Source organism: Desmodus rotundus, chromosome 12 (assembly GCF_022682495.2).
Source record: "Desmodus rotundus isolate HL8 chromosome 12, HLdesRot8A.1, whole genome shotgun sequence".
NCBI lineage: Eukaryota > Metazoa > Chordata > Mammalia > Chiroptera > Phyllostomidae > Desmodus > Desmodus rotundus.
In genome coordinates this window covers 44,206,990-44,345,186 of record NC_071398.1, presented here as the reverse complement: position 1 = coordinate 44,345,186, position 138,197 = coordinate 44,206,990, and the positions used below count along the sequence as shown (strand labels likewise).

General features: G+C 54.3%; 6 protein-coding genes across 14 annotated transcripts in view; 3 read left to right on the top strand and 3 right to left on the bottom strand.

The window, feature by feature from the left end:
• KPTN (kaptin, actin binding protein) overlaps window positions 1-3,551 on the top strand; it is a 7,752-nt gene extending 4,201 nt beyond the window's left edge. The window contains exons 10-12 of one of the 2 annotated variants that reach the window (XM_045202971.3): window positions 408-543; window positions 636-818; window positions 2,044-3,551. In XM_045202971.3, coding sequence (XP_045058906.1) covers window positions 408-543; window positions 636-818; window positions 2,044-2,130 — 406 coding nt within the window. In that variant the 3' untranslated portion in view covers window positions 2,131-3,551. Of the gene's footprint in view, window positions 1-407; window positions 544-635; window positions 819-2,038 lie in introns of both variants that reach the window. The other variant, XM_024569465.4, reaches the window with a different exon arrangement.
• Window positions 3,552-4,181: 630 nt separating this feature from the next.
• Window positions 4,182-32,151, top strand: SLC8A2 (solute carrier family 8 member A2). Of its 2 annotated transcripts, none has more exons than XM_024569487.4 (10): window positions 4,182-4,328; window positions 8,754-9,448; window positions 14,576-15,240; window positions 20,047-20,469; window positions 24,755-24,858; window positions 25,005-25,022; window positions 26,310-26,434; window positions 26,726-26,825; window positions 29,611-29,889; window positions 31,107-32,151. In XM_024569487.4, exons 2-10 carry the CDS (start codon window positions 8,774-8,776, stop codon window positions 31,481-31,483), a joined length of 2,766 nt encoding a protein of 921 aa, XP_024425255.2. In that variant the 5' UTR covers window positions 4,182-4,328; window positions 8,754-8,773; the 3' UTR covers window positions 31,484-32,151. The 2 variants fall into 2 exon arrangements, with proteins under 2 accessions (XP_024425255.2, XP_045058918.2); XM_045202983.3 differs by having other exon boundaries at window positions 29,703-29,889; window positions 31,107-31,240.
• Window positions 32,152-45,314: 13,163 nt separating this feature from the next.
• On the top strand, window positions 45,315-55,685 carry MEIS3 (Meis homeobox 3). 3 transcript variants are annotated; one of them, XM_053915944.1, is made up of 13 exons: window positions 45,315-45,835; window positions 47,641-47,822; window positions 48,058-48,211; window positions 48,306-48,356; window positions 49,208-49,258; window positions 49,487-49,585; window positions 50,902-51,013; window positions 51,197-51,345; window positions 52,371-52,447; window positions 52,646-52,704; window positions 52,812-52,895; window positions 53,248-53,317; window positions 55,276-55,685. In XM_053915944.1, exons 1-12 carry the CDS (start codon window positions 45,824-45,826, stop codon window positions 53,295-53,297), a joined length of 1,080 nt encoding a protein of 359 aa, XP_053771919.1. In that variant the 5' UTR covers window positions 45,315-45,823; the 3' UTR covers window positions 53,298-53,317; window positions 55,276-55,685. The 3 variants fall into 3 exon arrangements, with proteins under 3 accessions (XP_053771919.1, XP_053771918.1, XP_053771917.1); XM_053915943.1 differs by having other exon boundaries at window positions 49,436-49,585; XM_053915942.1 differs by having other exon boundaries at window positions 49,208-49,585.
• A 4,208-nt stretch (window positions 55,686-59,893) lies between these two features.
• Window positions 59,894-90,129, bottom strand: DHX34 (DExH-box helicase 34). Of its 3 annotated transcripts, none has more exons than XM_053915550.2 (17): window positions 90,042-90,129; window positions 85,457-86,446; window positions 82,437-82,748; window positions 79,384-79,638; window positions 77,931-78,033; window positions 76,293-76,510; window positions 74,327-74,501; window positions 72,361-72,554; window positions 71,678-71,779; window positions 69,891-70,130; window positions 69,494-69,667; window positions 69,012-69,129; window positions 67,678-67,784; window positions 65,097-65,384; window positions 64,179-64,355; window positions 63,834-63,972; window positions 59,894-63,251 (listed from the first exon to the last, which is right to left on the bottom strand). In XM_053915550.2, exons 2-17 carry the CDS (start codon window positions 86,159-86,161, stop codon window positions 63,118-63,120), a joined length of 3,441 nt encoding a protein of 1,146 aa, XP_053771525.1. In that variant the 5' UTR covers window positions 86,162-86,446; window positions 90,042-90,129; the 3' UTR covers window positions 59,894-63,117. The 3 variants fall into 3 exon arrangements, with proteins under 3 accessions (XP_053771525.1, XP_024425278.2, XP_045058869.2); XM_024569510.4 differs by lacking the exon at window positions 90,042-90,129 and adding an exon at window positions 89,865-90,010; XM_045202934.3 differs by lacking the exon at window positions 90,042-90,129 and adding an exon at window positions 88,227-88,267.
• A 3,609-nt stretch (window positions 90,130-93,738) lies between these two features.
• Window positions 93,739-102,292, bottom strand: C5AR2 (complement C5a receptor 2). 3 transcript variants are annotated; one of them, XM_045202850.2, is made up of 2 exons: window positions 101,834-102,292; window positions 93,739-96,268 (listed from the first exon to the last, which is right to left on the bottom strand). In XM_045202850.2, the coding sequence occupies exon 2, from the start codon at window positions 96,247-96,249 to the stop codon at window positions 95,236-95,238; it is 1,014 nt and encodes a 337-aa protein (XP_045058785.2). In that variant the 5' UTR covers window positions 96,250-96,268; window positions 101,834-102,292; the 3' UTR covers window positions 93,739-95,235. The 3 variants fall into 3 exon arrangements, with proteins under 3 accessions (XP_045058785.2, XP_045058787.2, XP_045058786.2); XM_045202852.2 differs by lacking the exon at window positions 101,834-102,292 and adding an exon at window positions 99,369-99,453; XM_045202851.2 differs by lacking the exon at window positions 101,834-102,292 and adding an exon at window positions 99,145-99,362.
• Window positions 102,293-107,909: 5,617 nt separating this feature from the next.
• Window positions 107,910-121,220, bottom strand: C5AR1 (complement C5a receptor 1). The gene is made up of 2 exons (XM_024569564.3): window positions 121,087-121,220; window positions 107,910-110,206 (listed from the first exon to the last, which is right to left on the bottom strand). Exons 1-2 carry the CDS (start codon window positions 121,087-121,089, stop codon window positions 109,151-109,153), a joined length of 1,059 nt encoding a protein of 352 aa, XP_024425332.1. The 5' UTR covers window positions 121,090-121,220; the 3' UTR covers window positions 107,910-109,150.
• Between the last annotated feature and the right edge of the window lie 16,977 nt (window positions 121,221-138,197).

Genomic DNA, 138,197 nt, shown 5'->3' with positions numbered 1-138,197 from the left:
TGGCTCTTGTGAGCCAGCGCGAGGCAGCGGGGGCATGCTGGGTGGGCAGTGACGATGTCCCGGTGGGGACCAAGCTCTGCAGGCTCCACGGGGACAGTGTGGGTGTCTAGATCCCCAAGGGAACCATATAGGTTTCCATTGGGGAGTGAAATGGACCCACCTCCAGGGGCCAGTGTGGGCTTCACATGGAGGGTGGCAGATGGGGATGCTCGGAGTAGAGGGTGTGCGCGCCCCGAGGTGGAGGTGAAGGTGACCAGGTTGGGGATGAGGGTATCCGGGGTTCCTGGGGAACGGTGTGTCTAGACTTTCCGAGTGTAGCGGTATGGGTCCCCAGCTGGGGGTCTGGCGCTGAGGGTGGTGGGCGCTATGGCCTGACCTCAGCCTCCCCCCGAGGTGGGGGCCCTCAGGGACCTGCTGAACCGGGGCCTTGAGGACCAGCTTCTCCTGCCTGGCAGTGACCAGTTTGACAGCGTCCTCTGTGGCCTGGTCACCGATATCGACCTGGATGGGCATCCAGAAGTCCTGGTGGCCACCTATGGACAGGTGGGACCTGAGGGCGGGGCCGACACCTGCCTGCTGTCCCCTCCAGTGCCCTGCTCGCCCTGTGTGACCTCGGCCCCCCTTCCCCGCTGCAGGAGCTGCTCTGTTACAAGTACTGCAGCCCCAAGGGTGGACTCGCCGAGGCTGCGCCCGGGTTCCGCCTCCTGTGGCAGAGGAGCTTCCCCAGCCCGCTGCTGGCCATGGCTCACGCGGACCTGACTGGGGACGGGCTGCAGGAGCTCGCCGTGGTCTCTCTGAAGGGCGTGCACATCCTGCAGGTGGCCGGGGTCCTGGGGTCCTGGGACGGGGCTTTGCACACCTGCTTGATGGAGGGGGTGTTCTTGGGGGCGGGGGAGTCCCAACCTTCAGGCGAGAGGGTTGGCTGCGGGGCAGGGGGCACAGTAATCTCTATCTAGGTGGTACTTCAATTGGCCAAGGGCAACTCCGGGGAGAAGGGGCAGCCAGGGAGCAGTCTCGGCTGGGGGCGAGGGGGAGTCTGATGCGGCATCTGCCACCCCCAGCACCCCTTCGCCTCTCTGACTTTTGTTCTTCGTCCCTTATGCCTTGCCTCCCTCTGACCCTCCCCGGACGGCCTGACTGCCATTGCCCCGCCACTGTCACCACCTCATATCCAGCCCCAGCCTCTATTGCAGTTCCACCTCCAGCTACTGTGGTCTGACCTCTGACCTTCTCCCGTGGCCCGCCCCCACCCCTGAGGCCGTGGTGAACATGTTTCTGAACGAGGCATTTGCTTCTCCTTCCCTCTGGTCCGATCCCAGGATCCTTTCCCGCAGCGTCTAACCTGGGTTCTTTCTGCCGGAGTCTAGCCTCGCCGGCTCCGCTGAGGCCGTGCCTGGGCTGTGCTGCAGTCTGTCCCCCAGAGCCGGGGCCCAGGTCAGGCCTCAGGGGAAAGGCCCGAGGTCGGACCCCGGGGAGCTCCATGGGGAGGTCCGACCCAGACCGCAGCGGAAGAGGCTGGTTGGGCGGTGGGGACAGGACTTCCCTTTCACTGCTCCACCTGTCCTGTCACATTGTCCGCACTGCGGTCACTTTCAAGCCCTTTCCCTGGGATCGTCTGTCCCTTCCATGAGGGTCTCACCTCGTACTCTCCGACCAGGCTGTAACTCTGTCCCTCACGGGGGGACGCAAGCCTCTCTTTTCTACTTTGTGCCTCCTCTGTCCCCTTGGCCTGTCCTTTTCTGCCAGAGGGTCACCTTTGTCTCTGCCCTGTGGTCTGATCTCAGCCTCTCTCCATGGGCAGGCCCCCTTCCCACATAATGCGATCTCTCAAGTCCTGACCTCAGGCCCGTCCAGGTGGGTCAGGGCTTTGCTCCTCCCACTGGAAGTTCACAGAAGGCCATTCCCTGGGTCTGACCTCCGCCCCGGCCAGAGACTCCTCCCCACCCCCACACTGTGGTTTGCTCTTGGCCCACCTTTGGGGTGGTCTAACCTGCAGCCCTGCAGCTCTGAGCCCCGCCCTCCCCCCCTGTTCCCACAGCACAGCCTGATCCAGGCCTCCGAGCTGGTCCTGACGCGGCTTCGGCACCAAGTAGAGCAGAGCAGACGTCAGCCCCAGGAACTGGGCGATAGACTGGGCCCAGGGCCTGCCGGGGCATCAGCCCCCTGAGCACCCACCCACTGCTCTGAGTTGGGCACCGCCTGCAGCCCTTCCTGGCCTGGGGAGAATCCCGAGGGAGGGAGTGGCCTGCCCAGGCCCCCAGGGAGTTGGAGCTATGAGTCCCTGCTTCACTCTGCTCTAGGCTGCCCTTTGACCTCAACTGACACTCCTCTGGGCCTCAGTGTCCCCATTGGAAAATGGGGCGGGCTCACCCAATCCCCCTGGCGCCCCAGGTGAGAATTGGCCAGCCACTGATGATTTACACGCCCAAAGGAACCAAACTCTCCGCTGTCTTTAACCTTCTGTTCAGTGGGCGCTGGACAAGAGCCCAGCACCCCGTGTTGGGTGCCGGATGCACCCAGAGAATGGAGGGGTGGGGGTGTGGGAGACCCAGAGGCAGGGCTGAGGAGAGACTGCAGTGCAGACCTCAGAGGGAAGGCACGGGCCCGGGCCCCAGTAGGAGGGCTGATGTTAGGCCGCTGGGGAGAAGACTAGACTGTAAAGGAAGGGCCCGGGGTGGGGCCCCAGCAGGAAGTTCTGGATCTGAGACGAGGTCCCAGTAGGAAGACAAGGAAATTGAGCCTCAGAGGAAAGGACTACTGTGAGGAGGCAGAGCGCCTGACACTAGACCCCTGTGAAGAAGGCTGAGGTCGGACCCCATCAGAATTACCATGGTCTGCCGTGGCTGGTGTGGCTCAGCGGGCTGAGTGCCGGCCTGTGAACTGGAAGGTTGCCTGTTCGATTCCCAGTCAGGGCACATCCTGGATTTCAGGCCAGGTCCCCAGGAGGGGGCGCACAAGAGGCAACCACACAGTGATGTTTCCCTCCCTCCCTTCCCCTCTCTCTAAAAATAAAAATTTTTTTTTTTTTTTTTAAAAAAGGACAGTTCGCTTCCTGACTTCTGGTCCCAGACAGTATGGTGGCAGGTTACGGGGGCAGAGCCTGGCCCTGGCTGGGGTGGCTCTGCTCACGGGAGCGTCATCCTCGAACCGAAAGGCTGCAAGTTCCCGGGCAGGGCGCATGCCTGGGTTGTGGGTTCAGTCTTCGGTCCGGGCGGATGTTTCTCTCCCTTTCTCCCTCTCTAAGAGCAATTAAGGGAGTGTCCTCAGGTGAGGATTAAAAAATAAAAGGGTGTAGTCACAGAAGTGTCCAGCCCGCGGGCTGCATGCAGCCCAGGATGGCTATGAATGTGGCCCCACACAATTGTAAATTTACTTAAAACAGGATGAGATTTTTTTTGTGATTACATGTCGCGGTGTATTTAATGTGTGGGCCAAGACAACTCTTCTTCCAATGTGGCCCAGAGACGCCAAAAGGTTGGGCATCCCTGGTAGAGCTCAAAGCCACACGCCCCTCTGTGCCTCGGTTTTCCCATCTGTAAAATAAAGCTAATAGTGCCTACCTCACAGGGTCGGTATGAGGGTGAGTTGTATCAACGTGTCACGTGCTTATAAAAGAATTTATGAGTGCAACAGTGCCTGGCACGCGGTAAAGGACGCGTGAACGGCAGCTGCTGCTGTTATTATTAATGGGTGCCTTTGTGGTGGTTGCGGACCGGCCTGAGGTTGCGTCTGCAGGCACGGCTTGTGAATTTGGACCGGACTGGCTAAACATTCCTGTCCTCCGCCCAGTTCTGGGCGCCTGAACTATTTGTAGCTTTTTCTTGCGTCTTTGACCCTTATATGGATCAGAGACTGTACGTGTGTTGAGGTTGGGGGCGGAGGATGCCTCTGAATGACCCCCCCACCCCCCCCCAACACCAAACATACCCAGAGCGCCCTCCGCCGCTGTCCCTGCCGGTGGTGCTGAAGCCGGTGGGTGGGTAGGTGGGAGGCTTGGGCCGCCGCCTCCCATCGAAGTCCCTCCAGGCCCCTCCCCAAGCCTCCCCGCCTCCGACCGCCTCCCTCTCCCCGCCTCTTCCTCCTCCCTCTCTCCACCGTTCCTCCTCCCTCACAGCCAGCTCCCCCTCCCCCGTGTCCCTCCCCCCTCCTCCTCTCCTCCCTCGATCCCCTTCCCTCCCTTCTCCCTGGCTCTCCCTCTCAGTCTCCAGCTCCTCTCTCTCTCTCCCTCTCTCCCTCTCTTTCTCTCTCTGTCTCTCTCTCTGTCGGGCAGAGTCACCCACCACTGCCCTCCCAGTGCTGGGGGGACCTTTCCCAGGCTGTAGCTGCAGGTAAGAGACCCCCAGATAGGTGGGGGCATGAAGGGAACAACTGTGTCTCCCCAGGCTGGTGGAGGGGGGTGTTTGTGGAGCCAGAGGCCGCTTCTCCCTTAACTCATTTATGGGGGGTGGGGGGCTGCATATTCTAGGTGGGGGATACCAGGGCTCTTCGGTGGGGTGGGAGCACCACAAGCAACCAACGTCTCAGCCCCTCGTGCGTTCCAGGGTGCGAGTCGGGCTGGGGGGTGCCCCTCCTGGGCACAGAGGGGACGAGAACATCCCACGCCGTCTGGGGAAGGTCTGGGGAAGCCCCCCCATCCCCCACCTCTGGAGTGCGCTGCCTCCACCCCCCACTTCCTGTGTCTGGGTCTCCTCGTCTGTGGACACGTCTCTCAGGGGTCTCTGTCCTGCCGAGTGCGCCTGTCTCTCTGAGTTCCGCTCCCCTCTCCCTCTCCCTCTGTTTCTCTCTGCTCTCGTTCTGCCCGCGCCTCCCTGTGCCTGGGTCCGTTCGGTGCCTTTCCAGCACTCCGTCTCTGTGTAAGTCCTTGTTCCTCTCTGCCTTCCTCTCTCGCCATCTCTGTGTTTCCACTGTCTCAGCTTTCCTGTGTCTCTGTCTGTCTGTCTGTCCCCACGCAGGGGTGTGTGTCTTCCTTCGTCTTCCCTGCCCCTTCCCCTGTCCCTCTGTCTCTTGGTGTCTGGCCCTCGCCTCTCTCTTTTCCTCCTCTCTCTCTTCCTCTCCCTGGCAGCCCGTTAACTCTCCCCACACCTTTGTCCCCACCCCTGGTGGGGTGTAAGGGGGGGACCTGGAGGAACAAGGTCCGCCCTGCAGAGTGGGCTCCCCCAGAAGGATAGGAGTCCCTGAACTCCTCTCTGTTCTGCAGACAAGTTCCCTCCCACCCATCAGCCGGCGCCCACCCTGTGCCTCCCCGAAGACTGAGCCCCGGTCCTCCCAGCTTGTTTCTGGCATTCTGAGGCTGGTCCTTGCGGTCTAACCCGTACCCTCCGTAGCACAGGTTGAGCCAGCCCTTTCTTCCCTCTGACCTCCCCATTCCTCCTCACATGGAACAGACCAGTCCTGCCTGTAGTCTGACTTCCACATCTCTTGCTGTGTGTTCATTCAGCCTCTTCACAATTTCTGAGTACCTTTCCTACTCTAGGTCCCAGGCCGGTCCCTCCTGAAGTCTCACCTCCCTCCCACTCATGATGTGCCTGCTTCATACCAGTCTCCTTGTGGGGATGGATCTCAAAAGCTTCCCCACCACCCATTGGTGGTGCCTAGGGGGGCCCTTCTGAGTCTAGAGGTCCCTGGCCAGTACATTTCTTCTTTCCTGGAGGGCAGGGGGCCCCAGAGAAGGTGGTGACAGTGCATGATTAGGGGAGAGGTGTGCGCCTGAGTGCGCAGCCCACGCTGCGGTGGAGTGAGTCCTCAGGTGCCCACGTGGGGCTCCCAATGGGTCAGCAAGGGCACCAGCTTGGGAGTCCCACGAGCTGAGTTGCCATCATCTGCTCTGCCCCTTGCTGGAAGCCCTGTGGCTTGGCCGAGCTCTTTCCCCTCCTGGACTCCGGTTTACCCAGGTTTTCCCATCGGTGTATCAAAGCACCAGCGCTGTGCGTGTGTGTGTGTGTGTGAGTGTGTGAGTGAGTGTGATCGCCAGCTGGGAGGGCGCAGGGCTCACCCAGGAGCAGTAAGCGTGCATGTTCAGAATCCCGGGTCTCCACCTCGCAAACCTCTCCCCACCTTCTGCATTCATTCCAGGGGCAGCGGGTACCCCCGGCCCCCTCCACCAGCGCAGTCAGGTCCCACCCTTCCCTCATGCCAGGCTAGACCCCCTCCTGGAGCTTGCTCTGGGGATGACCCAGCTGGCCACCGGCCCACAGGAGTGAAGAGAGAGCGAGCCCCGGGTGTCAGCCATCTGCCCGTCCGGCTCCCACCCTGGCCTCAACCTGATCCTTTTGCCCCTGGATTCTAGACCGAGATTAGGTTTCAGTGCTGCTGATGGACAGGGAGAGGCAGAGGCAGGAGACTGGAGGAGGGTCCCCCCTCCCCTGCCAGGCTCTCCCCAGGGACAGGGCTCAGACCTCATGCTGTTCCTCTCACAAATATTTATCTTGTGCTTTCTCTCCTTTCCTAAGGCCTCCCTGAGAGGAAGCCAGGTTTTTGAGGAAAGGGGATTGAACCAGCTGTTTTGTCCAGCCCCTGGGCAGGGAGAGCAGGCATGGCAGCCCTCGGCCAATGCTGGCCTCCCTGGGGGGCGACGGAGTGGGGGGGACAGGTGGTTAGACTAGAGGGAGGACTTCCCAGGCCATGGCCCTTCCACAAGAGAGGGGATTAGATGCTTTAGATGGATTCTTGCCTCCCAGGTGGCCCTTGTTCCTCCTGAAAGCTGGGGAGGAGGGAGGGAGAAGAGCATGAGTCTTTGCTTTGGATCCTGGTGGGTTTGTAATTATGCCCAAGTCGTTGCTAATTAGGGGGCTGCTAATTAGACATATCATTAGGGGACCTGCCGAAGGGGGCTAATTGTGCGGTGGCCCTTTAAGAATCACCCCCCCCCCTCCCGCCTACATACACACACACACACACACACACACACTCCTTCCCTGGGAGGTTCTGCCAACAGGCTGCTCCCTCCCTCCCTCTCTCCCAGAGCAGCCAGCCAGCTCCCAACCCAGGAGTGCCTGAGTAGGTGGGTCTGTGTTGGGAGCAGGCTGTGGGTTAGACTCTAGGAAGAACTTTTTTCAGGCAGAAATGGAAGGTGCTGGAAGAAATGAGGCTGGTGGTGGAGAGAGGGGTCGGGGTTGGTGGAGGCTCGGAGGATCCCTCCCTTCCTCTCTCAGTTCCCTTTTTTATAGTCTATTGGGTTGCCATGGCGACGCAGTGGGGCAGAGGAGCTGGAAGTCTGGGCCACTCCTGGAGAGAGAAATTGGGAGCCACAGAGTCGCTGCTGGGAGACTCGGCCAGTTGTCTCACCTGGCTGAGCCTTGGCCTTCTCATCTGTGAAGTGGCTGCGGGCTCCCCCAGGGGGGCTGCTGTCACTTTCAATAGAAAGCTCAAGCGACATGTGCATGGGGACTTTAAGGGGCAGAGGGAGTGGACATTCAGAGACGAGAGTCTGCAGAAAGGGGAACAGCAAGTGCAAAGTCCCTGAGGCAAGAACTTGCCCGGTGGCTGTGTCAGAGGACCCACCAGGAGCTAGTGTGGCTGGGCCGAGTGAGCGAGGAGAGAGATGGGGCCAGAGACAGAGTGACGGCCAGATCGTGTGAGGTCTGGTGAGCCAGGCAGAGGGCCGTGGTGCTCTGAGCGAGAAGGGGAGGCTTCTGAGCAGAGGAGAGATGCGAAGTGATTTGCATTTTTAAAGGAGACCTGGACAAGACACAGAAATAGCCACTCAAACCCAGAACCAGAGGCGAGAAGAGAATATGAAAACAGTGGAGCCCATACTCACAAACGGGACAAAAAACCCCAAACAGGGTTCATATGTCACATACCTCACCGAGACTGGGGGTACTAGAGAGACACCTGCCCCCATGAGAGGGAAGGATGTGGGACAGGCCCTCCACAGCCCCGCCCCAACCCTACCTGAGACAGACACCCCAGCTGCCACCACTGCCCAGATTCCGAGCAGTTTTAAAAGCCAAGTCGGAAATCTTAGAATCACCCTAATGAATCACTTTCAGCTGCTTGCCTCACCCACTGAATCATTCAGCCTGCGTTTTTTGTTTGTTTTTAAAATTACTTATTTATTTATTTGGAGGAGGAGGAGGAGGGAGAAGGAGAGGGAAAGAAACATCAATATGTGGTTGCCTCTTGCACACCCCGCACTGGGTACCCGGCCTGCAACCCAGGCATGTGTCCTGACTGGGAATCGAACTGGCGACCCTTTGGTTCACAGGCTGGTGCTCAGTCCACTGAGCCACACCAGCCAGGGCTCAGCTTGTGTTTTCTGTGCCTGGCTTCATTCATGTATTGCATGTCTGTGAGATTCATCTGTGTCATTGGGTGTATCTGAAGCCCACTCCCTTTTCAGTGCTGTATAGTATTCCACAGTGTGCTTCCCCACCCTTGCCATATTTCTCCCTTTTACTGCTGAAAGGTATCTGGGTTATTTCAAGATGGCAACTATTATCCATAAAGCTGCTGGGAACGCCCTCATGTGTGTCTTTTGGTGGACACATGACCTGTTTCTCTTGGGTGCATGCCCGGGAGCGGAATTGCTGAGTCGTAGTTTGCGCAATGTTCAGCTACAGTTTCCCGAAGTGGTCGGACCAAATGATGCTCACATCTGCTGCACGCCTGTCTTTATCTTTTTGTGTCTTTCTCCCTTGGTCTCTGTCTCTCTCTGTCTCCCTCATTCCCCACCCCCAGCAGGGCTCGACTCCTGTGTGTCCGGCAGGGGCGTGCTCCCCTCACCTGTCTTCCTCCTCCTTTCCCCCATGCAGGACCCTGCCGCCCCCCCCCCATGGCTCCCCTGGCCTTGGTGGGATTCACGCTCCTCCTGGGGGCTCCCCCGTGCTTGGGGGCAGCCACCCCAACCCCCTCTCTGCCACCTCCTGCCACCAATGACAGCGACACCAGCACGGAGGTCTGCCAGGGCTCCAACCGCTGCCAGCCGGGAGTCCTGCTGCCCGTCTGGGAGCCCGACGACCCGTCACTGGGTGACAAGGCGGCACGGGCCGTGGTCTACTTTGTGGCCATGGTCTACATGTTCCTGGGCGTGTCCATCATCGCCGACCGCTTCATGGCATCCATCGAGGTCATCACGTCCAAGGAGAAGGAGATCACCATCACCAAGGCCAACGGCGAGACCAGCGTGGGCACCGTCCGCATCTGGAACGAGACCGTGTCCAACCTCACGCTCATGGCCCTGGGCTCCTCAGCGCCCGAGATCCTGCTGTCCGTCATTGAGGTCTGCGGCCACAACTTCCAGGCGGGCGAGCTGGGCCCCGGCACCATCGTGGGCAGCGCCGCCTTCAACATGTTTGTGGTCATTGCCGTGTGCGTCTACGTCATCCCGGCCGGCGAGAGCCGCAAGATCAAGCACCTGAGGGTCTTCTTTGTCACGGCCTCTTGGAGTATCTTCGCCTACGTCTGGCTTTACCTCATCCTTGCCGTCTTTTCCCCGGGGGTGGTCCAGGTGAGCAAGGACCCGTGGACACCTCCTTGGTGCACGTGTGTCTGACCGGAGGGGTGGTCCCCCAGGCTCGGAGAGTTGATTCCTGCGTCTGCAGAAGTGCATGCTCCCCTCCGAGAGGGCCACCAGCTACGCCGTGCAGGTCACACACTGCCCTAGAGCTCGGGGCTGGAGCTCAGTGGGTGCCCCCAAGCCTTGTCTAGATGGGTCTGCAGACCCCGGAAAGGGCTCATCCGCCCGGGGGGGGGGGGGGTCTTGTGCAATGCACCCATCCAGAAGGGACACCTTTTAACTCTGGCACGAGCTGCCAGAGCCCTTACGGTCTGTGGGAGGCAGACAGCAGTTGACATTGTAGCCAAGTATTTGCTCGGTGTGTTGGCGCTTTCCTGCTCCCCGGGCTCTGTGCATTATTTATTGCTACTTTTGCAATAAGGCACCCCCTATTTGCATAATTCATGCTACCGTTGCCTAATCCAGCCTTGTGTTTTCTGACAGTGTTAATTGACTTGGGTAACTTGGTGTCATTTGCATAATTTATCCATGGACGCGCACAGAGGCGTGCCCACGTCTGCTGCGTAATCTAACTCTGTGTTTACCAGCTATGCAGCCTGTGGTCTGCACCCTTCATTCATTATTCATCATTGAGGGCTGTTCTTAGGATAATTTATGCCACTACACTGTAATTCACACTCTCATCAGCATTGGTATAAGCTCAGGCCGCAGCAGCAAAGGCCACTTTGCATAATTTATTCCAAGAGTGAGACAGAACTGAGACCCAGCTGCGTAAGTACACCCGCAGGCACATACCCATTTGCATCGCACTTGTCCAGTGTCTTAACCCGCACCCTGCGGAACTTTCCTTTAAAACATTTGCCTGGTCTTTTCCACAATCCAGAGAGATGCGGCCGCCTACATTTGCATAATTTATTTATGGGCCTACCTAATTCATTCACGCACATGCATAATTTATTTGAGGCTACCCAGGATTCCTTCACACGTGTGGAATCTATTCATGTGTACCAGTCAGGCTTTGCCAGTTTCTATGTTTCTTTCCAGGAAGAACCTGAAGGTAGAGGCGTAAAAATTTCTTGCAGATGATATAAAGGCAGAACTGAGGGAGGCAAAGTCACGGAGAGGGAAGGGGCCGATGGCGCCAGAAGACAGGGATGAGGGAGGGGGAGAGACGGTTGCCACGATTGCCCGGAACTGCGGCACCGAGTTTCCTGGCTGCCATAGCGAAAAGTACAGAGCAAAAAGTACATCACAACCCTCAGTCGCTGTTAAGAAGGACGGTCTTCTGACTTAGGTTTTTAGAACGGCCTTTGGTGAGCATTTACGCCGAAACTGAAACAAATCTCAGGCACCATGGATGAGAGGTGGGGTAGGGATGTGGGTGGAGGTGAGATTCCCCCCAGAGAAGGAGCTGGCTCCGATGTAGGGAACCGAGGGTGTAAGACTCGGTGGTTCTGCGTGGAGAAGTAGCCACAGGGGATCCTTTTGGGAGTAACAGAGACCAGACTGAAGGGACATTTCTGTGAAATGACTGAAGGAACTGGCCTGAGAGAAAGATGTCACCAGTTCTTCCTAGATGCAGTGAGCTGTGACAGTGGCAAGATTGGTCTGGCTCTGGATTGTCTCCAGGAGGGCTGTGTGACCTCAGGCAAAATCCGTACCCTCTCTGGGCCTCAGTTTTCACATTCGAACCATGGAAGGGGGTTGAACTAGACCCGCTGCTTCTGAACGCTTCATACCCAAGGCTCCTTTTTTTTATATAACAGATATTTTGTTATATCCCCTTTAATCTGCTGATACAAGGTTCTTAGATAATAAGAGAGAGGGCTTTTGGCCTCATTTTGGTGTGTGGACCCTGGAGCCAGGGGCCTGGGTTCAAATCCCACCTCTGCTGCTTTTTAGCTGTGTGGCCTTGGTCGAGTTCCTTGCCTGCTCTGTGCCTCAGTTTCCCCCACCAGCTGGAGGTCATCATAGTACTAACCTAAGAGGACTACAGGAGGACCAACAATTGCTGCACGTGGAAGGGCTTCGAACAGCCAGCCAGGCCGTCATCATGACCTTTAATGTAGCCGTGCCAAAGTGTTTGTATGTGGAAATGTTCTGTGAGAGATGATTTTCCTTTATGTCAAAGTTCAGGCATTATACTGACTTTGGAAAGCCAACCACATAGGCAAGTTCTAGTTCATCCGTGGGAAGAACTGCTCAGCTCTGGCTAGTGTGGCTCAGTGGATTGAGCACAGGCCTACTAACTGAAAAGTCACCGGTTTGATTCCCAGCCGGAACACATGCTTGGGTTGCTGGCCAGGTCCCCAGTTTGGGGCCTGTGAGAGGCAACCACACATTGATGTTTCTCTTCCTCTCTTTATCTCTCCCTTCCCCTCTCTATGAAAAGAAATAAATAAAATCTTTAAAAAAATAAGTCACGATGAGGGAGCCAGATGCCGGCACCTACTTATAAAGAACAAGTTTGGGATTAAAAGAAAGAGAAAGATCAGAGACCATTCCATGCAAGGGTCCAGCATGCAGGAGGAAGAGCAGGTAGCTACAAGATTAAAAATGAGTGTATTCGACATGTGTTAAACCGTAAAGAAAAATACCTCATATATACATGAGAGAGGGTTGAGTTCTAGACTCCAATTATTTATTTTTTATTTTAGAGAGAAGGGAAGGGAAAGAGAAAGAGCAACATTGATCGGCTGCCTTCTGTACATGTCCCAACTGGGGACAGAACCTGCAACCCAGGCATGCGCCCCGACTGGGAATCGAACTGGCGACCTTCTGTTTACCCAACCAACTGAGCCACACCAGCCAGGACTAGAATCCAAATATTATAGGCAGGGTTTTCGGTGGGAGGTTTCGAAGTCAGGCAGGACACGGGACAATTCTGTATTATGGGTGGCTGTCCCATGAGTTGCTGGATGTCACCAGACTGGGATCATATCCCCATCCCCAATTATGGTGGCAACCCATATATACCCCTAGATTTTTGATACCCCCTCTTGGAGGTGTTCCTGTCCACTGAGACCTGAGGTGTCTCACCCCTCTCCCAAGGAGGGCAAGTCCACGTGTCCTTTTGCAGTGGGTGCTCCAGAAGGAAGATGGGAATCTGCTAGAATCTCCTTTTACTATTTATTTTATTTTTCAATCCTGACCTGAGATGTTTATTGATTTGAGAGAGAGAAAGAAACATGGACGTGAGGCAGAAATAATCAGTTGCCTCCCGTACACACCCTGACTGGGAACCGAACCCTCAAACTTTAGGTGTACGGGATGCCGCTCCAAGCACTGACCCCCCTGGCCAGGGCTAGAATCTCCTCTTATTTACCTGCAGGGAGGAAAGCCAGTCTTAGGGGGTTGGGATTTTCTTCTGATTAAGAGAGATCCCCTGCAATATACACAGTGGCCAGTTCAGCGACCACAAGGCAAGAGTTCCTTTCACAGCTTGTGCAGGAAATTCCACTGCTTTTCCCAAACCCGCCTGGTGGCTTCGGTGCAGGTTTGCCGTTTCCAAGTCCTGCCTTTCCCGAGCCGTCAGTAAACACAGCGACAAGGGCCTGTGGAGATGGGATCCGAAAAGATATTTTCCCTACCAGGCTCGTGTTTAAGATACCTCTGGGGCCTTCTAATAGTAAACACTCTATCATCTTTTGCTCCTTATCTTTAACGAGAAAAGGCCACATTTGAGTCTTTGCATAAATATGTTCAGGGTGTTGCTGGATATTTCCTGTGTGCCCAGGTTCGTGCCAGTCCCAGGCAGACTGAGTCCTGGACTTTGACCAGCCCACGATAACGGCACTAGTACTGATGATGATGATGGGAATGGGGATTTCACATTCTGAGTGCTTTCCCCGTGTCAGGAACCGACAATGCCTCATGCTAGGGGTGTGTAACCCGTCCAGTCTTGGGGATGGCCCCATTTCCCAGACGAGAGGTGGGGCCAGACATCCCCGGGTCTGAACTGAACACGGGCTGGCTCTCTGGGGAGGCAGCGTGTAAACATGGGAACTCATTGCACGAGACTGAGAGAGAAGCCAAACTGTGCCTCTTTTAGAATCAGCCCTGTCCCCAGGGGCCAAATTCTAAGGAAGGAGAGCCCGGCCAGGGCTGTATGCCCTGGTGGTGGTGGTGGGGAATCCAGGGGGTTTGGGGAGGAGGTGGGCAGCGCAGGCCCCGGACCACGGCTGGGGTCTGGAGAAGTGGAGGCGTCCCAGGTCGGGTGGGTGGGTGGGTGGGGGATGGAGCAGGGAGAAAAAAGGTGGAGGGAGAGGGAGGCAGCAAGTCACGAGCTCTGCCCCCACAGGGACTGGGACGCGGTGGGGGGCGGGAACCGGGGGGAAGGCTCTCCCTTGGTGGTGGCTGAGAATATATGGGTTCCTGGCAGTTGGGCAGCTGGGCACCGTTCCCAGCGTGGGAAAAAATGGATGAATGAGGAGGCCAGGAAAGAGGGAGAGAGACAAGCAGAGACAGAGAAAGAGACTCTGAAGAATCTCACAAGGGAAAGAGATAGGTTTCTACAAAATATATAAAAGGATGTTGCCCTGGCTGGCGTGGCTCAGTGGATGAGCGCGGGCCTGCGAACTAAAGGGTAACCTGTTCCATTCCAGGTCAGGGCACATGCCTGGGTTGCGGGCCAGGTCCTCGGTAGGGGGCGCGCGAGAGGCACCCGCACATTGAAGTTTCTCTCCCTTTCTCCCTCCCTTCCCCTCTCTCTATAAATAAATAAAATCTTTAAATACATATTTATATATGTCCATATATATAGACATGGAGATGCCAGAAGAGGTACCAAGAAAGAAAGAGAGACCGAGTAGGAGGGAAGATAAAAAATCGACAGAGAATGAGACAGAGGCAGGGAAAGAGACAAAGATCTAGACAGAGAGAGAGATGGGGTGGGGGGAGGCTGGAAGAGAGACAAGGAAGACACAAAGAGCGGGGGAAAGAGGGGCAGAGACAGAAGTCCGAGATGGGGAGAGATGAAGAGATGCGGAGCAGGGACGCGGGAGCACCTGCCGAGGTTAGGAGCCCAGGCTGGGGAGACTGTTGTCGGGAGCTGGCGGGCGGCTGTGAGCGCGCCCCCTGGCGGCGTGGCAGTCGGTCCTGACCCGCGGCCGCCCGCAGGTGTGGGAGGCGCTGCTGACCCTCGTGTTTTTCCCGGTGTGTGTGGTGTTCGCCTGGATGGCCGACAAGCGGCTGCTCTTTTACAAGTACGTGTACAAGCGCTACCGCACCGACCCGCGCAGCGGCATCATCATCGGCGCCGAGGGCGACCCTCCCAAGAGCATTGAGCTAGACGGCACGTTCGTGGGCGCCGAGGTGCCGGGAGAGGTGGGCGGCCTGGGCCCGGGCCCCGCCGATGCCCGCGAGCTGGACGCCAGCCGCCGAGAGGTCATCCAGATCCTCAAGGACCTCAAGCAGAAGCACCCGGACAAGGACCTGGAGCAGCTGGTGGGCATCGCCAACTACTACGCGCTGCTGCACCAGCAGAAGAGCCGCGCCTTCTACCGCATCCAGGCCACGCGCATGATGACCGGCGCGGGCAACGTGCTGCGGCGACACGCGGCAGACGCCTCGCGCCGCGCCTCCCCGGCCGAGGGCCCGGGCGAGGACGAGGACGACGGCGCCAGCCACATCTTCTTCGAGCCCAGCCTCTACCACTGCCTGGAGAACTGTGGCTCCGTGCTGCTGTCGGTCACCTGCCAAGGCGGCGAGGGCAACAGCACCTTCTACGTGGACTACCGCACCGAGGACGGCTCCGCCAAGGCTGGCTCCGACTACGAGTACAGGTGCGTGCCAGGGGTGGGCGGCAGGGGTCGCTGTTCGCGGGGCGTAGGCTCTGCCTTGCGGCAGACTCTTGACTCACGGGTCTGCTGGCTCCCTCCGGGGCCCACCTTTACTCTGCGGTGGGCGGGCCTGCAGGATTCATTTAATTCATTCATTCCCTCTCGAGCGCCTACTTTGCACCAGACACTGTTCCAGGCATCTGGCACGCGCTGCTGGACAAGAGAACACGGGTGTCCACGGTCCCCGAGCTGCCCCTTCTCTGTTCATTATAACCTGTGGGTTCATGTGCTTGGCACGGCACTGTTAGTGGTGTAGCTCCGTTACACGGGCTCGTTACCTGGTAAAGCAAGTACCCCCCCCACACACACACACACCCATTCCTAAAGTAAAAATGTTTATTGAGCACCTACTGTATGCCACGGGTACATCGTGGTGAACAAGACATCTACAGCTCCCACCCTCCAGTTGCAATAAGGCCATAAACTATTAAACATGTAAAAACATCAGTGCTATGTGTGGAAATTAAGTAGGGTAAGAGGCCTTGGCTGGTGTGGCTCAGTGGACTGAGCGCCAGTCTGTACATCCAAAGGATGGTTCGATTCCCAGGCAGGGCACATGCCTGGGTTGTGGGTCAGGTCCCCATTTGGGGGTGTGCAAGATGTTTCTTAGGAAACACACACATTGATGTTTCTCTCCCTCTCTACTATAAAGTAGGATAAGAGGAGGGCTATGGTGCCCAAATTGTCCCCAGCACCCTACTAAGTCTCCTGCCCTCTCCTCACGTCCCTTTAAGGAGACCTGTGATCCTCCCTCCCTCAGCGATTCCTACAGAGCTCCTCCCGTGTGCTGCCCACTGCTTTTTCAGTGGCCCAACGTAAAAGACTACACAAGATAACGTCTGTCCTCACATGGCCCACAAAATTCTTTATCTATTTGTCATTCTCTCCATACCACACTCTTTGGAGACCTTGAGCTCTACAGTTTGGTCGGTTAACTGATGTGCACGTCGCCCACAGCTTCCTATCAGAGTAACGGCGGCCGCGTGTCTGCTGTGTGCCAGCAATGGGTCTGGGCCGTGGAGGCCAGAGTGAATGAAACGCACGAAGTCCCCACCCGAACGGACTCAGTGTCCTCACGGGGAAGACAGGCCATTAGGAAGCATATGCTGAATACGTAAAAATGTCAGGAAGTGGTAGGAGCTGTGAAGAAGACTAAAGCAGAGGACGGGAGAGAGGGTGTTTGGTGGCTGAGCTTTTCACGGGAGCCACCTGCTAGGTCACGCGCCACACCTCCCTGTCACCTTCTCCCTGAACTATTCAAAGATCTTCGGTTCTGCCGTCGTACAGGAGCCAACCCTTCACCCAGATTCACAAACTGTTCTTGTTTTTGTTGTGATTGCCTTCACTCTCTCGATTGTTTAAAAAGATTTTATTTATTTATTTTTAGAGAGAGGGGAACGGAGGGAGAAAGAGAGGGAGAGAAACATCAATGTGTGGTTGCATCTCACACACCCCCTACAGGGGACATGGCCCACAACCCAGGCATGTGCCCTGACTGGGAATCGAACCGGTGACCCTTTGGTTTGTAGGCAGGTGCTCAGTCCCCTGAGCCACAGCAGCCAGGGCTCTCACTTTAATATATAATATTAACAGTCATGGCACTCTGAGTCGCAGACAGCATGACCCTGCGTGCATCTGCCGAGAGTAACGACATTCTCCTACATAATCACAAACGATTGTCACACTCGGGACATTTAATACTGAACCGACATTGTTACAACGTATGCTCCGTGTGTGCAGTTCCCCAGTCGTCTCTGTGGCAACCTCTGTGGCCGTGTTGTCACTCCCTCCCACTCTTCCCACCCACCCCAGCCTGTTTGGCTGTCCAGTCTCTCGGTCTCCTTCATTCTGGGTCAGTCCCCCTCTGCCTCTCTGTGGCTCTTGTGACCCCGACACTTTAGGAGATGATAGGCCGGTTACTGGAACCGCCCTCAATTTGGGTTCGTCTGCTGTTTCCTTGCAGTTAGTCAGGTGATGCGCTTGGGGCAGGAATCCACGGACGTGATGCTGTGTCATCCTCGTGCCAGGAGGACACATGACACCCACTTGTCCCCTTCCCGGTGATGCAATGTCCAGTTTAACCGGTAAAGATGGCGCCCAAATCACCGCCTTCTACCACCCCTTTAGCTTACATTTCTTGTTTAAGTTATTTTCAGTTACAGTTGGTATTCAGTATTATATTCGTTTCAGGCGTACAACATAGTGCTTAGACGTGTATTAAATTTACAAAGCGATCCCCCCTGATAAGTCCAGTGCCCACCTGGCACCGTACACAGTTACTACAATATTACTGACCAAATGCCCTGTGCTGTGCTCGACAACCCCGTGACTATTTTGTCACTGCCAGCTTGTGCTCCTTCCTCCCTTCACCCTTTTCTTTCTCTTGTTATTTAAATTTTATGTATTCATTCTTTAGAGAGAGGGGAAGGGGCAAGGCAGAGAGAGAGAGAAACATCAATGTGTGGTTGCCTCTCGCGCGCCCCCAACCAGGGACCTGGCCCGCAACCCAGGCGTGTGCCCTGACTGGGAATCGAACCAGTAACTTTTCAGTTCACAGGCCGGTGTTCAATCCGCTGAGCCACACCAGCCAGGGCTGCCCTTCACCCTTTTCACCCAGATTCCCTATCCCCCTCCCCTCTGGCAGCCACCTGTTTATTCTTTGTATCTACAAGTCTGTTTTTGTTTTCTTTGTTCATTTATCTTTTTTTTTACATCCCACATATAAATGAAGTCATAGGGTATTTGTCTTTTTCTGTCTGACTTATTTCACTCAGCATAATACCCTCTAGGTCCATCCACATTGTCGCAGATGGTAAAATTTCATTCTTTGTTTATGGACAAATAATGGTCCATTGTGTGTGTGTGTGTGTGTGCACGCGCCACATCTGTATCCACTCACCTACGGATGCACACCTGGGCTGCTTCTCCGCTCCGATGAACACAGGGATGCCCTTGTCTTCTCAAACCTGTGTTTTGGATTTCTTCAGATAAATACGCAGAAGTGGACCTGGCGGGTCATAAGGTAGTTCTATTTTGTAATTTTTTGAGGAATCTCGTCCCGTTTTGCACAGCGGCGGCACCAGTCTGCATTCCCACTGACAGTGCCCGAGGGTTCCCTTTTCTCTGCATCCTCAGCAACACTTGTTTGTTGACAAGTTTACATTTCTAACATCCCACAGCTTTCAGATTCTAAGATTCTAATCTTAACATGCAGCTATTACTAGCCAGCTTTGGTTGAGTGCTTTTCCTGTATTAATGCAATCTTTATAACACCACCAGGCAGACACTATCATTAGCTCCATTTTACAGATGAGGAAACTGAGGCTCAGAGAGCTGCAGAACCCTAACTGCCCGAGGTCACACAGCTGGCACGGGGCCCAGCCCAGCTGGGAGCAGGTTGGCTCACACAGCTGGGCGCCTTAGCCACTGTGGCCAGGCTTCCCCAACAAGGCACCCCTTTCCTCCACTCCAGGTCTTGTCATCAGGCTCTGCCCCTTTGCCAGAACCTAGGGGTCCCTCTGCCCCTCCCACAGGGCTGGGCTTCTCTTGGGGAACTGGGCCCTTTCTTATGAAAGTGACAGTGGTAAAGATAATGAACACCTGTGGGTCATGTAGCGCATTCGAGAACCAGAGCCCAGCCCCTGAAGTGCATGGTGGGAGGGGTTGGGAGGGACAGTTAAAGATTTTCAAGGTGCACTAACAAGCCAGAGTCACTGGGACGTCTGTGGCCCTGCCAGGGGGAGCCCATTCGTTCTCTGTCCCCTCAAAGTTTCACCCTGACTGATGTACTGTCGCTGCCTCCTTCCTTTCCCCGCCCCATTATACAGCATCTTGTATGTGCCTCAGAGACTTACACAGCGGACGCTCTGCAAACCTAAGCCAGCTCACGCCCCTCCTCTGCTTCTAGGCCTCCCAGGGCTTCCAGTTCACTTAGAGTCATTGCCAAAGGCCTCACTGTGGCCCACGAAGGCCTATGGCACCTGCTCCTGTTCTCCACTCTACGACGTCACCTCTCACCCTCCACCGCAGCCACACCGGTCTCTCCGCTGTTCCTCAAACACACCAGGCCCGCTCCTGCCTCAGGACATTTGCATGAGCTGTTCCCTTTAACACCAGTCCTCCTCCCCAGATACCCCCCACTTGGCTCCCACCCTCAGGTGCGTGGCCTTTCTCTTGGGGGCACCTGGGCACAGAGAAGCGTTTGTCAGGAACGTGACAAGGTCCTACATCACTGCTGCGAGTGTGGTCCATTTCCCAGGACCACCTGCACCCCTTGGGAGCTAGTCAGAAATGCAGAGTTTTCAAACCTGCCGGTACTGAACCAGAATCTGCAATTTAACAGGATCCCCCATGGAATGTAAGGTTTGACACTTGTGACTGTGGAACCCTCCAGATTCCCACTCCACCTTGGGACTTTGCATGTGCTGTTCCCTCTGCCTGGAGGATTCCTGCCCACTAGTGCCTCCCCCAGGAAGCCTGCCCTGATCTCACCTTCATCATTATCTGTATAATGCTGGCCCTCCTAACCCTCATGCTTCCCCAGTGGGAGGGACCAACTCCGTCTTGATCCCCTTCCCGACAGAAGCCCATCCTGATTCCACCTCGGTATTATTTGTTTAATGCCTGTCCACTCTCATACCTGTGAGTTGTCCCGTGGCACCGCCCCCTCCTCCGGGAAGCCTGCGCTGGCTCCCCTCCCCGAAGGACTGCACGCCCTTCACTCCTTTCTTTCTGGCTCCTCCCCTGCAGCGAGGGCACGCTGGTGTTCAAGCCAGGCGAGACGCAGAAGGAACTGCGCATCGGCATCATCGACGACGACATCTTTGAGGAGGACGAGCACTTCTTCGTGAGGCTGCTGAACCTGCGCGTGGGCGATGCGCAAGGAATGTTCGAGCCCGACGGAGGAGGGCGGCCCAAAGGGCGGCTGGTGGCGCCTCTGCTGGCCACCGTCACCATCCTGGACGACGACCACGCGGGCATCTTCTCCTTCCAGGACCGCCTGCTGCACGTGAGCGAGTGCATGGGCACCGTGGACGTGCGCGTCGTGCGCAGCTCGGGCGCACGCGGCACTGTGCGCCTCCCCTACCGCACGGTGGACGGCACAGCGCGCGGTGGCGGCGTGCACTATGAGGACGCGTGTGGTGAGCTCGAGTTCGGCGACGACGAGACCATGTGAGAGCTCCGGCCTGCAGCCGGGGAGATGGGGCGGGGCCTGACAGAGGGGGTGGGGCCACACCGGGGAAGAGGCCAGGTGGGTGTGGTCTGTAGTGGGCGTGGTCGCTACGGATGGGTGGGTCCTGGAAAGGTCAGGGGAGGGGGCGGGGCCAGGAGGGAGGACAAAGGAGTGATGGGGTGTGGCCAAGGTGCTGGGATGGGACGTGGGTGGGGCCTGGGAGAACTTGGCTGGTTTGGGAGAGGAAGGTGGGACTGGAGGAGCAAGAGTCAGATGGGGAGAGAGGAGAGTAGGATAAAGGCCTGGGAAGAGGGGTGTGGAGGGCTCAATTGGTAGCTAGTGGAGGTGGATTGCGGCCTGAGTAGATGAGGGGAGGGTCCTGTCGAAGTGGGAAGAGGACGAGTCTGGAATGGAGGAAAGGTGTAAGGCATGGGTGGGGTCTGGGTAGGGGCACAAGGAAATAAACCAGGACGGGGGAAGAGGGCGAGGATAAGGACCTGGTGTGGGGCTTGTGAGTCTAGGTAGAACCTGGGGAAATAAAAGACCTAAGGGAAATGTGGGCGGCGCTTTGGGAAAGACTGAGTAGGAATGAATAAGGAGGCCTGGGGGAAATGGGAGGCTGGGATTCGGGGCAGTGGGGTGGGCTGGGCTGGGGAGGTGGGCTGGATACACAGGCATACATCTGTAGGCACACAGACACAACCAACACACACACGACCAATATACAGCCACAAAAAGTCACTGGCGCGCACCCTGAAACACAATCAGGGATGTTCTCACGCCCAGACGCCCGGCCACCGCCCCACGCAGATAGATGCCCGTGCATCCCTGTGTGTGCCTGCAGCCTCACCTCCCCCTCCCGCTCGCCTGGGATACACCGCGCGCCTTCCCTCTTCGCCATCTCCCTTTCGCCGCCCCCGCACGCCCGTCTGTCTCCCTCCTCCTGCCGCCCACGCTCCTCCCACCGAGCAGAGCCCCCCGCCGCGCTCCTCCCCCCCCCCCCCCCCCCCAGCCTCTGAGCCTGGGCCTCCGCCCAGCTTCTCAGGGCTCTTCTCTCTCATTCTGATCTCCCTGCGCGTCTCTCTCAGGGCATTTTCCCTCCGGGTCTCCGTTCGTCTCTAGGGCTCTGTCCCCAGTATCTAGCTGTTTGGCCTGGCTTATATTTCAGGAACGGATTCTCCATACCTTTCCTTCGTTCTCAATGTCTGGCTTGGGTCGAGAACTTGGGTTGGGGGCTGAAAGCACCGTCCGCAGAGGGGAGAGAATGCAAGGAGAGACAGACAGACAGAGGAAACGTGGAGAGAGAGAGAAAGAGAAAGAGAGAGAGAGAGAGAGAGAGAGCGCCAAGGGACAGTCAGACAGACAGGAGAGAGAGCATGAGAGAGACAGACACATGGAAAGAGAAAGTTAGAGGCACACAGAGGAAGCAGGGAGCTGAAACAGAGATACATGGGGCGGGGGGTGGGGGAGATTGAGAGACTGGCATGGGAGAAGACAAGGGAGAGAGATCTCAGGGCAGACCAAGAGAGACATCCTGACTGAGAGAAACTCAGTGGGAGCCAGGGAAGAAGTGGTCCTCCTGAAGCAACAGAGAGAAAGAAGAGAGGTTGGGTCAGCGAGAGAAGAGGACCCAGCACAGGAAAGAGAACGGGTCCAAGATCAGAGGCCGCGACGGGCGGGAGAGTGAAGTTAGTTTCCAGGAAACACAGAGCGCAGGCATGAGGGTGATGCCATGGCAGGCCGGGGGGGTGGGGGGGGAAGGCTTCTTCCTTTGATCTCAGGAAGTCCTGCCCTTGTCTAGCTCTAGTCCCTCTTGCTGTCCCCTACCGGTTGGGTTTCTCCTCCTGGGTCCCCTAAGGGCACACTTGTCAGGGTGTCAGTTGGTGTGCATGTCAGTCCCCGCGTGTCAGTGGGTCATGGCGCGTCTGCAAGAGTGAGCGTCGGAGGTGTGTGTGAGTGTGTCAGTCTGTCAGCTTGTCACCCTGTGGGCAGCTGCCTGCGTGTGTCAGGGGGTGTGAGGAGCGTTTTTCCAGCAGACCCCGCACCTGGCCGAGGCGTTTCAGCACCGCGGACAGCTCCCAGCCCACTCACGAGGTGGGGGTCCGCCGTTCGTTCCACCCACATAACATTTAAAATATCCCCAGAGCAGGAGAGGGTGAGGTGGAGGTGGGCGTATGTCCCCACACGACCGTCTTGTGTGTGTCTGTCTCTGCCTGGGTGTCGCTGCGGCCTGTGCGCTTCTGTGCCCCGAGATGGCTCTGGTGACCCCTTGGCTTGGAGTGTGTGGACTTCCTTATTCCCTTCCCTGGACATTGAGAGACCCAGGCGGAGAGAGAACAGATAAAGACAGGGAGCCCTGGCCCCTGTGGCTCCGTCGTTCGGAGCGCCATCCCATAAACCGAAAGTCTGCGGGTTTGATTCCTGGTCAGTGCACGTCCGTAGGTTGTGGGCTCTTTCTCTGGCAGGGGAGTGTACAGGAGGCAACGGATTGATGTTTCTCCCCCATCGATGTTTCCCTCTCTCTCTCCCCCTCCTCCCTCGCTCCAAAATCAATAAACATGTCCTTGGGCGAGGATAAAAAGAAGAAGAAGAAGAAGAAGAAAAGCAGAGACAGAGACAGAGCCACGGAGACAGAGAGAGGGAGACAGGGGCTGAGACATGGGGAGAGAGTTGGAGGAAGCTTGAAAGAGAGACCGAGATGCAGAGAGAGAGACGTCGAAGGGAATAAACAGACCCCGAAAGGCGTAAAGAGCGAGATCGAGGGAAGCAGGGTCTGCGTGGCACCACTGGGGGGTCTGCAGGCTGGCCATGCCGCCCAGGCTGTGCCGGGGGCGTCGCGCTCACGGGCATCTGGTCTGTGCGATTTTGCCACTGCACAGGGAACGGCTGCGGGGTGTGATGGTGTGCGGGTGTGGGCGGTGTGATTGGCTGTGCTTCCTCTGCTGGGTGACTGTGTGGGCCGGTATTTGTGTTTCTGGGTTCTGGGGCTGGGCCTTGTGGCTCCTGCCGGGGAAAGTGCTGCCAGTGGCAGAGTGTGGGCTTCCGGGGGTGGTGGGTCTGTGATGGAGGGGACCGGTGGTGTGCCTGAGGGGGAGGGGGAACTTCTGGCTGTTCTTCCCCTGCCGCCCCCTGGTTACCGTAGCAGCAGGGATGCTGAGAAAATCAATTAGCACTCAGTTAACCCTCCAGATGTGACCAGGGCAGAGTGCAGGAAGCTGATGGCCTCTTGCGCGGAAGGATTCGAGTTAACAAATGTTTATGGAGGGTGCGCCGTGTGTCCGGCGCCTTTCTAGGCATTGGGGATACAGCAGAGAATACAAATGAACGAGGATCACTGCCCTAGGGGAACTTGAATTTTAATACAAGGAGGCAGAGGGCAAAGGATAAACAAAATAAACAAGCGCACTAGATGCTGGGCTAGAAGGAAGAAGACAAAGAGCAGAGAAGGGGGTCGGGATGCTGGGGTGGGGGCAGGGATGGATTTCAGTATTAAAGAAGGTAGTGGGAGTGAGCCTCCTTGAAAAAGAAGATGGAGCCCTGGCTGGTGTGGCTCAGTGGATTGAGTGCCAGGCCTGTGAACCAAAGGGTCGTTGGTTGGATTCCCAGTCAGGGCCCATGCCTGGGTTGCAGGCCAGGTCCCCAGTAGGGGGAGCGCGAGAGGCAGGCACACGTTGATGTTAGTTCCCTCTCTCCCTCCCTTCCTCTCTAAAAATAAATAAAAAATAAAAATAAATAAAATCTGAAGAAAAAGAAGGTGGAGTTTGAGAAGCAGAGGAAGTAAGGGGCTGAGCCTGGAGGAAGTGTCCTCAGCAGAAGAAAAGGCCTTGAGGCAGGAGCAGGCCTAGTTGTTCAAGGGACAGTGAGGGGACCTATGTAGCTGGAGTGAGAGGGCAAGGGGGCGGGGTAGGAGGTCAGAAAGGGACCAGGGGCCAGGAGGCACAGGGCTTTGTGGGCCACTGGGCTCTGGCTTTGATCCTGGGTGAGAAGGGACCCCTGTGAATGCGGTGAGCAGAGGAAGGATGCGCTGTAACTTCGGTTGTATCGGGGTCCCTCGGGTCGCTGCTCTTTAAAGAACCTCAGCTTTCTCAGCTGTTTCTGGGGTTGTTTCTGCCAAATGGGGATAATGGGGGGGGGGACTTCCTCTGAGGATGGTTTTGAGGATTAAATGAGATTACAGAACCTGGGAGGGAGAGGGCGCTCCAGCAACTGTCTGGCTAAGAGGCAAGGAGCCTGATGACTCAGGGGAGGGGCCTTACGCTGGGTGTCCTGCTTCTGCCCGCTCAGGAAAACTCTCCAGGTGAAGATAGTTGATGACGAGGAATATGAGAAAAAGGATAATTTCTTCATCGAGCTGGGCCAGCCGCAGTGGCTTAAGCGAGGGATTTCAGGTGAGGGGCGAGGGGCGAGCTGTGGGAGAGGTAAAAGGTCCGGGGTGGGGGGACCCTTGGGGGATCAATGGTGGGCACTCCTTCAGACTCGTGCATCTGAGCTGCCCAGGGAAGTCATCTCACTTTCTCTGTCTGTCTCTCCCCAGCTTTGCTGCTCAATCAAGGTGAGTGGAGTTACCTCCTGGCTTTAACTAGAGAGGGGGACACTGAGGGAGCGTCTCAGGGCAGGGTCGTGGCCTTAAGCTACTCTTCCAGGTCAGGTGTGAGGCAGGTCAAAGATGAGAGAAAGGTAGATTGGGCTGGGCGTGGTTTGGAGCTGGCCTTAGAGTTGGCAGAGCCAGTTGGCTTACAGCTGGGGGTTCAGAGGCCAAGATCATGTTTTGTTTGTAGTTAACATCGGTGGGGGAGTGAGTCATAGAATCCAATCTGGGTTTGTGGTGGGGTCAGAGGGAGCCAGGCTTGGGGGATTTTTAGGACTGGGGTGGGGTTAGGATTTGAGATTAGGATTAGGAGTGGTCGAGGTTAGAATTAAGATGGAAGTTGATTTCTGGGTTTGTGATTAGAATTGGGGCCAGGCTCCAATGTTGGGATGAGAGTTGGGGCTAGGGTCAGTGGCTTGAAGATGATGAGGAAGTAGAATTGGGGTTTGGGGTTAGAATTAAGGCTGTATTAAAAATTGTAATAGTCAGGGTAAGGAATGCAAGCTGCTGTGACAAATAGGCCCTGAATCCCAGTAGATGAACACAAAAGGCACTTCTTGCTCGAGCATAGTTTTCTGAGAGTGTGCCTCGCTGGTGGGTGGCCTTCTGAGAATTAGGGTTGCATTGGTGCTGGGCTTGGAGCAAAAGATCAACATATTTTAGGGAGATAAGTGAATTCAGGGCCAGTTATAGGAGGTCTAGGTTCAAGATTTGTACCAAATTGGCTCTCCCCATCTTTCTTCAACCCCTCGAACATACTCTAGGATGTTTTCAGAGCTTGGATGTGGAGACTAGGCCTCCTCCCTTAGGGGTGTGGATAATGTTGATGGTATTGATGATGATGTTGGTGATAATAATAAAGACAATAACATTTCTGACTATTTATCATGTACCAGGCACTGTTCTAAACACTTCACGTGAATTAACACTTTTAACTCCCACAAACCCCTGGGAGGCAGGCACTGCGCCCACTCTGTAGATATGAACACTGAGGCCCAGGGAGGCCAGAACATTGCCCAAGGTCACAGAGTGCCCACCACAGGAACCCCAGAGCCCATAGACTCAACCTCATGTCTCAGCCACGGGGGCTGGGGCTCAAGCTGGGGGTGGGGGTGGTCAGGCAGGAGGCTGGGGCAGGCTGCAGAGGGTTACCAAGGAGGCTCCTCAGAGGACACAGATGGGTAGTGAAGGCATCACAGGCCCAGTTGGGCAGGCCTTCCTGGAGTCTAACTCGCACACGTCATGCTGCAGGGGATGGGGACAGGAAGCTGACAGCGGAGGAGGAGGAGGCTCGGAGGATAGCGGAGATGGGCAAGCCGGTGCTTGGGGAAAACTGCCGTCTGGAGGTCATCATCGAAGAGTCATATGATTTTAAGGTGATTTCCTGGGGCCTCACTTTCTTGGAGTTTTGCCTGAGTGGTTTCCTTGGGGAGAGTCTAGGAGGGGGTGGACTATGAGGGTCACAAGGAAGGGGCAACCAAGGGCCCAAAGCCATCCTCCAGGTCCCTCTGTTAGCACCATGGACAGCTCAGCCTCCTGGCCGGGCTCCAGGCTGTGGAAGGTTTCCGACCCTTGAGCATGGGGTGTGGGCCCCCAACCCCAGTCCCTCACGGGGCCCTCTGGGATGGTCACCGGCAGTGACGTCTTCCCCACCCTTCCATCCCCAGAACACCGTGGATAAACTCATCAAGAAAACGAACTTGGCTTTGGTGATTGGAACCCATTCGTGGAGGGAGCAGTTTTTAGAGGCCATTACGGTGAGCGCAGGTAAGTGGGGAGGGAGGAGAGAGAGGGAGAGAGAGGAGTAGGAAGGCATAGAGAGACACAAAGAGAAATGAATGGAAAGACAGAGGGAAGGAGGGACAAGGAGAGAAGGACAGAGAGATAGGGAAGAAAAAGAACAGGCAAGACACAGAGAGGGCAGACGAAAAGGAAAAGACAGAAAGAAACAGGTATAGGAGGATGAAAAGGTAGGGGAGAGGTACAAACAGGAGGGATGGGCACATAAAGAGAGGTGCAGAGAATCTCAGAGAAAGGCAGAGATGCAGAGAAGGGGGGCAGATGTAGTCAGGAAGCAGCAGAGGGCCAGCATGAGGGGAGGAAGACACCGAGAGAGGAGGGCAGCAGCACTGCGGGAGGAGGCGTCCCGCCCAGGCTTTCTCTTGGTGTCTGGTGATTAGAGGGTGGAAACAGGTTAAAAGGCAAGGCCTCCCCTGACAGAGCCTGGGCTCCTCTGTTGCCATGGAGACAGTCACCACAGCTCCCAGCTCTCCCCACCCCTGTTCGGTTCCCACCCTCCTTAGGCCTCAGATGGCTTCTCACTGCCCCCCTGTGGCCAGAGGCACTATGACACTTGGATCACACACACTGTCCCTTGTGATACAGATGCGGGAAACAGACACGGAGATGGAGGAGGGACAGGCCTGAAGTCCCACAGGGAATCCAGAAAGGGATGAAGTGGAACTTGGGGCTCCCATCCCTTTACACAACATCGGTTCTCCTTCAGGGAGGCCTATCTGGTGGGAACTGAAAACATACAAGGGATTGTGGTGCGAAAGAAATTGGTCAGCAGTGGGATCAAAAAACCCAGGCTTCGGGGATGGAAAACTACCAGGTAGCAGGCCTAGAGACTCAGGTTGGAGGTCTAAGAGAAATGAAGAGGCCTCTCCCTCTGAAGTCATGTTCTCTGACGTCTATTTCCGAGGGATCCCTGGACCCGGCCCTGTGCAGGACCATGCTGGGGACAAAGAGATGACCATGACACCCCAGGCCCTGTTCTGACGGAGCTCCCAGTCCAGTGGGGGAGACAGACCTGTCACCAGAGCGGGCAAGGCTGGGATGGGGACCTCAGGGAGCTGCAGGGGTGTATGACCCAGCTCGAAGGTCAGGGAGCGCTTCCTGAAGGAGACTTCTGAGCTGAGTCTTCATAAGGAAATAGGATAGTGTGTTCTCTAGGCTTTGACCTTATCCATGTCTCACTGTGGTCAGTTAGGGGTGCATTCAGTGGCAAACAACAGAAAACTCAACCGCCAGTGGCTTAAGCACATGAGTTTTTCTCGCAGAAGAAAAAGAACCTGCAGGAAGCAATAGTTCGCAGCAGCTTAGTAATGTCACTAAATGTCCAGGCTCCTTCTTTAGTTCTCTTTCTGTTGCTCAGCTTTTGCCCTCATGGTTGCAAGATGGCTGCTGCACCTCCAGGTGTTGCATCTATATGCCAGGCAAGAAGAGGAAACAGCGGGTCAGGAAGGGGCTGCACGTTTGCATTTCCAGTTTTAGTTTCCAATTCCATTTTACGTAGAGTCACAGAAAAAATCTCATTCTTTGAGATATAACATGCAGAACAAAACCACACCCAAACCACTCAGTTAAACATTTACAAACTGAAGCATTCATTTCTTTAACAAGGCAAGTGGCGATGAAAAGTGGGAAAGGAATATGTGACCTGAACCCCTGAGCCCATCGATCTCTCGTTGCCTCCACCGCCAGTGGGTATTCTGTGTCACGGACATTCTGAGGAGCCCTCGGGTTGGACCGTGGGGAACAGCTTGGTATTTGGGTGGCTGGCCTGCATATTATTCCTGGACTTGTTCTGAGTGACTGGGCAGGAGTTTCAGTGTCTCTTATCAGCGCCCTTCCAGAGGTAGTGCCGGGCACACACCAAGTGTGTTCATTGCTTTCCATTCATTGTGTCATGCTCGGTGGTTCAGGGCAAGGTGGGCAACATGTCGTTTGTGCTTTTCCATTACACAGGTCACTGCAGCTCAGAGGTGGGTCAAATGCGGTCCCAATAGGTGACACAAACAACTCGAAGGATGAGGAATCCTTTACAAAGCTCATTCCTCTCCGGAAAGCTAGAGCTTTCCAGAAACCCTCCATTTCTGCCTCATTGCCAGACTGGGTCATGTGGCCACTGCTGCAAGGGATTCTGGGAAAGCAAGTATTGAGCTTAGAACTCACTAACTGCAAGGCATTTGGGGAGAGTGAATATTTTTTATCTGAGAACATGGCTGTTGCTAGCCTCAAGGGATCCTGGGAGCATCACTAATGTCGGCTGGGTACATGCCTCGCTCTACCTGCAAAGGACTCTGGGAAAGTGGGTACCTTTAGCTCAGCATGTGGCTACTGTGAGCTGCAGTGAATCAGAGGAAGTGAATATTTCTACCTTCAGAATACTTCTACCTGTGAATATTTCTACATGGCTGTCAGTAGCTGTAAAGGCTTCTGGGAAAAGGATTATTTTTAAATAGGGATATTGCCACCCCTAGCAGCAAGGAATCCTGGGAAGCTGAGCGTCTTTAGCTGAGCATATGGCCTGCCACAGCTTTAAGGGATTCTGGGAAAGAAAATACCTTTACCTAGGCCTATACATTGTCCTTGCTGCAAGGGATTCTGGGAGTGTTTCCAGCAGTGGACATGGCCACACCTGGCTTCGAGGGGTTCTGGGCAAGCGATTCATTGTGTGGGACCCGCCGTCTGGGAGCTGAACAACATGGGGGCTGTAGTTGAGGCAGGGGGCATGGGCATGTGCCCCAGCTGGGTCGTGTGCCCGCAGGGGACGAGGAGGAGGAGGAGGACGGGTCCCGGGAGGAGCGGCTGCCATCCTGCTTTGACTACGTCATGCACTTCCTGACGGTGTTCTGGAAGGTGCTGTTCGCCTGCGTGCCCCCCACCGAGTACTGCCACGGCTGGGCCTGCTTCGGCGTCTGCATCCTGGTCATCGGCCTGCTCACTGCCCTCATCGGGGACCTGGCCTCGCACTTCGGCTGCACCGTTGGCCTCAAGGACTCTGTCAACGCCGTGGTCTTCGTGGCCCTGGGCACCTCCATCCCTGGTAACCCCCCGGGAGACCCCTTAGTGGGACAGGGTCTCAGACAGGCTACGCGGTGAGACAGGTGCTGCAGAAATAAGGTGGTGGAGCCCTGCAGAACTCGTGGCGGGGAGGGGGGGGGGCGTCCAAGAAACAGGCTGGTGGGGCGTAACAGAAGCTAGACTGGGGTCCCGTAGGTTCACTCTGTGAATGGAATCCTCCCCAAAAGCCAGCAGGTGGCATGTCCCATAGAACTAAGACGGTGGGAACTAGTAGAAGCCAGAGGATGCATTCCACAGAAACAAGATGTTAATTCCGCCCTGCCCCAGCCAAAAACCACATGGAAGGTTCCGTAGAACTATGTTGATGTGCATGATGGGAACCAGGCCAGTGAATTTCGAGGCTTTAATGAAGATGCGGGAGCAGAGTAGAAACCAGAGGTTGAAGGAGGGGTGCCGTGCAAATAAGAGAGTGGGGTTTCAGAGACTGCAGCTTGTACCCCCCAAAACACAATAGCCAAGATCCCCTCTTCCCAAATAAACCCAAGTGACAGTCCCTCAGAAACCAGGTGGCCTAGCCCAAAATTCCTACGGCAGCAGGGAGACCAGGTGGGTGGGCAGGCTGCCGCCTTCCTTTTGCACATCAGTGTGTTCACCGGTGCGGCGGCGCTCTCCGTCCAGAAAGCAGGAGGCGGGGCCTGTGGGAAGCGTCCGCTGGTGATTGGTTGGTTTTCCGACGCCTGCCCTCCATACCAGAGACCTGACTTATTAAAGCTGTTCGGGAACTGGTGCAGGCCATGGAAACCAGGCTGCTGCTGGAAGGGAACCATGTGGGGAATCGACAGGAAAGGGGTTGCATGTGGGTGGATCCTAACACCTATTTTGTCCAGCCTGGTGGCAGTGGGGTGATTGGGCCCATAGACAAACAGGCAGTGGGGTCATGGAAAGCAGAGAGGGATTCCCTTTGAAAGCAGGCAGCGGGTCCTGTACAGAGTAGGTACAGGGATGGTGACTGACCTTGCCTCTTGGGTGGGGTCAAGGCTTCAGGTCCCTACCACAGTCTGCCCAGGGCTATAGAGCCGGGAGGTGGGGCCTGCACCACGCCCCACAGCCGGTCTGGATCACCGGGACACAGAGATGGTGTGGGTCTTGTGGAAAGCAGACGACAAGAGCAGGTGGCCGCCAAGCCCGGGGGGTGGCCCGCGGAGGCCTGCTGACCCGCGCGCGTCTCTGCCCCCGCAGACACGTTCGCCAGCAAGGTGGCTGCGCTGCAGGACCAGTGCGCGGACGCCTCCATCGGCAACGTGACCGGCTCCAACGCGGTGAACGTGTTCCTGGGCCTGGGCGTGGCCTGGTCGGTGGCCGCGGTGTACTGGGCGGCGCAGGGCCGCCCCTTCGAGGTGCGCACCGGCACGCTGGCCTTCTCCGTCACGCTCTTCACCGTCTTCGCCTTCGTGGGCATCGCCGTGCTTCTGTACCGGCGCCGGCCGCACATCGGCGGCGAGCTGGGCGGCCCGCGCGGCCCCAAGCTCGCCACCACGGCGCTCTTCCTAGGCCTCTGGTTCCTGTACATCCTCTTCGCCAGCCTCGAGGCTTACTGCCATATCCGGGGCTTCTAGCGCCCCCTGCAGAGACTCGGCCTCCCCACCCCCACCCCCGGGGCTCGGCCTCCCTGCCTCCTGGGAATTGATCGTGCCCCCTCCCACCGCCTCCTCCCTTCCCCTCGGGAGTCTGCCCAGGCCCTCCTCCCAGTCACCCCGACTCCCGCCCATCCCTGTTAGTTTTCGTCTGCACCCCGGGGGGAGTTTCCGCCAGGACGTCTGTCCTCTCGGTGACCCTCTAGAGAGTCTACCATCTCTCTCCCCAGACACCCAACCTTGACTTTTCTCTGGAGGACTCCCCCGCCGCCGCCGCCGCCGCTGCGGATGAACCTGTGTGCCCCAGTCCCTAATATCAGCCCTCCCTGGGGCACTTTGAAGGAGGCCGATCCCCCCCTCCCCCAGGATAGCGCGGGTTTCAGCCCCTTCCCCAACCTCCAGGGCGCTAGGTTCAGCCGCCGGGGAGGGGGAGGGGAAAGGGACGTGTGCGTGCCGGTGCAAAGGGGGCCACGCCTTCCCCGATTTCTCCACTCAGGCCCTTGGGAGGACGCTTATTCTCGAGGCTTGGAGAAGGGAGGGGAGCAGTTTGGGGTTTCTGAGCTGGAGGGGGCATATTTGGGACCTGCAATTTCTCACATTCCAGCGCCCCCGCTCTCCTCCACTACCTCTGAGGGCCCCGCCATGCCTTCGAGGGGGGGCCTGTGTGTATATAGTGTGGGGGGGAGGGGGGTCGCGGGAGGGTGCATGTCTTGGGGAAAGGGGGTGACAGACTTTTCCTTTTGAGAGGGCAGCAGACTCCCCCAGCCATGCAAATCGATTTTGGGGAGGAGGCCGCGAATCAAAGGGAGTCCAGCCATCTTCCTCGACAATCTAGAAGGCTCGTTTTGCCCTCAGTGCCAGCCAATCCGGGCAGGACCCTCGAAGAGGAGACCGAGGGTTCCAGAGGACCAATGCTACAAGCCAGCAAATGCTGCCACATCTCTGCCTGATGGGGAGCAGGGGCGGGTGGGAGGGTGGGACTGGGACCAGGGTGTCTGGGTGGGCATTTTTAACTTTGGAGGCCACCCATCTGTTGGTAGGCCATCTGCATTTTCTTACTGTTGATGTTTCCCGCCCAAAGGACACCCTTGGGGCGTGGGGAGTGCTGCCCACTTCTGGGGAGCCTGAGGATGACCCTGCAACCCCCTAAGACTCTGCTTCCCACGGGTTTTTAGCGTTCCGTCGTCCTGTTGTGCATCGGCCCAGCATCCCAGGCCTGTCCGCTGCTCCCCTTCTCTACTCGCAGCTCATCAGCACCAGTCGCTGTCTCTTTTCTCTGTGATTTCTGTAAAAGTTGCCATAAAACTTTGAAATTCTGCCTGGGAAACAAGCCTTCCGGTGAGAAATTGGGATTCTGGAGGAGGGAGCTAATGAGGTCTTTGAGATTTCCGCAGCTGTGAAATAGACCAGGTAATGTGGGTTTTTCCAGGCCCCCAATCCTCTGCAGGACACACCCACGTGCACCACCAGCCTCACTAAAGGTCCACTGGCTTTCCCCCAGCCACGCCCCCAATCACCGCGGAGCTACCCTAGCCACGCCTCCATTCCATCAGCCACAAAATATTCCTCTTTACAGGGCATCCTGGGAACTCAAATTTGCCTGAGCAGGAGCTGGGGTTGATGGGGGTTTCCTGAATAAAGCAACTGACTTTCTCAGAATGCTGGAATAGGGGGGGAGGGGGGGTTGTGTACGTGTGTGACTCCAGATAAAGGGAGGACACAGCCTACAGAAAAATGAGCAGACTTGTGAATTACGGGCTCTTTCGTGCAAGTGGTTAGCATGAATGGAGTACGGGGTTTGGGGAGTGAAGAGACCTCAAAAGGACCAATTATAAGAGCCCTTGTCAGCCACGCTAGGAAGCTTCGAATTTAGCCTAAGAGCAAAGGCGAGCTGTGGAAGGGATTTCAATGGGGGATGGGGACAGGGCAGGCATTTGATAACTGATTTTCGTCTTCAAACGTTCCTTCTGGCTACCCGTGAGACTGGAGGCTGGGAGATCAGGGAGGAGGTTGCAGCGGCTGAGGAAGGGCTCCTGGAGTTGGGTGGTGGGAAGGAAGGCGGTGACAGGGGGTGGTTTCGAGAGAGAAAGGACAGGGACGCTGGCAGGAGAGAGATGGTGCCCTCAAGCAGACCAGCCAGGGACAGTTTGACGAAAGGTGTGCAGGCTTCAACCAAGAAAAACAAGAGGGAACGTGCAATACCCGGGGCTAGCAGTAGAGGGAGCAGTTACCACCCTGAGCCTGAAAGAGTGAGCTGAGTCGCCTGAACTGTTGAGGCTGCGGATGCAGCGTAGGAGCGGAGTGCAGACACCGCCACCCACGCTCCAGCAGAAGCCAGAGGTCAAGAGAGGTAATAGGCCTCAGCTGCTCGGGAGGCAGAGCAGGAGGGGGAAAGGTGGAGAGTCGATCTGGGAGAGGGGCCGTGGGGAGAGTTCTCAGAAAGTGAGGTTTTTTTCTGGGTTTGGAGAACGAAGGTAGGGTAAGTAGGAAGAATGGACTTGGAGAATATGCAGGATTCCAGCGAGTACATGCTGAGGGCGAGATGCCTATGGGATATTCAGAGGGAGAGGTCAGGGAGGGGACGCCTGGAACTCAGAGAGGGGCCTCGCTGGAGAGAGATTTGAGATTTGTTGGCCAGGGGATGTCACAAAGCCATGGGAGGGTGTAGGGTTGCCCAGGGAGAGGGTGTAGTGTGAGAAGGTACAGATAGTGCCCTGAGGGGCTCCAACATCTAAGGGGCACATGGGGGACCTCTCAACGCAAAGGGAGACGCAGGAGAGGTAGGTGGGGACCTGGGGTACAGGAAACCAAGAGACAGGGTCACAATCTGCTGAGAGGCGGAGTGGAATGAGGACCGAGAAGTGGCTCTGAGAGGCTGTGGGGGGCAGAAGTCAAGCTGGAGTGAGGAGGGAGTAGCAGTTGGGGAAACTGAGTCAGAGCATGCAGACCACACTTGGAGAATCTTTTTTTAATACCTTTTTTTTTAAAGATTTTATTTATTTTTAGAGAGAGGGGAAGGGAGGGAGAGAGGGAGAGAAACATCAATGTGTGGTTTCCTCTCGCACGCCCCCTACTGGGGCCCTGGCCTGCAACCCAAGCATGTGCCCTGACTGGGAATCAAACTAGCGACCCTTTGGTTCACAGCCCATGCTCAATCCACTGAGCTATACCAGCCAGGACTGGAGAATCTTTTTTTAATGAACTGTAGAAATGATCCCTGAAAGTATAGTCTTTGGAGAATCTTTCTTTAAAGATTTTATTTATTTATATTTTTTATTATTTCTTAAGTATTTATTTATTTATTTTTAGAGGGGAAGGGAGGGAGAAAGAGGAGAGAAACATCAATGGGTGGTTGCCTGTCATGCACCCCCTACTGGGAACCTGGCCCACAACCCAGGCACATGCCCTGACTGGGAATCGAACCAGCAACCTTTTGGTTTGCAGGATGATGCCCAACCAACGAGCCACACCGGTCAGGGCACGCTTTGCGGAACCGTGAAGGAGAGAGGGGAGTTGCTGGAGGAAGATGGTGCATGAGCAGGCTTTCCCGCCAAGGTGGGGACAGGTGTGGAGCAGGAGGGCTTGGAGCAAAAGGGTGGAAGAGCACTAGAGGGACCGAAGTTTGTGAGGACCGGGCCGACAAACACTGGCGGTTATGGAGGGCGCTGGGCACTATGCTGGGCTCTCCTAGGTGGGCACAGCCTCCCTCAGTCCGCCACCACTCCTAGCAGTCACCCCAGTGAACAGGTGAGGAAGCTGAGACGCAGAGAGGTGAAGGGCAGAGGGGGAGACAGTGAGATGCAGGTGCGCAATGGGACAGAGACTTTCTTCAGCGGCGTAGCCGTAGCGGCGGGAAGTGTGTGAGTCTGGCGGCAGGGAGATGAATACGGTCTCGGCTGTCGTGCTGGTTGTACCCAGAGCTTGGGATGTGGCCGAGAGGAGGGACTTCACAGATGTCCCTTCATCCCACCCCAAACGTCGTGATTCCCACCTGGATGAAGGAGTTCCCAGGGCATCAACTTGGGAGTGACTTACGTGATTTGTCGTGGGAAGCAGCACTGCACGGAGATTTATGTCCTCTGCCTCAGGGCCCGGGTCTGGAAAATGGAGACAATAATGCTGATGGGGCGAAGGGTGCCTCCTTCACGGGGCTGTCGTATTGAACTAGAACTTAACCTATATAATTTATTAGAATTATGTGTAATACATTAAATTCCATATATTTTATTATGATTATATCATCTATACATTAGACTAATGCCTGGCACACAGTAAGAGCTCAATGGTTTTCCCGCCTGCGTGTTCACTTCCACATTCCCCATTCTCTGTCTCTTCCACACCCTCACGCACACGCGTACGCACAGCCTGCTGCTCACCATCCCAGAACGAACAGCCTCAGTAGGACAGAGAAACGCAGAGGCCCCATGAACCTGCAAGGTCACCAAGCCCGGGGACAAGCGGATGATGCGTCTAGTCTGTCTCTCCCTCCAGCCCCCGGGAGCCTCTAATTCACTGTACCCCCTGTGCGTCCGCTCCGTGCCTGGTGCTCTGCTGGGGACACGGCCATGACCCACACATCCCTGCTTTTCCCAGGAGCACAGCGCACTGCGGGGGCACAGGCCAGACAGGGTGTGAGACATGGTGGCCAGGGTGGGACTTGTGAGGACGAGGACTCTGTAGCAAGACCCCCGGAAGAAGCAGGAGGCCCCGAGTTGGGTAAATGAGGCGAGTGTGAGGAAGGAATGTGAATGGACGGGGTGCAGGGACCAGGGATGGCTCAGCAGTGGGGGCTGGTGGGTGGGGGCATTAGCACCCCTAGCCTGAGAGACAAGAGGAGACAGCAACTTCCAGAATCCTGAGAAGGTGTCTGTAAGCCCTTGTAAGGGCTTCCTATGAATATTTGATTAACAGACGTGAATAACAGGGATCCAGAATAATTGCAGTTTAAATGAGATGAATGTATTTCTCTGTTGTGTAACTGTCCGCATCTGGTATGGCTGCTCGGTTTCACGAGGACAGCAAGAAACCCAGTTTCTTCTATCTTCTTGCTCTGACGTAGCAGGAGTGTGGCCCTCACCTGTCTAGTCCCAGGTGGCTCAGCTCCGGGGCATCACTGCAGCCAGAAAGGTGGAGACGGGAGGAGAGGGCCAGGAACCACCGTCCTCCCTGAGCTTTTACCAGGAGCTCTGTGTGTCGCCCCTTCTGCATCTCAGTTACCAGACCTGAACGGCCACGCTTAGCCACCAGAGCAGCTGGGAGAAGAACGGGCAATAGTCTTTATCCTCAGTCACCATGCTAAGAATCGTAGAGGATTTTTAAGGAAACGTGGCAGACTGGATGTTGAAGGACAGTATACAGCCTCTTCTGCAAAAGGTGTGAAGGAACACACAGAGGCGATGCTCAGAAACTCTAACCAATCAGATGTTAGGCACCAACGTCGCCACTGAAATTCATGCCAAGGAGCCCCAGGACCTTTGCATCACCAGCTCCAAGATCACGGTTCCCAGCTGGAACCAATCCTGACCCTCTGACCTTCCCGGGTTGTGAAATCCATATTTCCTCAGCCTCCTCTTTCCAAATGGTTCCCCAGTCCTTAGCCTGTTTCCCCCAAATAAATCTGCAGCCCGAGACCTCCCCCTTCCCCAACTTCCTGTCCCTTACCCACCTTTCCCTGACCCTCCAGCATCCTGTTTTGGTATCTGTTTCTGCATAACAAACACCACCTTGAGACTTAATGGCTTCAAATGACAAGCTATTCTCTCTCACTGGGGACTCAGCGCTGCAATCAGGTGTCAGCTGAGGTTACAGTTACCTGCCCGACGGAACAACAGCTGGTGCTGGCTGTCAGCTGAAACCTGGGGCTGTGGACCAGAGCCCGCGTCTTTCTGGACAGTTTCTGTTTCTCTTTGCGTTGGTCTCTGCACAGCTGACTCTCCCTCTGTGTCTGTTTCCATAGGTCTCTGTCTCTTTTTGACCTGGTCTCCCTATTCCACCCATTGCTCCCTGTCTCTCTCTCTCTCTCTGCTTTGCTTTCTCATCTGTACCTTTACTCCCTCCCTCTCTCTCTCTGTTTCCAAATGTCAGTCTCCCCACTGCTGTGTGCATGCGCACCTTTATTCTAGGTCTCTGCATCAGTTACCTGTTGCTGAGTAACAAGTCACCCTGAGGGCAGCTCTCTGATCCACATGGAGTTGGCTGTGGCCAGAATGTGCAAGATGCTGTTGCTTGCAGCCAGAAGGGGGCGCTGTCTGTGGTCTAGGCCCCGCTTCCTCCCTTACTGGGCTAGACCAACTTCTTAACGAAGTGACCGGTTCTAAGGCCCACAGTGGAAGCTGCAAGGATTCTGGTCACTTCCACCACGTTCTGTGGGTCAAGCAAGTCACAAGATTCCAGGGGCAGGAAAACAGACATCCTCTTGATGGATGGAGCGCGTGCCTGATGGGAGGGGAGGAATCGCTGGTGGAAGTTTATGGCCTGGTGATGGGTGTCCCCAAAGGTATCCATGTCCTAACCCCGGGAACCTGTGGCTGTTACCTTATATGACAAAAAAGGGTTTTGCAGGTGTCGTGAAGGATCTTGAGATGGGGAGATTGTCCTGGATGATCTGGGAGGACCCTAAATGCGGTCACACGGAGCCTCATAAAAGGGAGACAGAGGGACATTGTGGGACGCACAGAGGAGGTGCCAGTGGAGACGGGCTGGAGATTGGAGACTCGGCCAAAGCACTGTCCCAGCCCCCAGAAGCTGGAAGAGGCAGGGACCTGATCCCCTGTGGGGTGTCCAACCTTCGGGCGTCTCTGGGCCACACTGGAAGAAGAGCTGTCTTGGGCCACACATTAAATACACAAACACTAACGAAAACTGACAAGCAAAAAAAAAGGTTTGAAGTAAATTTGCGATTTTGTGTTGGGCTGCATTCATAGCCCTCCTGGGCCGCATTCGGCCAGCGGGCTGCAGGTTGGACACCCCCGCGAGAGGGAGTGTGGCCCTGCTGACACCTTGACTGTGGCCCACTGGGACTGTGTGCTTGTGGCTTCCAGAACTGTGAGGGGATAGATCTGCCTCGTTCTAAGCCGCCAAGTTTGTGCTGATTTGTTACAGCAGCCCCCGGAAACTTCAACACCGTCTTTAGAGCTGACTCAACGTTGCCTCTTGTTCTTAGTTCTCTGTATCTCTACGTCTTGAAACCTTTTTTTAAAAATACTGTGGTAAAATACACAACACAAAATTTACCGTCTTAGCCCTGACAGATGTGGTTCAGTTGGCTGGCCATCGCTCTGCAAAGCAAAAGGTCACCGGTTCGATTCCCAGTCAGGACACATATGAGAGGCCAGCAGGTGATGTTTCTCTCCCTCCCTTCCCCTCTCTCCAAAAATAAATAAAATCTTTATTAAAAAAGTACCATTTTAAACATTTTCAAGTGCACATTTCAGTGGCATTTAGTCCATTCGCAGTGTTGGGCAACCATCCCGTCTAGTGCCAGAAATTTCCATCACCCCCAAAGGAAACCCTGTACCTGTGAGCACTCACTCTGCATTTCCCCTCCCCCAGCTCCTGGCAACCACCAATCCGCTTCCTGTCTCTGTGGACTCGCCTGTTCTGGAAGGTTCATGCAAGCAGAACCCTGCAATACGTGGCCTCTGGTGTCTGGCCCCTTTCCTCGAACTTAGTGTTTTTGCGGTTCCCCCAGGTGGCAGCGTGGGTCAGCGTTTCTTCCTTTTCACGACTGAATAATATTCCACGTACAAAGCTACCGCATTTTGCTTATTTGTTCTTCTGTTGATGGAGACTAAATCTTCACCTCTTGTGTTGAATTTGTTTCTCTGATTCTTCCTTCCTTTCTTCGCCATGCCTCACATGCTCACGGCATTTCAGGTTTGGCAGGTTATGAATGAGGGTTCTCCAGAGAAACCGATCCAATAGGATGTGTGGACAGACAGACAGATAGGGACTTGTTTTTTAAAATTGGCTCGTGCGATTGCAGGGGCCGGCACGTCCAAATTCTGCAGGGCAGGCCGCCAGACTAATCCTGCTGTTGCAGCTCAAGCCCCAGCGCAGCCTGGAAGCAGGATTCCCTCTTTCTCAGGGGACCTCCATCTTTGCTCTTAAGGCCTTCGACTGATTGGGCAAGGCCCACCCACCGTCTGGAGGGTCATCTGCTTCACTCATTTAAATGTTAATCTCGTCTGAAAAATACTTTCGCAGCAACATGTGGATTAAAGTGTGACCAGCCATCTGGGCACCAAGTGGACATAGACAATTCACCACCACGGGGGGGGGTCTTGTCTCCCCTTGTGCCCTCTCTCTGCCCACCCCCCATGTCCCTGCCTGGCCACTGTCTTAGGCTGAGCTCCACAGAAGCCAGCCTGAGGCAAGGACAGGGGACAAGTGGTTTATTTAGGACGGGACTCTGGGAGACACCGAAGGGGAGATGGGGAAGGAAGCCATTAAGGGCTGTGCTGACAGACAGGTCACCTCCTGTGAGCAATGGGCCCCGATGGGGACTGGGTAGGACCCTCCCTGGGTGCCCAAGCATAGGGGAAGGAAGTGGGGCATTTAGCCACCAGCCCCTGGAGGCTGATGGGGTCGGGGGGAGGCTGCTTCAGGGGTTGACTCCCAGCCTGCCCACCCCCACTGGGGCACACATGGGGGAGGGGGAGCTGCTGTTGGATCACAGGGGGCTGGGTGGGGAACCTGCTGCCCATGGACCTCCCAGCCCCCCTGTTCCAATGGGAAAATGCGTGGGCGCCAATGTGGGGGGGGTACAACCATGCCCAGTCCCCCCCTTTCCTGGCCACATGCCTCCAGCAGAACACACAGCTCTGGTCCTTCCAGGGAACAGAAAAGGGCTGGCTTCTGGATCTCCTCTGCATCCTGCCAGCCCCCTGAGGATTGAAGTCAGACTCCAGGGAGGACTTCCAGGCACTCAGGCTGTGGGAGAGAAGGGATGGGGGCTCTGTCCTCAGTGCCCCCCCAGGTATTAGCTCTCTTTCCTTCTCCACCCCCCAGCCCCGCCTCTGCCCTCTGCCTCCCTGCAATTTTCTCCCCGGAGGTGGAGGGAAGGGAATGTCAGGAATGATGGATTGAAAAGGGGCAGCTGGGGTCAGCAGAGGAGGGACCGCAGGGCCGGAGGGGAAGAGGAACAGAGGAACAGAAGGGGGAGGGGGAAGGGCCACAGAAGAAAACAGAAACAGAGATGGAGACGAATGAGCGGAGAGAGACTTAAAAACGCAACGCTGAGGGAGACGGGAGGGAGAGAGTGAAATCGGGCCAGGGATGGTGCCGGAGGTTTGAAGTTGTCCTCCAGCCCCCAGAGCAGCACACAAAGCCGGAGAGAGGGGGGCTGCCTGGGACATGGGGAGACAAAACCAGAGATTAAAAGGCCTTGGGGCCGACAGTGACAGTAGGGACCAGAGCGGGGTGAGGTGGAGGACAGGGAGACAGAGACAGACCGGGGCCCGGAGAGGCAGAGAGATGGGGAGAGAGAGAGAGACGGGTGGGGGGCAGGGGAAAGGAGAGCCACTGAGAGACGGAGAGTGAGAGACACAGAGACATATGAAACAGGCAGATGGACAGACAGACACACAAACACCCAAAACGGGGCGGGAGAGAGAGAGAGTGGGGGAGAGAGAAGGAGGAGGAGGAGGAGGGGAGGAGGAGGAAGAGGAGTGAAGAGACCCAGAAAAGAGACCCAGAGGCACAAAGAGAAACTGGCAGAGGGAGACAGACGCGGGGAAGGACAGGGAGACAGGAAGGAGGGGTCTGGAGTGCCCCTCCCCCACCCGGGTCAGGCGGGGTCCTCCCGGTGGCCTCCACGAGCCATGGCTAATGGTATGATTGCTTGGCGGGGCGGCAGGCAGCGGGTGACAAATGAGCCGGCCGAGTCGCCAGCTCTGGTGATGAATGGCCTGGGAGGTGTGTGGAGGGGTGGGAGTGGGGTGGGGGGATCCCATCAAGATAAATATTTCCTCCTCCTGGAGCCGGGCCAGGCAGGGGGAGGGCCTGGGGACTGGGGTGGTGTGTCCATGAAAGGTCTGGGTGGTGGGTAGGGGAGCGAGGGGCAGAGACAGGAAGGCAGAAACCCTGGGCTGAGGCGGGGCTTGGGGGGGACACAAAGGCCTAGAGACAGAGGTCCCCAGAGATGGCGTGGGGGGCAGGGGAGGGAGAGACAGTGAGAGTGAGAATGAGAGATGGAGAGATATGGAGACAGAGACAGACTGAGGGAGAGAGAAAAAGATTCAGCGACAGACACACGAGACAGACAGACATGCACACACACACACCGGAGACAGAAACGGAGACCTGGAAGGCCCCCCACACGGGAGCCTCCGGGGCAGAGATACAGATCCTTGGGGAGTCCTGGAGGGAGGGAGGAGGGGCAGAGGGAGACCTGATGACGAAGAGGGGAAACTGAGGCAAGGGCCAGCAGGACCCAGGGAGAAGACAGGAGGGGACTTAAGCAGCTCCTCACTCACCCCTCAGCTCCCAAAGCCTCTGAGAGCAGATCCTGGGGGGCCCTGGGGATGGGGGAACTGAGGTGAACGAGAGGGTCTTGCCAGGGCCACCCAGAGGTCCGCAGCCACGCTGGGGGGCACCTGTGCTGGGGAGAACTGGGAGGTCCCCCAGGTGTATTTGTGGAGAGCTCACTGGGGTGGGTATGGGTGGGACCTTCCTGTCTATATGGGGTGGGAGAGGGGAGGCCTGTGGGGCGGGGGTGGCTGGAGGGTGAGACTCATTTGTGGGACTCCATGTGGGACTCATTTGGGAGTCCCTTACTAGCACACAGGGGCCCCAACGCCACCCTCACAGACACAGCTACCCTGAGGTCAGCAGGTCAGCAAGCACCGGACCCAGGCCTGGGCCCCATCTGCTGCTCCCTCCCCCAGGAGCCGAGGGTCTGAGGGTAGGAGGACCATTTAAGGGAGACAGCTCAGCTGTGCAGAGGGGGCCTGAGGCCAGAGAGAGACAGAGAGAGATGGGGCCTAGTCTGTCACAGACAGACAGACGGGGGCGGGAGTGAGAGAGCCTGCTGCCCCTCCCCTCCTCCTCCCTCCAGTCCCTGGCCTTCCCCGTCCATTTTTCTCCCAGACACTTGCTTTTTCCCCTTTCCAATGTCTTGCTCTTCTCTTTAATTAAAAAGATGTATGCCCGAGAGTCCAAGCCCCTCCTCCTCCTTGTTTTGGGGGGCTAGAGGGGACTTCTGCACCCAAAGCAGTGGAAGGAACAAGCCTCCCTCCTCCCAAGTGCACCCCCACCCACTTAAGGCACGGTCACCTCCGTCCCTCTGTCCACTCACCCCTCACTGGGACTGTCACTCAGGCCACACTTCTTGTTTCCAGAGTCAGCCTGGGTGAGGGGACCTCAGTGGACCCCCCCAGAACCCAAACTGAGGCTGGGGACCCAGACCCTCTGGTTCCCCACCCTGAACCTCAGCTGAGGGCCTTGGTAGGGGGGACACACAGGAGAGCTTTGCATCTTTAATTAAAAAGTGATTTAAATTAATTTTCTGCTCCAAAACCCTTATCTGGGAGGCGGGGTGCGGGGTGCCTGTGGCAGCGATTAAAGGGCCCCCTTCTCCTCCGCCTTCCTTAAAGGGCCAGCGTCACCTGAGGGACAGCTGCATACAAGAGCTTCTTGGGGAGCGCCAAGGCCTCCAGAGTCCCAGCACCACCCCCCCCCACCCCCCCCCACCCCCCCCCCCGTGTAACTGGTTGCCCATCATCACCGCAACCCAGGCCCATCGCTCAGCCAGCAGACGCGGAGACTGGGGCTCAGAAAGGACAGGCCCGCCCAGGCCCCGCCCACAGCCTCCCACCTGCCTTCTCCCACTGGGCATTGCTTGCGTCCTAACCTCAGCCCCTGGGGCTGTGCCTCCAGCCCACTCACCCCTGTCCCGGGCCTGGGCAGTTTTGTTAAATCTCCACCAGAGGAGAGGATGAGGGAGAAGCAGGTTGCTGCAGAGGTAGAGCTGTTTATGAGGGTCGTAAACATACCCTTAGAGCCCAGCGGGGGTGGCGCACTGCCTCCAGCCGCCTGCTCAGCCTCCTCCTGTCCCTGCTCCCCGCCTCTCCCGTCTCTGGGCCCGTCCTCTGGGTCTCCGTTCCCTCCCCCGAGTTCCTGTACTCTTCTCTCTGGGTCATTGTCTCCCTTCTCTTTGGCATTCTCTCTATGGAGTGATGGTTTGTAACATTTGGGGGGCGGGGCGGGGCAAGTATCCCTTTGTGAAAATATGAGGAAGCCTACTATGGGCCATCTTTCTGGGGGTGTCCTGAAGCATATTTGCATCCTGCTCCCCCCCAGGAATCCAAGGGCACCAGAGGGCAAAGACCCATCTCTCTTCTCCTCTTCCCCCTCTACCGCCGTCACAGTCACAGGCCTTGTAGAACACACCCGGCACATTCTCGCCCCAGGGCCTTTGCACATGCTGTTCCCCCCCCACACACCTGGAATGATCTGCCAGATCGGCCTGGTGCCCTCACCCTCTTCAGGCCTCTGCTCAGATGTCGCCTCCTCTGAGGACTTTCCCTCTCCGGCTTACACATCACCCCCACGTCCCCTCTCTGTTTCAGAGCCTCAGTCACCTGCAGGCATGTTTTATACTCACATTCATTGACCTCACTGTTCTCTCTCCCCACCCCTCCCCAATACAATGTGAGTGCCAGGAGGCCAGGAAGTTTGTCTTTTACTTTCTGCTGTACCCCCAGAACACCACCTGGCACGTAGTAGGTAGGTGCTCAGTAAGTTTTTGTAGCACGAATCTTTACCTCACTAGAACACCAGTTTCAAAGGCTGCCGGGGTCCCAGCCTCCTCCAAACACCAGATGAAAGCTGCGGACTTTCTCTCCTGCATCTTTGTGGTCACATCACGCACCCTCAGCTCTGGGGACTCCCCAAACTCCCTGAGGAGACTGCAGGTTAAGAACCCTCTCAGAGGCAGGAGTCGAAATATGGGCAGCGGGTAGGGATGATGCTCCCAGAGCCTGGGCACGGACCCACACCCGTGCGCACACTGAGTCCCAGGCCGACATTGCTCAAACTCAGGCACCCCGCCCCCCCACACTCACCCTATGTTCAGACAGAAACAACGCGCGCGCACACACGCCCAGACATGGTCAGACGACCAGATGCCCAGACACAGCTGGACACACCCACAGGTGGCTTCCAACACAGGTGCAAGGGTGTCCTTGTCCCCCAGGGGAGGGTAGTTAGGGGGGGCAGAGCAAGAAGAGAATAAAACATGGGGCTTTGGTTACTTGCAGCCTCTGGTTCTCTCTCCTGCCTCACAGTCGGAGAGAGAACAGAGAGGGGGGAGGGGCAGGCCGACGGAGCAGGGGGCCCGTGGGAGGTGGGGGGCGGGACGGAGAGAGGCGGAGATGTGTGGGGCAGAGATGGGACAGAGGGACAGAGACAGAGACAGAGACAAAGAGAGACAGAAACGGAGAACGAGAGAGAGAGTCCATGTAGAAAAAAGAAGGAACCAAGGAGGAGAGAGGGGCGCAGAAAGGCGTAGAGCGCGGAGGAGGGGGAGGGGCAGAGGGACAGAGACCTGTGGCAGCGGAGGGGGAGGCAGAGAAGACCCGGGTGGCGGGGGGGAAACCAGAGAGAAGTAGGCGGGAGGGGTGGGGAGATTAGACTCCGGGAGACTCGGATACAAAAGCTGCCCCCACCCCCGGAGTGGGGGGCGGGGCGGGAGAGGGGGCTCGGGGCGGGGGGAGGGGCGGGGGCTCCGGCGGCCGCCGCCCCGCCCAGCCCCCCGCGCCCCGGCGGACAGCGGGTTAAGCATCTCCGCTGTGGAACTTCCGGATGTGACCACAGAGAGAGGGAGAGACCGGGAAGGGGGAGCGGGACCGCCGGGCCGCCAGTATCCCCCCGGGCCGCCCGCGCCGGACCCGCACCCGCGCGGGGCGCCCCCCGCCCCAGTCGCCCCGGGCCGGGCCACCTCCTCAACCCCCACCCCATCCCTCGTCTCTCGGTCTGTTTGTCTCGGGCTGGTTCCGTCCTCCCAGGACCGGGAACGGACTGGGGGCCCCCAGGAAGGGGCCTGGGGAGGCCCTCCCCGCCGTCTCGCCCCTTCCCTCGCCGGCATGAGCCCCCGGCTGTGACCCCCGCGGGGGGAGGGGGCCGGGGGGTCCATGCTCGCAGCCTCCACGCCGCCCGGCGCCTGCCGCTGACGGCGGCGGGGGTGGGGGGGCCGGGCACCCAGCCTCCTGCCCCACCCCCTGGCGTCGGCCCCGCGGGCCGTCGGGGGCCGCTGCCCTCGGCAGCGCCCTGCCCGCCGGCCAGGCCCTGGAGGCGCCCCGGAGCTGCCGCCGGCATCAGCCCATGGCCCGGAGGGTAGGTCTGAGGGCCGGCACCCCCGTGCCCCAGCCCGCCTTCGCCTCCCCTCCTCCACCCACGCCACCCCGGGCTCTGTGGTCCCTGCTAGCCCATCCCGCCCTCCCCACCTTCCCCACCTTCCCTCTCTGCCTCCCTCTCCCTGGCCCTCGGTTCCCCCAACTCTGTCCCTCCATCTCCCCCTCCACCGCAAGTCCTTTATCTTACCCCCCACTTCCTTTTCTGCCCCCCACCCCTGCATCCTTCTCCCTGCTCTACTTTTGTTCCAAGTCCTCCGAGGGTTCAGGGTGGGGACAGCGCAGGGAGAGGGGGGTCTTACCAAGCAGGGCCCCTCTGCCCTGGACGTGGGCCAGAGCGGAGGAGACAGGCTAGGAGGTAAGCAGGCACCTTGGGGGGTGGAGGGGGCAGAAGCACCAAGATGCCAGGACCGCGCCAGCACCGTAGGATGTGCGATGAACAGCCAGGAGCGGTCGAACGCAACTTCAGGGCTCAGGAGAAGTTAGGGGAAGAGGAAGTGAGCGGGGAGAGGCACGCAGAGCCGGCGGACGGTGGCAGGAACTCTGCGCTCCTCCTTTGAGTCCCTTTGCCTCTTTAAGCCTCGGTTTCTTCATCTCCAAAGGAGGGGTTTGACCTAGGCCCCAGGCTCCCCCAGCGCCTGAGCCTCCGTGATGGCCGGACCCAGAAACCTTGCCCGGATGCCCGTGGTTTCTCTCTGGGACTGTTTGCAAAAGTGGGCTTGTGCGGTTGTGGCTTTTTTTTTTTTTTTTTCTTTCGTTCAACAAGAGTTTATTGAATGTGTGCCAGGCACTGTGCTAAATGCCTCATTCATTGATTTTATTCCTGTGCATGCTCAAGGTCTGGTTCATTCATTCACTCACTCATTCATTCCTGCGCCCATAGTTGGCTCCGGTGTGTGTGTGTGTTGGGCTCCCATGGTGAGGGGGACGGAACGCGTTGTGCATGTTTGAGGACCCAAGTGAAAGTGAGGTGGGGAGACAGTGCGTGTGCATTTGTGTACAAACAATGCGTTGCTTTTATGGGAAGTGTCTGTGGGGGAAAATCGCTCTCTTCTGTCTCCCTGCCTCTGTCTCCTGTATCTTCTCCCTCCGTCTCTTTGCATCCCTGTGTCCTGGCTCTTGCTCTCGTCGCCTTTTTTCCCATCGCTCTCACCATTTCTCTCTCCTCTCTGTCTTCCCCACCCCCACCCCCGGCTTTCTCTCCTTTTTCCTCCTTTCCTCAGTCTTTTTTTTTTTTTCATTTAAGAATGTTATTTATTTATTTTTTAAGAGAGGGGGAGGGAAGGAGAAAGAGGGAAAGAAACATCAATGTGTGGTTGCCTCTCGTGCGCCCCCCACCTGCGACCTGCCCTGCACCCAGGCATGTGCCCTGACTGGGAATCGAACCAGCAACCCTTTGGTTTGCAGGCCGGTGCTCAACCCACTGAGCCACACCAGCCAGGGCTCCCTTCCTCATTCTGTAAGGAGCTGGCACATACCAGCCAGCTGATCCCTGACCCTCCCACCCTGACCCTCAGATCAGAGACCTGGGTCTGTCTCTTCTCTGGACCTTCCTGCCCACACCTCAGGAATCTCTGTTGGGACATTTGTCACAGTGCAGGGGTGCAAGACAGGGTCCTCAGTCCCACGCAGCTCCATGGGACATTGGGATGGCTGGGGGGCCGAGGGGCATGGCTGGGACACTTGGGGGACAGAAGGGCCGGTTCCCGTGGCAGGGAGAGGGAGTCTCTTGGGTCCCAGCTGGTGCTGATGCTTCCCTGGGGCTCTCCTCCTCTTGCCTCCCCCCAGTACAATGAGCTGCCCCACTACCCAGGCATCGCGGACACCACTGCAGCCCTGGCTGGCTTCTCGGAGGCAGCGCCTCCAGCACCAAGAGCCCCTGGGCCCTATGGCCCACACCGGCCTCCGCAGCCCCCACCCCCGGGCTTGGACGGCGACAGCCTAAAGAGGGAGAAGGACGAGATCTATGGGTGAGTGGGGACTGGGCTGAGACTCCGAGGGGTCTCAGAATGCTGGCCTCTCTCTCTGTTTCTTGGTCTCTCTAGGCCCCTGTCTCTTTCTCCGACTCTATCCTCACTCCGGGCCTGTCTTCCCATCTCTTCCCTCTGGGTCTGCTGTCCCCTCCCAGTTGCTCCGTGTTTCAAAGACCCCTGCCCTCCCCGTCCCGTCCCCCTTGTGAACTGTCTCCTCTCCTGCTTCCTGCAGGCACCCGCTCTTCCCGCTGCTGGCCCTGGTCTTTGAGAAATGTGAATTGGCCACCTGCTCGCCCCGTGATGGGGCTGGGCTGGGCACCCCCCTGGGAGGTGATGTCTGCTCCTCTGATTCCTTCAACGAGGACATTGCCGCCTTCGCCAAGCAGGTGGGCACCCCCACCCACCACACAGCAGGACAGCCAGGGAGGAGGGCAGGCGGGAGACAGGCTGTGCCCTCCTTGGCCCCTCTCTCCTCCCCAGGTCCGCTCCGAGAGGCCCCTCTTCTCTTCCAACCCAGAGCTGGACAATCTGGTGAGACTTGGGGCTGCTTGGGGGACCCACATTCTCAAACAGCGGTAACTGTTTCCCATTTGCAATGTGGTGTGGCCTAGAGTTTGAGAACGCAGACCGATGGCCCGAGTTCGAATCCCAGTTCTCCACATCCTACCTCTGAACCAGGACATCTCCCTGTACCCCAATGTCCTCACCTGTAAGGTGTAGCTAGTAGTAATTTCTACCTTGTAGGACTGCTGTGCAGATGTAACGAGTTACTGAGAGTCAAGCGCTTAGAATAGTGCCTAGCTCAGACTCGGTAAGCATTAGCCGTGCCACCAGGAGAACAGAGCTCACACGAGTGCAGGGACTTGGCTGCAAAGGAGAGAGGAGAGGAAGGGACAGAGAAAAGAAAGAGAAGAAGCGAGAGGAGAGGGAGAGAGAGGGAAGAATGCCCTGGCTTCTCTTTTCCTTTTCCAGCTCCTGCCAGGGCTTCCTATTGGCTGAACCCTTTGGCAAAGGCCTCTGGGAAATGTAGTTTGTAGGTGAAGGGCGTGAAACAGAACAGAGGGCAAGCAGGCAAAGGGGAGAGGTTATTGCAGCTTACCTGTGTTCATCTTCTCGCGATGGGTGCTTTTCTGTCCGTTGTACCTCTTGCTTCTCTGTCTTGTCTCTGACAATCTAACACTCTCCTCCTGCAATCTCGGATCTCTGTTTCTCTCTGCCCCTGTCTCTTTGTCTTTGTGTCTCTCTGTCCTTGTCACTGTGTGTATCTCACTCTTTTTGTTCCTCTGTCTCCTCTCTTCCCTCCTCTCTCTTCCTCCTCCTCTCTTTTCCTCTGTCTCTCCCCCTCGCTCCCCTCCTCTGCCTTCTCCTGGGCCTGTTTTCAGATGATCCAGGCCATTCAGGTGCTCCGCTTCCACCTGCTGGAGCTGGAGAAGGTGAGTGCTTCTCACTTCCCCCCACACCCTCTCTTGCCCACCAACCCTTCCCCTTTCGCCCCTCCACCCTGCTCAGGCTCTCTCCCCACCGGAGTTGGAGCAGAATGCCACCCCTGTCCCTGTACACCCCAGCCCTGGCCCCCGGGTGGCCCCCCCAGTACCCCGGTACCCCCTCAGGTCCACGACCTGTGCGACAACTTCTGTCACCGCTACATCACCTGCCTCAAGGGAAAGATGCCCATCGACCTGGTCATCGAGGATCGGGATGGTGGCTGCAGGGATGACCTGGAGGACTACCCAGGCTCCTGCCCCAGCATCACAGACCAGGTGGGCCCGGGAGCGGGGAGCAGGCGTCACCTTGCAACCAAAACCACGCTGGACAGCTGGGTCACGGCGTGGGGGGACACACATTGGCACACACGCACCCTGACAGCTGAAGACACCACCGTAGACTCGGCTGCACGCACACAGGTTCACACACAGCTGCACAAACTCAGTGGCAGCCATTCTCACTCCCGGTCAGCAGACAGCACGCACCACACACTTAAACACACACGACCCAGCTGCATAACGGTGTCAGAGACCACACAGCCCCGCTGAGACACCGTCATGCCAAAGAGTGTGTGCGTGTGTTTGTGTGTGTGGCGCACACACAACAACCACACAGATGCACGGAGCCTGGAGAAGGCCTTGCTGGGCTGCCGCGTCTCAGGCGGTGCCCCAGCAGGACACAGATGGTGGGTCCTGGGGGGAAGGGGCTGTTTACAAAGCAGTGGGCAGGGTCTAGGGTACTCACTGAGGCAGGCGGGCACCCCTGGGCTCAGAAGGCTGTTTCCACCACCCACACACCCCACCTGCCTCCCAACTTCGAACTGAGCCTCGAGCCGCGTGACGCAGAAGTCTCGGTGCTGTCTGTACGGGGAGGTTGACCCCCTGGGACATAGAGCTGGGCGGAGGGCAAGCCCACCACACTGCCAGATCCCTCAGAGCATGTGGACGCAGCGCACACGGTCCCGGACCCCCTGGTCTGCAGTTCTGAGACCCCCGTGTGTCTAAAAGCTCAGAGTTGTTTTCTCTCCCCCGTAAGTTTAGTGCAAACTCGTTTGGCGGCAGAATCTGACCTGAACGAATGAGACGGCTATTTATAGCCTTTACTCATCCCACTGAGTTAACTCTGCATCCCTTCTGCTGCGGAAACGTTAATGAGCTTGATGGCGAGGTTAGGCCCCGGGCCCTGCGGGGGGTGTTCTGAACCGTGCGGCGTGCACACTGGCTTGCTGTCTAAAAAATGTGACAAGCTGTGAATTCTGAAACACCTGCAGCCCCCCCCCCCGATTTCTGATAAGGTGCCGTAGATCTGTGCAAATTCATCTTTATCGAGCGACTGCTATGTGCCATTGTGTGAATTAACGCATTGCTCCCACACTCTGTGAGATGGGGACCATTGTTGTCCTGCATTGTCCAGTAGAGGGGACTAAGGCACAGAGAGGTGAAGTGACTTGCCCAAGGTCACACAGCCAGAAAGGAGGCGGGGACAGGCTCTCCAGCTGGGAGTCCTAGCTCCAGACAGAGCTCGTGGTCTCAACTCCTGTGCTGTATTGTATCCCAAGCCTTGGCACTGACTTCCAACTCTTGTTTTCCAGAATAATATGTGGATCAGAGACCACGAAGATGGTGCATCTGTACACTTGGGGACCCCGGGTCCATCCAGCGGGGGCCTGGCCTCCCAGAGTGGGGACAACTCCAGTGACCAAGGTGGGAAGCTTGGGAGGGAGACAGAAGGGAAGTCAGCCTGAGGATTGGAGTTAGATAGCAAGTAGGACTTCCAAAAGAGCACGGACAGCTGGGTACGGAGCTATTCTCTTGGGTGAGGGTTCTGGCCCCGTCTGGTCTCCCACCCTCACTGTCCACAAACATGGCATGCCTCTCCGCCCTCAGGAGACGGACTGGACACAAACGTGGCCTCCCCCAGTTCTGGGGGGGAGGACGAGGAGCTGGACCAGGAGCGGCGGCGGAACAAGAAAAGGGGCATCTTCCCCAAGGTGGCCACCAATATCATGAGAGCCTGGTTGTTCCAGCACCTCTCGGTGAGAGCCCGTCACTCTGGGTGGGTGGGCATAGACAGAGATGGAGCCCTGGCTGGTGTAGCTCAGTGGACTGAGCACCGGCCTTCGAACCAAAGGGTCGATGGTTTGATTCCCAGTCAGGGCATATGCCTGGGTTGCAGGCCAGGTCCCCAGTAGGGGGCGCTTGAGAGGCAGCCACCCATTAATGTTTCTCTTCTTCTCTCTCTAAAAATAAATACATAAAATCTTAAAAAAAAAAAAAAAAAAGATAGAGATGGAGAAGGATAGCCATGCAGAGACTGAGACCCAGAGAAGGGAGACTGAGGCAGGGGGGATATTGAGGGGGAATTTCAAGGCCAGGGGGGCACTGGACAGAAAAAAACGTCCTGAGTGCCACCTGTGTACCAGGTGCTGCTAAGAGCTCTTGACCCATTCAGCCCTCCCCCAACCCACCCACCCACTCATCAGACCACTGGCTCCTCTCCACCCACCTGTCAATCATCCACCACACAGCCACACATACTGTGTGTGGGAGGCACCCTATTTTCTCCATTCTGCAGATGAGGACAGTGAGGTCCAAGGTCTCAGGAGGATTGAATTAGAGCAAGATGGGGACAAGGAGAGACAGTCACAGGGACAGAGTGGAGTCAAGGGAGGGGAGGGGAGGAGAGAGAGGCATAGAGAAAGAGAAATTAGGACCAGGAGAGACGTTCGTGGGGCCCTGACAGACTCAGAGAGGCTGGTGGCTGGGCTTTGCCTCCTTCCGGGACAATGGAGCCCTGTCCCCAAGCTCTCTTTTCCGAATGAGAGCTGGCCAATTAGCCTCTAATTGCTGGAAGAGGGGGGCGTGCCCATGGGCGTAATTGCCCAAAGCTTCGCTCTGCTTCCCTCTGTTGGGCCCCAGGGAGCACGGAGAAGCTCCAGTGCGCGGGCTCTTCCGGCCCCTGCCCCAGCCTGGGCTCGCCATCCTCCGGGAGCGGGCGGGCCAGGCCTTGGGGATCCGATGGTGGCCCAGCAGGCAGGGTGACTCTTGCTGATGGCCACAGCACCCGTACCCCTCGGAGGAGCAGAAGAAACAGCTGGCGCAGGACACAGGACTCACCATCCTGCAAGTCAACAACTGGTGAGTGGCTGCGGAGGCTTGGGCGCCGCGTGGGGAACTGGGGGTGGGAGGACCGGTGCTGTCCGCGGTGCTGAAGGAGGCCGCCAGCCCTCGGAGATCTCCGCCCCAGCCCAGGCCTCACCTCCCAGCTCTCTCTGTCTCTGTGTCCATCTCTCCCTCTCTCCTACATCCTCCTCCATTTCCATGACCCCCTCCCAGGTTCATTAACGCCCGGAGGCGCATTGTGCAGCCAATGATAGATCAATCCAACCGCACAGGTACAGGAAGGAGGGGGGGAGAGAGGGCCTAGTGCTCCTGGGGGAGAGTCAAAGCCTGGACCCAGGCGTCCTGGGGCTCAGGCTGCACCCTGCAACCCCCCTCCCAGGGCAGGGTGCAGCCTTCAGCCCAGAGGGCCAGCCCATGGCGGGCTACACAGAGACACAGCCACACGTGACTGTCAGGCCAGCAGGTAAGACCACGCCCCTTAACTAGGCCATGCCCCCAGCACACCAGGCCCCTCCTCTAAATGAAGATGCCCCACCTTCTGGGATTATGTTCCCGAATAATGAACACAGTGCCTCATTTGCATAAAGGGAACAGATTTCCAGGTGCCTACCTTTTCCTCACAAACTTTGCTTCCTCCAGTCTCTGCCTGCCCATTGGAAGGCTCCACTTTTCTTTAAATGACTAGCACTGTCTTAAACGATGACTCAGTCTGGCTTGATAGAGGGGTCTCCTGAGACAGAAAGGGGTGGAAGGGGCTTTGGGGCATCTGGGGGTGTCCGGTGGAGACCCACTGACCCTCCTCTTTTGTCTTCCAGGACCGATGGGGATGAGTTTGAACCTGGAAGGGGAGTGGCATTATCTATAGAGGCTGGAGTTGGGAGGAGGGTAAGTGTCCAGTGCCGAGGGGTACTGGGTTGGGGTCGTGCAGTGCTCACACCTTTGTGAGATCTCTGGCCCCGGAGCAGGGGCAGCGTCTCTTCTTGAGCTGAGTGTGCGCCCAGGCTCAGAGGGAAGATGACTCATCCATCCGTCCATCCATTCGTATTTCCATCCGCCTAACGTACATACACACACGCCCTGGCATGCCTCAGGTAGGGTCCTCTCTTGAGAAGACTGGGCCTTGTGTGAAAGCAGACACCAGGAACCACTGCAACAGCTGAAACAATAAAACACAGGCTGCTCAGAGGAGGGAGCTGTCATCTGTCTCTGGGATGTCAGGGAAGCCTTCCTGGAGGACGTGGCTTCTGGGTGGGGCACTGAAGGGTGAATAGGAGTCCGTCCACCCATAGGAGTTAGGGGCAAAGTAATAGGGCACATTCTTTTGTTCTTCCAGGTCTTAAGCTTTTAAGAGTATCTTCTTACTTAGTCTTTACAACAACCCCAAGAGGGAGAAACTGTTATAGTTTTCACTTTGCAGGTGAGAAAACAGGCTCAGAGAGAAGAGGTCAGTTGTGAGGGTTCAGTCATCTCAGAAAAGCAAAGGGAAGAGCATGTGCAAAGGCCAAGGGTGGAGAGGCTATCTGGCAATTCTAAAATGTAGGTCGGATCTCAACCCTCCCTGGATTAGAACCCTTTTGTGGCTCCCTAGTGCCCTCTGATGACATCGAAACTCCTTAATTCAGCATCTGTTCATTCATTCATTCCTTCCTTCATTCAGTGCACATTCTCTGAGCACCTCTGTGCCTGGCGCTGCGCTCACATGGGGACATAGCAGTCACTGTGACTGCCCAACCCTGCCCTCCTGGGGCTCCCAATCTGGTGGTGGAGACACACCTGTCCCAGACAGTGATGGCCAGAGTGGGCAGGGCTGGAATGAAGGAACCCAAGGACTGGAGGAGCCCAGAGAAGGCATCAGAGCAAGGCTGAGGAGTTCAGGGAGGACTTCCTGGAGGAGGGGACATTGGAGCAGAGACCAGAAGAATAGGAGGGGTGAGGTAGGGGAGGAGGGAACAGCATATGCAAAGGCCCAGTGCATCTAGAAACCTCATGGCTGTGAAAACAGCCCCTCCCCAACCCCCACACACGAGGGAGAGGGAGGACTGAGCTGGGCTGGGGCTGGTGGGTGAGGTGGGTAAGTAATAAATTCAGGGCCGACAGAAAGGCTGGGAGATGAGAGTGGAGACCCGGGAGGGCTTAGGCGTGCAGGGGCAGTGGAGGCCTGAGGCTGGGAAGGAGAGATGGATGGATTTGTTCAGAGCCGCGCTGCTCAGTGGGGGTCTCCGCTGTGCTCCGACCAGTCCGGACAGGTGTGGCCTGGTCTGGGCGTCAGAGGTCCTCTGGGATCAGGAGCAGTGAAGGGGGCCTCCCACCCCGCTTCCCCAGGGGGCTATCTTTTCTGTCTCTGCCCCCCCCACTCTTACCTTTTTCTCTTTGTTTCCCTCGTCTTTCTCTCTTTCTTTGTCTTAATTGTGTCTTTATCTCTTCTTTTTAAAAAAGATTTTATCCACTTTTATTTATTTATTTTTTAAAGACTTTATTTATTTTTAGAGAGAGGGGAAGGGAAGGAGAAAGAAAGGAAGAGAAACATCAGTGTGTGGTTGCCTCTCATGCGCCCCCTAGTAGGGGCCTGGCCTGCAAGCCAGGCATGTGCCCTGACTGGGAATCAAACTGGCAACCCTTTGGTTCACAGGCCGACACTCAGTCCACTGAGCCACACCAGCCAAGGCTTATCTCTTCTTCCATCTCTGTGCCTCTCCCTCTATTTTGTTCTCGTTCTTCATCTCTCTCCCCGTCTGTCTGTCTGCATCCCTCTCCCTGTGGGGCTGGTGGGGACTGCACAGGAGGGCTGACGTGGGTCCAGATCCTCTCCCACCTCCTGACCTGGCCTCTCCTCTGCTGTCCAGACTGCAGCCTCCAAACTGTGACCATCAGGCCCACACCTTGTTCTGGTCCCCACCTCTGGCTTCAGGACCCCACCCTCTACGGCCCTCCCACTTGACACCTACCTCCCTGGGGCCCCACCGGGACATGGGGGACCTGAGCGCCTGCTCCAGGGTCTCTGAAGGACAAAGACAAAGCCTCTAGGCTCAGCGCCCCACTTCAACCCTCGCCTCTGTCCAGAACCCGAGCTGCAATCCTGGGTCGTCAGAAGATGGTGGCTGGGACCCCACCTCTAGGACAGAGATGGAATTGGCGGTGGTCTGGGGCCGTCACGGGAGGAGGGTCACCCGGATCCGATATTTAGGGAGGTTTCCTTCATCCTCCCAACCCACTCCTCTCCTCTCTGCCCCTACCTCCCTTCTCTGATGTCTTCTACTTTTTTTTTTAATGATAAAATCTTAAAAACAAAAAGCTGCCAGTTGGAATTCTTGTCTCTTCTAAGATTTACTACATCGTATGTATCAGTCAGCTATTGCTGTGTAACAAACAATCCCTAAATTTTTGTGGCTCAAAACGCCCACTGATTTTTTTTAGCTCATTATTTTATGGGTTGGTGTTTTAAACTAGGCTCAACTAGGCAGGTCTTGTGGTCTCATCAGGGCTCTCTTGTCTGTAGCCAGGGGCAGGTGAGCAAGGGGGCTCTGCTTCTGGGAGTCGGCTTGCTAGCAGCAGGAGCAACAGGAGTGACTGGACCACATGGTAACATCGGCCAGCAGGCTGCCAGGTTTGTTCACAAAGAGGCTGATGGGACTCAGAGAGCAGAAGGGCCCAAGGCCCCTTGAGTCCCAAGCTCAGATCTGGTACAAAGTTTTCTCTCAGCCCCTTAAAGTCTCAAGGCCAAATTCAAGGGAGGGGAAATAGACTCCACCCCTCATTGGGTGGAGCTGCAAGCTCACTTCGCAAGAGGTGGATATGGGGAGGGATGAAGAGCTGGGAACACTTTTGCATCAGTCTCCCACACAGACTACCAGGTTACTTTCTCCACCTTCCCTACGGGAGACAGGCGCGCTGGGCATGAACAGCCTCACCCACTGAGAGTGGTGCCAGCAGACGTGGGTTCAAATCCTGCCTCTGGAACATAATAGCTATGGTACCTGGGATGAGTGGCTTCACCTTTCTGGGTCTCAGTCTCTGCATCTGGGGAGTGAGGACTGCAGCACCTGCCTCGCAGGTCTGCCATGCTGATCAATGCAGGTGTGACGAGGGAAATGCCGAGAATGGTGCCTGGCACGTAGTAAGCGCTCGCTCAGTCAGGAGTCACGGTAACTACAGAAACTGCAGCTGAGGGCATCCTGGGAAACCGGTGGAAAGCGGAGGAAGCAATCCTGGGACTCAAGGGCCTTCACCTGTCATTCATTCATTCATTCATTCATTCAGGACACAGGTATTTCCCATACGTGCTCTCTGCCCTTCACTTCAGTGAACAAGCCGAAGACCCCTGCCCTGGGGAGCTGCCGTCCCACCAGTGGGGTGGTGGAGACCTGCGTGGGCCAAGTAAATGGGCACGTCATTGGGTCTGTTAGAAGCTGACAGGTGGCGCAGAGTAGGGGCAGCTTTGGGCCACCTGGATGTGTTCATTTACCCTTATGTAATCCCTGCTGTGTGCCAGGCTGCATCCTGGGAGCCTCACCCTGTCAACCCCGCAAACCCACCACCACCACGTCCCAGGAGGTGGGCCCATTGCGGTCCCCAGTGCCCAGAGGGGAGAAAACAAGGCCCAGTGAAGCACAGGGGCTCTGGCGGGGCCTCACAGCGGGAGAGGGTGTGCATTCGAACCCAGACGGCCAGGCAGCTCCAGAGCCTGCACGCTAACCATGCTGCTCAACGGCTTCTCATTTTATGAACTAGAATCTAAGACTGAGGGGAAGGGAGGGAGGGAAAGAAACATCAATGTGTGGTTGCCTCTCGCACGCGCCCTGCTGGGGACCTGGTTAGAAACCCAGGAGTGTGCCCTGACTGGGAATCGAACTGGCGACCCCTTGGTTCACAGGCCTCCACTCAATCCGCTGAGCCACACCAGCCACGGAAGGACTCTTGATTTTTAAAGGGCCTAACACAAAATAGTTTCTGGGTTAGATTTTGATTTTGGTAACTGTGGTTAGTGTTTATCTCTCCCCAAACTCCCCAGAACTGAAGTGAGATGGATGAGGGATAGACAGCAGGAAGGACTTCCAACACCCCCTTCCTTTGAAGGCATGTGAAGATGGGTTCTGGGGAGGGGGGCAAGGCTGGACCCAGGCCTGAGGTCTAGCTCAAGGGGGGGCCAGGTGAGTTCATGCAACCTCTGCCTGTCTGCCTGGTGGGGGAACCTGGAACACTGGCAAGTGGGGGAAGGGTAGCTCCCCTCGCCCCTCCTCCCCCACCTTCTCCCGGTGACTGGAAATGCCTCTCACTTAGTTCTCTATAATTATACCAATTGGATGTGCCTCGGGTGGAGGGAAATTGGGCGGGAGGTTAATTGTAACTAAAAATACCTCCCCCACTTCCTGGGGCGCGGAACCAGCCAGCTCTAGGGCAGCCTGTGAAGTGGGTGGGCGTTGCGGAGTAGGTGGGGCCTGGGGGAAAGCGGGGACCCCAGCGGGCTCTGCAGGGAGGCCTCTGTACGCTGAGTGGGCAGGGCCAGGCGGTCTTGGGACGGGTTGTGTGGCTGCTGTGGCTCCGGACCTGGGAGGGCGGGGGAGGACTGTCGGGCCAGCAGGCGTCGCGAAGATGGGTCCACAGCCGAGCCTGTTCCTGCATGGGGTGCATGTGTGTCCCTGAGGACTGGCGGGGTCCCTGGCTGGCTGTCACGGTGTGCCCTGTGTGTGTGTGTGTGTGACTTGGAGAGTCTGGGCGTTGCTGTGTGTGTCCGGGGGGGATAGTGTGGCAGAGCGGATCTTTGCAACTGGGTGCCTCCTGCATGTGTCCACGGCAGCGTCCCTCTGTGCTGCTTTGTAGCCTCTTGTGAATTATAAGTCGGACAACGCGACTGTGGGTCATTCAGCTCAGATGCATCAGAATGTGGAGTAGGGAATGAGCCTGGGCGCCCGCCAGAGGGCGCAGGGGAGCCATGGGAGGCGTTTGTTTTGTGACAGCTTTATTGAGATGGAAGTCACAGATAGTAAAATCCACCCATTGAAAGTGCGCCGCGCGAAGGCTTTAGAAGAGTCACGGAGTTGTGCGTCTGTCACCACGATCAGCCAAAAAGAAAACTTCTACCTTCAGCAGTCACTTCCCACATACCCCCAACCTCCAGCCCTAGGCAACCACTAATCCATTTTCTGCCTGTATGGATTTGCAGGTCACCATTGACCTTGACGGAGCAGTTTCAGTGGGGGGAGGGGAAGGGGAGGCAGAGGCCGGACAGGGAGGGGGCGAGGAGACTAGGAGGTGAGGACCAGGGTGCGCCATGTGAGCCCAGGGTGCAGGTAGAAGGGGTCCATTTTTAGCGAAGCCTGGAGACAGCCCCAGGTGTACTGCGTGGTAATCAGCAGGCTGAATGCTGGTCCGTCCCAGGTGATCCCGATGACGGAATGAATGTGAACCACACAAACCGAGAAAGGGCTTATTTATTGAAAGGAAGGAAGGGAGGAAGGAAAGAAAAAGAAAAGAGAAGAGAAGAAAGGCAGCCCCGGCTGCTGTGACTCAGTGGATTGAGGACCAGCCTATGAGCCAAAGGGTCGCTGGTCTGATTTCCAGCCAGGGCACCTGCCTGGGTTTTGGGCTGAATCCCCAGTAGGGGGCATGTGAGAGGCAACCACACATTGATGTTTCTGGCCCTCTCTTTCTCCCTCCTTTCCCCTCTCTAAATATAAATAATGAAATCTTAAAAAAAAAAAATACACACAGTGAGCACCACGAAACGTTGCTGAAATTAAAACCTTAAATGCACTTTTTAAAAAGTGAGACGTACGATGTTCATGGACTCAGAGACTTGCAAGAGTTGCTACTGTTGACATATCAACTTGTCTGTTCTCCCTAAATATCTGCGGGGCCAAGTCCATCTCAGCTGGAACCCCAGCAGGCTTCTGCGGAAGTGGACAAGCTGCTTCTGCAATGTACGTGGAAACGCACAGGGCCTAGGACAGCTGCAACTATTTTGGCAAAGAACAGAGCTGGAGGCCTGGCACCGCCTGACTTCAGGACTCACCGCGATGCTACCGCAATCAGACCGGGCGGTCCACGGACAGCTCCGGCCCACAGGCCCACGGGACAAAGCCTAGAAATGCACCACGTGGGTTAGTCCATTGATTTTCAATAAAGGTGGTAAATTAATTCAATGGGGAATGAACAGTCTTTTCAGCTAATGGTGCTGGAACAACCAGACATTAACATGCAGGAGATCGAACCTTGACTCTGAACTCACTTCATACACAAAAACTAACTGAAAATGGATCGTGGCCTTAAAGGTAAAATCTAAACTATAAAACTTCTAGAAAAAACATAGAAAAACATCATGACCTTGGGGGTAGGCAAAGACTTCTTAGCACACAAAAAGTCCAAATAACAAAAATTTAAAATAATTAAAAAGATACAATCTAAAATTAAATTTAAAATAAACAGAATAAAGATAATGAAATAATAAAAATTTAAACGTACAAATAAAAGAAAAATGATGAATTAAATTTTATTAAAACTCCTGCTCCGCAAAACACACTTAAGAAAATGAAACGGCACATACAGGCCTGGAGGAAATATTCACAATTCATATGATCGCCAAATGTGTTTAAAGAAATACGTAAACTCTACCTTTATTGTATACATAGCTCAAATCCGTAAGACAGACAGCCCTTTACAGGAGGAGAGACATTTGATGTCACAAGAAGTGCGGTCACAGCGCGGGACTCATCGGCTGCAGGACTCGTCAGTCTTGGCACTTGTTGCGTTTTGATGAGAAAAAGTCTTGGCTCCTCACAGGTGCTAGACCTCGTACGGGACACGGCGCTGCCCCGCATTTCTCTTCATCATTCCGTGCTGGTCGGTGTCGACACCTGTCCCACGTTCCAGAACGAATTAACAACGAGCACTGAGCCACCACCGGATATAAATGGTTAATAAACTTATGAAAAAACGCTTGACATGAGCCATAAAAATGCCATTAAAACCAAAGTAAACACCATTAGAACGGCTGCTGGGGGCTGGTTCTGGTTTGTTTCCTTTTCTGGAAAAATGCTCCAAGCTGTTCTCGTAGGACCGGAGCACCTTTCCGTGCTAGGCTTCCAGAGGAAGTCTCCCAAGACTGTTGAGGGAAGGCAGGCACACCTCGCACTTTGAAAGATCCTGCTAAAGTGCCTTCCAGAGAAGTCACACCAATCCCCCACGAGGTGGGTGAAGGTGCCCCCTTCCCCGCAGGCGCGCCAGCAGTGAGCAGTTTCAACCCTTTTAATCTGTGCCAGTCCCGCTGGGAGAAGGCATGGCCCCGGGGGTTTACTGCACACAGTTGTGATGAGCAGCGAAGCCACAGCCCCCCCACTCCCCTGGCGGCTTTTGTGCACGATCAGAACAGACGTCTCTCTCAGGCAATTAGCAATCAAGACTCCTGTACTGCTAAGGGCCACAGAGCTCGCCCTCAAGGGGCTGTGGCCCCTGGGTCCCTCAATTCTGACAGATGCCCTGACAGCCACCTTCTTCCAACTCCCGCGGATGGAGTTACGGGGCCAGACGCCAGGTTCATTAAGGCTTTTGGGGGACGCTGGGTGGCTTCACCTTCGGTGCCCCACCCTGCCCCGCCAATGGCAATGTAAAGAACTCTGCTTCTGCCCGTGGGACACTCTTTTTACTTTGTTTATCATGGGAAAAGGAGGGAAAGCAAGAACACTCCTGACAGCCATATACTTAGGTTTGGCTGCACAGGCGTGGGGAAGGCTCTGAGGTAGTCTGTCCCTTCATCCATTTATTTCTCTATTTTTAATTCTTAGGGTTGGGGAATGCAGAAGACAGTTAGAGACTTAACCCAAAAATGGAACAGTTCTGAGCCAAGTCACCTTAAAGGCAAAAGATAAGCCGCAGGCTGGAAGAAACGTTTGTAACACCTATGATGATGCATAAGATCCAGAATATATAAAGAGCTATTACAAACCAATAAGAAAATGGCAAAGCACCTGGAAAACACATAGTCAAAGACAAAGCCAGCGCAGAAGGTGAATATGAAGGGTCCAGAACAATGTGCAGAGCCACTTGGGCTCGCCGGCAACCGGGGGAAACAGAAATAATGTGAATAAATGGGTGCAGCCCGTAGGAAGAACATTTAGGGGAACCTACTGAATGACCTGACGAATGCACCTTCCCTCGGACCTGCCTCCAGCTTTGTTTGTAGGAACAAAAGATGCTTGTCTGGCCCTGGCCGGTGTGGCTCAGCTGGCTGGAGCATTGTCCTACAACCAAAAGGCCTGGGGGCTTGATTCCGGGGCAGGGCACATACCTGGGTTGCGGGTTCGATCCTGCTATCTGCCCACACAGGCCTAGGTAAACAAACGTGCAGCGCAGCCACATAACAGCCTGCTCTGCACCGACTCAGAACGCTCTCCAAGTCACCCTTGGAGTGAGCCGAACTGTGGGTGTGTAATCCCAGGTTTTGAAAAGTGTGAACGCTCTCTTTCCATGTGCATGGGGGATGGAGCGGAGTTCCCGCAGGTGCAATGGAAAGGCGCACAGCCAACCTGACCCACGGCCGCCTGGGAGACCAGTGAGGAGGCAGCTGCGGGGGGGGGGGGGAGGGGGGCAGGGGCCTGGGGGCGGATTCTGGGTCTGTTTTAAGGGAGCTGATGGGCCTCGCTAAGAGTGTGTGCAGGCAGGAGAGAGAGGGGCCGGGGGTGACAGGGAGGGCTTGGGCTGGAGAACGGAGCTGCACAGTTCCGAGCTGGGGAAGAGTCCTACGATTTGGAGGACACGAACTCCCAAAAGGAAAGCGCAAACATTTGGTTGCTGGGGTGGAGGGCAGAGGGGGAGAGGGAGCGCCAGAGATAACCATGTAAATGGAAAATGGCTGAGAGAATGGAGCATCACTTACAAACTGAGTGAGAAGGGGCTGCCCCAGGGAGGCCCGAGTCAGCTCTGGGGGACGCCCCAGATGCCTGTGAGGCTACAAGTGTCGAGGCCAAGGAGGCAGCTGGCCACGGGGCTGGGAGCCAGGGCTCAGGGAGAGAGGCTGGCGGGTAGGGGGTGTGGGCAGGAAGCTGGGGGCTGTATGAGCTCCCTGGGAGGTGAGTGGGGGCAGAGGGAGGCGAGGGCAGGGTAGGCCCCGGCTGCATCGTGTAGGGAGGGGAGGAAGGGTGTGGCTACTAGCTGTGGCCTCCAGGGAAGGGGAGGCATCTACGGCAGGGGCGCCCCTGGGCCAAGGCAGGGGGCATCTCAGGGACAGGGGGCATGGCCGGAGGTCCCGAGGGGACGGCTGAGAACTGCCCATGGGCCTCGAAGCAGGAATGGCCTGGTGCCCATGCGGGATGGGTCCCGTGGCGCCACCCATGGTCTCACGCAAACACCGACACCTGCTCCTCACCAACTCTTGAAGTGACCCAGGCAGAGGGACGAGCCAGTGCAGGTCTGCCTCATTCAGGGGAAAGCAGAGGCCGTGAGCACAGACTCAGGTGAGGGCAGGGGCACGGAGGTCCTGCCTGGGGGTCTGAAATCCTTGTTCCACCATATCTGTCCCAGGGCCCTGGGGCCGCCCGAGAGCAACACCATGGGGAGGACCCTAGGGGCTACTGCTACCCTCTGGGTGGACAGGCGCAGGCCTGGGGGTCCGACTCAGTGTGTCAGAGCCTGGGGAGGGGAGGGGGTTCGGGCAGAGTCCACAGCCCTGCCAGGGGCTCCCAGCCAAGCTGGGCTCACATGTGCTGCCTCCGGTGCCGCAGCACCTCCGTGGGCGTGAACAGAAAGTCTTTCTGACAGGCTTCGCAGTGGTAGGGCCTCTGCAGGGCGGATGTCTTCTGCTGGGGCTCAGGTGCAGCTTCTTCAGCTCCTGAGAGAGGAAGGGAGGCTGAGGGGGTGCTCTGCTGCAGGCTTGCACCCCCACCCAAACCCCGGGCACCCAAGGGACTCAGGCTCTCCTGGACTTTGGGGGAACCTCCTCCAGGAAGCCTTCCTTGATTAATACATGCACACAGAGGCAAGTCTTTAGTCTGTGTCGGGGGGAGAGACAGAGACTGCCCTGGGGTGGGGTCTGCACAGTGTGGCAGGCACTGTGTCAGGTCTGCCCGCCATGTCATCCCCTGGCTAACGCAGTGGATGTGGCCAAGGTAGAGACAGCTGTGGGACAGAAAAGGACAAGGGACACAGCCAGAGAGAGACAGAAAAACAGACAGAAACACAGAGGCGGATCAGAGAGAGACCAAAGACAGACAGACAGACAGACAGAAACGAGAACGTGGTGGCCCTCCAGGCCCTCCCCAGCCCAGGTTCTGGGCCTGTGTGACAAAGCCCACATGCGGCACCAGCCAGGACCGGAGGGCAGCCGCTGTCCGCCCCCTGAGCGTCCAGCGAATGCTGAGATGCACAGGAAACCACCATGGACGGGCAGATGCACCCGCAGCCCCATCCTTACCGGCGGGGCCGTCCCGTGGGGCCTCGGGGCAGCTGTTCTCGTGGGCGATGCGCTCCAAGGGCGTGAGGGGCAGGTGCAGGCCGCAGTGGGCGCAGGTCCAGAAGGTGCGGAGACAGTCGCTATACAGATCGGTGTCGCTCTGCAGCGGGAGGGCTGTGTCAGGGCCTCGCCCCCGGGCCTGCCCCCCAACAGCCAGCCTGGGCCTCTTCCGGGGACCCCTCGGGGCTGGCTGGCCCCGTTCTGAAACTGCGTCCCTGGACTAGGTTGGAATGTGGCTGGGGGGCTCCCTAAACTCCCATCTTCAGGGGCAGAGGAGTGGGGGGACGAGGTGGGGTCCATACTCACCGTGAGGCAGTTATAGGTAAGAAAGTCCGTGACTGCGTAGCCCCCCTTGATGGGGTGGAGGGATAGGGTAGAGCTGCCAAAGAGGCCGGGGAGACTGGGGGCAGTTGTGATGGTCTGGGGTCCCACATACAGGTTCTGAGCTTCCAGCCCCGTGAGCCGCCGGAGACTGTAGGGAACCTGGGGAGAGAGGCAGCAGATAGACTCCGGGAGACACTATCGGAGTGCCAGGATCCAGCCGTTCCTGAAGTCCACCCCTGGACTTTTCAGATCCAGGAGCCAATTGCTTAAGCCAATCACAACACGGTTTCAGATGTGCTCACATCCAGTCTTGTCTAAAGCATGCCCTGATGCCCCGTCCTCCATCTCCGCTGCCCTTCCCAGGCCCCTCCCCTCTCCCTGCCACTTGTGGGACCACATCCAGGCTGTGAGTCTGGCCACCTGGCCCCTCCTTCCCCCAGCACGTCAGCCTCTTCCTCTTTCCCTGATTCACTGGGTCCCTCCACTCCTCCAGGAAGTCATCCTGGATTGCACCCTTCTCCCCTACCCCTGCCACACATAGTAAAATCAGTGTCAATTCCCCACTCCCACTTAAGAGGTGGGGGGTTGGTTTCACATCTGCTCCCTCCAGACCTTCCTGTCTGTTCTCTGTGAGTAAACACCCTACAGCCCCCCCTGCCCCGTCCTACAAGCCCTAACTGCAGTGAGGTGCCCCTGCCCAGGGCTGCAGGACTGGCCGGGTGGGCTCTGGAACCAGGGAGTCAAATCCTGGCTCCCACCCTTACCGGCTGTGATCTTGGTTTGTCATCACCTCCCGGGTTTGAAACCCCCCGAATGTGCGTACAGTCAGTGAACCGGAAGCTTATCCCTGTGGCGGACACCCCACGGGCCAAGGGTGGCGTAGGCCCCTAGCAATGGTACCTTGGATGCCATGAACTGCAGCAGCTCCCTGCTCAGCGCCGCCACCTCCTGGCGGTTGACGGGAGCCTCCTCCTGGTCTTCCTCGTCCTCCCGCTGCCCCCGCCCACGGGCCTGGTGGGCCAGCTGCCGGTCCAGGGCACTTTCCCACCGGGCCCGGAGCCGCAGGGAAGCCGCCAGGAGCTGGACAGCGCCTTCACTATCGGCGAGCTGGAGCTCCAGCCAGCCGTCGGCCACCAGGCGGGAGCAGTCACCATTGGTGTCCAGGGCCCGACTGAACAGCAGGAGAGACTGGAAGAGAGGAGGCAGAAAACAGGCAGTGGGTGAGGGGCAGGGCGCATCTTAGAGAGGCCCCCACCCGGCTGGGTTCCTGCCCACCCACTCATTCCCCCACCTCCCTGTCCATCCAACGTACCCATCAGTTCCCCACCCATGCACCTGCCCACCCATCCACCTACCTCTCCATCCACTTGTCTAGCCAATGCACCCATCCACCCCTCACCCATCCATCCACCTCGTCAAAAAACATTCGCCACACGCCTGCTCTGTGCCAGGCACTCTTCCAGGTGCTGGAAGCACAGCTGTGAACAGGACAGACTAAGCCCCCGCCCCCCGGAGCTGACATTCCACTTGGAGAGACAGACGAATCAGGACCAGAGAGTGAAAGGGGTAGAAGCTTCTAAGAAGGACGGTGGCCATTCCCAGGTCGAGGGCAGGCAGCTGAGGGAAGAGGCCACGTCTGCATGGGCTGGGGGCTGTACTCGTGCACTTTGTCAGCCCTCGTCAAACGACGTCCCTAACATCTGTGCACGTCACTCTCCGTACATTTCGTCCTTGAATATACTCACGACTCTGGGACGCTAGCTAACGGGTGCAGCGGAAGTGTTTGGGGCGAAGGGCACTGAGGTTGGCACCTTGCTTTGAAACCCATGTACTGAAGTGGGTGGTGAGTGGACAGAGGACAGATATGTCATCAAGCAGAAGACCAATGTCACTTGAAGGATCTTGGGAATGAGTGGTCACCATACACTTCTTTCAACTTTTCTGTTTGAAAAATCATATGTTGGGGGAAATTCTATGGGATGGGGGGGGAGTGGGTGAGGCAGGACTGGCCCCGGGTCAGTGTTCTGGGGGCTGGGCGATGGAAAGGGGCAGGGGGAGGGTAGGATGGGGGGGTTCAACACACATTCTGTCAGCAGTAGTGTCTGCCTCAGATTCCCCATCGTGAACAAGCTGTGGGGGAACAGGTGAGGCTGAACTAGCAGGCCGCACCTCCCTTTCCTCCCTGAGGTCCTGCTGACTGCCCCGTTCTGCCCCAGCCCCACCCCAGCCCCCGCCCCGGCCCCCGCCCCGGCCCCCACCCCCGCCCCCGCCCCCGCCCCAGAGCATCTGGCTGCTTCCTTTATACTTGTTTCCATGCACCATTTGGCCCGACTAGTGTGTCGAGACAGGTACTTCGCGCCTGCAGGTGCTCAATGCGATAACGAATGGGTGTGTATGGGGAGCTTAGAGCTGGTTTTCATGGAGTCCCTGGAAATCAGTGTCAGCAAAAATCTCCTGAGTTCGGGGAGCCCTCGACAAGCCTGGGGTTGAAGCAAGGACATCCTGTAATGGGCCACCAGCGGCACGTGGTGCTGGTGCTTTGGCCTGGCTACTTGCTCACTGTATGGCTTACGCCAGTGGCTTGGCCCACCCCCAACCCAGCCCCCCCAGGGCCTTGCCTTCACCTCTAACGTGAGAACCACAGCCAGTCCCAGAACCACAGGGCGGCACACGTGGAGTGGCCGCTCCTGCCGCCAGGACCCACTCCTGGGCTGCAGTCTGGGCATGCCCATCCTGGCCCAGCCACCGTCCCCTCCCGCCTCCTAGCTTCCCCGCCTCGTCAGACCCTGTCCCAGCTCTGCTCCAAACGCTTGGGGGGACAGCGTGGCCCTAGTCTCACCTGCCTCGCCGACCTCCTCTCTCTGACCTCGTCTCCCCTAATTCCTCCCCTCACCGACTGACTGCTCTAGCTCTTCCCTGTGCTCACCAGAGTGTGTGTGCCTCAGGGCCTTTGCACTTGCTGCCAGGCAGGACTCTATTCTCCCAGGGATCCCTGTGGCCCCCTCCCTCCCTCCCCGCAGGTCTTTGCTCAACTACACCTTCTCCATGAGGCCCACCCTGGTGGCCTTATTCCATACTAGACACTGTCGCCTACCCACACCCCCAACCCACCCATCCTAATCTCCTCACCCTATTCCTTTTCACTTCCTGGACTGTGCATCACCCTCGAACCCCTCACTGAGTGCGGCCCTAGGTTTTCTGTTGTTGTCCGCCCTCCCCCGCTAGATGGCAACTCCCAGGGGGCCAGAACGGGTCCGGTTTGGTTCACTGCTGTGTCCTCAGCACCTTCAGTAGCAGCTGGTGCACGGCAGGTGCTTGGCGGGGAACTGTTAGAGGGAGGCCCGGGTGGAAAGACAGCAGCCGGCCAGGGTCTGCCGCCTGCACCCAGCCGGGAGGTGAGTGCTCAGGCCCCAGCCTGTGCCTCCTGCCCTGGGGACCCAGTCATCACAGATGGGAGTTGGAAGGTGGGGCAGGGACCCACCTGGAGGGCGGGGATGCGGACACAGTTCACCAGGTACGGCTTGTTGGTCTCCAGCAGAGACACGAAGGTGAGGAGCTGGTGCCTGCTGCTCATCTTGTCCCTGTCGTCTGAAAGGAACAATAGGACAGCTTAGGCCCACCCAGCCCACCGACCTCCCCTCCTACCCCTTATCCCCACCCGCCCCCCAAGGGCTGCCTGTCCCCCCGGGGCCACCTACCCATCCATGGGGAGGACGCGCTCATCACATGTGTGACGATAAAATGCCTGCGACTGAGTTTTAAAGACTCTGTCACACGGAATGTGACTTTGGCTACTCGGCGATATTGAGACAGTTAATTCTGTTAGGAGTGACAACAGCGCCGGGCAATGCTAACAACCAGTCGTCACAGTCATCATTACTGAGTGGTGTGACGTCTGCAATACGATTTAAAATATTCTAGCAAAGAGGAAGGGTGGCAAACGCCGACAGCCACAGAAGCTGGGGGGGGCTTGTCTACTTGGATGACGTCTACGAACTTTCAAAATTAAAAAACAGAGGACAGACAATGTACTGAGAAGAGGGTACATTGACTAGTGATTTACAGCAGTTAAAAAGGATAAGTTTCCAATTCTACCTTTGACGTTTAGAATTAAAACCTGCTCTGGCTGGTGTGGCTCAGTGGATTGAGCGCAGGCCTGTGAACCAAAGGGCTGCGGGTTCACTTCCCAGTCGGGGCACATGCCTGGGTTTTGGGCCGGGTTCCTGGTTAGGGGTGCGTGTGAGGCAACCACACATTGATGTTTCTCTCCCTCTCTCCTTCCCTTCCCCTCTCTCTAAAAATAAGTAGGTAAAATCTTTTAAAAAATAAAATTAAAACCTTATTATTTTAAGCTCATATAGGGAGTTCCTTTCTTTGCAAACAAGGAGGAAAGTGGGTTGTTTCCGCAAGCCTTCCGAGGGGCACCCCAGCTGGGGCCCAGCCTGGCCTGCGTGCAGCCACTCAGTGAAGCGGCTTTCATGGCCCAGACTAGAAGGCAGTGGGATCCGGGCCTGAACTCTGTCTTCCATGTCTGCAGGGGCCGGGAGGGCCCCGGGGCAGGACGAAGTCAGGGAGTATCAGAGCTCACAGACGGATCCCATGATGGGCTAAAAACTTGGTCCTTGGGGACAGCCACGGTGCTGAGGTCCGCCCAGGCCACCACGGGGAGGGCAAGGCTCAGCATGGAGGTGACCTCACCATGCCTGCAGGTCCCACCTCAGCAGCCACAGCAAAGGTAGAGTGTGGCAGGGAATGAAGAGGGAACTGGGACAGTGAGGGGTCCCCTCTCCACTCGGGCTCACTGACTCATGGTACCTCGGCTCCCTTCGCCGGCCCTGGCCTCGGGCTCCTTCGTGTGCAGCACCTCGGGGCTGTTGGCGAAGACGCAGGTGGGGTGCAGCACCGTGCCCTGCTTGGCCTGGGTATGGAAAATCTGCAGAGGCCAAAGGCAGCGCCAGGTGACCACGGAGGCCCCGGACATGCTCTTCCCGCTGCCTGAAATGCTTTTCCTCCTCGCCCTGGCCAGGTTCCTCCTCCATGGCTCAGCTCAGAAGTCCCTTCTTCAGGGCGCCCTGCCTGAGCCCTCCCAGGCTGGCCTTGGAGCCCCTCTGTGCTCCCCGCCCCAGCCCCAACCTCCCTGAGTCATGGGTCTGCACTGTGAGCCCGGCGAAGGCAGGGCCAGGGCGGCTTCAGTCAAGGCCGCATCCCCAGCACAGAGTGGGTTCGGGGACCATGTGCCACATGAATGAGGAAACACAGGCCGGCGGGCGGGGATGGAGAGCGGCAAGGGGGCACACCTGGTCGGAGTCCTTGCGGCCACTGTTGAATGGGTCGGGGATGGCGAGCTGTGGGTAGAGGCCCCGGCCCAGCACCAGCTTCAGCAGAGACATCTGGTCCCGAGTCAGCGCCTGGGCCGAATTGGCAGCTGCCTGCAGCTGCTCCAGGTTGTGCCGCAGCTTAAACTTCACATCCTGGTGGGAACATGGGGGCGGTGGGCCCCGAGGGGCTTGTACTAGCACACATGGACCCAAGGGGTTCTGTGGACTGCTGGAGCCAGGGCCTGGACACAGACACGCGTCTCCCGAGTGAGGGCAGGCCCTGTCCTCTCTGACCCCCAGGACAGGGTCCTGTCCTCCCTCCGGTCAACCCCACCACTGTCTGCCCCAGGCCCCAGATGGCCCAGTGGTTCCCCACCTGGATGTCCACGTTGTCACTGGCCCCTCGGGCGGCAGTGCCCCGGTCCTCGTCGCTGGAGCCGCCCTCCTGCTCCTCCTGCAGCCGCAGCACCTTGCGCCTGCGTGCCCCGCCCTCCTCGTGCAGCCGCTTCAGCTGGTACAGCGCCTGGCGCTCCCGGCGCTGCTGCAGCCGGCTGTAGCTGTCCCCTGGCTTCGGGGCCTGGGCCCCTGCCAGCAGCCCGTGGTCCTCCAACAGCTCCTGGGGACAGATGGGGCCCAAGTGAGGGATATAGGGCAGACTGAGCAGGCGGGCTCTGGACCTAGACACGGGTTCAGGTGTGGAGCCTGCCACTTGCTGGCAGGTGATGTCACCCTTCTGAGCCACACTTTTTCCCCAGTGCAAAATGGGGACACTCCTGGTACTTCCCCGCATGGCTGCTGGGTGCTGAAGTTTGCAGTGCGGACACAGACGGCTGCTCCAAGAAAGCGTGCTGTGCTGCTCTTGGCCAACGAACGCCTGGGCTGGGGACAGGAGTGAGACAGGGAGGAAGGGGAGGGGCCGAGGCCATCACCCAGGGTCTTTCCCAGGCTCCTGTCTGTCGAGGCTCCGGTCAGGCCCCGGCCTGCCCCAGCCACTGTGGGTGTCTCAGAGGGTGGTCCTCCGACCAGCAGCAGAGTCTGGGACACGGCACGCGTGAAAACGCCAAGTCCTGGGCCCCTTCCCGAAAACGGACTCAGAATCTTGGGGGTGGGGCCTGGAGCCTAGATCTAACAGACCCTGGGGGGTTTCGATGCACATCAGCGACACCGGCCCCCCACCCTGCATGCAGCTTTGTGAAAGGGGTTTCGGAGACCCTGCTGGGTTGGACCCTGTGTTTCTCACTAAGCTGCAACCAACAAAGGACGTAGAATATGCGTGTGCATGTGTGTGTGAGAGAGAGCGAGAGCGCGAGCAGTGTCCGGGCCCACCAAAGGTTGAACCACGGCTCTAGGAAGCCACAGACGTTGAAAGACACGAGAACAGTCAGGACATCACTGGTCCCCGACGTGGGTACCCCCTAAAATTGTAGGGACACCTTGGTCAGGTGACTGCCCACTCTGGGCCCATCTGCCACCAAAGGGAACGGGTCGCCCCAGGGACACTCGCATTTCATTTCCACATCATGGCACGCACACGGCCACTGAGAAGTACGAAGCGGATCTTGTCATTCTCAAGTGAAAAGACGAGCACGGAGTAGTAATAGCACCGACACGGAGCAGGACCACGTGATAAGAGTAACACGGCAGACCCTCCTAGGAGACCACCTGCGGGCCCTCCACGCACTAACTCCCTGAACGAAGCTCCACAGGCATTCTGAGGCGGGTGCATTAGCTTCCCGGTTTCAGAGGCAGAGCTGAGGCCCAAAGAGGCGCAGCAACTTGCCCAGGGCGGTACGGCGAGCAAATGGCAGAGCTGGGATTGCTGCTGGGACATCAGGCTCCAAACGCGGTGGCTCCAACCACTGCCCTACACTGCCTCTCAGTGCTCAGCCCTCAAGTGCAGCCAGCTCAGCCCCCTGTCCCAGAGGACAAGGTTGTTCGTGAGGATGCAGCACAGAAAGGCTGGCCTGCACTCCACCCCTGGGAGCCCTCCTGGACTTCCACCCACACGCCTGGTCCTCAGTGGTGGGGGAGGTGCATGTCGGGTGGGGTCCCACTCACTCTGTGCTCTGGAGTGTTCTCAGGGGCACTCACTCTGCCTCCCCCACACCCTGGTCTCCCCGTCCGCCTGGGTGGGGCTGCCCCATCCCAGGCCCTGAGGCTCACCTTGAACTGGCGCCGCAGGTTGGCCATCTCATACAGCCGGTGCTCCTCTATGCCCCGGCGGCGGCACCACTTACGCGAGTTTCCACTCCGTTCAGATTTCACCTGGATGGAGGCAGACACGAGGTGGCAGGTGGCAGGGGCTGGCCTCCCACCCAGACCATCCCAGCGTGGGTCTGAACACCAGCCTCTGGGAGGATGCAAGGCAGGTGGGAGCCCTGTCAGCCCTCCCCAACACCAGCTTACTTCCTTCTTCCAGGTCTCAGCCCCGCTGCCCGCTTCCTAGAGGAAGCCCTCTCAGACCACACTGGCTCAGACACCCCCTCCCAGTTCTCTCAACCCATTCTGGGTGGTCACTGTGTAGGGACACGTCTGCCTTCCTGCACTGGACTGTGAACCCCAGGGGGTGGGGTCCCCGGCACTGCCCGGCACAAGGCTAGGCCCAGAGTGGGGGCTCAGGGAACGTGTTTCGGGATAATCTGGACTTTCTCCTGACAGAACCAGTTTTAACTGGTACTTTAGAACCCCGGGCTCCCCTCCAGCCTGAGCTCTGACTGGTTGGTCCCAAGGATGCTGGAGTCCGAGGGCTGGGGGTGGAGGGTGTGAGGGGGAGCCAGAGCCTGAGGCAGGCCCTGACCCTGTGCAGAACGACAGACAGACAGGGTTGGCCCTGCCGCCGGCCTCACCTGCACCCAGGTATTGAAGACATTGAAGAGAGTGAAGGGGTCGCCCTGGTCACTCTCCAGGGGCCGCCGCACAGCCGCACACTCGGGGTTGCTCTGGGCGCTGCGGGTGAAGGGCGACTGGACGCTGAGGGCGGCCGCGATGGTGAGCACGGGCTCCGCCAGGTGGAACATGGAGCCCAGGATGAGCATCTTCCCTGGGGGGCGGGTGGCAGGTTGAGCCTCCCACCTTCCTTCCCTCCGTGCCGCCCAAAAAGGGCCCGGGCAGACAGATGGACAGACTGCGCTTTCCAGTCATGTGACCTCAGGCAAGGCCTCGGTTTCCCCACCTTGGGTGGGCTTGTGGTAGGCACCACCTAGGCACTGGCTACTGCTCTTCTCTTCACTACCGGCTCCCCCAGCACCCCCTCCCCGGGGGCCTGGCTTTATGTTCTTCATGGCACCGACTCTGACCTGCCACGGGCCTCCGTCCACCCGCCAGGATGGGACGCCACGCCAGCTGTACCCCGGCCTGCCTGGCACACAGCAGGCGCTGACTTCTGCATCTGTCTCAGTAGGAATCTTGTCCTGCCATCTTTACGTAATTCGAAATGCAGAGGCAGGGGAAGATGGAGAGGAAGGCACAGGGGCGGGGCGGGGAGGCGGCAGGGGGACAGGGAAGGACAGAGAGGGAAGGAAAGCAGGAGGAACGGTGTCCCAGTGTGATGAAAACACACTCCCTGGTGCCCAGGCTGTTCCTGCCTGCCCTGTGGTCAGTGGCTTGTACGTCATGCGTCTGACTCATCCCCATGGGCCCCACTGACTGCCTTTCCAGAAAGTTCCTGCTACCCATCTAGCCTTGTTACGTAAAGGCGGCCAGTGAAACAAGTCTGTCCCAGGCCCCTAGCTGCATCACCTCAGGCAAGTCCCCCATCCCTCCTTGCCCCTATGTCACCGTCTGTGATGAGGGGTGACAAAGGCATCCACCTGCTGTGAGGATGAACGGTGTTTCACCCTGTGAAGCGCTCGCAGTGCTGGGCCAGGGACCATGCCACCTGGGCCCAGAGCCACCCAGCACTGGATCACCTGCGTCTACCGCCCGGCAGGACCGGGGACCCACAGTGCCCCAGGGGACCACCTGGGGAGCACCTTCCGGCTCTGCCCACTGCAGAACCCTGGGCGAGCGAGTCCCAGCCTTTCTCTGAGCCTCATTTTCTCACAGACAGCGAGCATCACTCATTCCTCCCCCATGGGAGATGACAGAGAACGTGCCTGACACATACACAGCACCCTGACAAATCCAGTGGGCACAGCTCTGTGTCTCCCCACCAAGCCTCAGTTCCCTCTTTGCTACAAGGGGGGCCCCCCCAGGCGCTGCCCTCATTATGTGCGAAGGAAGCGGTACCAGGTCCAAAACGCCTCTCACTGGCCCACGGGGAGTGCAGCCCTCAGAGACGGTGGCCTCCAACCGCTGCCCGCCCGAAGCCCAGCCCAGCGCAGTGCAAGGACAGGGCCCGAGCGATGCTGACACGGAAGTTCCGTGCGCATCGTCCCTGGGGGATGGGGGATGGGGGGCGGGGGGCGGGTGGGGGGGGGCGGGTTCTTGGGACTGCTCTGCGGCTGCGGACTGTCGGTGCAGCTAGAACGTCTGGAGTCAGGAGAATCGAGCAGAATGAAGGTGCCTGAGTCAGCGAGCCCCTCAGGAGGGACAGGGCTGACACCAAATGAGGAACAGAGAGAGGTTCTGAAATGCCCCCGACAGACCACAAAAGGCAGCACCAGGGCAGAGCGGGGACTGGCTGTGCAGAGGGGTGCCTGTTTGTTTGTTGCCACCTCCCTGGTGCCCGGAGTAGAGTCTGGCACCGGGGACTTGGGAATGAAGGGACAGGCCTGGAGAAGGACCAGGCTTGCCCACCAGTCACTAGAGGGCAAGCGGTGCCCCCCACCCCCCTGGTGCCCTGTGGGTCACCCCAAGGGGGGTCGTCCTCACCGATCACAACATCCACAGGCAGCTGGGCCAGCAGGGACCCGATGGGGGTGAGGGCCTCTGAGCTGTCCAGGGCCCCCTGGTCCCGGAGGTAGTGGATGGCCGTTTCCAGGCTGGCTGGTGGTGGGGGCTCAATGAAGGGGAAGGTCCTGGGGTCTCCCACGCTCATGCTCTTCATCTGGAATGAGAGCCAAAGCCCCCAGGGGGACACATGAGCCACTGTGCAGCCCCGAGAAGGCTCACGGATGACAAACTCATGATACTTGAAAACCCCCGATATCAGCCCTGGCTGGTGTAACTCAGTGGATTGAGAACCAAAGCGGGCCTGTGAACCAAAGGGTCACCGGTTCAATTCCCAGTTGGGGTACATGCCTGGGTTGCCGGCCAGGTCCCCCCACCCCCAGTAGGGGGTGTGCAAGAGGCAACCACACATAGATGTTTCTCTCCCTCTCTCTCTCTCCCTTCCCCTCTCTCTAAAGAAAAAATAAAGAAAATCTTTTAAAAATTTTTTAAAAATAAACAAACAAAAGCTATGGGTGGGGGGTGGATTTTCTGTAAGCTCTCCAGGTGATTCCAGTGTGTAGCTGGGTCTGAGAATCAGCGCCATGCCCTGGGCAATTACAGGTCACAGAGCAGACGCAGGTGACCTGGTGCTGCCGACAAGACACATCAGGAAATTGGCCAGAGGGCTTCTGGGAAAGGTCCCCATGGTCTTAAAACTGAGACCCACAGAGACGGGCAGCTGGCTGCTTCGGCCTCTGGATGGTGAAGGAGGAGGAGGTGATGCCCGTGGCTGTGGGAGCCAGATGGCGTTCAAGAGGCAGGCTCGGGGCCAGACAGCCTCAGGTGGAATCCGGGCTCTGCCGCTTGCCAGCTGTGTGACCCAGGTCAAGGTACCTAACCTCTCTGTGCGTCCATTTCCTTGTCCATACATCAGAACAAGATTCCCTACCCCAGAGAGTTTTTCTGAGGCTTAAAACAGTTACATACATAACACCCTTGCGGTACAGCCCAGCCCCCAGCGAGCACTAGGTCCTTGTCGCCAGGAGAGCTGGTGATGAGCTGAGGTTGCAAAGACAGAAAGGCCTGCATCCTTTATGACACCACTGAGCCATTTAAATAACCAAGCCCGGGACGGCCCTGTCTCAGGCCTCCCTGGTATATATAAAACGGTCCTTTTTCCTTCTTGTTTAAGCCAGTGTTTTTCCAACAGCAGGTTATGCAGGTCAGGAACTCCATGAGGTGGGGCACAACCAGCACTTATAAGAAATAAAATCAAACAAATAGAAACTATTGGCGTGTGCCATCCACAGGAAGGGGCCAGTGTGTGCCACTCACGCACCCGGCCTCCCTGCAGGGAGGTGTGACAGGGACGGAGCTCTGGCCAGGGGCAGAGGAAGGGAGGCACGCTACCTGCGCACCTGGCCCGTAAAGCCCCAGACCCCTGCTCCTTCCCTCCGCGCTGGATGGCTGACGACAAGGAGGACACCCCCGGGATGTGACAGAGCCAGGAGAGGGAAGGGGCCTGGGCCCTGAGTAAAGGAAACTGCCCGCCAGCCTGGGCATCACAGTCCTGAGTGGGTGTGTCTGTCTAAGCCGAGCGAAGCTAACAGCTGAGACGTGAGCCAGGCCGTCACAGCATCGGAGAAGCCCTGGTTTTATTGTACAAGCCACTTCCTGACTGGTTTTCTGCGGTAGCTGAAAGCACTCTGACTCAGTCTGCCCGCGACCCTGTTCTCCTTCCTGTGACCCGAGGTTCTCCCCGTGACTCTGTGCATTTGTGCAACAACTGCCCCCTCGACATGGGATCTGGCATTTGAAAGGGCTAGTGCCCCTGAGGGCCCTGCACAGCCCCACCCTCCCTGGCCCTGAGCCCTGGGACTGGTCCCCTCTAAATGCCTCCCGGCCCTCCCCCCACGGCCCTGGCACCTGCCCTCAGGATCCAGAGCCCTCCCTGCCCCTGCCTCACCTGCAGCACCAGCGAGTCCAGGGCTACCCTCCGAATCTCCGGCACAGCGTAGGGGGCGAAGGCGTCATAGTCCGATTCAGCGTAGAGGCGGTAGCAGACGCCAGGGCCTGTGCGGCCTGCACGGCCCTTGCGCTGCTCAGCACTGGCCTGACTGATCCAGAACTCCTGCAGCCGCTGCAGTTTGGCCTGGGGGTCGTAGCTCATCTCCTTCACCTTCCCTGGGTGGGGAGGAGGGCACGAGGGGGTGAGGGGCAGGGGGACGTCCGTGTGCAGCAGCCACTCAGGCCCTGCCAACGCCTGGCCCTGGCCCCAGCCCTTCACCCTCGACACCTCACTTACTCTCTGTTCCGAGAACACTGACCCACTGCGCACTCTGGGCCCAGCCCTGCCGTTCTGCTAATGGCATCTCATTTCCTCATTCACACATGTTCTCATTTATTTTCTCAAGCCTGTTTATACATACAGAGGTTCAGACATCTGACCCACATTATGAAGAACCCACTGTGTGTTGGGCACTGTACTCGGCCCTCAGGGTCCAGCTGTGGACGAAATGAGGTCCCTGGACTTGTGGGGCTGAACCAACACCCTATTTCAGCAGTTCTAAGACCAACCTGTTTTCATACAGTATTGTCCCTGATGTGTTTTATTTTATTTTTTTAAGATTTTATTTATTTATTTTTGGAGAGGGAAAGGGAGATAGAAAGAGAGGAAAAGAAACATCAATGTGTGGTTGCCTCTGAAGTGCCCCCTACTGGAGACCTGGTCCACAACCCAAGCATGTGCCCTGACTGGGAATCCAACTGGCAACCCTTCCGTTCGCAGCCTGGTGCTCAATCCACTGAGCCACACCAGCCAGGTCTGATGTATTTTAAAATCAATGGCATGGTCATGTTTAACAGACAGCATTTAAAAATCTTCTTAATGGTACGTAAAATTGCAGAACGTTTTATCATGGGCGTCCCAGGTGCGACTCTGTAAGATACCATTGACTGAGTGTTCACTCGGAGCCAGGCACCCCTCAGCGCCCCAGTGCATTCACTCAGCTGATCCCTGCACCCCGAGGGAGCCACCGTCATTTATGGACAGACAGACTGACACAGGCAGCGTCAGGGCCACGACCCTGGTCACCCTGGCCAGGCTGTCCCCAGTGTCCCCTAACCACTCTGCTCCCTGACTTTTCAGAGAACAGTCTAATTGGGAACATGGACAATAAAGAGATCGCCCGGTCTAAAATCTGATGCCCACACTAGGAAGAACAGCAAAGCCCCACTAGGAAAGCAAGAGTGAGGAAGAAGGGGAAGGCTGCTTGGATCAGGGGGACAAGGTGGGCCTCGAAAGGGGAGACAGGCAGGCCCTGGAGTGAATGGCGGGGGTGGAGGGGGGGAGTATGAACAAGAGAGCCCTAAGCGAGCCATGTGACACCTGGAGGAAGACAGCCCACGGCAGGGCAGCTGCAGGTGCAAAGGCCCTGAGGCCAGTGCAAGCTGCAATGCCTGAGAGAGACAGGCGTTGCCACTGCTCCACAGCCCTAAATGCCACCCACTCCCTGGTTCTGGTCTGGCGTGCCCGCGCTACACCTGCGTACCTCCAAGTCGCACCCTTCCCCTGGGCCCTTGGGGTGGCTGGGGGAGGCCTTACCCGAATCTACCACAAAGCGGATCCCATCGATGGTGACTGAGGTTTCAGCGATGTTGGTGGAGAGGATGCATTTCCGGACTCCAGCGGGGGCCACATCAAACACCTGGGGGAAAGTAAGGAGGTGAGATCCGGTGGAGGGGGGGATGGTAAACTCAGCCCTTGTCAGCCCTTGTGTCCTGGGACCTCCTGGACATCCCCTGGGGGTCTCACACCCATAGAGCTAAACTAGCTCAGTGCCTCCCCCCAGACCCTTCTCCCTTCAAGTCTCCGCCTCAGAGATGGCTCATCATTCTGGACCAGACCCTGCTCTATGGATCTGGATCTCACGCCCTGCTCCCCAAACCCACTGCCCCTGCCCCAGTCCAGGCCCCTCCCTTCCCTCCAGATGCTGCTCCATTTCCCTCCTTGGTCTCCAGCCTCTAGACTGACTCCCTGCAGGGCACCCTTCACACGCAGCAGAGGGACCTGCTAAAGCTCAGACCGGCACTGCCCCTGCCTTGCTCAGAGCCCTCCCAGGGCCCCCCAGTGGGCTTGGGACAAGGCCCAGGCACTGCAGTCTAACCCTGCACACCTCTCCAGGACCATCTCTCCAGGCTTTCCCTTCATAATTTGGACCCCAGCCACCCTGCATGGCGCTTCCCAGCTGCCCCGTCTTTCTCTCATCCCAGGCCCTTTGCATAAGCCCTTCTCTTGGACCCAAGAGACAGTCAAGCCTGCTGGCTTGGGGGTCAGCAACACGGCCTGGGGATCAAACACAGCGACACAACCTCACCCGGTGGGTCCACAGCTGCTGTCCCATTGTGACAGCAGAGTCACTGTGACAGAGATATGTAGCCCGCAGAACCTACAAATACGGACTCCCCAGCCTGTCACATAAAGTTGCCAACCTCTAGTTAAGAGCGTGCCCCCCGGAGAGGCCCACACTGAGAGGAAGACAGGCCTCCAGCCCCCCAAGGGGGTGAGGAGCCCCCAGCCCCAGCTGACTGCATCCTCAGGAGAGACCCTGAGCCAGAAACCCCCAGCTAAGCCCCTCCCAAACTCCTGATCTGCAGAAACTACGTGAGTGATGAGTGCTCATTGTCCTAAGCTGCTCAGTTTGAGATGATCTGTCGCACAGCAATAACTAATACAGTGACCCAAAGGCTTCTCCCCCAGACCCCCGCCATTCCAGCCACGTGGTCTCTTCACCTTTCCCCACACCCCACCCATCGCTTCCAGCTTCCAGCCTCTACCCCTTTGCACAAGCTGGTCCCCTGTGCCTGGACTGCCTTCCTCCTCCTTGTCCTACCCCAAACCCTCATGGTCCTTCACAGCTAAGCTCAACGCCTCCCACCTCACCAGGGAGCTCACCCTGGCATGAAGCCCCCACCCAAATAACATAAGCAGCCCCAATGCAGCCCCCTCCACCCCTGCCCTCTCCCCTGGCACCACCCTGCAGGGCTGCACGCCACACCTTGTCCTGGTCGGCCACCGAGAGGGCGCTGTGCAGCGGTAGCACCACCCAGCGCTGGGTGTGGCTGGCGTAGGTCTGGGCGGCCTCGAGCACGGCGCTGATCTCCGCCATGCCGCTGAGGAAGACGAGGAGGTCGCCCCGCTCCTCAGGTGGGTACTTATTGTCAATGGCCTCGAGCACCCTCAGGAAGGGCCGCGGGTCCAGCTTCTCCGACTTGGACACAGTCGGCTCCGCCTCAATCGGCTGGTACACGACCTGCGAGGGGACAGCCACGGCGTGAGTGCCCCAGTCACTCCAGCTCAGATCAGTGGGGAGGGGAGGCCACAGCCTGGCAGAGAAGACCGATCGGGCAGGCGGCCGGCAGCACGCTCAGCCAGGTGAGCAGGACGTGAGCAAAGCACAAAGGATTCAGGTAACTGGGAGGCTTCCGGGCGCTGGCAAGGCCCGACGTCTCTTCGTCTGGGTGCTGGCTGCACACAGGTGTTTAACTGGTGGGAATTAATCGAGCTGTTCACATGATGTGTGCTTTCGTGTTTGCAGTTTAACTTCAACAACAGAATTTTAAGGGGTGCAGCCAGGATTAAAACCGTAGAAATCCCTTCTCAGAAAGTACCCTCACTCTCCCTAAAAAAAAAAAAAAAAAAAAAAGACTTTATTTACTTTTAGAGAGAGGGCAAGAAAGAGAGGAAGAGAGGGTGAGAAACATCAATGTGTGGTTGCCTCTCACGCACTCCCTACTGGGGACCTGGCCTGAAACCCAGGCATGTGCCCTGACTGGGAATCAAACCAGCCACCTTTCGGTTTGCAGGTTGGCGCTCAATCCACTGAGCCACACCAGCCAGGGCTGTTTTTTTCCTTTTCTTTTCTTTTAACGGCTGCTTAGAAGAAAGCTGATGGGCACTGAGACCTGGAAACCACAAGGGACAGTGTAGTTTCCTGGTGCTGGGAACTTGACAGCTATTACCAATTCTTGGCCCAAAGGCACAAGAGGAAGGACTGGTCGGTCCCTGATACCATAAAGGACAGACCTGTGAGGACAGCGCCACCTGGAAAGGAGCTGTGACTTCGGCTGAGGGATACAGCCTACCTGAGGCCTCAAGGGAGGGAGCTGACTCCGCTTTTTTAAAAAATCCTCCCCTGAAGACAGTTTTTCATTGCTGGTTTTTTTTTTAAGAAAGAGAGGGAGGAAGAGAGAAAAATATTGATACAAAAAAGAAGCATCGATTGGTTGTGTCCCATATGCTCCTGGACCTAGAATCATACGTGCCTAGACCAGGGATCGAACCCACAACCTAGGTATGTGCTGTGACCGGGAGTTGAACCTGCAACCTTTTGGTTATAAGACGACACTCCAACCAGCTGAGCCACCTGGCCAGAGCAGGGTACTGACTGTGTTCCCCACTGGCCAACAGGAAGCCAAAGGGCAGAGGGTCCACTGGTGCTGTCCCCACAGGCCCACCGCCCAGGGAAGACAGGAAGGTGAGAGGCGGAAAAGGAGATCTGGAAGAGCAATGCGGAAGCTTTCTGGAACAGGGCCTGCCTGTCTGCGAGCAGGATTCAAATCCCAGCTCTGCCACTTGTGAGTCATCCCAGGAACCAGCGAGGTCTCGTCTCTGAGCGTCACTTCTACCTCCACAGTAGTGCTCTGTGGCACCGCACTACCGAGGCTGTGGCATGGGGCTCACAGGAGCCCTTGTTTGTTAACTAGGGAGCACGGAGTATACACTTGATAAATGTTAGCTGCCATCGCCACCATTAATATTATGGGCAAAAACTGCATGTAGGCTACAGCAAACAGGCTGAGAAACGGGGAAAGTTCAGGATAGAAGTTGCTGACTGCAAGTTCAGGACTAAGAGTGGGGATGCTAAAAAGAACCTCTGCCTAGCTTTGGGTAGAGCAAATTGTGAGAGGACCTGAAAAAAGAAAAGATTTTTCATGAACATCAAACTCCCTTTCTTTCACCTAAAAGGCCTGCCTCTTGATTTCAGCTTCTTCAGCAACAGTTGCGCCTCAGGTGGAGGTGAATGAAATGTAATGAAGCGTGGTGGCGTCAGGCCTGCCCCCAGGACTGTGGTGAGAATAGGATGACACTGGGTGTGACGAGTCACATGAAAGACCCACAGTGGTCCCCATAAAGTCTGCTCGTCTTCCCCAGCACAATCACCTAGAGAGAGAGAGAGAGAGATTTTCCAGCCTCCCTTGCAGCTAGGTGGGGCTCGGAGATGAGAATGGAAGCAACTGCACAGTCACGTCCAACGTCAAAACAAACCGGACTTTCCCTGGACTTTGGCTCCTTCCCTCTTCCCTTAAACCCTGACCATACAGAGCAGGACGCCTGGGACAGTGCTTCTTACCAGGTGCAGTGCTGCCGCCCAGTGGACACTTGGCCACAGCTGGAGACATATTCGGTTATTGCACCTGGGGGAGAGGCTGCTATTGTCATCTAGTGGGTGGAAGCCAGGAACACTGCTAATGATGCCACAACACACGGGGCAATCGCCCAGCACAAAATGTCAACACCGCGGGGTCTGAGACACCCTGCCCCACGAGATGGGGGAGCAACGAGAAAGAGCAAGCCTGGGTCCCTGAATGACCACATGGAACTGAGTTCCCATCAACCTGGACCAGATGGACTGTTCAAATGTGAGCCTTGCCCTGGCTGGGGTGGCTCAGTGGACTGAGTGCTGGTCTGCAAACCAAAGGGTTGTCAGTTCAATCCCCAGTCAGAGCCGAGTCCCCAGTCGAGGGCACACAAGAGGCAACCACACATTGATGTTTCTTCTCTTCCTCTTTCTCTCTCCCTTCCCCTCTGTCTAAAAATAAATAAATAAAACCTTTAAAAAATATGGAGCCTTGACATTTTTAGGTCTCCTCTAATCAGCACTTAGCGCTCTTCCCAGCACATGTAAAAATGCTCAGAAATGGCAGCCTTAGAAAAGACAGAGCGAGAACAACCTTAACTGAAGGGATGGGAAGTGGAGCATCAGAGGACGTGTCCAGGTCTGGCCAGAGCCCAGTGGGAGGACTGGGGACAGGGTGGGGGAGCACTGACCGTGATGGGGAAGAGCCTCCCGGGCACCTGCACCACGGGGGCATTGCCGAAGTAGCTGGAGAAGAGCGAGATGTTGATGGTGGCGGACATGAGGATGACCTTGAGGTCAGGCCGCTCGGGCAGCAGGCGCCGGAGGACGCCCAGGAGGAAGTCGTTGTGGAGGTGGCGCTCGTGCACTTCATCCACGATCAGGACCTGGTACTGGGGCAGGCTGGGCTCCCGCTGGATCTGCCTCAGGAGCAGCCCCACCGTCAGGAACACGACCTTGGTGGCCGCCGAGCGCGTGCTCTCAAAGCGGATCTGGTAGCCGACCTGGGGTGGGGGTGGGAGGACGGTGGTCAGCAGAGGACGCTGGGCCCGGGCACCAGCCCCTCGCCCTGCCCAAAATGAAATCTGAGCAAACACCTCCGCATCAGACTCCGGGGTCCAACACGCTTGGGTGTGAATCCCACCTCTGCTGCTCCGGGCCGCTGACTTTGGGCAAGCAGTTCCATCATCCCCCGGAGACGCACTTTTCTCTCCTGTGAGGATTATGTGTGCTGATGCGCGTAAATTATTTGGCGCAGAGCCCGACACTAGTTAATTATAATACTAATAAGCAGCCTTTCTTGGAGGCCTGACTGTGTGCACCAACAGTTGTAAATGCTTTATGTACGTCGACCCGTTGCGTTTGCACAACCGCCACGGCGTGGAAGGCTTCGTCTTATCTCACATCGCAGGTGCGAGAACTAAGGGCATCAACCGGGGGCAACAGCTGACGCGCGGCACCTCACATGGCACACATTGGTTTTGGGCGAATTATACTGCTGAACGTAAGAGTTATTAGGAAAAAAACATAGAACATCTTCATGACCTTAAAGTAGGCAAAGATTTCTTCAGCAGCCCAAAGGGTGCCAATCACAAAGACAATGACAGGCTGGGTTACATTTGAATGAAAAGACTCTGTCGTCAAAGGGCGCCATTCAGAAAGTAAAAGGCAAATCATACAGTAGGGAGAGTGAAATGGGGAAATTTAAGTAGTTAACATTACGTAATTTTTTAAAAATATGTATTTATTGACTGTAAAACTTATTTGAATAATTATATTGGTAGGCTAGTCAAACACCTTTATTAAAATGTATTTTCAAGAATAAAATTTTTTCTTTAAGATAAAAAGAAATCACAAAGTAGGAAGTAATATTTGCTACACATAAATGCTACCGAGAGGACTCTTACCCAGAACCAATACAGGCCTGTAAATCAAGAACAAAAAGACGGACAATGCAAAAGACAAACGGGAAAAAGGCTTGAGGAGACACGTCACAAAACAGGCTCTCCAAACAGCCAATAAATACGCAAAGAGGTGCTCAACGCCCTTAGTCACCAGGGAAATGCAAATGAAAACCCGCGCCGCAAATTAGAATGTGGTGCCACTCCACAGCCACCAGAAAAGCTAACGTGGGGAAGATGAACCGCAGCAAGTACTGGTGACGCTGTCGGACACACTGTCCATAGGAGGTCACACTGGTACGACCACGCTGCAAAGCGGTTTGGCAGGGTCCCTCTCCTAGATAGACACCCAACAAAAAGAATCACCAAGAGTCCCCAACAGGCATGTACGTTATAAAATGCTCCAGGCTGGTGTAGCTCAGTGGGTTGAGCACAGGCCTGTGAGCCAAAGTGTCACCGGGTTGATTCCCAGTCAGGGCACATGCCTGGGTTTCAGGCCAGGTCCCCAGTAGGGGGCGCGTGAGAGGCAACCACACAGTGATGTTTCTCTCCTTCTCTCTGTCCCTTCCCCTCTCTAAGAATAAATAAATAAAATCTTTTTAAAAAATAAAATAAAATAAAATGCTGACCATGGCACCATTCACAAGAGCCCCAAACTGGAAAGCCCCCAAATTCCCATCAGCAGTTGAAGGGATAAATATCTGTGGCCATCACACATGACCCCACGGTGCTCACCTCCATGCAATATACTGAGGATGAGCCTCACACAACTGACACCAAGCGACAGAGGGGGGGCAGGCGCAAAGGAGAATATACTTTTTCATTCCACTTAGGAACAGTAAGAAGTAAAAATAATCTGTGCTAATCTATCATTAAGTCCCGTGTGATGATAACCTATCACCACACGACCATCTGTCACTAAGAAGAGTGCTGACCCTGGGGGCCTCAAAGTAGCAACGGGAAAGGATTTCTGGGGTGCCAGTGAGCTTGATGTTTTTAAAGGTTTTATTTATTTACTTTTAGAGAGAGGGGAGAGGGGGAGAGAGGGAGGGAGAGAAACATCGATCGGTGGTCCCTCGAGTGCAAGCTGACCAGGGACCAAACTTGCAACCTCGTCCTGCGCTCTGACCGGGAAGGGAGTCGAACCGGAGACCTTCACCTTTGCGGGATGACGCCCAGCCAACTGAGCCACACACGGCCGGGCAAGTGAGTCTGATTCTTTCTTTAAAACAGGCTGCGTGCTAATTACACAAATATACTGAACTTGTGAAAATTCACAGAGCTGTATACTGATGGTACAGGCCTTCCACTGGGTTGGGAGTATTGTAACTTGAGTAACAACAATTTTTAAGTGGGAGAAGCAGGATGAGACCTCATTCCTTTTTATGGCTGTCTAGAAAAAAGATTGATGAAATTTTAGGACATTTCCACTTTTTTTTCCTGTTCAAGCGCTATACAGGCAAACCCCAGAGATGTGCCGGGGTCCCATCCACACCACCCCAATAAAGTGAGTATTGCAATAATGCGAACTGTAATCTTTCTGCTGGTGGAGGGACTTGCCTTCAATTTTGAAAAAAAAAAAAAGTGACATCTGCCAAGCGCAGTGAAAGGAGGTCTGCCTGTAGTGGGTGATGTTAGCGCCTGTATCACGTGGACCATATCCAGGCCAATCAGTAGATAAACTTCCAGAAAAATCAGTGCTGGGTCAAAGGGTAAGTGCTTTTGTACCTTTTATGGATACTGCCAAGGGCAAGCCATTCATTCCCCAAGGTCACGCGGAAGAAACTGGAATCCCGTTCGCCCCCACTCACCTGTGAGCCGTACTGACTGAGGCTCTCCAGGCCGACGCGCTTGGCCAGTGAGATGCAGGCAATTCGCCGGGGCTGGGTGCACGCCACGTGACTGAAGCCAGCAGCCAGCAGGTACTGGGGCACCTGAGTGGACTTGCCACAGCCCGTGTCACCTGCCACCACCACCACCTGATGCTCCTTCAGTGTCTTCAGGATGCGCTGCCCGTACTGGGCGATGGGAAGCGCCGCCCGCTCACGCTGCAGTTTGGCCAGCCGCCCAAACGCCTGCTTCTGGCCAAAGTCCAGGTAGTGCAGCAGGGCTCGGCGGAACTCGGACACCCTCTCTGGGGGCAGGCGCCTGCCCAGCCCCCGAGAGCCCCTGGTGTCAGAGCTGAGGACAGACAGGTTGATGCGGTAACGTGGGTCGTAAGTGCGAGGGAGGTCGGCCAGTGCAGGGATGCTGTGCTTGGGCTGCCCAGGGTCTTTCTCCTCCTTCCTGGTGGTCTTGAGATGCTGGAATCTCTGTAAGCGTTCAAAGAAGGTCCAGAACTTCTGGCATTCCTCAGAACCCCGGCGGATGTAATCCTCATCTTGGAAGAAGGCATCCTCGAAGAGACTCCGGGTCTCTGGACAATTCCAGTCCCACTTCTCTGGGGCCTCCTCCCCACTCGGAGACCGGGGTCGGTCCCGGTGGCGTCGGTCCTCCCTTGATTTGGGAGGAGGCATGCTGGAGCTAATCACAACGCTGTCACAAAAGCGGCCTCAATTCAGACCAGGACCAAATGTTCTCATCCATTCCCCGCCTCCCGCAGGGAGGGACAGGTGCCTAGAATAAGGGACCACTTTCTCTTCAGAGAGCTCAGTTTCCTCCTCATGGATGACACAGGCCCACTGCAGGTGATGGCAGAGTGACTGGCCAGGGGCCTGGGTCAAGCTGGTGTCACAGAGGGCTCCTCACTGCTCCTGCAGCAACCTCTGGGGTGGACACAGATTCGCCCTGGTTTCCAGGCCCTGACGGTTTGGGGGAAGAGAACAGAAGACACTTGCTTTTAGAAAGTTACTGAAAGCCCGCTGGACACAAGCACTGGACTAGAAGGGATAGTGATGAGTACAACAACCCTGAGCCCCTGCAGGTGGCCACGGCCACGTGCAGGAGACAGACATGTCACCAACTCTGACAATCCAGTGATTGGGGCTGTGCTAAAGCAGGCCCTGGGGGCTGCAGGAGACTTCCCTGGCCACAAACACGTGAGAGGTGTAGTGTAACAAAGAATAAGGCTGCTCAGGCCAATGTGGCTCAGTCGATTGGAGCGTCGTCCTGTACACCAAAAGGTTGTGGGCTCAGTTCCTGGTCACAGCACATACCTAGGTTTGATTCACAGGCAACTGATAGATGTTTCTCTCCCATATTGATGTTTCTCTCTCTCCCTTCCTCTATCTTTAAAATCAATTTAGAAGAAGCATATCTCCAGGTGGATTAAAATAATAATAATTAAAAAAATAATAAGGGAAGGGTTCCTAATCTGGGGTCTGCTGAGCTTCAGAACACCTGGGAGCCCTGTAAAATTAAGCGCACCATTTTGTAAGTGTTGCGTTACAGATGTGTTGTTTTTGCCCGGCTGGTACATCCCTGCCTTCCTTTTCTGGTTAACAGGACACCCCTTCCTGTGCAGAGCTGCCCTTTCTGCATTCCACATGGTTCCAATGGCCTTGAACTCAGAGAACTTTTATTGGTTGGGCGACTGACAAAGGCCTGGACAGTCATGGTTCCCTACTCCCCCTTTAACCAGTGATTGGTTTGGGAGATAGACACGTGACCCAAGAAGGGCCAATCAGGGTCTTTCTCTGGAATTTCCACTAGGATACTAGGAAAGAAAAGCTCTCATTTCATCTACTGTGACTGGGCAGGGTTGATTAAACCTGAAGCTGTTTGTATTTAGCTCTTCAACATGAGTCTTTTCCTAGATTTTTATCCTTGAAAAGACTGTCTTTGGGCACAAAGAGGTACCCACAAGGCACACACTGGGCTACTGTAAGGACAGAAGTAAAAGGAGGTGAGAAGCTCTGCAACATCATTTAGTCCTTGGGGCCGTTTCCTCCTAGCCTCCACCTCCGAGCTACACAAGAAATGTCTTTTTGCTTGGAGCTCGGTTTCTGATTCTCGGTGCCAAAGTCCCGGCTAATAAAGAGCATACCCTCGTATGTGCGATTTACTGGAGGGATTTGTATCACCTGGATTCTTAAAGGGGTTTATGATCTTAAAAGGGTTCAGAGCCTTCCATGGTAGAGGCTCTGGATTCAGGCAGAGCCGGGTTTGACCCTCAGCTTCACGGTTTACAAGCTGTGTGCCTATCAGCAAATTACCTCCTTTGAGGATGTTTGCTTCTAGTAAATGGGGTAAATACCTACCTCAAAACATACATGGCGATATTTATCACCTAACCTGGTACACGGAACCTAAATAGTCACTAATACTCCAAGTTCAGTGCTTTCTCCCAACGACTAACAGAGGGAAAACAGCGAGAACCAGGGGCATAAAACGTGGGAGAAATTCCACTCAAAAGGCCACAATTCGCCTCGATAATGGCATCAGCAACGCGTTCACCCATGCTGCCTTCAGTCTCTCAATGGCCATCAAGGGACAGGGCTGAGATTTGACCTCCGCGGTCTCAGGGGGAATTCAGGCCAACCCTGGGAGTTCTGAGAGCCAGGCACGGCTTTCAATTGAGGAACTTGTGAATGGCAGAGCTGTTTCCCACAGAAGCAGTGGCCTGTGGGGAGCGCGCCTCACCTCTTGCTAAACATCTGTACTAGGCGATGCCAGAGCAGCTTCAAATCCCTATTCTGGGAAGGAAGAGGAGGAAAGGGCCGTGAAGGACTCCTGTGATACGTGACCCGTGCTTCTCAGAAAGAAATGGGAGAGCCTTCCCTCAGGCTTTAAACTGCCTGTGGGCCCAACTGAGAGCATCCCCAAGGCTCTCGGGAGTCACTCTTCAGCTACCTTTTACACTTTCTGGATCTACTGGTTTCTCTGTCACCGTGCCTCTAACCACCTCTTGGTTTCTTGCCTAGGCTCATGGCTTTTAGAGGTTTTCTTTGTATTCCCGTTTCTCTCCTCTCTGGTATTCCGTCCTCCGGTCTCAGTGTCTCATCTTCTCCAGCCCATCCCGCTCACCACCCACGTCTCTCTTCCCTTCCTCCGTCTCTGGCCCCATCTCCCTTCATTTATCTGATTCTCCCCCAGTTTGTATTTTTCGGTCTGATTTTTTCCCCTTCCAAGTCCAACTGCTTTTTTCTATTTGACAACCTCTTATTATTCCTCCTGAGTACTCCAGTTGACGTTCTCATTTTGTTTGGATTTGGGGGGGGGATTATTTTTGTCTCTCTCCAATTCTCCTTTTCCATCACTCTCTTCCTCCACCATGAGTCTCTCCCTCTCACCCCATTTCTCCATCTAATATCTTCACTCACTATTGTCTGAAGATCAAATAATAGCTGCCCTGCTCAGGTGGCTCAGTTGGTTGGAGCATCATCCCTTACACCAAAAGGCTGGGGGTTCGATCCCGGGTCAGGGCACACACCTAAATTGCAGGTTCAATCTGTGGTTGGCACACATTTGAGAGGCAACCAGTTAAATGGGTTTTTCTCCCCATCTTTCTCTCTCTTTCTAAAATCAATAAATATATCCTCAGATGAGGATTTTTTAAAAAGACTAAAAATAGCTAACATTTACTTGGTGCTTATTCATGTATCAGGTCCTATTCTAAATCGCTATGCATTGATATAAATGCATATACATATATACATACACTCTTCACACAACCTTGAAAAGGTGCTATTATGTTACTGAACCACAGAGAGAATAAAGGAAAAGTGGCAAATCTAGGGATTCAGGCTTCCCTTACTCCTCCTCTTTCTCTGTTTCTCCACGTGATTCTTCACTGCCTGGCTTTATCCCTCCATTTTTAAATTTCACACTGTCTTTTCAGTCCCATTGACTCTGTCACTCCCCCAGCTGCAGGGTCTCCAATGCTCCATACTCAGGATTACTCCCTGTACCTGTCTTTATCTCCCATTTCCCATCCATCTCGCCCCATTCTCATCTCCTCCCCGTAACTTTCCCTCAATCCCGCTCACGTCAGCTTTCGTCGGGTTCTCCCTATTTCACTGCCCGCGTCTTTCTCTATGTCTAGTGGTCTCTCCTCAAGATTCAGTCTCTCGTGCCTCCATTTAAAGTGTCCTCTCGGCCTATTCCTGTTCGCTAGTTTCCACTATGGTCTTCCCCTCCATCTCCCAAGTTCCCGGTGCGATCACATTTCTCTCGTAGGCTCCGTGAGCCTCTCAGTGGCACCCATCACGTTCTTGCCCTCGATCTGTCTAGTTTTCAGCTTCCCTCCTCCCTGAACCTCCCCGTCTCAGTTTCTCGCACCTTTTCGTGCCTCCCCTTCTTTCCGTCTAGGCCTCTCAGCCCCTCAGGATCTCCGTCTCTACCCCCTCTTCCCGGACCCTCGGCCTCCTCCAATACGCCTCCTCATCTCGGGATCTCCCTCCAACCCGACTCCAGCCGCCACGACCACGGACCCACGCAGCCGCCCCGCCCCCTCACCTCCAACACCAAGGCGAAAACTTGAACTTCCGGTCTCAGCGCCCCCCCCCCCTCACCCGCCGAAACTCGCCCTGCTCATGCGCACGCCATCCCACTCTGCGCCTGCGCACGCTCCTGCCCGGCCTTGCGTCAGGCAGAGCCGGGGTTGGCGCAGCGTCCTCTAGGGGCCAGTGGAGGCGCTGCGGTGGAGACTCGCTCTGAGACCCGCCCCCTTAACAGCCTCTTGCACCCTGGGATCGCCGGGACCCTCGGATTTTAACCCAAGGAGGGAGGTTGAGGGACCCCACCCAAGATTTATTCATTGTAATTATTAATGCATAATTACCTTATCAATTCACGAATAAGCCAACTCAACTCCCCAGCTCCCTGAAGCCAGGGGCATTTCTGCCTTGGAGGTCCTGTGTTCTCCAGCGTCTGTTGCAGGGATCAGAGTCGGTGTTTGTTGAATGAATAACTGAACGAGAAGAGTGAGTCCTCGTTCGTCCTACACATTCCAGTCCTGTAGGACTACATGCCACGTGCCAGACGGAGCCTCAGTTTCCAGATTTATAAAATGATAAGACCTACTTTTTAAGATTGTTGGGAAAACAGACTAATAACTATACATGAGGTAGTTAAACTTATTTTTCGCTACTGCACACATAGATGCTCGTTAAGTGTTAGATTTTTATTATAGGATAATATTGTGGTTCAGAAGGTAGGCACCGCCTTCGGTTCTGGAGTCAGATCTAGGCGCTGAGGCTGCTTCAGCGAACAGAGAACAGACCCCATCCTTGCACCGGTGGAGCTCGCGTTTTCGTGGGGAGACAGACATAGAGATCAAAGCAAAGACTCTGTCAGGCAGCACTGCCTTCTGTACGAGCAAAACAAAGCAGGAAAGGGATGGGGTCGTGCTATTTTACGGTGTCACAGTAAGAGATATCTAGAAAGTAGCATTTGAGCAGAGAGCTGGAAAAAGTGAGGCCGGAAACCATGAGGGTCCCAATGGGAGGGATTTCTAGGCAGAGGAAACCGCAAATGCAAAAAGTGAGATGGCAAAAACTGAGACTTGCTGGGTTCCAGGACCAGCCCGCAGGCTCGTGTGGCTGGAGGGAAGGTGGGGGGAGAGCGGGAATGACGGGGAAATAGATCCTACATCCTGGCCAGGTCTTTGGCCTCTAATAGGTGTGAGCTGAAAGCCCTGGGAGGAATGTGAGCAGAGGAGGAACATGAGACGTGATCTGACTTTGATTTTATCAGAACCCCCTGGCTCCTCCCTTGGGAGCAGACCAAAGGGAACCAAGATGAGAACAGGGGACCAGCGGGGAGGCTGCTGGGCTAGGGGAGAGATTGGGGTGGAGGCACAAGGATGGTGGCAGGGAAGATGGAGAGAAGTGGTAGGGTTCTGAAGATATTTTAAGGCAGAGCCTGGAGGGATTGGCTGACAGATTGGCCATGGAGTGTGAGAGAAAGTGAGGCATGGAGGATGACCCCAAAGGTTTTGGCCTGAGGGCCTGGAGATAGGAGGTTGCCATCAGCTGAGATCGGGGAGATGCAGGAAGGAGGCCGAGAAAGAAAAAAAACTAGAGACTCCATTTTCATCATATTCAGCTGCAGTTATGTATTGGACGTCAGGTTGGTTGTCAAGTGGGAAGCTGGGTGTGTTGAAATCAAACAACAGAGACCAAGCCTGCAAATTCCCTGAGCAGAAATAACTGGTTTAGTCCTACAAACAAAGCTGAATTGAGCTTCTTTTGCAAGGCTAACCTGACTTGAATCACTTCTTCCTCATGCATCCGGAAATCATGAGCAAAACCTGAACTATTTCCCAAGGTAGGTATGTGGTAACCACTGACCAATTCACTATTATTTAAGAAAATTCTGCCCTAGCTGGTGTGGCTCAGTGGACTGAGTGCCAGCCTGCAAACCAAAGGGTCACCAGTGCGACTCCCAGTCAGGGCACCTGCCTGGGTTGAGGGCCAGGCCCCCAATGGGGGGCATGTGAGAGGCAACCACACATTGGTGTATCTCTCCCTCTCTCCCTCCCTCCCTCCCTCCCCCTATCTCTAGAAACCATTAATTAATCAAAAAAACAAAAAATTGTGGGGATTGAGGCTGAGGGGGAAAGAGTGCTTCCTCAGGCAGTTCCTCTTAAAGGGCCCACGCACAGACTTATTTGGACTCCCTCCCTCCGAACTCCAGCTCGAGGCAGCAGTTCAAAAGGTCCCAGGGACACAAGGGGAGGAACTGAAATTGTCTGGCTTCAGGGTGAGGGCTGGAAGGGCAGCTCCCTCCCAAACAGAAGTTCTGGCAGAGGCCATTGTACATTTGCTGGGTCCTCCCCTCACGGAAAAGGAAGGTGGGTGCCATAACTGAGTCTCCATCACCTGGCTCACACAGTCTGCCCAGCCCTGGTGATTCTGAGACTCCACCCCACCCGACTCATGGGCCCACCCATGCTATTTCCAGTGGCTTTTCCATACAAATGACTTCCCTTGGCTCACGCTTTAGGCTTTCCTAAGCTCTTTCAAATGAGCGTCATCTGGACGCAGTATGCCCCGTACCGCTTACGAAGTGGCCCCAGGCCTGGCACGAGTGGCAGCCAGCCTTTGCTCACAGCCTGGCCCCTCCTGGGCACCTCCAAGCCCAGCGCAAGTAGCAGCCATCCGCAGATCAATCTACTAGATGCAGAGTTCAAAACGCTGGTTATAAGGAAGCTCAACTCAGTGAGAACTTCTACAGCATAAAGAAGGGATGTGAAAACCATAGAAAGGGACCTGACCAGTCAGAATTAAAAAAATACACTAATTGAAATGAAAAATAATTTACAGGGAATAAACAGTAGAGTAGATGAAACCGAGAATTAAATCAGCGATTCAGAATGTAACAAAGCAAAAAACACCCAATCAGAACTGCAAAAAGAAAAAAGAATTAAAAAAAAAATGAAGATAGTGTAAGGAGCCTGTGGGACAACTTCAAGCGGTCCAGCATTCGCACCATGGGGGTGCCAGAAGGAGAAGAGACAGAGCAAGAAATTGAAAACCCATTTGAAAAAATAATGACACAGTCCCAGCCAATGGGTGTCATCCTGCATACCAAAAGGTTGCCGGTTCGATTCCTGGTCAGGGCACATGCCTGGGTTGCTGGTTCGTTGTCCGGTCTGGGTGCATATGAAAGGCAACCAAGCAATGTTTCTTTGTCATATCAACATTTCTCTCCTTCTCTTTCTCCCTCCCTTCCCCTCTCTAAAAATCAAAAGTAAAATAAAATACTTGCCCTGGCTGGTGTGGCTCAATGGACTGAGTGCCAGCCTTCGAACCAAGGGGTTGCTGGTTTGATTCCCAGTCAGGACACATGCCGGGGTTGCGGGCGGGGTCCTTGGCGGGGGAGCGCACGAGAGCCAACCACACGTTGGTGTATCTCCCTCTCTTTCTCCCTCCCTTCTCCTCTCTCTAAAAATAACTAAATAAAATCTTTAAAATAAAAATAGAATTTTTTTTTTTAAAAAGGTCTGAACTGGTGAGATTCTAGAGCAGCCCTGCCTAACAGAACTTTCTATGACGATGGAAATATTCTATATCTGCTCTGCCCAAGATGGTCACCACCAGCCACATGTAGCTACTGAGCACTTGATCTCTGGCTACTGCCACCGAGGACTAAGTTTTTCATTTTAATTAATTGAATTAATTTGAACTTGACTAGCCAAGCTAGTGGTGACCAGACTGGGCCGCACGGATCCGCGGAGTTTTCCAGGCGGTGGCAGCAGCTTGAGAAAAAGCCCAGAGGGTCTGTATTAGTTTCCCATGGCTGCTGTAACAAGTTACCACAATCTTACTGACTTCAAACAACACACATTTATTCAATTTGAATTTGGGAGGTCAGAAGTCTGGCGTCAAGGCATTGCCGAGTCTGTGTTCCTTCGGGGGCTTTGGAGGCAATGCATGTCCCTGCCTCTCCCAGCTTCCGGGGGCTGCCGGCATTCCTTGGCCCCTGGCCCCTCCCTCACGTCCCTCTGACATCTACTTCCACTGACACATCTCTCGCTACTGACCCTGACCCCCCCGTCTCCCTCTAAGGAAGACCTTTGTGGTGACACTGGGCCAGGATTATGTCCCCATCTCAACATCCTGAGTGTGATCGCATCTGCAAAGTGCCTTTTGTCCTGTGAGGCCACATGTTTGCGAGTGCAGGGACTAGGACGTGGACATCTTTGGGGGCCGTTACTCGGGCTGCTGCAGGGTCCCAGCACCTAGAGTATAAGCGAGTCCCCGGTGGAGAGAGGTCTTCAGTACCCAGAGCTCGGATGTGGCCTTTCCTTCAAGACTGATCCGGAACCTGCCACCTTCTCACCAGCTGTGCTGTGCCACCCTCATTGAAGTCACCAGCCCCTCTGGCACCTCACCGCCCTCTCCTCTCCACCGTAGTCAGTCTCTGCCAGCACCCAGAGGGGTCCTGTTAAAATCTAAGTCAAATCAGGGCACTTCTCTGCTCAGAATAGGGTTGCCTGATTTTTAGAAAACAAAATATAGAGAGATACATAGATCAATTTGAATCTCAGATCCACAAGTAATTTTTTAGTATAAAGATGTGTCAAATATTGCAGGGGCCATACTCATGCTAAAAAATCTTTGTCATGGTTATGGTGTCTCTGAAGTTCAAAGTTAATTGGGCACTTTGTATTTCATCTGGTCTCAGTAGCTCAGGACACTTCCATGGATCCCCAAACACCTTGCTATGAGCTAGAAGGCTTTCCAAGTTTGTCCCCCCCCCCCCATCTCTCTCGCTGCATCACACACCACTCTCCCTCCTGCTCTCTCTGCTCCACCCACACTGGCCTCTTCACGTTCTGCCTCAGAGCCTTTGCCTGAAATGCTCTTCTCCAGATTTAAACATGCCTCGTCTCTCCCTTCTTTGGATCTTGGCTCAAATATCACTTTACCCCAGGGGCACATTCCCTATTTCTTTATTTCTCTGGTTATTGTCTGTCTCCCTCTACAAGAATGTCAGCTTCCTGAGGGCTGGGATTTGTGTCTGTTTTGGTCACTGCTACATCCCAGTGCCTAAAATAGGTCTTTGCACATAGCAGGTACATAATGAATGTTTGTTGAGTGAATAACAGAATAAATGACGATACCATGGAGCCCCTGGATCTCCCTGTGCCTGAGGCCACTTTTGTGACATGGGATGGGAGGATGCAAACCGGTCTCCCTCTAGCCTACACCTCCATCTCCGAGACCAGGTCCTGGCTGGTGGACTTCCTGCTGACCATGCTCTCATCCTTGCTCCATGAGTCCTTCAGGGCCCAGCGACACGAGGCTGGCAATGACTGGAAAAGCTGAGCCCTCCCGAAATACAGGAAGAGCACAGGATTGAGGCAGCTGTGAGCAAGAGCAAGGCCCACGACCAGGGGCTCAGCCCGCAGGGCCCGGGCCAGGAGCGTGGAGTGCGGGGCAGCCGCGGTGAGTACCAGCCCCAGAATGTGGTAGGGGGCCCAGCAGACAAAAAAGCCCACCACCACGGCCGTGCCCAGTGGCCAGCGGCGCGGGGCCGCATGGCACAGGAGGGCACTGTGGCAGCTGGCCACCACCACCAGCGGCCCCAGGAAGCCGAAAGTAAACCGGGCGGCGGTCACGGTGATCTCAGCCGTGGCTGAGCCGCCGTAGTCCACCACACACTCCAGCCGAGGAGGGAAGAACTCCTGGTGCAGGCGGTGGTGGATGGCCGAGGGCACGGTCAACAGCAAGGCCAAGGACCAGGCCACCCCACAGGCTACCTGCACCCGGCACGCCCTCTGGGCCACAGCCCAGCTGGTGGGCCTGAGGGCCAGCAGGCAGAGGTCCGCGCTGAGAGCAGCCAGGAGCAGGACACCGGTGTACATGGACAGCAGGATGACAGAGGGCAGGGCCCGGCAGCCCACTGCCCCGTAGGGCCATTGGCCTTCATTAGCGAGGGGCACCGACAGGACCGGGAGGGACAGACAGCAGAGCAGGTCTGCCACGGCCAGGTGGAGGAACCAGGTGGCACCCACCCTCTGGCGGGCCTCCTTCCAAGTCACCCAGGCCAGCGTGGCATTGCCCGGCACCCCGACCAGGAAGACCGCAGTATACAGCATGAGGGAGGCCACGCGGAGCGGCTCCACGGAGACACAGGAGCCGTCATAGCAGTCCACGGGGAAATCCAAAATATCGCCATAGTGCCCGTACTCGTAGATGAGGGAAGTGTTCTCCATCCCGGCCGCCCGCCAACACCTGGACAGGAGGCAAAAGCCAGGAAACCTCAGCGATGAAAACTGTTGGACCCTTGGAATCCTCAGTGCAGAAACCCCAGCCCCTCAGTATTTTAGAAACTGGGGCCCCGGCTGGTGGGGCTCAGTGGATTTGAGCACTAGCCTGAGAACCAAAAGGTCGCCAGTTCGAGTCCCAGTCAGGGCACATGCCTGGGTTGCGGGCCAGGTCCCCAGTTGGGAGCGTGGGAGAGGCAACCACACATTGATGTTTCTCTCCCTCTCTCTCTCTCTCCATTTCCCTCTCTCTGAAAATAAATAAATATTTTTTAAAAGAAAGAAACTGGGATATAACAACATTAGTGTTCGAATATTGGAATTCTAGAAATACCATTGGCCCTAGCTCGTTGGCATCTTGGAATTCTAGAACATTCCATCCTAGAACCCCAGTTAGAATATTGGAATTCTAGAATGTGAGTGTCAGAACACCAGCTGGGATCATTCCGGAATTCTAACACCTGACAGTGTTAGAACGCCAGCTCCGGAGCATCTCGGAATTCTGGAATATTATAATGCCAGAACATGATCGTGATTAGAGATCTCGGAATTCCACACACGAAACTGTTAGAGCCCTAGCCAATGGCCTTTGGAATTCCAGAGCAGCCCTGCCCACCCTGTGGAGCCGTCCACATTGGTGGGGGACAGGTTCTGCGTCTGGGCTGTCCACCGTGGGAGCGGCCCACCACAGGGGCGACTGAGTGCTTGAAATGGGGCCAGGGCAACTGAGAAACTAAAATTGCCATTTTTCATTGGTTGTAATTAAGTTAAATAGCTACCCATGGCTAGTGGCGACCTTACTGGACAATGAAGTTCTGGAGCTTTGACATGTTAGAGCACTCGCCTGTTAGCAACATGGAACTGTAGATTCTAACATACCGGAATCCCTGGCCAGGTGGCTCAGCTGGTTAGAGCGTCATCACAATACGCCAAGGTTGCGGGTTCAATCCCCCATTGAGGCACGTACAAGAATCAACCAATAAATGCATAAGTAAGAGGAGCAACAAACTGACATTTCTCTTTCTTCCGCTCTAAGAACCTTAATATCCATCAAGAGAAGGAAGGTTTGATATGTATTCGCAGCAAAAGTATATGACTTGGTTCTTTCTTAAAATTTTCATTTATTTCTTTCTAGAGGGGGCAAGGGAGGTAGAAAGAGAGGGGAAGAAACACTGATCAGTTGCTTCTCCCAAGCACCCAGCTGGGGACCTGGCCAGCAACCCAGGCATGTGCCCTGACCGGGGACCAAACTGGCGACCTTTAGGTTTGCAGCCCGGTGCTCAACCCACTGAGCCACACCAGCCAGGCCTTACTTGGTTCTTTTGAATCTTGGTGCAATGGAAACAAAACTCTGTAGCAATTTTCTCATCTTTTTTATTTTAAAAAAATATTTTATTTATTTTTAGAGAGAGGGGAAGGGAAGGAGAAAGAGAGGGAGAGAAATATCAATGTATAGTTGCCTCTCACACCCCCCCTACTGGGGACCTGGCCCACAACCCAGGTATGTGCCCTACTGGGAATCGAGCCAACAACCCTTTCGTTCACAGGCCAGCACTCCATCCACTGAGCTACACCAGCCAGGGCAATTTTCTCATCCTTTTCAAAATATACATGCGATCACAGTAAAACATGCAGACAGCAAAGCACACACCTCACACAGGTGCACTCGCTGGGTTTCTCCAGCTGAACACACCCAGGTCACTGGCAACCAGGTCGAGAAACAAAACATTCCTAGCACCCTCCCAAAGCAACTTTTAAAAGTAATGGTAGCATTAGGTAAACAGGAAAAATAAAATGTTGAATCCCCCACAATGTATTCCTTCATTCTACACAGCTCCTGACCTTCTCCTCTGCAGTCACTGGACCCACAGCAGGGGACAAGACAGACCAAAACCCCTTTCCCTGGGAGCAGCCACCCTAGGGGGAGGAGCCAGACAGTAAAGAAATACATAAGCAAACACCCAGCACTTCCAATGCTACGGCAAAAGGCGGGGAGGGTGTGGAATCCCACAGGGACTTTTTAATTTGCTATGTTGGAATTATAAATGAGTCATCAGAAAGCACTTCTCTGACAAGGTAGCATTTGAGCAAGGCCATAAAGGAGATCAGGGAGGGAGCCGTAGGGGGATTTGGGGGAAGAGTTCCAGGCAGAGGGAACAGCCAGTGCAAAGGCCCTGAGGTAGGAGTGTGATGGCCATGTTCAAGGAACTTCGAGAACATCAGTGTGGCTGCAGTGGAGTAGACGAGGCGGTTGTGGGAGGTAAGAACAGAGAGATATGAAAGGCCACGTGGGACACTGAGGACTTTATCTTTTATTCCGTGTGAGATGGGAGGGATGGGAGGGTACTGAGCAGAGGAGCAACATGAGGGATCACAGCAATAACTATTGTTGTTGGTGTGATTATTAATATATTTTTATCCTCACCCAAGGACATCCTTTTTTTTTCATTGCTTTTAGAGAGGGGGAAGGGAGAGAGGCAGAGATAGAGAGAGAGACATCAATGTGAGAGAGAAACATCGAGAAGCTGCCTTCCTGTACGCGCCCTGACTGGGGAATAAAACCCACAACGGGAGTATGTGCCCCGACCGGGAACCGAACCTGTAAACTTTGGTGTACGGGAGGATGCTCCAACCAACCGAGCCACATAGGCAAGGGCTGATTATGAATATTATTATCAGAATCCATCATTTATGGAGCATTTCGTGTTACTTGCTGGGCATTGCTCCAAACACCCTTAAGGATCATATTATTTAACCCTTATAACAACCCCCTGATTCCAACACCATTGTTATACCCACTCTGCAGATGAGGAAAGTGAGGCACAGAGAAGTTAAGTAACTTACCTAAAATCGCTCAGCTACGCAAGTAACAGAGCTGAGTTTCGAACTATGTTAGCCTTAGGTAAACCTCCGGGCCCTAGAATATGATCATCCAAAACTCTTAGATCCGGGAGACAGTGAGGCCAGGGGCACTGAGCCCACCCAGGTTCTGTGACTCGGTTTCAGTTTAGCTTGTCTTTCTCTTGGTTTCCTTGTCTGAGAGCTGAGAGGCACCCAGGTGAACCTACCTCACCAGTTTTGGAGGGACTTGGCACAAAGCTAGAGCTCAGGGAGCGGTAGATTCGTCAGAACTGCCCAACCCCGAGGCTCTCCGCGGACTCCAGGGGCGGGCGGGCCCGCCCAGAGCTCCAGCCAGGGTAGCTGCGCAACAGGAAAGGCAGAGGGGAAGTTGGCGCAATCGTCCCTGCCCCCTGCCTTAGGTGGATTCGAAGCTAAGTAGCCCGTGAGAGGCCAAGCCCCTTTGTGTGTATCTGTCTGAAGGCTGGCACTCCGTTTTCATATTATTTTATTTATTTATTTATTTATCTATTTATTTATATTTAATGTCTTGACTTGAGAGAGAGAGAGAGAACCATCCATTTGTTGCTCCAATTACGCACTCATTGGTTGTTTCTTGTAGACGCCCTGACCGGGGATTGGACCTGCAAATGGGGCATTGGGACGATGCTAAATCCGAGTACCCAGCCAGAGCTCTTTTCATATTATTTTTATCACTAGAGTGAAACTGTGTGGGGGTTTTAAAAACTCAAACCCTGCCGTGTGGCTCTGTGGATTGAGTGGCACCCTGCGAACCACAAGGTCACGGTTCGATTCCCAGTCAGGGCACGTGCCTGGGTGGCCGGCCAGGTCCTCAGTTGGGGGCATGTGAGCGGCAGCCTATGGATCCAATGCTTCATCAACGTTTCTCTCCCTTGTGGTGAGCGTTCGTCATCCATCAGAGTCTGTCACCACTGTCTGCTCTCTGGCCGTGTCCTCTCTCCCCACCCTAAGGCTTTGCCCCACTTTCCCCAGATCTCGGCAATTAAAATCGAGGAGATTACCTGCATGGGAGCGATTCAGGCAGTCTCTGGATGTTATTTCCCTTTTAATATCTCAAACGGAAATGGGACCTTTCAACACCCACCCTGCCTTCCCTTCATGTCGTCCGCCTCCTGTGTCTTAGGTCTGTTTCCCTCTCTGCACACGCATCACCCCCTGCCTTCACGCTGGCTTCAAAATGGGTCCTCCGTTGGGACGTGTCCTGCTTACTCACCAGCCTCAGACTAAAGGTCACTTAATGATCATCGATGAGCAGCATTATTATTTTCTACGATAAATTCTATTTGCAAAACATACCGACCATAACTACCACGATCAGTATTTTATAATAATTCAGAGAATAGATGGCACGTACCGACCGCCTATTATGTACCAGGTCACACCCTCAGAACGACCCTCTAATAAGTGCCCACTGTTATCGCCCTGTCCCAGAAGGGCAGGGTGTGACTGTCATCCCCATTTCCCAGAGCCTCAGCTCTGCCCTGCTGTGCTGGGCATCGGGCACACAGCAGGTGCGTGGTTGACATTTGGCGAGTAAAAGAACGGAGAGGGAAACTGAGGCACAGAGAAGCCAAGGGGTCACTTAGATTTCTATCTGATCCTCATGGAGAGAGAGCACCGGGTGTCTGTCTATCAGCTGGTCTGGCTGGAGCCGCTGCTCTGGGAACCCGTGTGGCACAAGCCACCAAAGCGGAACACACGACAGAGACCAAAACACACGCCCTGGGACGTGGACAGCAGCCCGAGGCGGGAAAGCATCCGGTGCTCACCCACGGGAGGGTGGATAAACACACCTCGGGCTATGCAGGCAATGGAATACTGTGTGAACGAAAGTGGAAGGGTGTCCCGTGGAGGGGAGAGAGCCAGACACACAGGAGAATGGACTGGATGGTCCCATTCACATAAAGTTCAAAAAAGGGTAGGAGAGCCCTGACCACTGTGGCTGAGTGGGTCGGGCATCATCCCGCAAAGCGAAGGTCACGGGTTCAATTCCCCAGCAGGGCACATGCCTGGGTTGTGGGTGTGGTCCCGGATGGGGGCATGTATGAGGCAACCGATCGATGTTTCTCACTCACGTTGATGTTCTTCTCCCTCACTTTCTCCCTTCCTTCCCCTTTCTCTAAAAAATAAAATAAAATCTTTTTTTTTTTAATGAGCAAGAGAATTCTATGTGGGCAGGGATAGTGACGGGGGTAGGGACCACAGGGGACGCTGGGACTGGGCTCCTGCTATTTCTTGACCCCGGGTGCCAGCTCCCTGGGGACACACAGAGCTGCCAGTACCGACATGCATGCCTTTCTGTGTGTGACACAGGAAAAGAAAGTTAAAGGACCCTTCTTAAGTTGAAGGGCTGGTTCACAGGCCGAGGGACCGTTTGGTGGCTTTTCCAGCTGGTGCAGGTTTGAGACTGACTGTTCCCTGGACCCCTGAGTGTGCCGCTCCGGTTGGGTCCTTTGCCACACTCTTCTACTGGGCTGCCCAAGTCTATCCAAGGGATTGGGGTTCTCCTGTGCATTCCAGTGTGGTAGTGATTAAGATTCCATTCCTCAAATTCAAGTTCTGATGCCCAGATTCTAAAAAGAATCTGTCTTCTAGGCAGAGGTTGTGAAATACCACCCCCACTTCCTCCTTTTCTCCTTCCCTTCATCCTTACCGTCTCTTGCAAGAGGGTGTCCAACTTGGCCAAAGGGTCACTTGGGAGCAGGATCTGGACCCACAGCCAGGACCCTGGAGGTCTGGGGTCTCCCTGGAGCGTCTGGCACCTGTGGCTTCCTAGGAGTGTGTCCCTTTGGCCAGGACTCCTACGGTAAATCTTCAGAACTGGGAAAAACGGGAGTGTCCTCTCCCCACTCCCACGGTGTGTTTGTCCTGTATGACTCACGCGTCCCAAAATTACCGGGCAGCAGATGAGGTCAGAGAGGGCTGGGTGGCTGGAGAGTGGACAGTGTCCTCAACCCCAGTCTGTGTCACCAGCTTCCTGGAAGCCAGGCCTGCATCTCTGAGGCTTGGAGGTCTTGGCTGTTCCCACAGGGCCCTCCGAGGTCTTCCGCACCAACCGCCCACCACCTGCTACCCCTGCTCCCAGCCTCCAAGTTCATGCCCAGCCCTTCCTATCTGCCCTGCACAGAGCCCCGAGGACACATAAATATTTGTCTTTCCTCTCTTGCTCTGAGAGATAGTTCAGGGCCCTGTCTGTCAGGCAGGGTAGATAGCAAACCAAGGCAGGGAAGGGGTGGAAGATGTGTCTCGCCCACGAATTCAGAAGTCTTGGGCCTGGGCCAGTAAGATGGCCATGTGTTCCGACGTCACGGACACACCACGATAGCACAGCAGGAGGGGAGCCCTTGAAATGCTGTGTGTATCGTTCCCACTAGCTGGGGAAGAAAACCTTCGACACTGTGCATTCACCCCAAAGTCTGGAGCGGGGAAGAGGAGGGGTAACCTAGAAGCTGGCTGCAAGCATAAGACCCCTAAAGCCCCAATAATGGGGCACTCACGCTAGTCAGGTGCCTGCTTGCAGCTTTGAGCTCAAATGTGCTTCATAAAGAAACTTGCTATCTCATTGCCATGCTACATGTTATCTCTTGCCTGAATTCTTCTGTGAGCAAGGCAAAAACTGAGGAGGGGGAGCCCCCTAACTCGGGTCTCCCCAGTAACAATATCCTCCACAAAAAAAATCCAAGACTGCCAATGACACAGCCCAAGGCCTCAGAGCCAGACAGAGTACAAATAAGCCCTGTCTCCTCTGTGGGCCTCAGTCTTCCAGCTTTGAAATGGGAGCTTGTTGCCCTGGCCGGGTGGTTCAGCTGATGGCAGCGTCGTCCCATACACCAAAAACGGTTGCGGGTTTGATCCCCAGTCAGGGCACATACCTAGGTTTTGGGTTCTGTCCCCGGTGGGGGCAGGTCCAAGAGGCAAGCAATCGATGTCTCTCTCACATCGATGTTTCTCTCTCTCTCTCTCCCTCTTTCTGTCACCCTTGTCTCTGTAAAATCAATACACACATCTCAGGTGGGGATTAAGATAAAAAGTAAATTGCAGAGACACCTGCGTCGCTCCAGTGGAGGGGACCTAATAGTAACAATGAACACGTGCAGCACACAGAGAGAGCCTTTGGGGGACACAACATGAGGGGCGCTGTGGTCTGCTCCAGGGGGGTGGTGCCCCCTGAGGGGACTGGCAAAGGTCACTCTGATGTTGCAAAGGCATGTTCTCCTACATGCAAAAAGCCAACAGACGGGCTCGCTTAAGGTAAAGACGGACCTTTGTCAAGGAATCTACTGGCCCTGGATGTGACTCTCACCGGGACTTGCTTTTAGTTAGGAATTTCTACGTTCGGACCATCCTAGGTGGTTCCTTCAGGTCTCTGAGTTTGTACAGCTGCCACACAGGCCCCCACCCCTACCCCAGGGCTCATTAGGGTCAGTGCCAGCCCCTTGGCCCTCACAGTGCGTCAGAGACGGAGGGCACAAATGGACAGTTTCTCTGGCTGTTGAGAGCATAAGAGCCTGCTGTCAGAGGAAGCTGTTTCTGACACAGGAGACTGGAAGTTGCTAGGTGACCTGGGCGTTTCCAAGTCTTTCTCTGGGGGACCCTGTCCAGGCCTAGCCCAGCCCCAGACCCCCGTGGAGACAGACATTCCCTCTGCTCCCTTTCCCCCACTCCCCTTCTGGGAGGCCTCTGCTGTGGGAACCGTCTCTGGTCAGAAAAAGGTTAGAATGAAAGAAGCTGAGGGTGAGGTCCGCGGGGACTTTTACCGGCTCAGACTTTCTTGGATCTGATAAGTTTACAGACTGTTTCCAGATCATTTGACCTTTTTTTCTTAAAGATTTTATTTATTTATTTTTAGAGAGAGGAGTAGGGAGGGAGAAAGAGAGGGAGAGAAACATGTTGGGTGGTTTCCTCTCATGCGTCCCCTGCTGGGGGCGGGGGGCATGTGCCCTGACTGGGAATCGAACTGGCAGCCCTTTGGTTCTCAGGCCGGCACTCAATCCACTGAGCCACACCTGACAGGGTACCTGTTCAGGTCTTTTAAATCACACAGAAGTGGCACCTGTGTGTAGAGTCATTACTCCAGCACAGGACTTTACCCATAGTTTCGGGGGGTGGGGGGGATCGGCCGCAAGGCTGACTAAGCCAAGCCCATCAGCTGCTTCCTTTCCCCACCACTTCCTCTTCCAACTTGTTGAACCAGCAGATTCCTAAGTCACAAATTTGGCAACCGCCTGGCCCTTCAGCCCACTTCCCTCCTGGGCAGGGCTGGTCAACACCAGGGAGAGGCTGAAAGAAGCCAAAATCCCACTTATTGGCCTCCAAGTGTTTCTAGAAGACTGTTGTGGGGCCCAGCTCTTGGGACAGCATCCCCTTCCCAAATCAGGATGAAGGAAAGCTAGCACTGCCTGCAGCTCATTCACCAAACCAAGAAAGCCAGAGGATGGCCAGGGACACAGATAGGGCGTGAGGGTGGGGAGATATAGGACGAAGTCAGGGAGGACTTCCTGGAGGAGGCTGCACCCTGAAGGAAAATAGAATAGGAACAGGGATGGCCTTTTATAAACAGTCCAGGAAGCTGGGAGACCAGGTGGGAGGAGAGGCAGGGACACAAGTGGTAGAGGACAGAGGACTTAGACCAGACAGGGAGTGGGGTGGAAAGAGGGTGGCACCCAGCATGGGAATAAAGGGCAGGAAGAGGTTTAGGAGAAGATGCTGAGCTCAGTTTGGGCGAGGTGAGCGGTTGGGGAAGCCACACCCGGAAGAGAGCTGTGATGGTATCAGGTGAAATTGCAAAAGGGAGACACATGTTCGAGAGAGAGCTCCAGAAATCCAACCTATAAGGGCAGAGAAAGAAGCTGCAGAGGCAGCAGGGAAGGATCTGGCAGAAACAGAAAGAGAGGGAGGCGCAGAGACAGAGAGAACTAGCCAGGCCTGGAGCCAGCCTGGGCGGAGGGCAGCAGGAGAGACGTTGGCAGTCGAGGTAGAAGGAACATCCAGGACCTTCCCTGGGGTACCGGATGCTCCCACAGCACCTTTAAAGAAAAGTTGTACCCAAGGCAGACATGACTGCGTGGAATCTGAAAGATCCTGGGCCAGCACCCCATGCTGAAGGGCGTCCCCTCAACTCCACCTGCTCTCGAAAGGAGGGTGGGGGAGCCATCCCTACGCCGTCCAATCCAGCGGCCACCACTCCCAAGCATGTGAAATGGGCCAGTCCGAACGGAGGTGCGCTGTGAGTGGAACACACTCACACACATGGGATTTGGAAGACTTGGTGTCACGGGACAGGGACCAGGCCGGAGCCGGTCTGCCTCAGGCTGGCCTGCCGTGGGTGCTGGCTGCTTGACTGCCTGGAGGAAAGATTTCATAACACAAGTCCAGGTGATTGTGAGAGTATGTTTTTATTACAGCTGGGGACAGGGAACCAAAGGAAAGATCTAGGAGAGAGACTAGGCGAGGCTGCTTTGGCTCCCTACAAACATTACAGGGAAGAAGTGAGCTGCAAGCATAAGACCCCTAAAGTAAACTGACAGGGCTGCTGTCAGTTTACTTGGAAGTAAGTCACAGAGAGAGAAGTGAGCTAAAGTCAGAGAAAAGCGGCCTTGGGGACAGGTTCAGAGGGTCAGCTCGGGGCGAGCTGCCGCTGCCCACTGCTCCCCTGGTTGCAAACTTCATGGGGACCCTAAGAGTTTAGGAGAAAGAAAAACGTTCATGCTGGAGCCCTTGCTGGTGTGGCTCAGTGTGAACCAAAGAGTCACAGGTTCGATTCCCAGTCAGGGCACATGCCCAGGTTGCGAGGGCCAGGTCCCCAGTTGGGGGGCGTGCAAGAGGCAACCACACATTGATATTTCTCTCCCTTTCTCCCTCCCTTCCTCTCTCTCTAAAAATAAATTTTAAAATCTTTAAAAAAAAAGTTCATGCTGGAGGAAATGCATGGGTGTGCTCTAGAGTCTTTGTCTGAGGGTTTCATCTCTCTCCTCTGGGGGAGACTTTTAGGGGAGGCTCTCAACAGGATAGTCATTAGCTGTCCAGGTGTGTTTGTGACCTGCTGGTGTATCTAAGTGAGCAGATGGGGGCTGGGGTTGTTCCTGGGTCTGCTGTACTGTTTTCCTTTTATCCTGGGTCTGTCTAGCTCTAATGGGGTTTTTGGTATTTGTTCCCCTGACTTCATCTGTCCTTGGGGTTAGCTGCCACAGATGCCATTAACTGGGTCTCTCTGTTTTCCAGACCAGGGAGGTTGAAAGTGTGTACTCTCTGGTGAGGGAGGAGAGGTATGAACCATTTTCTCTCAAGTGTCCCTGGTTAAGGGAGATATGGTCTTCTGACTCGCCCGCTGGCTGTAAGTTGCTCCAACTGCTTGGCCTTGTTTTATTTCCTTGCCTCAGTTTCCCCATTCTGCTTGCCCAGGAATTTTCCTAGCTATTTACTATCCTGCCTCATGGGTACCAAAAAGAAAAAAAAGTAAAAGATTTCATTAATAATTTTTTACACTGACTGCATGTTGAAATAAAAATATGTTGGTTATCTTGAGTTAAGCAAAATATATTATTGACTATGTTATTATTTTATATATTAAATATCATTATATAGCAATATATCATATTAATAGCATTAATATTACTCTTCTATATTAATACAAGTACATTATATACATGAATATAATATTGTTATATATTTGCTATATTATATAATGTAACCATATATTTTTTGACTTTTCTAAGCAATTTGTTCCTCCCAGAGTTTCTCCTGTAAGAAAATAATCATATTTAATAAAATCTTCATTCCCATGAGGGTTCACCACCACCACACGCCAGAATCTGTTCTAATATCGTGAGCATTGTGCCTCGCACAGACAACCTTTATATTATGTTACTGTATATTCTTCAGAGAGAGAAGTGAAGAGAAATAGTATGTTTTATGGATGATATAATTATAGTTTCATATTACATAATTATAAATATTTACATTATATAATTGTAATTATATTTATTAAATTAATGAGTAACTTACTAAATATAGTTAATATTTATAAGTGTATTATATATTGATAATCATACAACGCATATTTACATACGATAGCATTTGTAATTGTTAATATAACATAATTTTTATCATTAAGTAATATATTATCATTTCATGTTTCTTTTTAGTTTTTTATTATTTATTTTTAGAGAGAAGGGAAGGGAGGGAGAAAGGCAGGTAGAGAAACATCGATCAATCACCTCTCACATGTGTCCCAGCCAGGGGTGAAACTGACAACCCCCGCAGAGGCGCCCGGGCCAGGAGTCGAACCCCTGACCTTTCACTTTCCAGGATGATGCCCAATGAATTGAGCCACACCCGTCAGGGCTCATCTGTTTCCTTTTATTTTTTTAATCCTTGCCTAAGGATATGTTTACTGATGTTAGAGAGAGAGGAAGGGCGAGAGAGACAGACAGACACACACACACACACACACACACATCAGTGTAAGAGAGAAACATGGATGTGAGAAACATCTCCCCTAAGCTCCCCAACCAGGAATCGAATCCCCAACCAGAAATCAAATCCCCAGATGAGCCCCCTGGCCAGGGCTCTTTTTAATTTTTTAACATGGCTACTAGAAAATTTAAAAGCACCTACGTGGCTGACATAGTATATCTGTTGGCCAGTGCTGGTATCTACACTATTTCTAGCAAATACAGACACAAACACCCGCTCACGCACAAGACTACACAGGAATGTTTTCAACTCCATTATACACAACAACATGCCAACATTTATTTTCTTTTCATGATAAGTGCTGCACACTAGCTTTTTACAAAGCCAAATGGTTACATGCTGTATGATTCCACTGATAGAACATTCCCCAAAAGCCAAAACTTCAGAGCTGGCAGTGGATATGGTGTTGCGCGGGTCCTGGACCAGGCTGCGGAGGGTGGAGGGAAGTGGGCGTGGCCAGGGAAAGCGGTCACGTGGGGCCCCATGGGGTAGGCGCCTGCACCTGGACTGTGTCAGTGTCCACACCCTGGTTGCAATACCCTAGGATATCTTCACGTCGTTTTGCAAGCCGCTTCTACTGGTGGAGCTAGGTCAAGACGACACAAGACTGCACGGAGTCTACGATGTCAACAGAAAGTGTTTTAATTTTTTCAAGTGCTAACAAAGAGTAGTTTACAAAATAAAAAGTTAAATTCCTCTGCGGCCCCAGGGCCTGGAGGTACCGGAACAAGGATTCCCTCCCTCGGCTTTCAAAATGCCTTCCTCCCGCTTGACTTTCTCCATAACCACATACCACGTTTTTACGTAAACCCCATTTAAGTAACGTTTTAACTTACTGTTTGTTTTTTTTTTAAATCAACTCTGACAAAAGCTTAATAGGTCCATGTACCTTTTCTCTGTCCTAAGCGAGAATAACTTTGGAGATGCCAGTTACCATTTTTTTCCAACTCTCCATAAAAATAAATACACAACCATTTAAAAAAATTTTACTTATTGAATTTTTTTTGAGAGAGAGAGAGAAACATCAATTTGTTGTTCCACTTATTGATGCATTCACTGGTTCTCGGTTGTAGGTGCCCTGACTGGGGATCGAACCCACAACCTCGGTGCATCAGGAGGATGCTCCAACCAACTGAACTACCCAGCGGGCGCCCAATACACAACTATTTTTGAAAAAGTTACAATGCTTCCATTCCTCTGTGTTCTACGTCCTTGATGTATTTTCTTTACACCCTCTCCGCTAGTGTAAACATGCTGCTCGCTGGGAGTACTTGTTGGTATATTGGGGTCTGTTAGCTTTTCAAAGTCCTCGGATGGAGAGAAAGATTGTGTGGCCCGAGAAGGAAGTGTCTGTCGATCTTGGAAATGAGGAAGGCTGCAGGAGAGTTCCCTAAAACAACACCAGCGTGCCCAGGCCTGAGTTCAAGTGAGTAGGAGAGAATGGACCAGAAAGAAGGCAGAGCAGTGGGCAGCCGCTGGACCCGGAGGCATCCCCTCACAAGGCCTGGGTCTTCGGGGTCGGGGTGTCCGCAGTGGAGAGCGTGAAGGACCTGGACTCCCTGGCCGCGGACTCCTCAGTCAGCACGTTCCGGATTCTGGCAGGCAGGGACTTGAGGAAGCGCACGTGGAAGCCCTGGGCGGCCACCACGTAAATGATGGGGTTGATACAGCAGTTGACGTAAGCGATGGAGACACACAGGGCATCCACATATGACGCACCTTTGAAGGTGTCAGTTTTCATGCTGAAAAAGGCCATGATCATCCCCGTCACTTGGTAGGGCAGCCAGAAGACAAAGAAGCTGGTCACCACCGCCGCCACCACCTTGAGGGTCTTGGGGGAGCGTGTGGCGCTGCGGCTCCACGCCCGGATCAGAAGGAAGGTATAACAGGTGGCCAGCGTGACTAGCGGGCCCAGGAAGCCCACAACCAACCGGAAGGTAGCCACGGTCCTCTCTTTCATGGTACCATCAGCACCGTAGTCAACGACGCACGTTTGCTTGGGTGCAAGGAGATCTATGTGCAGCCTGCGATACAGGAAGGAGGGGATGCTCAGCAGCAGGGCCAGGCACCAGGCCACGGCACAGGCAATCCAGGCCAAGCGGGCCTGTCTGTAGTTCTGGCACCAGATGGGATTAAACACTAGCAGAAAGCGGTCGGCACTGATGATGGCCAGAAGCAAGATGCTGGTGTACATGTTGAGCAGGAGGAGAGAGGGGAGGATGTGGCAAGCAAAGCTCCCAAAGAGCCAGTCGTTATTCTTGAGGGCGGTCACAAACAAGATGGGCACCGCCAGGCAGGAGAGGAGGTCGGCCACCGCTAGGTTGAGAAACCAGACGGCGTTGATGGTGCGCCTGGCCTCGGACCCCGTCACCCAGACCACCAGGATGTTGCCGGGTACTCCCACCAGGAAGACAACCGCAAAGACCACCAGGGCTATTACTTTTGGAGGGCTCAGCCTGTGGGTGTGGGGAGAGTTATCCACAGGTATGTTGGGGTCCAGGGTGAAGTTGCCATAATTGCTGTAATCATAGGTGGCGTTTCCCAGGTCGTCCTGGTGGAATCAGAGGCAGGGAGAGTGTGAGTCTGCAGACAGGTACAAGGCGGCCCGTCAGAGAGCCCACCCTCCCACACTTCTTTGAGCCTCGGGTTTCCTGCCCCCCTGCCCAGGGAAATGGGGGACTGCTGAGGGCAGAGCTTCAGCAGGGGTATTATACCACTTATAAAAATATGGGGTATTATACCACTTATGAAAATATAGGGTATGGCAGAAGGAAGGACTGCTTGAGTGTGGTTGGTAGGGTAGTAAATGGGTGAGCATTTCACTTACACTGTCCAATGGGGTGCTTGAGTGTGGCATTCTTAGGTTGCAGAATTACATGCTTATGCTTTTATAATAAACAGGGGCGTTATTTGTGCCAGACCCCTGTATTGAAAACCCCTTCCATACTGATTGGACTCCCTGCCACCCCGCCACCTCTCCATGAAATCCCCGGACTTCCCCATGACTCAGCAACCAAATGAATAGAGCCTAGGCCCGGGCAAGCTGTGGTGGGTCAGTACCCAGGATGCACCGCTGCTTAGGTATTTTTACCATCATCCAGGGGCTCAGATGATATAATTACAGTTACCTCCCACCCACCAGCACCCCCTTCTGCTGTCTTTCACCCACGGAGGCAGGTCTGCTCTGTCTGGGCGTGGCCACCTGGAGAAGGCGGTGCTCTAGCGGTGCCCCACGTACTCAGGCACAAGGCTTAAGGGAAGGGGGAGAGACGGGGCACTGAAAACTGAGTCTTCAAGACAAATCATATCGTAATGCAATGTATTTTTTAAAAAGTCTTGGTGTCATTCTTTACTTTATTTTTAAAATATTTTATTGCCCTGATTGGTATGGCTCGGTGGGTTGGGCATCATCCCAAAAACTGAATAGTTGCCAGTTCGATTCCCAGTCAGGCCACATGCCTGGGTTGTGGGCCAGGTCCCCAGTAGGGGGTGTGCAAGAGGCAACCAGTCCATATTTTTCTCCCTCTCTTTCCCTCTCCCTTCCCCTCTCTCTAAAAATAAATAAATAAACTATTTTCTATTATTAATTTTTAAAGATTTTATTTATTCACTTTTAGACACAGGGGAAGGGAGGGAGAAAAAGAGGCAGAGAAACTTCGATTGGTTGCCTCTCATACGCGCTCTGACTGGGGACCAAACCCACAACCCAAGCATGTGGCCCAACCGGGAACTGAACCAGTGACCTTCTGGCCCAGGGACAATACCCAGCCAACTGAGCCACACTGACCAGGACCGTAATGCAGTATTTTGAAGAATCAGAAACACGTATTCACAAAGATGTATGTACCTTTATGCTCATTGACAACGGCCAAGACAGGGAAGCCACCCAAGTGTCTTTCAACAGATGACTGGAGAAAGAACATGTGGTACACATATAATGAAATCCCACTCAGCCATCAAAAAAGATGAAGTATTGCCATTTACAACAACAAGCAGGGATCTTGAGAGGATCTTGCTAAGTGAAATAAGTCAGACAGAAAAGGACAACAGCTGTATGACTTCACTCACATGCGGGACATAAAACAAAGGAACAGTACAGCATAGAGAATATAGGCAATAATGTTGTAGTAACTGCGTATGGTGCCAGGTGGGTACTACACTTATCAGTGACATATTTGTTATAAAAATATCCAGCTCACCGGACCAGGGAGATAAACTGGGAGGAACAAACAAGGAGCGAAACAGACCATGCAACACCAGGGCTCCGGGCGGGGAGATGAAGCCTCAAACCCCTGATTGAAAACCCCTTGGGGGTTGAGGCGGCAGCGGGAGAAACTCCCAGCTTCACAGGAGATTTCGTTGGAGAGACCCGCAGGGTCCCAGAACGTACACAAACCCACCCACCTGGGAATCAGCACCAGAAGGGCCCAATTTACTTGAGGGTAACAGAGGGAGTGACTGAAAACCAGCAGAGAGCAGAGTGAGTAACACTGTTCCCTCTCAGCCCCTCCCCACATAGTGTCACAGCCCAGCTACATGGGTTTCCCCGCCCTGGTGGACACCTAAGGCTCCGCCCCTTACTACCTAACAGGCATGGAGAGACAAAAAAATGACCCAAATGAAAGATCAGATCAAAGCTCCAGAAAAAATACAACTAAGCTACAAAGACATAGCCAACCTATCAGATGCAGAGTTCAAAACACTGGTAATCAGGATGCTCACAGAACTGGTTGAATTTGGTCACAAATTAGATGAAAAAATGAAGGCTATGCTAAGTGAAATCAAGGAAAATGTACAGGGAACCAATAGTGATGGGAAGGAAACTGGGATTCAAATCAACGGTGTGGATCAGAAGGAAGAAAGAAACATCCAACCAGAAAAGAATGAAAAAACAAGAATTCAAACAAATGAGGAGAGGCTTAGGAACCTCCAGGACATCTTGAAACGTTCCAACATCCGAATTATAGGGGTGTCAGAAGGAGAAGAGGAAGAATAAGAAATTGAAATTTTATTTGAACAAATAATGAAGGAGAACTTCCCCAATCTGGCAAAGGAAATAGACTTCCAAGAAGTCCAGGAAGCTCAGAGAGTCCCAAAGAAGCTGGACCCAAGGAGGAACACACCAAGGCACATCATCATTACATTATCCAAGATTAAAGATAAGGAGAGAATCTTCCAAGCAGGAAGAGAAAGAGACACAGTTAGCTATAGAGGAGTTCCCATAAAACTATCAGCTGATTTCTCAAAAGAGACTTTACAGGCAAGAAGGGGCTGGCAAGAAGTATTCCAAGTCATGAAAGGCAAGGACCTAAATCCAAGATTTCTCTATCCAGCAAAGCTATCATTTAGAATGGAAGGGCAGATAAAGTGCTTCCCAGATAAGGTCAAGTTAAAGGAGTTCATCATCACCAAGCCCTTATTATATGAAATGTTAAAGGGATTTATCTAAGAAAAAGAAGATAAAAAATATGAACAGTAAAAATGACAACAAACTCACAGTTATTAACAACCACACCTAAAACAAAAACAAAAGCAAACCAAACAAACAACTAGAACAGGAACAGAACCATAGAGATGGAGATCACATGGAGGGTTATCAACAGGGGAGTGGGAGGGGGAGAGAGGGGGGAAAGGTACAGAGAATAAATAGCATAAATGGTAGGTAGAAAATAGACAGGGGGAGGATTAAGAATAGTATAGGAAATGTAGAAGCCGAAGAACTTATATGTATGACTCATGGACATGAAGTAAAGGGTGGGAATGTGGGCAGGAGGGGGTGTGCAGGAAGGGGAGTGAAGGGGGGAAAACGGGACAACTGTAATAGCATAATCAATAAAATATATTTTAAAAAATAAAAATATCCAGCCCTGGCTGGTGTGGCTCAGTGGATTGAATGCTGGCCTGTGAACCAAGGGTCACCACTTCAATTCCCAGTTAGGGCACATGCCAGGGTTGCAGGCCGGATCCCCGGTCGGGGTGTGCAAGAGGCAACCACACACTGATATTTCTCTCCCTCTCTTTCTCCCTTCCCCTCTAAAAATAAATAAATAAGATCTTTTTAAAAATAAGGTTAATAAATAAATAAATAAATAAATAAAATATATTTTTAAAAAAGAAATAGGAATACGAGGAGCTGTCTTTGGAGTGCCCCTGTGCCCTTCTCTTGGTCACGTGCTTTTTTTTTTTAACATTGGGGGCCCCATGGGACCTGCAACCAGGGGAACAGCGGGGAGCAAAACCCCTCAACCTGGCTCCAAGGCCCCTCTTCTCTGACTTCCCAGGGAGCCGGAGCAGCCCCGCCCAGGCTCCCTTCTGTTGCTTCTTCTGTGCTAAGCCCTTCTTTGTTTCACTGTCCCAGGCGTTAATAAACATACTGCAAAATAAAAAAGAAAAGAAAAGAAATAGGACTAAGAAGTAGATCTTTCCCTTGCTGGAGGGACAGCAGAAGGGACGAAAAGAATTGAGAAGGATGTAAGTTCACAGAGATTGCGGCCCTGACTGGTGTGGCTCAGCGAAATGTCACCAGTTCCACTTCCGGCCAGGGCACATGTCTGGGGTGCGGGTTCACACCCCCCATTGGGGTGCGTCCCAGACCCACCCAATTAATGTTTCTCTCCCTCAATTTCCACCTCAGCCCTCCTCTCTCTAAAAGTAAATAAACGGAAACGTTTTTCAAACAAAGTCAATGTGGGAAAGTCCTTCTTTAGAGAACAATCTAGAATAATAGCCGCAGGCAGAATGATAGAATTAAGAAAATAATGGATTTGGGATCGTGATCGTCAAGCCCTGGTTCAAACTATCAGGTGGAAGACTGAGAGCAACTTTATAATAAACGGGTCGGGCTGGCACCCCAAACCCGCCAGGCAGCCAACCGCAGCACCCCGAGAAGAGAGACATTCAGGCATTCCGTTCTGTCTGATGTGACACCATAGAAAGGACCCGGCATCGCCTACGAGTTCCTGGAAAAATGGAACGTGAATCTAATCAAGGGTCTCAGCCTAAAACTCTCAGATTACTATCACCTATGAATTTCCCCTCCACGGTGGAATGTCAGTCTAACCAAGGTTCTAAATATAAAACTGTCGGATTACAGGAAAAGCGGGGGAGAGAGGAACACAACAAAGAAGCCCACGAGGGATCAAATGCCCCGATCAGACGGAGGGGAACTCCGCAGGGCAAATGGCCAACAGCATCTTTTAAAAAGGAAAGGGAAGCATCATGGATTAAAAGAGTTTTAGGGAGCATGTCGACCAAAGGCAACAGGGAGACCTCGTTTGGATCCTGACTGGAATAATTGACTGGAAAACAAGGCAGTTTGGAGACAATGTGGGAGATTTCAAAGCAGACTGGGTACGTGATGAGAGTAAGAAATCGATGCTACTTTTATTAAGGGTGATACAGTATTGTGCTTCCGTTTTTTTAAAAAGGACGGCGAAAGCCTTTTCGGGGAGAGATACGTAGCAGGTGGCTACAGGATGACTTGGATTTGCTTTAAAACCCTCCAGCCACAGAAAGAGGGAGGGAAAGAGGAAGGAAGAAGGGAGGCGTGGGGGGTGGGTAGAAAGGAGGCGGGGAGGGAGGGGGGAGGCGGCAAGGAAGGAAACTCGGGATGACTAAGAAGGGCAAAGTGTTGACAACTGTTGAAGCTGGGTGGTAAGTACCCTCGGGGTTCCGAATATCATTTGCTCTACTTTTGTGTGTTTGAAATTTTCCATAATGGAAGAAGGAACAGACCAGTCCTGAATACTTCCTCCCAGGCAGAGCCGCTGGGAGCTGCCCCGCCCCCAAGAGGGAAAACGTGCTGAGCTGGCAGGTGGGCAGGAGAGGGCCTTGTAGGCAAATCTGTGTCCCAGAGGCAGGGATCGGAATGATCAAAACAAGCAGTCAGTATTTAGTGAGCACCTACTATGTGCCAGGCACGCAATCCTACCATGACCCTAATAGTAGGTTCTATTAATATGCCCATTCCATTGACGGGGAAACAGAGGTACCAGAAGGTGCCTATTCTGAGTCATGTAGATGGGAATTCAAACCTGTACGGGGTGGGTTGCGAACCCAGGCAGGCTGCCCCTGCCCTTCTCCAAGAGGGGCTTTGGACAGGGTAAGGATTCTTCAGGGGTGAGCTCTGCGGCCACCCTTTGAAGCTAGCCCATCATGGAGGGCCATGTTGTCATAAACCCCAGGAAAAAAGACAGAGAAATAGAAATCGTCGTTAGAGGAATATTCAGAGTTGGAGGTTTAGTGCACCTGAGCGTGTGGGCTGAGGCTGGGATACACTGAAACACCCACCTAGCCCGTGGAAAACGTTCCGGCACCTAGCAGAGTGCCTGGCATACAGCAAGGGCCAAGAAATGGCAGCCAGTGCTATTATTATTTATCCATATCGTGAGTACCAAAGAACTGAGATCTCTCTCTGAACCAATTTTTTTATTTCCGGTCCCTTTTTGTTACCGTGAAGTCAGCCAGGCTGATGGTCACCCGTAGTTGCCAGTAGCAGTGATTAAATTATTCGAGGGAGAAGGCCAGTGCTGGCTGATGAGTGGATGAGCAGGGTGTGGTATGGCTGTGCAGTGGAATATTATTCAGCCATGAAAAGGGGATGAAGTACTGATACAAGATACAGAGTGGATAAGGCTGGAAAACATTTGCTGAGTGAAGAAGCCAGACACAAAAGGTCGCATATTGTAGGACTGCATGAAGAGGAAACTTCCGGAAAGGCAAATGTATAGAGACCAGGGGGCGGGGTAGTGGTTGCCAGGGGCTGGAGGAGGGAGGAACAGGGAGTAGCCTACTGGGTACAGGGTTTCTTTTGAGGGTGCCGAAAGTGTCCTGGGACTGGCCAGAGATGACGAATGCACGCCACCGTGAGTGTCTGAAACGCCCCTGAAGTGTATGCTTTACAACGGCCCATTGCGTACCATGTGAGTATTGTCCAATTCGAAAACATGCCGACATCACCAAGACCAGGAAGGGCTGAGGGACCATTCCTGATGAATGGGGACCAAAGAGCCAGGACCAGGTGGCATCCTGGACTGCAGCCTGGGGCGGGAAAAACGAATTCACTCTCAAGGAAGTTATTCGGACCATTGAGTCCCTACGGTGGCGATGGGAAGTACTGCGTCGGATGTTAACTTTGCTGAGGTGGGTGACCATGCCGCACTCACGTAGGTGAATGTCTTTGTTCTTGAGAAACAGAGACATTCACTCCCAAATGGTTCAGGAAAAAAATACTGATAGACAGTTAGGACGAGCCAACTTGGAGACTCTGGGTAAAGAGTATAGGGGGAGTGTTCTGTATTATTCTTGTCATTTTTCTATAAGTGTGGAAAGATTTCTAAATGGAAAAAGTTAAAACTGTTGAAATATTTCCATTGGTAAGTGGTCCTGCCCTAAACCATCGGCTCCGACTATCCCCACCCCCACCCCAGCACCCCGTCTTCCCATTTCCTACTCTGGGACCCTCCCCCTCCAGGTGCCCAGGTTCCAGGCACAAAAGGGTTCATGCCACCCCCAGCAGGAGACCCCAGGCCCTGCTTGGGGGTGGGGGCTGTGTAGGTTGTTACATATATTAAAGGTCAGCACGCACGTGATACAGAAGCTAAGGTTTCCCAGGCTGGTTTCATAAGCCGCCTTCCACCCTGGAGGGCAAGATGCCTCAGACCCCAAACCCGGAACCTCCCTGCACGCCCACATCCGTCCTCCCTCCTCTCAGCAGCTGAGGAGGCTCACTCCGGCTCTTCCCCCTTGTTGGAGGCAGAGAAAAGATGCTGATTCAAAACCACTCTGTGGTTTCCACTCGGAGCCTTGCAGATGGCTCACGGACTTGGGCCATTACAGCATCGCCAGAGGTGGGACATAACGGAAGTGCCCAGCAACAGGCGACTGGCTAAATTAATGACCCACCCAGGCAACAGAATACCAGGCAATCACCAACGACAACAGGGAAGTTCACGCGCTGATAAGAGCTTCAAGTCAAGTGCGTCCAATTCCTTTTCGCCGGGGGCCACATCAGCCTCGCAAGTGCCTTCAAAGGGCTGAGTGTAACTTTAGGACTGTATAAATGGAACTCCCCCTTAATTAGGGGCAAGGAGCAGGGTGCTGCCACGGGTAGAAAGAAGGTGCCCGGCAGGATAAAACAAGGGGGAGGGCGGGATTCGGCCCGAGGGCCTTGTGTTTGCCACCTGTGAGCTAGGTGAAATGGGAAGATCAAGGGACAGTGTGTAACCCTGCCAACAAAAGAGGAAACTCTCTTTCTCTCTCTGCCCCTTTCTCCCTCTCCCTCTCTGTTATTCCATCTGTGCGTCTGTGCCATTTAGCTCCAGAAGGAGACGGGGGGGGGGGGGGACACCTCTAACTGTGGTCCTCCCCCGGGGGCAGGCGTCTGGAAAAAGCTTTTCACCGCATACACGCTGTTTTCGTATGTGGAACCACACCAGTGAGTGAACTGCCCATTCCAAAACCTGGACATGACATTACACAGAATCTATGAAAGGATCCATGGTTCAGCCCTGGCCTATAGCTCAGTTGGTTAGAGCATCGTCCCACTATACCAAGGTTGCAGGTTCGATCCCTGGGCAGGGCTCATACAAGAATCAACCAATGACTGCATACAAGAGTGAAACACCAAATCGAAGTTTCTCTTTTCTCTCTTAAAAAAAAAAAAAAAAAAACAGGGGGAGGGGCAGGATTCATGATTCTACAATTCTAGGAGTCTCAGAAGATTCTGAGAATATTTCTTCATTGCACAAAGGAGAAACTACTCCTCCCTCCGCCCCATGACGAGAACTGGGCATGTGCAATAGAGAGGCCAGTGCTGGAGAAATGAAACCGCATCACCACTGACAGAACTTTCTGCGCTGATGGAAGTGCCCCAGACGGGCACTGTCCACGACGGTGGCCTCCTCCATGTGGCTGTGGAGTGCGTGAAACGTGGCCCACGTGTCTGAGGACCTGAACTTTTAATTTTGTCATTTCAATGAAGTTTCAGTGGCTGCATATGGCCTGTGACCCCTGTATCAATCAGTGCAGTTCTGGGCGGCTACTAGAACATTCCTAAGCACCAGGCACTGGTTTAAGCACTTTCCGAGTGTTAGTTCATTAATTGACTAAATACAGTATTTATATCACAATGGCCAGAAGGGCAGGTACTATCACTGTTCCTACAGCCCCAGGCCCATCGTAAGAGCCCTTGTCTGTCGAGTGGAGGAAACACTCCAGAACAGAACTGGGGAGAAGAGGAGGTTGGAACGTCCAGGCGAGGTGAGGGACAGTGGTGGCTTGCACTAGGGGGGTGGCAGTGGGGCAACGTGAATGGCTTGGAGGACAGGTGAAGGAGGAGACACGGTACCACCTATGAGGGTACCAGTCATGGTCGCCAAGCTCTGTTCCAAGCCCATTTTGGGTACTGTCTCCTCCAATCCACAGAACAGCCCTCGCAGAGTTATCGCTATGGCAACACCCATTTCACAGATGAGAGAACTGAGGCAACAGGGAGCTTCAGAGACCTTTCCAAGTCCTCCCAGCTGGCAGGTGGCAGAGAACTTCTGAGAGGTGAACTCCAGAACCCTCTCTTAGCGGCTACCAGGCCTGAAGCACGGTAGGAAGGAGGGGCACACATTCAAGGCAAGAAGCCACGAGGGCAGAGGGAGGGACCGTGGGACACACCAAAAACTGAAAGAGGGTCAGCAAGGCTGAGGGTGACCAAGATGAGGTTGGAAGAGCCTCAGGTGCCATGTTAAAGAATGTGTGTTTTATGCTGGGGTAATGGGGAGCCACGGATGGTCTTTGAGCTGCAGAGGGACTCGTTTAGTGGTCAGTTCTCAAAGATTCCCTCTGGCCGCTGTGAGTAGGTGAGACTAGAGGCTGGAGCACCAGAGAGGAGGCCCGAGCGGGGATCCAGGCCTGTGATGACAGGGTAGGGGATAGCCAAGAAGAGGAAGAGAAGTGGGAAGACTTCAGAGAACAGAGAAGAACAGGACTTGGCCTCCTCCCTTCAGCACCCGTGGGCTGCTTCTGGAAGGATCCATCGTGAACTGGTGTCCACAGTTAACTTGGGGAGCAAAGACAAGGTGCCTGAGGCTCTGGGGAGGGCAGGGAGGGTGACTTTTCACTGCATACCCTCTGGTACTGGGACTATTTTACAGAAAGAAAACAAAGTCAAGCCCTGGCCAGGTGGCTCAATTGGTTGGAAAGTCGTCCTATACATCAAAATGTTGCAGGTTCGATCCCCGGTCAGGACATGTACGGGAGGCAACCGATATTACTCTCTGACATCAATGTCTCTCTCTTTCGATAAACAATCAATAAACGTATCCTTGGGTGATGATTTTTTTTTAAAAAGAAGAAAAAGTTGAAGCTAACGGTGGGCCCTCTCAGAGTCTCAAAAATGGGATGAAGGGGATGGAGCAATGCCAGACCCCTCCCTGGCACAGCCAGGGTGCCCTTTCATTTCCCCTTTCCCTCAGATGAAGCAAGAGGAGACCGCTTAGCAACGGCAGGTGCTGAATCACAGACCTGCCTCACCTGGACCTGGGCCTCGGGGTGCATGTGCGCAAGGGTCTCCCTGGTGTATGTAGCCTGGACTTGGTGTCCCTGACATTCATTCACAGAGCCCACAGGACAACCTGGTTCTGCCACCCACCACCAAAGGACCGGAGCTGTTAAACAGGAGAAAGTCTCAAAGTCTGGGCACTTGTTGCTAAATGCTATCCTTGCTAAATGTTAAAATACAGCACAGTGTTTTACAGACTGGCTGCAAACAAGATGAGCTTGGCAGAAGCCCAACCAGGATAAGTGCAGCCAACTGCAAAGAAGAAATCAACATGTAATTGACCAAATAGTCAATTGCAGGAGCCATATGGCTAAACCTCCCATCCAGGAGGCAAAGCTTGGGCTATGAAGCCCCATCTCCTTTACTTGTTGCAAATAAATAAAACCACTTCTCACTCTTGAATAGGGCAGCTGAAGGGGCAAACCCCTTGAGTTCAGAAACAGGGCCATCTCTACTCCTGCCTCAACAATTTCCCTGTCTCTACAATTCAGAGCCCCCAAGCATCCAGGTCCAAACTGGCTCTTTCCAGCCTCCCTACCTTTGCTTCTGCCACTCCCACTGCCCAGGAGGCCTTCCCCAGATCCTCCACTGGAGGAAGAAAGTCACCTTATGAGACCCAAGGCACAAATTTTCAGCCCTGGCAAGCTTTGGGACTCCAGCCCCATTGCCTTGGGGTGGCTCCTTGCCAAACCCCTGATAATCCCCTGACAATCTTACTCCTTAGCTTGTCCCAGCCCAGGAGTGGGAGGGTCTGAGCTGAGGGTCAGGGACTCAGGAAATCAGGGAGAAGGAGTGAGTTGGGTGGGGGCTGGTGGGGGGGTGGGCAGGAGCCACAAAGGAGAGAGTGAGGGTTCCGGTACCCACTCCCCCTCGAGACTCACCATATTCAGGTCTCCTGAGTTCTCTGTGTTCTCCGCTGGGCAAAGGTCCTCCTGCCAGAGGGCTGTGGTTTTTAAAACCCCAACGGGAGGGTGCAGATAGGCTGGGAGGAAATGACCTGTCTTTCTCCCCTCAGTTTCTCATTGGTCTGCACACTGGACACCCTGGCCAGGCTCCCTCTGCGGGGCAAAGAAGGGGGTCAGAGGGGGGCGGTCACAGCTCAGAAAACTGAGGAAGTTCCCTCCCGCCCCAGGAGGGAGGAAGCCAAATGGACGTGTCACCTGTTAAATGACAAGACTTTGGTCCTTGTCTTCTTGAAGGAAAGATTTCACTCAAGTGACAAAGCACAGGAAAGCGAGCAAGAATGTATTGGCCACAGCAAAACTTACTCAGACTGGAGATTTATTCAAGCAGTGAAACAGGGAAGGGCGTAGCACAGCCGAAACGAGCCCTGGAGGGGCTGCCTTAGCTCACTGGGAAGCCAGAGAAGAAGGGGTCTTGCGGTCGGGTGCAGGGGATGAGCCCAGGAGGAGCTGCCGCTGCCCACTGCTCCCTGGGTTGCAAGTCTCCTGGGGTCCCTTAGAGTTTAGGAGATGCTGCCTGCGGGGGAAGAGGCGGAAGGGGAAGGCGTGGGTGTGCTCCTGGGAGGGAGGGAGACTGCAGGCTGGGTCCTTTGTCCTGGGAGTTTTTAGTTCTCTCTTGTAGGCAGGGAATTTCAGGGGAGGTCTCAGGGGAGAATCTCAATGGACTATTCATCAGCTGTCCAGGTGTGTGCTTTCTGGGTCCTGGTCTCCACTGATTGGTCAGCTCCAGGGCGGAAGGTCCTTAGTCAAAGCAGCTGGTTCCGAGGCAGCCATGGTTCGCTTGTGTGGTTTGGGGTGCTTTTCTGGGCCTGGAGCTGAAACACAGCTGAGGCCCCGATGCTATGCTTAGGGAGGAAAGGTCAGGGGGTCTAAACCGCTTGACCAGGGATATGCCAGGGGAGGAAAGGTTACCCTGGGGGGCAAGGTCCTAGTTTTCCCAGTTTTACCCATTGCTAGGCTCCTGGGGCTCTCCGCCCTGCTGGCCTCCTGTACCTGGGCCCGTGTCCTTGCTCTGCTCACGTCTGCCTAACTACCTGTCCTGGCTAGATTTGGCCCCTCTCTGAGCCTTGGTTTCCCCATTTGACACTCTCTCTCTCTCTCTCTCTCTCTCTCTCTCTCTCTCTCTCTCTCTCTCTCTCTCTCTCTCTCGTCTTCTAGGGCCCCTGAGCTGAGAATCTCAAGGGTCCAACCGGCTTAAACTCCCCTGGGGGACTGGGAGGTGGGGAGTTTAAGCCTTCCAACCAGGCTGTTCAGGCCCCAAAGAGGCAAAGCATGTGTGTGGAGGTGGCCCAGTGCTTGGGGACTGTTAAGTCGTCCTCCCTGGAGCTTTGAGTTTGGCACACGCACACGCCGGGCCAGAACCTTCCTTTCCAGCCTCATTCTGGGTTCTCGAGGAAATGCGCTGGGGCCTGGGCAGAGCCCAGATTGGTGTCCTATCGCGGCGGCCACAAACCGCCACTAACCCCAGTGTGGAGGTGGCAGTCCAACATCCAGCAGACACCAGGCCCACGGGCCCTCTGCAGGCTCCGGAGAATCTCTCCTGCCTCTTCCAGCTTCCGGTGACGGTCAGCATTCCATGGCTGGTGGCCACCCTTCCAGTCTCTGCCTCTGTGGTCACATCTCCTCCTCTCCTGCTGTGTGTGTCCAATCTCCCTCTGCCCCCCTCGTGTAAGAACCCTTGTGATTACATTTAGGGTCCCCCCTGGATCATTCAGGATAATGTCCCATTTGCAGGTCCTTAACTTCTCAGGAAAGTCACTTGTGCCGTAGAACTTCACACCACAGGCTCCAGGAACCAGGGTGTGGACCCGGTGGGAAGTTCTCTTCAGTCCAGCACTATGGAGCGTGACTACGATGACAAGGACAGGCACAGGCTCCCTTTTCCCACGCTCTCCCGCACTCAGCCACCTACCACTCACATCTTTCCTCCACAGACAGTATTTCTCTACAGCGACCTCCGATTTGTAAAGATCTTTGCTTTCTTTTCATTGCAAAGGCAATCCGTGCACCTTGCAAACGTTTAAACGATCCAGAAATGTACTCCCTCCACCAAAAATTCTTTTAAAAAACAGTTTGGAGGGTATTCATCCAGACTTTTTAAAATGTGGTGTTTGTGGATTGAGGGCCAGCCTGAGAACCAGAGGGTCACCGGTTGGATTCCCAGTCAGGGCACATGCCTGGGTTGCAGGCCAGGTCCCCAGTAGGGGGCGTGCGGGAGGCAACCACACATTGATGTTTCTCTCCCTCTCCTTCCTTTCCTCTCTCTAAAAATAAATAAATAATATCTTTTAAAAAGTAAGTAAATAAATAAAGCAATTAAACTTGGTGTTTGTGTTTGGGAATGGACATGCAGGTGCACGATGGACGGCAAGGCTTTGCTCCACTAAAAGAAGCCATGGTCTTCTTTTAAAAGTGTATGGTCTACGTTACTCAGCAAGGATTTTGAAGAGTTGGTGTTCGCGGGGATTTGGTGCTGGTAGAAATGCAGGGTTGTTATACCTATCCTGACCTCCAGCGGACGCTTGCGTCAAAGGCGGCTCAGAAGACCAGGCCACAACCCCTTGGTGTTCTAGGATTTGGGATCAAAGTTACGTACTGCCTTAAATCATGGTTTCTTAACATTTCCCCTGCCCTGGATCCTTGGTGAAATTATGCAGCCCTCCTCAGAATAACGTTTTTGCAATTTTTTATTTTTATCTAATTTCAAACTCAAAGGGAAGTAGCAAGGGTAGTAAAAGCGAGTCCTGTATGCTTCACCTGGAGCCCCTCACTGTGGCATCGGCCTGTGTGCTTTAGTATGCTGCCACTGTATGCTTGCGGGCGAGGGGCATTATCCATCACGGTTCAACAGAGAAACATAACTCGCGGGGGCGGGAAGAAGTCAGAAAGAGAGATTTGTTGTAAGGAATCGGATGGCTGGCCGAAGGAAACTAGTACAGGTGGTCTAAATGCGTGTATCCACATATCTACGTATCTATCCGCGTTTCCCCTGAATCATCTGCCAGTACACTGGAAACATCATGCCCCCTTGCCCTAAATTCTTCAGTGTGTATTTTTTTAAAGATTTTAGAGAGAAGGGAAGGGTGGGGGAAGGGTGGGAGGGAGAGAAACATCAACATATGATATGTATGGTTGCCTGTTGCGCACCCTCTACTGGGAACATGGCCCGCAACCCAGGCATGTGCCCTGACTGGGAATCGAACTGGCAACCCTTTGTTTCTCAGGCAGGCACTCAATCCACTGAGCCACACCAGCCAGGGCTCCAGTGTGTATGTTTTTAGGACAAGGCTATTCTCTCTCATAACCACAAGGCAATTTTGAAATAAGGAAATGTAATACCAACAGAATACTTGTATGTAATCCGCAGTCCTCATTCAAACTTTATCAACCGTTCCAGTGTGATTCTATCACTAGTTCTTTCAGAAGACCTTCTTTGTAAATACATTTAAAAACACCTCATTTTGTATAAACGGCGTGATGAAACCACCGTTCATTTGAAACTGGTTTATTTAATCTCTTCCCTACTGGAGGAATTCTAGGTGGTTTCCAACACTTCTGTCCATACGGCGGCGTGCGCCCGCCCCCGTGTCTGTGTACCAGAACTTAGGGCAGACAGCTCTCTGGAAATGGAATTGCAGCCTCTGTGCTGCTGTCTCTCCCTCCGCAAGGACCCGTGCTGTGCGGTGCGGCAGCCACCGGCCACGCGTGGTCGCTGAAGAAAGGGCAGGTGGCGAGTCTGAGGTGAGGTCCGCCACAGTGTAACACACACTTGAGCTGAGTGTTCTGTGTCCAGATTTCAAAGACCCACAGGAAAAAAAAAAGATTGTAAAAGGAGTAATTTTTATATGGTACTACACATGAAGACAACATTTTGGATAAATTGGGTTAACCAAAATATATTATTGATTATATTATTGTTATTACATAATTACAAATCATTGTACATAACAATATAATATAAATATATAACATTGAAATCATTATATTAGTAATATATTAATATAGCATTAATATCATTGATATTAACCTACTTTATGACAATATTATTAAATATGTTACTATTATTTCATCTGTTTCTTTTTGCTTTTTCACTGCAGCTACCAGAAAATTTTAAATTACCTAGGAACCCTGCATTTGAGGCTCACATTATATTTTTTTAGTTTTTTAAATTAATTTATGTTTAGAGAGAGGGGAAGGGAGGGAGAAAGAGAGGGAGAGAAACATCAGTGTGTGGTTGCCTGTCATGCGCCCACCACCGGAGACCTGGCACGTGCCCCAACCAGGAACTGAACCAGCGATCCTTTGGTGCTCAGGCCGGCACTCAATCCACTGAGCCACAGCAGCCAGGGCATCACATTGTATTTTTACACTGCAGCTACCACGAGCCCCGCTGCGCAGTTAAGCCATGTACCAGAACACACATAGTTTGACAAGGAATGCCATTTCTCAGGGTTACACTTGCGTTCATTTTCTTCTTTCACACAGCACGTGCATCTCATGGCTTCCCCTCTGGGGTCTGAGGTGGCCGTTGGAGCTCTCCCCACATCCCAATAGGAAGGGGAAAGGAGGTAGGGGTGCAGAGGCCCAGTCTTTCAGTGGTGGAACTCAGAAGTGGCACGCTTTGCTTGCCGCTCAGCCCATGGGCTAGAACGCAGTCACCTGGCCACACCTAGCTGCAAGGGAAGCTGGGAAACCTAGTCTTGAGCTGAGTGTTTCTGTGTCCTGTTAAAACTCTACATTCCAGTGAACAAAAGGGAAAACACATACTGGAAGACAACTAGAAGTCAGCCACAAACGGCATCGGGAAGGCTAGCTTTAATTTAAATATGGAAATCTCATTTATTATTGTTTAAATAAGAAATCTTGCCCTGATTGGTGTGGTTCAATGGATTGAGTGCCAGCCTGCAAACCAAAGGGTCGCCAATTTGATTCCCAGTCAGGACACATGCCTGGGTTGCAGGCCAGGTCCTCAGTAGGGGGCGCGCAAGAGGCAACCACACATTGATGTTTCCCTTTCTTCCTCCCTCCCTTCCCCTCTCTAAAAATAAATAAAATATTTTTAAAAGAAATCTAACAGAGGAACATGTGTGACAGAAGAAGGGTGTGCCAAATGATTTTGTTCTAGTTTTCTAAAGAAAAGTCACACATTCAAATAATAACGTTAGGCTCGCACGTTACTAAGTCAGACCACTGGAAAACCTGGGAACAGCCCGCCAGACCGCTTTCATTTCTGACACCAACTGCAAAATGTGGGGGATTCGAAGGCCACCATCGCTCCGACACCAGCTTCAAGTTTGAGAATCCCCAAGACCTCCCTTTATCGGGTTTGATCATTTGCCAGGACTCCCATAACTCTCTAAAAGCTGTTCTGCTCGCGGTTTATTACGTAGAAAGGATAGAGATCAGATCAGCCAAGGGAGGAGATGCCGGGGCAGGGTCCAGGACAGGTCTGCATCCTGCCCTGTAGTTTCCCGTTGTTCTCCGCTTCAGGGCAGTGGTGGACAGCTGTTTCTCAGCAACAGTGCGAGACAGTACAGGTGGAACCCGGCCAACCAGGAAGCTCACCCTGGCTTTTCCGGGGTTTGCTCACGTAGACCTGGTTCGGTCACCCACGTGGCTGTTCTTGGTCTCCAGCCCGTCTGGCAGAGGTCTAGCTGATGCCACATGACCCAAAGCCCTCACCCTGAGTCACACAGTGTTGGACTGTGGGAAGTGGCCCAGAGCCCCAGGTAAACACACTTTCATACAGCAAGACACTCCAAGGACTTAGTGATTGCCTCCTAGGAGCTGAGGGCAAAAGATAGAGCTCTGGCCCTGGCCGGGCGGCTCGGTTGGTTAGAGCTTTGTCCCGGGCACCAAGAGGTTGCAGGTTCCTTTTTCGGTCGGGGCACGAACCCGGGTTGCCAGTTCGATCCCCACTGTGGGCACATACGGAAGGCAACTGATCGGTGTCTGTCTGTCTGTCTGTCTCTCTCTCTCTCTCTCCCTCTCTCCTTCTCTCTCGTCTCTGAAGACTAGAGGAGAGGATCCATCCTGGCCTCTTCCAGCTTCTGGTGGCTTCAGGCGCTGCCGGGCCGGTTGTCGCTCCGCTCCAATCTGTTTCTGTCCTCACATGCTGTCCCTCTCTGCGTCCGCGTCTCCTCTTCTGTCTCCGATAAGAACACTCGCCTTTGGGTCCAGAGCCCACCTGGGTAACTCAGGGTGATCCCATCTCAAGATCCATAATCACACCTTCCAAGACCCTCTTTCCGAAGGAGGTCCCATTACCGGTTCCAGGTGGAGGTGTCTTTTGGGGAGGACGCCGTGCAACTCACTACGGTGACAGTGGCCCGAAGTGCCTGCTCCATTTCGCATTTACACCAGCAGATTCTCTTATTTTAAGGTCCCTAAACTGAGCTGGGTTGGGGGGACCAGTGGAAATGGGCTGGTGGGGGACCTCCCTAGGGGATCCATCCCCCAGGCTACTTTTTAGCCCCTCGCTCCCCAAAGTGCCATCCCCAGTCCCCGTTCCCAGCATCAGTGCCTCCTGCTGAATTAGAACCTGCCTTTTAAGGAGGCCCAGGTGATCCCTGAGCACCTTACTGGCGAAGAAGCGTTGGACTAGATCACTAGACCATCGCTGGGAGAGGTTGGCAGCCCCCTCTGTGTGGGGTCTTTTTTCTTAAATCTCACCCAAGGATATGTTGATTGATTTTAGAGAGGGAGGAAGAGAGAGGAGGAGAGAGAGACATTGGTGTGAGAGAGAAACATCGTTTGGTTGCCTCCTGTACATGTCCCAACTGGGGATCAAACCTACAGCTTTGCCCTGACTGATGTAGCTCAGTGGGTTGGGCGTCGTTCCACCAACCAAAGAGTCGCCGGTTCGATTCCTGGTCAGGGTACATGCCCAGGTTGCTGGCCAGGTCCCCAGTTCGGGGCATTTGAGAAGCGACCCACTGAAGTTGCCATCACACATCGATGTTTCTCTCCCTTCCTTCCCCTCTCTCTAAAAATAAATAAATAAAATCTTTAAAAAAAATACCTGCAACCAAGGCCTAGGTATGTACCCCGTCTGGGAGCTGAGCCCACACCCTTTAGGTGTGCGGGACAATGCTCCAACCAACGGAGTGGTCCGTCCAGTCCCCCCTGGGTGGATGTGTTAAGACCGCTCCTTTTTCAGGGTCTTTGTTTTTGTTTGGTCATTGGCAACTGGCTGAACGTGAAGGCAGAGATGTTTTCTTGGAATAAGCAATTTATATAATTCTCTAATTTTAAAAAGAGATTTTATTTATTTATTTTCCAAGAGAGGGGAAGGGAGGGAGAAAGAGGGAGAAAATCATCAATGTGTGGTTGCCCCTCAAACGCCCCCTACTGGGTACCCAGCTTGCAACCCAGGCATGTGCCCTGACTGGGAATCGAACCTGCGACCCTTTGATTTGCAGGCTGGCAGTCAACCCACTGAGCCACACCAGCCAAGGCTGATTCTCTAATTTTAAACTGTTTAATATGGCCCCGCAAGAAGGCAAAGTGTGATATGAACACAGGAGAGAGATTAAAGTAGAACAGGATCTAAAGAGAAGTGTCGGTTTTGCTGAGTTTCCCAAGAGCAGACTCTGAGACAATGTCTCGGGTGACGGTCATTTGGTTGGGAGGTGATCTCAGGTCTCAGGAGTGGAGGAGAGAACTGAGTCAGGGGCAGGGGAAAAGACAGCCAAATGTGTGTCGGGCAGTGGGGTACAGCCTGGCACAACTGGGGCTCCATCCTGCTGCAGACCTTCTGAGGAACCAGCAAAACATGCCTCAAGATCCCCCTCCACTTTTTCTATTTTATCCTCACCCGAGGACCTGCTCATTGATTTTAGAGAGAGGGGTAGGGAAGGGGAGAGGGAGGGAGAGAAACATCGACCGTTTGCCTCTCGTAAGCACCCAACAGGGGACCGAACCTACAACCTAGACCTGTGCCCTGACCGGGAACCAAACCCGCGACCTTTCGGCTTAGGGGACTACGCGCCAACCAACTGAGCCGCATGGGCCAGGGCCCCTCTCCACTTTTTGGGTCGCATCTGTGTGATGCCAGAGAAAGCCCTGAGGAGAGACGTGGGTGCTGAGCTCAGAGGCTGCCCACGTGCAGGAGCCTCAGAGGCAGGAGAGCTTAGGTGGGTGGGGGAGGGGAGCCTGGGTGGGTGGGGGAGGGGCATCCACAGAGTCTACTACACACGAATGACCCTTGACAATACTTTTACCAGAAACTTGCCTTTGCTCTGGCTAGAAGCGGTCCCTCTCTTTCTGCCCCCCTCCTTTGTTTCAAATGAATAGAAATCAGTTTCTCTAGACTTTTCAATCAATGATAAAAATAATGTGAAACTATGAGGTTTAAGCAGCACTGAATTGTGGTCTTTTCTGAAGTGCAACATTGTCAGCGCGCCCGGGGGGCTCAGATATCTCAGTCGGGGAGGGAAGAAACGATACCCAGTGAAGTGGAGCTAATAAGGCATGGAAAACAAGCATAATAAATACCCTTAGAGAAATGAGGGAGGATGTTGAAGACTTGAAGCAAGAAGAGGAGGTTATGCAGTACAACAGAACTGGTGATAAGGAATACCAACAAGATAATTATTGAAAGTTTGAACTAAAGAACTCAACAGGTATGCTAAATGGCAGAATAGATACAGCTAGAGAATAAGTGAAGAATCCCTGGCTGCTGTGGCTCAGTGGACTGAGCGCCACCAGCCTGTGAACCAAAGGGTTGCAGGATTGATTCCCAGTCAGGGCACAGGCTGGGGTTGCAGGCCAGGTCCCCAGTTGCGGGTGCCTGAGAGGCAACAGACTGATGTTTCTTTCTTAGTCTTTCTCCCTCCTTTCCCCTCTCTCTAAAAATAAAGATTTTTAAAGATTTTATTTATTTATTTTTAGAGAGAGGGGAAAGGAGAGGGGGAGAAATTTCAAAGTGTGTTTGCCTCTGACACGCCCCCTACTGGGGACCTAGAGGAAGACTGGGTGACAGAGGGTGAAAACGTTGCAAGATCTTTAATGTCGCAATAAGAAAAGAAATGAAGGGCCCCTGATGCATCAGTTAACTACCGCCATTGTTACCTAGACTGAATGTGTGTGTCTCCTCAAAGTTCACATGCTGAAAGCTAATCCTCAATGTGATGTACTTAGGAGGTGGGACTTTTGGGAGGTGAGTAGGCCACAGGGGTGGGGCCCTCGTGAACGGGATTCGCGCCCTTATAAAAGAGACGCCAGAGAGCTGTCTCCCTCTTTCTTCCCCGAGAGGACACAGCGAGAAGACAGCAGTCCATGGAGCAGGAAGTGGGCCTTCACGGGATACAGAACTTGCTAGCTCTTTGATCTTGGACTTTCCAGCCTCCAGAACTACGACAAATAAATGTTTGTTGTTTAAACCACCCAGTCTATGGTAATTTGTTATAGCAGCCCGAATGGACTCAGACAGCTGGGTGACAAATACCCCCCCCCAATAGGAATGGCTTAAAGCAGTGCCTTTGGTTATCACTCACAAGCTGCAGGTCTGCTGGGCGGTGCTTTTGTCTCCGATGAGCTCCCCAGAGCTTCTGCAGTCTGCCTCGGGCTGGGTAGGGGGCTCTGTTTCTGGGAGTTGACTGGGTAGCAGCCGGGAGCTCTGGATGTACGTGGCGGGCCTCCCATCCTCCAGCAGGTTGGCCAGGGCATCCTCCCACCACAGGGGGAACTTTCGAAGAGAGCCAACAGAAGACACAAAGGCTCTTGAGACCTAGACTCGGGACTGACACGAGGTCCCTCCTGCTGAATTCTATCCGTCAAGGCCTGCCAAGTTCAAGGGGTGGGGAAACTGACTCCTCCCTCCGAAGTCACAATGGAAATGGCATAGGTGGAAGGGTGGTGGCACTTTTGTTTTCCTTGTGACCCACATGGACAACTGTGATCTCCTTCTTTTATATAAAGAGGGAGCAAGCCCAATTTCTAATCAGAAAGGGTGTCTTCCACAGCAGATCTGTAGGATGAGTGAACCGTGGTCCAGACCCCAGAAAGAGCCCACTGGAGAGGGTCATTAGCGATGTCCTCAAACGTTCCAGCTTTCCTTCTGGGCACACAGTAGCGTTGCACACCCCTGCCGACTGGAAGTTTGGCGGGGCCAGGTGGCTTGCCTTGCCCAGTGAAATGTGAGAAGAAGGAACATGCACACCCTCCTCATGGAAATTTTAAGAACCACTACCCGCTTGATCATATTTTGAATTTTTCTTTGGGCAGGGTGACTACACAGTGGCCGCTTCACCAGCCTGGAGTGGCTCCCCCACCCGACACGTGTTGAACTTGGCACATGTGTGAGAAATAAACCTTTGTTGTTCCAAGGCACTGAGCACAGGCAGAGGGTTACTGCCGCATAGCCTGCTTTACACGGCGTGATAGGTCACTCTAGGTATTTTAAGCATAAAGGGATCTAAGACAGGGATTTCAGTGATTTAACCAGTCATTGGGTGCCCTGGCCAGGTAGCTCAGTTGGTGACAGCATCCTCCCAATACGCCAAGGTTGCAGGTTCAATCCCCAGTCAGGGCACATGCAAGAATAGACCAGTAAATGCATAAATACACGGAACAACACATTGATGTTTTGCTCTCTCTCTCCCTTCCTCTCTCTCTTTCTCCATCTAAAAACAAATAATAAATAAGTAAAATTTAAAAAATCATTGCGTATAGCTGCTATGGAAAACAGTTTGGCAATTCCTCAAAAAGCTAAGCATAAAATTACCATGTGATCCAGCGATTCTAGTCGTAAATATATACCCCAAAGAGTTGGAAACAGGAGCTGAAAGAGACACTGCAGGCCAATGTGCACAGCAGCCAAAGGCGGGAGCAGCCCGAGTGCTGTCATCAGGGCCATGAAGAAACAATACGATGCCTACAATACAATACAATGTCGCATTGTGTGTATGTCATATACATGTTGCAATCCCATTCACGAGGGCTCCCCCCGCAAGACCTAAGCATATCCCAAAGGCCCCACCTCCTGCCAAGCACTCAGTCTATATGGCAGTCACCTGACCATTAGCATCATCACCGTGACCGTCACCAACATTGCCAGCATTATTAAGCCCATCATCAACTCTCCTCCTCCTCCTCCTCCTTTTTCTCCTCCCCTCCCCCTCCCGTTACTGTTGCTTCTTCTCCTTCCCCTTCCCCCTGAGACGAGAACTTGAGGGCAGGTAGTTTATTAAGGAGGCGATTCCAGAAATCACGACTGAGGGTATGTGAGACCACAAAGGGACAACATCACCCTGGCTGGTGTGGCTCAGTGGATTGAGCGCCGGCCTGCAAACCAAAGGGTCGCCGGTTTGATTCCCAACCTAGGGCACATGCTTGGGGTGGGCCAGGTCCCCAATAGGGGGCGTGCGAAACATTGATGTTTCTCTCCCTCTCTTTCTCCCTCCCTTCCCCTCTCTCTAAAAATAAATAAATAAAATCCTTAAAAAAAAGGGACGAAATCTAACAAAGGTCTAACAAAGGTGAGGAGAGAGCATCAGAATTGTTCCCTCATGGGATGCAGGGCCGTTTGTCCACTCACACCCACCATCCACGGGTGGAGGACCTGCCGCAGGAACACGGTTTTACTTTTATGCTGCAGCAGAGCATGTGTCAAACGGAGGAGCTTTACATTGTTTTGCATTAGCTCTCATGGTTCCGTAGACGGACTGCTGGGCAGTTCTCACTCGGGGCCTCTCACTCGCAGTCAGGTGTTGTCTGGGGCTGCACTCATTTGAAGGCTCCGCTGGGGTGGGCGTCCCAGGGGGCTCCTTCACGTCGCTGGGGGGCTTGATTCTGGCCGTCAAGTGGGAGCGCCGCTGGGATTTTCAACCAAAGCGCCCGCACGTGGTCGCTCTGCACAGTCTGGGCTGAGAAGCAAAATGAAGAGTGCGTCGGATGACCCGGGTTTCAATCTCCCCCCACCGGCCCCCCGCGGCCGACCCACACTCTTACTGCTCTGCATGTTACTATTTAACCTCTCTGAGGCACAGTAGTGATGTAAGGCCCTTCCCATCGTCCTTTCTCAAATGCTCACAGTTTAATTCTCAGCTTCATGTTGGAGCACAACACGCAGGTTCTCCCAGCCCCTCCCCACCTGTGGTAATTACTTGACTCTTCCAAAATCAACAAACAGATAAATTCTTTTAGAAAAAGTCTTTCCCTGGCTGGTGTGGCTCAGGGGTTGAGCACTGGCCTGAGAATCTAAAAGTCACTGGTTCGATTCCCAGTCAGGGCACATGCCTGGGTTGCGGGCCAGGCCCCCAGTTGGGGGCGAGTGAGAGGCAACCAGATGATGTGTCTCTCACACATAGTTGTTTCCCTCTCTTTCTGCCCCCCTTCCCCTCTCTCTAAAACATAAATAATCTGTTTTAAAAATAGTAAAAAATTGCACCCACAACCACATGTTAAATGCAGAAGACATGGAAAGCTAAAGACAGTTTTGCAACTACCTAAGTTTCAGGGTGATGTGGTTGAGGGTTAAGAGACTGGAAAAGTCCCACTCAGGACTTCCCATGACTTGGCTGGGATTCACCCAGATTTTTTTCAGAGGCTCGACAGCTTGTGATATTGCCACAGAGCAAATGCAGAAGCAGCTCTGAGAATCCAATTGTCTTCTATTAAGCATATGTTAAGTCTTCTCAAAAATGCGTAAGATGGTTTGATTCCCAGTCAGGGCACAGGCCTGGGTTGCAGGCCAGGTGCCCAGTGAGGGGTGCGCGAGAGGCAACCACACATTGATGTTTCTCTCTCTCTTTCCTCTTCCCTTTTCCCCTCTCTAAAAATAAATAAAATATTTTTTAAAAAATACAGTTCTAAAAAAAATGCATAAGAATGCCACTTTTCTCCTGATTTTTTTATTTTGGATAATAGAGCATTTCTAAATGTTTCTTAATGTTAAAATGCAAAGAGTTTCCACATGTCCATAACAGATGACTGGATGAGTAACATGTGGCATCCACACAATGGACTATTACTGTCATAAAAAGGAAGGAAATTCCGACACATGCTACTACGTGGATGAACTTTGGAAACATGCTAAATGTCACGAAGCAGGTGCAAAAAGACAAGTATTATATGATTCCATTTACATGAGATGGAATAGGCACATCCATAGAGACAGAAGGTGGAATAGAGGTTACTTAGGGTTGGGAGGCGCGAAAATGGAGAGTTATTATTTAAAGGATACAGAGTTTCAGTTTGAGAAGATGAAAAAGTTCTTGAGTTCACTGGCGCAACAATATACAACAGTACAATGTGAATTTACTTAATACCACTGAACGGGGCATTTTTAAATGGTTAACATGGTAAATTTTATGGTATGTATATTTTACCACAATAACATAATTGACCATAATGCAATGGATTTTAATGCTATTTTTTAATGAATCAGTGAATAATTTTTTAACTTCTCAATCTTAATTTCAACACCTAAATATCGATATAACTCACCAATACAAAAAGTCTTTGGGGATCCTCAATAATTTTTAAGGGTGTAAAAGAACCTCGAGACCAACAAGTGTGATAACCACTGCTCCGTGGACAGCTGAGGCGAGCCTGAACTCGCGGCCCTGGGCACTTCCCTGCAAGGATCTGCAAACCCGCAGAAACTCAGTGGTTAAAAAAAAAAAAAAAAAGCTGAAATTTCTTGTGGCCAAAGTAGACGGACGTCCTCTAGTGGAAATGCAGGGTATTGCTTGACAGTGAACAATTTCTCGACTGAGAAATTTACATCCTACATTCCGCTGGGATTCTAAAGCGGAGACACAGACGGTCTCCTCAAATAAGGACTTTATTTCAGCATATTAACTTTAAACCCTGAACCACGCTTCCTCTCATGCACATTCATACACAGAGACCACTGTCACATTCACACATACACACTGTCACACACAGACACACACACGATCACACACACACCCGTCCAACCTCTCACACAGACCCACATATGGACAAACATGGAAATATTGTCCCGCACACACAGAGACACAGCCTCACACACCGGCACACACAGATACGGTCACACACACACACAGATACACACAATACTAAAAATACAATAACGTTAACAAAGGGAACTTAGTAAATGAACGTCATTTTCTATTTTTAAAATATTGTAATGGAAAATGAGTTCCTGCCCAAAGCCATTAAATAAATGTTGAGCAAATAATTAAGATGAATCTAGTTTGGCAACGTGCCCCACTGGAGGTCCATAATCCCTTAGCCGAAGTCCTCGGAGACAGATGCATCTCAGAACTCAGAGCTGTTCTAATTTTAGAAAGGTAATTCTGAGCAAAAGCCATATATTATATAACATTCCCAAGAGCTGAAGCAGCCCCCTACCCACCAGACATGTTCATATACTTGCAGCAAAATGGGTGAAAATTCACACCAAAGAATATGAATAAAGAGTGCAATAGCTAGTATTAGTTGATTTGCCACCATGTGAGATTGGGCAAAAATTACCCCCCACAAAAAAATATCTATTTTGGTTGTCAGAGCTTTGGGAAATTTGGAACTGCAGATACAGTATGCGGGGTTCTATTAGCAGGCCCCTCACAGGTGCACCTACATATATTCCTGCTCTAATTGTAAATCTTCGATTCCAGGGGTGGGCGTGGGAGAGAACCCTAGGATCCCGGAGGACATCGATTCTTCATCGCCTCCTCCTGACAGTCCCAGCCCTTGCAGTTCGGCTGCAGACGTAGGACGTCTACTGGCTTTGGCCAGATCCAGCGATGGGTCCTGATTGGTCAAAACCTTCAGAGTAATCCCGCCTTCATTTGCCAGTGGGCAGTTCAGGAACCCAAGCCTTAACCCACCAGCACCCGACTCAGGCTTGTCGCGTGACCCATGTTGACCCAATCAGATTGAGGGAAAGCCCCTTGGCTCACCAGTAGGGGCCAAGCCTCCTCATAACCGATGGGTGGGAATGAGGAGTTCACAGGTGCCTGGGGATGAGGTTGGTCCTGCACACAGAAATAGTTTTGGTCCCTGCAGCGGCCCTGGAAGGGCGTTACTTGGATCCATCTTTAGGAGATCCTGCTGCTGCGGGCACAGTGGTCTGACAGCCCCACCTGGGTGCCAAGGCCGTGACTCCCTCCGGCCGCTCCCAATGACAAAGCAGAGTGGGTACCAGTGCCAGCCCATTCCTACCTGACCCAGGACTCCTCTGATGGGCAACCTTTGCCCCAGAACCACCGCCGCGGCGGACATACACACCCAGACTTTCTCCGAGCTGTATTACAGCCCGAGACTCCTCTCACCCAGGCCCCCCTTCCTCTAACCTTTCCCAGGTCTCTGACGGGTAGATGGTGGCAATGGTTGCCCAACACTGTGAATCTGCTTAGTGCCTTGAACGGATCACTCTAAAATGGTTAAAATGATAACTTTTATGCTGTGTGTATGTTAAACCCAAGTCTCCCCGCCTCTTCGAGCACCACCCTGGCCTAGACACTATGGTCCCTCACGGAACCGTGGCAGCATCCTCCGCCCGGCTCCCAGCTTTCACCCTCATTCCCTGCAGTTCATTCCCTGCCCAGCAGGCAGCGGGCCTATTAGTAACTAGATTGGCTCACATCCCTCCTCAGCCTAGAAGCCTCCAAGGCGCCACCTCGCTCGGAGTAAACGCCGGAAGTCCTCACCGTGAGGCTCTGCACCATCTCCCCAATCTCCCCCGCTCTCTCCCAGGGCACCTCCTCCCGCTTTCTGCCTCACTCACTCAGCCACTGGCCTCTTTGCTGTTCTTCAAACAATCCAAGCACCTCCAGCCTCAGGGCCTTTGCACCTGCTGCTCCCACTTCCTGCAGCACTCTTCCCCTGTGTCTGGCCCACACTTCTCTTAGGCTTCTTCCCAGTAACCAGCAACTCCATGACTCCCTATCACCTTTACTCTGATTATTTTTCTCCTTTGTCTTATTACCACCTGACGGAGCATAGGTCTAAGTTACTCATATTTCTTGCCTGTCTCCCCACTCATATGTCAACTCCATTGAGAGCCCGAATTTTTTCCTGTTTTGTTCACTGCTGTGTCCCCAGTGCTTAAAATAAGGCTTGGCACAGAATAAATGCTCAATAAATATTTGTTAAATGAAATATGAAGCCCTGGCTGGTGTGGCTCAGTGGGTTAAGTGCCAGCCTGCAAACCAAAAGGTCACCGGTTTGATTCTTGGTCAGGGCACACGCTTGGGATGTGGGCCAGGTTCCCGGTCGGGTGTTTGCAAGAGGCAACCAATTGATGTTTCTCTCCCTCTCTTTTTCACTCCCTTCCCTTCTCTCCAAAAGAAATAAAAATATTTTTTAAAAAAGAAAGATTAGCCCTAGCTGATGTGGCTCAGTGGATTGAGTGCTGGCCCGTGAACCAAAGGGTCGCTGGTTTGATTCCCAGTCAGGGCACATGCCTGGGTTGCAGGCCAGGTCCCCCAGGTGGGGGCCCACAAGAGGCAACCACACGTTGATGTTTCTCTCCCTCTCTTTCTCCCTTCCTTCCCCTCTCTGAAAATAAATAAAATCTTTTTTAAAAAAAGAAAGATTAAGGCATTGCAAACAAGAGAGGCTAAGAAACAGGAAGATACACAAAGAAAGGGGAGTAGATGGGGCAACAGGGGAGGAAATGGGAAGGGGGGCCAGAAAAAGGAGAGCAACGTGGGGGTATTGGAGCGAGATGAGGGGGAGAAAGTAAGGAAGGGAGAATAGAGAGAGCTGCCAGAGCAACAGAAATAACGGAATGTGTCAGAGAGTAAGGGAGAGGAAGAGAAAGACAGGGAATGTTGAGAGATATCAGAGAGAGACACAGAGACACAAAGACTGGCAGACAGAAACACACACAGACAGAAAGAGAAAAGTGGGGGAGAGGAAGGTGGAGAGACAGACAGACAAGAAGAAAAGCCAAGAGATCAGGAGAAATGGGGTTTGCCCTGGCCCAGTGGGTCAGTTAGTTGGAGCGTTGTTCTGTGCACCAAAGGGTCGCAGGTCCAAGCCCCGGCCAGGGCACATACCTAGGTTGTGGGTTCAATCCTTGGTCGGGGTGTGTA

What these genes read in the sequence shown, in the direction of transcription:
- DHX34 (XM_053915550.2), bottom strand. Translation starts at nt 86,161, where the DNA reads ATGCCTCCTCCCAAATCAAGGGAGGACCGACGCCACCGGGACCGACCC. An exon ending in TCCGCATCCCCGCCCTCCAG is followed by an intron (nt 65,385 to 67,677) that starts GTGGGTCCCTGC and finishes CCTCTCTTCCAG; the next exon opens with TCTCTCCTGCTGTTCAGTCG. An exon ending in TGCAGTTCATGGCATCCAAG is followed by an intron (nt 64,356 to 65,096) that starts GTACCATTGCTA and finishes CTCTCTCCCCAG; the next exon opens with GTTCCCTACAGTCTCCGGCG.
- MEIS3 (XM_053915942.1), top strand. An exon ending in GGTTGTTCCAGCACCTCTCG is followed by an intron (nt 51,346 to 52,370) that starts GTGAGAGCCCGT and finishes TGATGGCCACAG; the next exon opens with CACCCGTACCCCTCGGAGGA. An exon ending in CGTGACTGTCAGGCCAGCAG is followed by an intron (nt 52,896 to 53,247) that starts GTAAGACCACGC and finishes TTTGTCTTCCAG; the next exon opens with GACCGATGGGGATGAGTTTG.
- C5AR2 (XM_045202850.2), bottom strand. Translation starts at nt 96,249, where the DNA reads ATGGAGAACACTTCCCTCATCTACGAGTACGGGCACTATGGCGATATT.
- SLC8A2 (XM_024569487.4), top strand. Translation starts at nt 8,774, where the DNA reads ATGGCTCCCCTGGCCTTGGTGGGATTCACGCTCCTCCTGGGGGCTCCC. An exon ending in TTTCCCCGGGGGTGGTCCAG is followed by an intron (nt 9,449 to 14,575) that starts GTGAGCAAGGAC and finishes GGCCGCCCGCAG; the next exon opens with GTGTGGGAGGCGCTGCTGAC. An exon ending in GGCCATTACGGTGAGCGCAG is followed by an intron (nt 26,826 to 29,610) that starts GTAAGTGGGGAG and finishes GTGTGCCCGCAG; the next exon opens with GGGACGAGGAGGAGGAGGAG.